The sequence below is a fragment of the Rhea americana genome, unplaced genomic scaffold (assembly GCF_003343005.1).
Source record: "Rhea americana isolate MKP2758 unplaced genomic scaffold, rheAme1 scaffold_51, whole genome shotgun sequence".
Classification (NCBI taxonomy): Eukaryota; Metazoa; Chordata; class Aves; order Rheiformes; family Rheidae; genus Rhea; species Rhea americana.
In genome coordinates this window covers 2,319,653-2,450,372 of record NW_028186657.1, presented here as the reverse complement: position 1 = coordinate 2,450,372, position 130,720 = coordinate 2,319,653, and the positions used below count along the sequence as shown (strand labels likewise).

The following is a 130,720-nucleotide window of genomic DNA, read 5'->3' as shown; positions in this document are numbered from 1 at the left end:
GGGGCTGTGCATCAGTGAGAGATCAGCTTTCTAACTCCTCCAGGACCAAAGGGACCTGCTTGCACTTGGCATGGCAGGACCCTTACTTACAGCATTTCACAGAAAGCAGGGCTGCTTTTGACATGGCCCCATGTGCAGTTCAAGGAAAAAAAAAAGACTCAAGCAGGACAGCATAATGCTATATCACTTTTCCTGACTGAGGTCTGCAAAAAGCTCAGATGATCTCTGCTGTTTGCAGCTCGGGTCTCATCCATGTACTTTTCTTGCTGCTGATCTAATTGTTTCCCTTTATGGAAGCAATGCACAACCCAGACAGTTAAATTGTGATAGCTCCAAGCTACCACATAACTGTACTACTAAATGGGCACTTACTCTGTCCTGCGAAGACCTGGCACACTCACAAATGCAATCACAGCTGCTCTACCAACTTCCTGCAGGGAGAATGGGTTAATACAGCACAGTGGTGTGTAGACATTATCAGTAACTCTGAACGGAAAGATGCAGTGGATAGATTTCTTTTTCCTGTGTTTTAATGGACGTGTGCATGTGCAAATGCGAAAGGGAATTTCACTTCATTTCCATCTAAATCTCTCTTGGATATGCAAACTATAAGCCATGTATGAACTTCAGAGAACTGCACAGGTGGCAGGAGGCAGGCTGGCTTCTGCCCAGTCTTCATTTCCTTCCCCGCTCTCTTGAGACCTGGCGCAATGAAGTGGCTGCACAGCTGCAGAGCTGATGGGGCATGCTGACGTCCCCAGGAACACAGCTGGACAAGCAGGGACCTGTTCAGCGGGGAGCTCTGTGGGGGCTCACACAAACAGCTTTGTCTTCAAACTGAATTTTAGGCTGATTGGCTAAACACAGCTCAACAGGGTCTTGTTTGCATAGCTATGTTGGGGCCAGCCAGTGGGTGCAATGTATTTCTGTAATGGCTAATTTTTTTCACCCGTCTGCACCTTGAAAACTGTGGCCCACAGTGGGCAACAGCCTTTTCTGGGCCTGTTCTGTGTTTTCATTCAGTCTGAGGTGCTAGGATATGCTTCAGGCTCTGCAGAACTTTGCAGCAGGAATGAGCAAATTATGCATGACTCTGCTGCTGGCTGTGCCCTGTGAGGCCGTGGTGGGGTGCTGAAATGGCTGTGGTGCAGGTGGAGAGCTGAGACATGAGGAGAGTGTTTGGCCCACAGTTACCCACTCCTGCTCCTTCGCTGCCAGGAAACAGGAGATCACAGTGCAGGACAGCGAGGCCCCTCGCCCGAGTTAGCGGTGGAGGCAGCTGGTGGTTATCCTGGGTCTGGTAGCGGCGTTGGGGAGGAGCTGTCAAACTGGCCAGGCGGAGACTCCTCCCTGCGCTAACGTGGCATCCCATCGGGCTTATGTAACCCAGGCCAGGGCCAGTGCCACATGGACCATCCTCTGGCCATCCAAGGAACCTCCTCCTGTGTCGACTGGGCTTCCTCTTCCTCCCTACAGCACACAGAGGCACCCAGGCTGGAGGGGGAGACACAGAGAATGAATAGACCCAAGTGGCACAAACGCTCTTCTTTGCATCACTGCAGGGTGTTTTGCCTGGCAGGAGAAGCTCGTAACAGTGCTGCAGGATGGAGGGAAGGTGGTAAAGAGTTTGCCAGCATGGCCTGCTTCGAATTGGTGAAGGGGCTAGAGTTGAAGCTCAATGTCTCTGTGCTCCGCGACTCTCTTCTTAGGCCCACATCTGTAAAATGCAGCAAGAGGCAGGTCAGGGCCGGCACTGGTGGCTGTGCTAGAAGGGTGAACTGCCGAGAGTGATTTATGGGAGCCATGAGACTGTTTACACAGCAGCTGGGAGCCAAAGTTGCCACTTAGGATGCAAGTGGGGTCAAGTGTTGGCTGTGCAGTGGGGCCAGCTCCCTCCCCATGCATGCCCCAAGATCATTCCACAGAGGACCGTGCAGGGCACTTCGCCCACTGGCAACCCGGGCATTTTCAGGAGGGAGGTGGTCCCTGGAGTGAGCAGAGGCTTCCACAGCTCCAACAGTGAGACCACAGCACTGCAGGGCTTGGCTCAGGAGATGCATTGCTGTCAGTGCTCCCTCTGCTCTGGCCGGCAGGTCCCAGCACCCTCAGCTTCAGCAACACATGAGATATCTCCAAAAACAGTGGGGGTGGCCAGAGGAAACATGGCATTGTTTGGAGCTAGACCGGGATGTCCAGGTGTATGGAGAAAGCCTCTGAGAAGTGCAGAGAGAAGCAGCAGTAGCAAAGAAAGGCTGAAGCTGAGACTGTCATTGGAGATGCCACTGGGTGCTGGGAAGATGGCATATTGCCATGCCAGACCTGATAGCACCAGTGCTCTGCAGTGCAGACAGGCTGAGACAAGCTGCAGCAGATTGTAAACCTTCACCATCAATGGGGCAAGCTAAACGTCCTGTCCCCCCTCTTTTTTTTTTGGTGCGTGTGGGGGCCTTAGGAAGGTGACTCTCCCATAGGTCTTGCAGTCTGGAGGACAGCTGAAGGCCAACGTCTATAAGCCAGCTGTGCAGCACTGACCTGGACTCCTGTGAGCACCACGAGTTGAGCTCTGCTCAGTGGAGACGTCAGAACCCTCTTCTCTATCATTAGCAGTTGGTTGGACAGGTCTGTGGAGGGATAATGGCAAGTGACCACGGAGACTTCTCTCTTTTGGCTTGGAGTTTGGCATGTGCATACCTAGACTTCCCTGAGCTCTCCCCGGGAACTTGACTAGTGCAGGAGGAATGCTGCTCCATAGCCCTGTAAACAGCTTTGAGTTTGTCATAATTGTGGCTACCAGGCAGCAGCCTGGCCCTCTAAACACCGTACCTGTGTTAGCCATTGGGCATCATTGGCAGTGCTGAAGGGCTCTCTGTCTGCTGTATTCAGGAGCCCTCTCTGAGCCCAAGATGTGCTGGTTTCTGGTGTGTCTTATTAAAGCATTGGCTTCTGTTGATTCCTYTCGGGTATGGAAGGGTTTATAAGCCCCTGCTTGCTAAAATATCTTCTTCATTCTTGTTTTCCTCCATCCAAAATGGCCTTCTGCTGTATAGGACTGGTCTTCCTTTCATGCTGCCCTCTGCATATGAAGAGCACTGCTAGGCATGGCAGAGGGGGCAGGGTCCCGCACAGAGATCTCCACCTAAGACCCTCTGGCAGGAGGGTGGAAGCTGAGCTCATGCCATGTCCCAACTTCCAGCTCTAAAGAGCATCCTCTTGGGCAGCAGGACCACAGGGAGGGATTCTGTCCCCAGCGCCTCACACTGTGGGTCAGGCTTGTTTCTTCTGCCCAAGCAGTATGGAGTGCCTGAGCCATCAGAACCTTTGGCTATCAGGCATTCAGGAAAGACCAAGCCCTTGCAAAGCAGCCAGGGTCTTACAGACATTGCAATGTCCTCTGTGCACAGTCTCTGCCTCTAGGAAGATGTTGTTTTCCAAATAAACTTGTTTTCCCGTCTCTAGCGTGAGACGGTTCTGCACAGCTTGTTTGCTGAGGCTCTTTCACTCTCCTTCTTCCTCCAAACATAACACTGGCAGCTCAGAGTGTCTACTTGCTCTTAGCAAGCATGTAATTCCCTGACCCCAGCTCATTGCATGCCCAGGCTTTGAAACTCGGGGTTTTTTGGGCTTGGAGGCATGATCTGAGAGGTCCTTGGGGTTGGGTTCTTAATGCCATCTTCCACATGTACACGCACCGTCCTCTCCTTTGGGCTGGACTCTGTCATGTTTCTGCACACTGAATATCACTGAACCTCAAAGCATCTTCCAAGGCAAACAAGCCCCTTGGGAGAAGCCCAGGAAAAGCCATGGATGGCAGCGAGGGAGGAAATGGATAGATTCACCAGTACTTTTCCACCCTCTTTCCCCCGCCCCCCAGAAAACAACCGTCCAGAAGGAAAGAGCCAGTGACCTCAGTTTCAGGTCCTGGCAAATGCAGGGAGCGTTCTCAGTAGCCTCCAGAGCAAATAAAGGAGAGGAGAAGGGACAGTGTGTACCGAGAGGGAGCGGACAGCTGCGGCCGGCCACAGGAAATGGGCTTTGCCGCCCCCACCTACAGGCTCCTCTGCACATAGGGCCTCTATCCCAGCAAAGCAGCCATCACCTGGAGGTGTCTCCATGGGTCCCAGCTCTCCAATGGCCTCAGGAAGCTGTCCTCTGCACCCACGTGCCTATTTCATACGGGCCCTGCCAGGCAGAGAGGAGGGCACCCCACTGCTTACAGGGTGAACCAGGCTCCAAGTGAAGCACTGAGATTTGCAAGAGGRTTTCAGCCTCCATGTGGCCTGACTACGCTAAATTAGCATGGAGCTAGGCCAGCCTGATTCGTGCCCTGGCAGCACAGCCTTGTCGCAGTTTTATGCCCAGGAAGAGCAGCCTTTAACGGGGAGGAAGAGAAAAGAGTCACTGGCAAATGAGATATTCACTCGTGTTTGCTGGAAGAACAAGGCATGTTCTCTAACTCTGGTCAGAGAAGACATAAGAAATTCTTTCTATCCTAGTGAAGCTATCCATCCATCCATCTGTCTCTTTCCATCCATACCATCCATTCCTCCTTGCAGCCCAGCTAGGAGGGACCCAGAAAGCTCTGACGCCCCTTCCATCTCCTCACTCCTGCTCAAGGAGCCAAGGCAGGTGGAGGAGAGGAGGGCGAGCAGGAAGGCTGGGRGAGCAGAAACCTTGGCAGGCAAAGAGATGCCTTTGGAGGTGTGAGATAGTCTAGGGGGAGGGGAGGCGGTTTGCTGCCGGAAGAGAGCAGAAGGAGCCCTCCTCTCACTGTCATGCATGGGATGTTGCTGGCATATTAAGTGGACAGCTGAGCTCTTCTTTCCCCTTGCACAGAGGGGCTCAATCCTGCCAAACAGGAACTGAGGGGAACAAGGGCAGGGTTATTTCACCAGCTGGGACTCTGCTTCTGGCTTGAATCGTAGCCCGTGTTAGCTGGGCTTCCCGCGCTGCCTCTTTTACTCATTCTAGGGAGCATTTCAGCTCATGAAACAGCTGCAGGTCTGGAAGGTGCAAAGTCCCTCCTGGAGCCCATCTTCTGTACAGTGCCTCCTGGCAGGACAACCCAGAGGCATCTTGACTCCCTTGATGCCAGCTTGGGGGTCCTCAGGTCCAGGCAGGAAAGGCAAAAATTATAGTAAAGATTTCAATATTTTGGAGTGCYAACACTGGGCTCCTGGGCCCCGCCACCTCTAGTGATGGCTCTGCATGTGTCTGGGTGGGATGGGTTTTTCTGTGCACTTATTAAAGGAAATAATTCTGAAGTGCTCCCAGTCTCTGTATTCTCTCTCTTTCCTTCCTGCACTTTGATTTTTCTTCTAATTGACAAATAAAATGGTAGAGAGCTTTATTTCCTGYACCTGGCACTAGTATCAGGGGTTTTAAAAGTGCAAAGTACCTTTTCGTCCAAAATGACTTACATGCAGGAAAGGCACGTTGCCTTTTTGACACAATTTTTTCAGTGCATCAAGGAATCTAAACCCCCCACATTCCAATTTTGGGATTTGCATGGAAAGCAATATTCAGCTTAAAGTTTTGGCTAGAAAAGCCAGCATRTGGGGCTGTAATATCAAACAGACAAGGCAGGAAATGAAGAAAATGCCCTTTTCTACGTGTCTCATTGCTAGCTGTGAACTCTGCCTAGAGCTGAGCAGTATATGGTGGTCCAAAGACCTCATCCTCATCTCTCTTTTTCCTCTCCTCTATTCAGGGTTTGCTGAAAGATGAGGGTCTGGATCTTCTTCCTGCTCTGCCTAGCAGGCAGAACCCTGGCGGCGCCGGTAAGTGTGGGAGTCAAAAGGACAGATCTCTGCTATCAGGCTGCYCATTGGCCACTTCTGATGAGAACTTTCTTTTGCAATAAGTAAACCCGGGAGCCCTTGTGGGAGCATTTCACCTTCTTGCATGCTTCCCAAGGACAAAATGGCTGCCCCATCCACAAGTGCTGTTAGGAACAGGGGGTGGAGGGGGAGAGGAAACTTGAGGGTGGCCCTGCTGCCTCTTCTACATTGGCGCATTGCCCACCTTGGGACCATGCTTCTCATGAACCATGGCTCATAGCCCTTTTCCTCTGCAGCAGGAGGCTCTTCCTGATGAGACGGAGGTCATCGAAGATCCAACCACAGAGGTAGGCAGCTCTGTTCCTCGCTGCCCGTCCCTGGCGGGAAAAACGGGGCCACAGTGGGTCTCCCCACATCCCCACCTGAGCAGTCCCTCCATCTCCACCAGGCTGCAAAGCTACCCTGCATGCAAACTGATTAAATAAACCTCAAGGGCTTGGAAGCCTTTCATTTCAGTGCTCACTGCTGTGCTACAGACAGTCCTCACAGAGGCAAATTATTATTTTATTTCTTGGGTATCTTGCTCCAAGCATTGGTGTCTGCTGGGAACCTCTCCACTTCCCGCCAGCTCTCCCAAAGCAGCTCTGAAGTGTGGAGGAGGAGAGAAAGCACTGGGCTGCACTGCCGCAGGGAAGGGGGCCACTGGGGCTGAGCCTGCCCCATGCCCCATTGAACACTCTGGCTTCTCCAACAGGAGCCCGTGGGAGTGAACCCTGTCCAGGTGGAGGTGGGCGAGTTCGAGGAACCCACTGAGGATGTAGAAGAGATCGTTGCAGAGAGTGAGTCATTTCCCTCCCCTGAACCTTCAGCTTAGTGAGTCGTTTTCCTCCCCCTTGGACCTCCAGTTTTCACCCCTCTGGGAGGCCGAGACACCATCCYCCCTGCCCCCAGGGCCTTTAGCCATCCCAAACAGTGAGGGACTCCCTCAAGAAGGGCTGCAGCACAAGGATGATGTCAAACTAGAAGCATGTTTGAAAGATGGGAAGGTGCATGACCTCTTTCCTGCACTAGATTCTCCATAACCCTTTTTTGAAACAGGAAGGCCATTACATTGTGTGGCAACAGAAAGGAGACCAGAAATAGCCCAGGGGCTACTGGGGGCTTCAGAAACTTTCACATCTTCCCAGTGCAGGGAGAGGAGCTTGGGGCAGTCCCCATTGAATATTTTCTGTCCCTGCGGGATAAGGCCAGCTGGTGGGAGGTGAGGACAGGGCAGGCTCTAACTGTGCTTCCCGCCCTCCTCAGATCCCTGCCAGAACCATCACTGCAAGCATGGCAAGGTGTGTGAGCTGGATGACAACAACTCACCCATGTGCGTGTGCCAGGACCCCTCCAGCTGCCCAGCCACCGCTGGCATGTTCGAGAAGGTGAGGGGAGAGACCACATGGTGGATGAGAGCAGGCAGGAACCCCCATGCAAGGCACTACTGGATCCTGCAAGGCACTGCAAGATGGGGAATATGGTTAGGGTCGGGGTGGCAGGTCCCCATCTGGTCTCTGCCAGTGATACCTAAAGATCTGTTGTCCACCTGGTGACCCTCAGAGACTGAGGTAGCTGTCCCATTTGGAAGCTTTCCCCACTGACCCCAAAGTGGGGCTGGGCTTTGCTCACTCTCACGCTGCATCCCCCCATCCTGTGCAGGTCTGCGGTACTGATAATAAGACCTACGACTCCTCCTGCCATTTCTTTGCCACCAAGTGCACCTTGGAGGGAACCAAGAAAGGACACAAACTGCACCTGGACTACATTGGACCTTGCAAATGTAAGTGCAGGTGCTCCCTTAGACAAGGGTGCTCCTAACCTGAGCCCATCCCCTTTCAGAGCCATGGCCTGGACTTGCCTATGGGCTGAAGGATACCCTAAGTCTCAGCCAAGTTTTCMAGGCTGGCCTCCATGAACAAATTGCAACTAAGTGTACCCTCAGAGAAGGCTCAGGAACACAACTGAGACTCAGACCCAAACTCACAGAAAAGCCATGGGGATCACTGTACCAGAGAACAGGCTTTGAAGAAGGATGAAGCATGGTCCTAGAGCTCTAGTTCCCACTCTCCATGCCTGCCCCATAAGCAGCCCCTAGAGGCATCATCCCAGGCCATGGGGCCAGCCCCAAGGACTCAAATATCCGACTCTGTGCCAGGGAAGGAGGGCAGCAGGTTTCAGATGAGCCACAGAGACTTCTTATTTTGTTTTTGAGCACCTAGTTTGCAGTCAATGTCCCTGAGGATGCTTCAAGTCAGCCGAGATAGAAATTCATTTCCAAGTACTTGGTTTTGGGGAACAGAGAGGATTTAACTTGGGAGTGAGAAATAAGTAGCTCAAAATAAAGAGACAGTGAAGGTTCAGGCAGATTCAAGGCTGAGATGGGAGGGTGCTGGGCTTGTGTATCTGGGTGCTGTGCTGATCACCGTATGCTGGCTTCAGTCATCCCTGCCTGCCTGGACACAGAGCTGACTGAGTTCCCCCTGCGCATGCGGGACTGGCTCAAGAACGTGCTGATCACCCTGTATGAGCGTGATGAGGACAACAACCTTCTGACTGAGAAGCAGAAGCTCAAGGTGAGCAGCTAGGGTGGGAGGGAACCTGAGAATTCATTCCAACAGACCCCAGCACATAGAATCACAGAATGGTTGAGGTTGGAAGGGACCTCTGGAGATCACCTAGCCCAAACCCCTCCCCCCGCCCCGAGGAGCCCATGTACACGTGTGCTTGTGCAGCTCCTGCAGAGAGAGYCATTGTCACCCACAAACACCAAACCAGCCCCATTCCTACAGGCCATCTCCATCCTCCCRGAGAGCTCTCCCTCATACCCATCCAGAATAACCCCTGGGTACCCATGTAAAGCCCCTCCTGAGCTCCTGCATGCCTCACCTAACCCTGGCTGACAAGGTCTTCTTGGTACCTCCTATGACAGGTGAAGAAGATCCATGAGAATGAGAAACGCCTGGAAGCTGGTGACCATGCTGTGGAGCTGCTGGCCCGTGACTTTGAGAAGAACTACAACATGTACATCTTCCCCGTGCACTGGCAGTTTGGCCAGCTGGACCAGCACCCCATCGATGGGTGAGTGTGTCTGCACAGCAGGATGGGGGCAYCTAGTGGGACCCCCTCCTGCCTGAGGACAAGGATGATTCATTTGTGGCAGAAGTCAAGGCAGGCCAGAGATAAGACAGAGGCTGATGGCAGAGGTGCAGGTAAAGCTCAGCTGAGGAACAGCACCTGCACACAGCAGGCGTGGCCAAGGTGGATCTGCCTGGGATGGAGGCAGTTTTGACTTCTGTGAAAATCTCTTCTACAGAAAGAGGGGACACCCCTGGCCCCAGCTGCTCCCATCACCCTTGGGTGCAGTTCTTGTCTTCTCAGATTTACTATCACATGATAGTTTCCTAAAATATCTTACTCCAAAAGCACTGGAGTAATTTTGACAGCTGAAATAGCAGGTGTTGGCTTAGCCATGTGGTGAATACAGGTGCCTGAGTGACCACAAGTTGGCTGGCGGAGTGGGGCAGCGGTGAGGACCCTCAGCTGCTGGCTCTGTTGCCACTTGCCCAGACAGATGCAAAAGGAGACACTAGTCCCTAGTCTTCATTGCACCCAGTGACAGACACTGGGAAGGCACTGGAAGAGCAGCTCACACTGGAGGGAGGGATTGAGGAGGCTCTCTCAGAGTGGGGCTTGGGCACGTGCAGCCAGCAGAGCTCCTTTCRCGGGGAGGTGGTTATGGAGCATGCACCAACGGTGCTGGTTGCTGTGGCAGGTACCTGTCCCACACCGAGCTGGCCCCTCTCCGCGCCCCCCTCATCCCCATGGAGCACTGCACCACCCGCTTCTTTGAGGCCTGTGACCTGGACAACGACAAGTACATCGCCCTGGAGGAGTGGGCCAGCTGCTTCGGCATTAAGGAGCGTAAGTACCTGCCAGCCCCAGGGAGAGAATGGGGGTGGAGGAGACACCCCAAAACACTCTGAAGCTCCCAACTGGGCTGAAGCAGTGTGTTACAGCCAYTCCTGGGGAGGGAAGAGCAGGGAGGACTGGAGGGGGATTGCAGGAGCTGTGGGGCACCAGCAGAGGCAGATCCTCTGCTTGTGTCTGGCTCCCAGGCTGAATTTGGCTCCTAACCTCATTTCTCTCTTCCTTCCACAGAGGATATAGACAAGGATCTTGTGATCTAAAGCTCCAGCTTTCCTCTCTGCTGCCAGTTTTGTCTTGTTTTAACCTTCCCACTTCCTACAGTTTTTAAACCTCTTTTATTTCATTTTGTTTTTCCCTGGGAACAAGGTGCTAATATAGATCTAAACATATATAGTAACGGTGCTAAGAGAAATAACAGTCCTCCTTAATAGCCTAATCTATTACCACTAAATTACTCACTCGGCTATTTCCACATGCTCTAATCAGTCCTTTCTCCCCGATGTCTTTACAATTGACTGACCCTGTTCCTTTCCTAAATATCTGCTCCGTCTCCATATCCACTCTTGGATAGACTTCTGCTAACTTCTTACTAACAGCACATTCTTCGGACACTTCAGTGTAGGCACAAAGGCATCGCAGCTGATTTACCGCCCTGAGTTACAGACCGCAACCAAGGGAAGGCAGGCCCCGAGGATGTTGGAAGTTTGGGCTTTTCGAGCAGAGCGGCTGCCAGTGACTTTGTGGACTGCTGGATTTCGGCGTGTGGAGGGGGGGGGGATGGAGAGGGGGTGAGACAGGTAGAGGAGAGCCAGAGTGGCAGGATTTTGGGGTTACTTTTCTTAATTATTATTATTTCCAGGGCTTGAATTTAACAATCATTGGGCGTGAAAAAGAACTTGGTTGACCAAACAAATGAATGGGACAATGCACAAAAATTCRAACAAATAAAATGAAACACATGCCATCCTGTAAAATTCCCTCTAAAAATAAAGGTTTGAAAATGCTCTGTGCTTTACCATTACTCAATGATTGTGCTGCTGTTGTGTTTTCTGTGCTGCAAAGGGAGACTCAGTGTTGACACACGTTCCTCCGGGGTGTTCGTGGCTGGCCTTGCTATTGCAATTCTGCTGTAGCTAAGATAAAGCTCTTGGCTTCCTGAAATCAAGTTGCCCTTGAGCACTTCCACTTCTCCCTTAGTTGTTCTTAAATTCCAGCCCTGTTCTCCCAGGGAAGCTGTGCTAGGTTTGGAAGGGACATTTCTGCTTAGAAAGAGGCGTGCTTGCAACACACCTGCCCTATAATATTTTTTCCTGTTGTGGATTTGGGGGTTTAAGGGACAAGAGGGAGGGAAGGGAGAGGGTATTTGGCTTTTCCTTTGTAGAGAAGGCCCTGGTGGGAATGGAGGGATAGATACATCTCACAGGTTGAGAACTCTGTTTGTTTGTTTGTTGTTACCTTTCAATGTTCCCTGTGCCTTATATTATTAAATTCCTGCCACAGTGTGAGCAACCTGATAAGTCTCTGTAATAAAGAATACTGATTTGAAACACTGACACTAAATAAGCTTCCAATGTTCCTCTGTTTCTTCCCATCCCKATGAGGGAGTTCACAAATGAGCCCCGCAGAGACAACACTCCTGCACATTGGACTCAAATCTCAGGTCTGACCTCCATGACCCCAAGGTCACCAAACATTGAGGATCTTCATCAGGATTATCTGCACCTGTGGGGATGCTCAGTTCATTCAATCCAATCACTGCCACAAGCACATTAATATGAAAAGTATGGGTCAAGAGGCAAGATGAGTTCAGTGAGGTGGCTTGTGCCTAAGGCCTAGCAAGGGTGTGTGGAGAGGCGAGAAGCCAGGGATCCCAGGCAACCTGGCACCTTGGGCTGGTGCTGCTGTGCAGGAGCCCAGGAGCTCCTGGGCCATACCTGCATGGCCATACCAAGCTCTCTTACCTGTCTGCCCCATCAGAGAAGCAGCTTTGCTSACTATAGCAGCAGTAGAAGACATTAAGAGATGATAAATGAGGACACTGCTGAACAGCTTAGGTTGGAATATGTTTTACAGACCTAGCAATATATATAACAATGGGGAAACTAAGGCAGATCCTGCTGGAAATAAGTAGGTTATCCCCCTATCTCTCCTTGCAGAGTATATACACTTGCTACCTTGCTCATGGCRACACGGACGTAGGTACAGGTAGGCATCTCTGTGCCCGCACTGCCAACCACTGTGTGTGCGTGTGCATGTGCGTGTGTGTGTGTGTGTGTGTGTGTGTGTTCAAGGTGGGCACAGACCTGCTGGCCCCAGGAGAGGATCCAGTCCAAGGCAAGCTGAAGCATTTCCGATGGCCATCGCACCACAGATAAGCTTGCTAGAAGACATTGGCCAGAGAACACCCCGGGCACACAGGACCTTTGCGGCAGCCAGCACACATGCTCTGTGCAGCTCTAAAGCCCTTGTTTTCATGCGTAACAAAATTCCTGGGAAGGGGGAAAAGGCACAGGAGTRAAAAAATAAACATAGCCATTTGCATGGGCCAAAAATATCTGCATTGCGAGAGTTGTGATGTTCCCCCTGTGCAGTGGCCTCTTGCTGGATGCACAATGCTCCAGACAGATACTGCAGGGCCAAGCCATTCAGGCAGGGTTGTTCCCAGCTGCAGAGCCCGTGGCTCCAAATGATTGGTGCCTAATGCTTCACCAGGCCTGCATGACCCATGTCCTGGCCAGGGCAGCGTATCCCATCTTAGGACCTGCAGTAGACTTGGCCCATCTCTGTGCACCATGGGCTATTTCGAACACAAGTCAGGAGTCCATGACCAGCTCTGGCCACCCAACAACCCCTCAGGGGGTCCATCATCATCTGATGTGTCAGGACCCACCTGTCCCACAGGCAGTCGCTCTGCAGGTGCTTTACAGAACTGGTTGTACCCCCAGTGGGAAAGCTAAGGCCCAGAGGGGCCAGGTGGAGGTTACTTGCCATGCAGAGWCAGCAGTGGCCCTGCCTGAAATCCCAGCCCGGGGCTCTCCAGAGGAGGGTTTTTTCTATGGAGACATGGCAAATGCTTCCTCCACCTCGGTGGCTGCCTTTACTATTGTCAGGCCTGGCAAGCAAGTGGCTACTGCTGGCCCAGTACTCCTACTAAGGAAGGGCTCTGCCCATACCTGTGAGAYCCATCTGGCTGCAATGTGGGGTCAACCACCATACCAGCCTTCTGCCTCCCTGCAGAACCCTTAYTCACCGCTGCCAGGAGAGCTCTGCACACGAGAGGGGGTTTTGATAGGAGGGAGGACAGGAATTAGGCAGAGACCAGAGCAGATCGGCCGCTCTGTGCAAACCTGCTTTCCAGTCGCTCCCTCTCAGCCAGAAACGCTGGSGCAGGCTCCTCCGCCAGGAGGTGGTTGCATTCCTTCCAGCTAAGCGCTGCATGYTCCAGCAAGCGCTGCATGCTCCAGCCCTCCCAGCCAGAAAGCAGCGCTCGCAGGAGAAACCCAGCTGGCTTCGCTCACTGCCCTTYCATAGAATCATAGAATTGGTAAGGTTGGAAGGGACCTCTGGAGATCATCTAGTCCAACCCTCAAGCGAGTGGCCCATACAGGGATCGAACCCATGAGCTTGGCATTAGTAGCACCACGCTCTAACCAACTGAGCTAAACCTAACCACCAGTCAAGCCTTCCTCCCTTCTCCCTTCCCTTCTTGTGCAGGAATCAGCTTGAAATTACAGCCAGCTCAGCAAAAGCAGCAGGCTACACTGGGAGAGGTGGTTACTGCTGCTCAGGCAGGCAAAGGGATTCGCTCTGGAGCATGCCTCATTGGAGGAGACAATATTTAAGTCCTGGCAGTATCGCAGAGCCCAAAGGAGCCAGCTCAGTGTTATTGCAAGTGCAGCTGCCCTGGCTTTAACAGAGCATCAAAATAATCTCAGTAAATTGCAGCTGGGCTTCTTAACCCTTAAAGTTTCACAGCCTTAGGGATCAAGTTGCTGGAATTTCACTACCTCCAGGCAAATGCCATACATGGGGTTACATCAGGACTTGAGGAATAAGCTGTCCTTTCTAAGCGTTCAGACCTGTACTGTCAGCAAGGGTGGAACAGAACAGCTGTTTCCCTGTTACAGCCAAAATTGAGTCTTACAGTGCATGCACAGAATGAAAAGAAACTTGACTGTACGTTCCAAGTGGAAATTCTCCCTGTGGTTACTGCTGACTGAGGACACAGTTTGTTGCAAACTTGAAAAAAAGAAGACAGAAAAATAACAGAGAGATCTGGGTCCAAAACCAGCCTGACACAAGCAGTTTGACCTGAGTGCTGCAGTGCACTTGCAGGGCTTGTGATTAGCAGAGTTGGCTAATTTTACTGCTAATTAATCCAGGCAATTCCACCTAGAGTAGTTCACTGAATATTTTCCTACCTGTACTCAGCAGAGAATAGATGAGGCTGACAGAGATGTGTAGAGATTATTTTTTTCCTATCTGTTTTCCTRACCCATGTTTTTATAAAAGAAGCCAACTGTGTCATGCATGCTGCATTAGCATGAATGCTGCATTAATGTTTGTRGTTTAAGTGTTCAAAATGCAAACGATACAAAAACATAACAAGCCAAGATCCACGTAGCTTCCCCATTCTGGCACTCCTGTGGCTGCACTAATTCCAAAGGTTCACGGTTTGCAAGGTTTAACTGCACCTGGAGATGCATCTGCTTTAGCTAACAGTGCCCTGGAAATCCACCCTGCAGGATGTATGGAGGCTGGTGTTTAAACTAGACTCACCCTTCATTAGCTAAAATCAGTTCTGCATAGGAAGGTCGTGACAGTATAACCACGGGCTTTGACTTACATTTAGCTGGCCCATCTTTGCGAGGTTGATGGAGTTACTGCTCCCAGCAGTTTGGTATCTCTCACAGTAGTTCAAGTGCAGACCCAGACTTGTTGCTGATGAGGGATCTCTTGTGGTCTGCTGGGTTCAGCATGAGGATGTCCCATGGTGCTGACTGTGGAACCTGCTCAGATGATCTCCATCACTTTGCTGTGCTCAGGCATCCCCTGAGCTGCATGTATCTGCTGGTATCACTGCTGTTGAATGTGCCAGGTTCTGTGTTGGGATGGTTCCCAAAAGCCCAGGTGTCCCTGCAGTGGGGACAGGAAATGTTGAGCGAAGAAGCAAAGAGTGGGAGGGACCAYGGGGACTATGCCATGATCAGTTGTTTTGGCTTTGGAGTCCAGGCTCTTAGGAGTGCTTTTAAATTGATTTTGTTATATGCATACGGAAGGAACTTGTGGAGTTGTCTTCTGGTTTACATCAGGCTTTATTTCAAAGAGAGATAAACTCAATGAAAATAAGAGAACCCTGGGGAAACATTTTGGGTGATGAATTATCTCCTAGGACCACTKGACTGGAGGGAGGGCAGAAAGGGGACAGACACTTAAAACCATCCTCTGCCCTCAGAGGGGTCCCCAGGTTGCAAGATCAACCTCCTCTCCCCCTTTTGTGCCAGCTTCCCTCTCCTGAGATTGTCCCGACCCTGTGGGTTGCATTGCGGCAATGGTAGAGACTGTCCAGCGGGGGGAGCGACAGGCCAAGAAAAGGAGGGAAGCGGCACCAAGGCACGGGAAGATGTTCTGGGTCACACACTGTGTGGAGTGGCTGTCCAGCCACAGTACGGTGCAGAGGAGAATGAGGCATGGGCAGCCTGGGAGCATCACTCACCCGCTGACAGGTGATAACACACGCAGGATCTCTAAGCGCTCTCCAAAGCCAGGGCAAACGGATGCTCCTGCTTTCTTGGGCAACACTCTAATATAGGGGCTTTGCCCTTCATATCTGAGTCTCTTGGAGAGGTTTACTTTTCCATGTTATCTTTCTGGGACAGATAACTGTTGGCAGCCCTGTAGCACTACCTGGGAGAGCTGGCAACACATGGCCCCCAGATAATGCCTTTTTTCATTTCAGGTCCCCACACAGCACACACATCCCTTCTGTGCCAGGACTTTCCAAGTCCACCCGAGGAAGCCCTAGCCCTCCCAGCCTTTCTGGAGGAAGGACCACATTTTAGCCTTATAATCTAAAGGAAACATGGATCATGTACTTCCTGCTTTTCTTATCAGTCTGTCTCAGTCCCATCTCCTTTAATTTTGGAACCTAATGGCTAGTTTCAGCTTGACTCATGGGACATAACATCTCAAAGACACTGCATTCTCTGAGTGGCACTCATATGGACAGAAGAGAGGGGGACCCCCCCACACACACAGAGGAAAGTGTCCCCACTGTTCAGTGATGCTGTGGTCTAATAGCACCTGAGCTAGGCCTGCCTCCCAGATGCTCTGGTTCTAAGGTAATTGGATGGTAGATAACTGTGTAGGAGACTATCCAGTTCCTGCAATGGTCACTGAGATGTTACATTACTTCTTAATTTCATGGAACACCACAAAACCCACAGCACTCCTCCATTTAACCCCATTTCCTCTGAACCTCAGTGCTGTGTATCAGTTTCTCTGATTCTTGGGAAATGACTCACCTTGGGTTGCATTTTTATATGCATTCCCTACATTTTTCTTAAATTCGTATTCCTTTTGATTGTTGCTTCAGTTAGATCCAAGTGACTATACAGGTCTCTTGTTGTTTCTTGTCCAAACTCCTTACTGATTGCTTTTATTGCCTGGATCCTGGAGGCTTCACTGCCATCAGGTACAGGACTGAAATTGCTCATATACAAAGCCAAAACCTGACCACACGCAGCACAATGGTGATCATCTGTGTGGCCACTTGGAAAAGCTTGAGCTGGACACTGTTTGAAAGCTAGGATAATGCTTGGGGCAAGTATCACTGTATGTTGGGYGTGCTACTTAGTCCTGAATCATCGGCTGTTGAGTGCTACTACAGGCAGAATACAGGTCAAGACAGACCCAGTCCTGCTGCTCTTCTGTACTAATTGAATCTGCAGTCATGCAACGTATGCTTGACTTGCAGGATGCATCCTGCAGGATTCCTGTTGCTTTTCATGGTCACAGTGTCCCTAATGAAATCCTCACGTTATCTATCAGATAATCACTCATCAYCTGGGACCCAGCTCCAGGTATTAACCCCAGTGCAGATTTTCTCTTAAAGATCTTCAAAGAGCTGTTCCCCTGCTCTGGGCACTGCTCACATGCAGTCTGTTTGGTGAGCTTTCACCACAGTCTGTGGGAACAATTTCCTTTTCTTTTACAGCTTGTTCAGAGCACACGATGTATGCGTGCATTTAACTTAGTATGTCTTGTTTGCATTCTCCCTCCTTAGCCCAGCAGCTGGCACCTGATGAGCTACCTGTGGCAGCAAGAAACTTGCTGTAATATTTAGAGTGCTCTGGTTCAGCTACTCCTCAGAGGCAAAGATGCCCACATCCCTAGCACATTAACCATAACGCAAGGTCTGTACATCACAGATGTTCTCAAACCAATGCTAGTAAACTTCAACCTCCTGCTGTGGAAGCTAACTTCCCTCAGAGATCCTGGCACACAGAGGACAGGCTAGAAGGGGCATGAAGTTAATATTCCTCCTCCATGTGTAAAGAACAAATGAGAAGGGGAGGAGAAGCCCATATTCCTCTTGTTGGCTGCCTCTTTGCCTAAAACCTGGCATGGATGAAAGTGCTCTGCACACTGCTCACACCTGCAAACCGCTGCCCTCCCTGCTGCCCACACAAGCACTTCCCTAGAAGGCTTGCTTGCTGACAAGTGCCAAGCTGCCTCTGCAGCCCCCGGAGCTGCTGGGCTCATCCCTGCACTCCCACAGCCTCTGTGCTCATCCTCCACCCCATGTCTCTGGATGCCCATCAGCACCAGCCTGAGCAGCTGCTGTGCCACAGCAATGAATATCTGGCAGATCAAGCCATAATCCTCTGGATGTTTCACCTCAAGGGTACTTGGCTCTGGCCTGAAAAGCCAAGTTTTGGACGAAGACAAAATTTTTCAGAAAGTAGCCAGGTTGAACTCAGAGCAGGAGCTCCTGTTGCTGCTCCAGCTATGCTGGCAGCCAGGCCCTCTTCCATGGGCATCACCACATGCAGGCTCTGAACTCTGGGCTCTGCTAATGGCTCCTTTTCCTCCCCATTAGAGCTGCAGCTGGTTTCCCYTGCTTTTTGCCTCTAGCTGTCACTTTAACATGTGTGGGCAAACCCAGGATCTTGAATGCAATTTGGTTCAAGGCAAAGGTGTCGGGGCATGTTCCGTTTGGGAGAGGAGGAATGGCTGAATTGCTGGGGAAAGGCCAGCCTTAGGCTGCCAAAGCTGGGAGAGGCCTGGCCCCCCACTCTGGCCCCATCTAGGGAGGAGTCAGCTAGGGAAGGGATCCACTCTGACAAGCAGGCACAGGGGCAGGGGGAACAAGGTGGCACTGAAGCAAAGCTCCCTGCTGCAAAAGGCTCCTTCTATGAGGATGCCAAAGCACCTGCAAAAGAGTGAATGAAACACCTGATGTCACTTGAACTGCTGCTTTTTAAAACATCTACTCCTTCCYCACAGCTGGGAGAGCAAAGATCTTTCCTTTTCGGTCAGAGAGAACAGAGCCTGCCTTGCAAAGCAGTGCTAAACGTGTGCACACATACACATACATGCATACAGTTTYCCAGGTTATCTGACAAGTTTCTTTTCTTCTCTTTCCTTGTTCTGCTCCCTCTCTTGCTTCTCTCCGTGCTCAGCTCATCCCTGGCACAGCCGCTATCATCCCCTATTCTGTTATGCCAGAGTAAAGCTGGACTGAGGTGGCAGCAAATCTTCCTGGCTTCCATGCCATACTCCTGGCAGCCTATGGTCCCCCTCATCCCTGCTAGACCCACAGAAAACATGAGTCTGGCTTGTTAAACCAAGCCATAATCATGTGATGCCTCTGGTGCCTCTGCCTGGAAGTCATCTGTTCTTAAATCCTGCTGCCAGCCAAAAACGATGCCCMTTTCTACACACCTTCCCTCCACCTCCCTGCTTGTCTGTCTGCCTTCAACCTCCTGTCCCAGTTAAGCCTAATTTTGGCCATCTACGCAGCAAGGAGCTTGAGGAAGGTCCTGCACCAGAGAGGGGTGCCCAGGTTTGCTCTCTGCACAGGGCTGGAGACCTTCTCAGAGTGCCCAGGGCTTTGAGGAGCTGGACATGTATCTTTTCTGCCCATTTCCTAGTTTGTCTTCTCTAGTGCACATGAGGCTTCCCAGGAAATGCTGCAGGGGATTTTCTGCCCTTCTTTGTTGGGTTTCTGGGAGTCAGAAAAATCTCCCCTCTATCTCCAGATCTAAAGCACCAGAGACATGCCATGGTCAGTAGCCACCCTAGAACAACATCTCTACCCCCATCTGTCCAGAGCAAAGTTAACTTTCCCCCAGAGGTAAACARAAGGCTCTGCTTCCCGCCTCTTTGGCAAGCCCTTTGCTCATCCACAGGATAGTATCAGACTCTGTTTTTCTGCATCTGTCAGTCTCTCCTTCCCCTTTAAGCCTTAYGTGCTGTGCAGGAGCAGGCTTGGATCTCTTGGGGGGCTTTCTGCTACCTGGAGCCACTCTCTGCTCCCCTCTAAAGACCTAGAGAGAAGCAAGGGTACAAAGCACTGAACACAAATTGAAGGCTATCACACAAGTTGAGTCTATCAGCTACCTGCCTGAGTCAATTTACATGCAGGCACCCCAAGGATGGGATTAGCCACAGACTCTGAACTTTCATCCATGCACTTTAAGTTTGATCTTGAGTTGCCTCACAAGAAAAGATGGGTGGATTTCTTGAAGAATATTCTAGGAACAATATCAGAAATACTCTAGGAGCCAAATTTTTCTTTTTCCTTGCAGAACCCAGAATCAAGCCATACWTTGATCAGGAAATGGCAAAATAATGACCAAACAGGTGATCATTTGCAAAGAAAAAAAAAAATCAAAACCTCCCACTGACTTTTGCTTATTTCCAGTTTTGAGTATGTTGCTCATTTCCAGTGTCTCCCATTGCTCCTGACTCTGGTGAAGAGGAGAACCATTCCAGCACAGGGAGGGGCCAATTGACCTGTTATTTACAGGTCTGTTATTTACTTTCTCATCCGCCCACAAGTGGTCAGGCTTCAATTCTCTGAAGAATAAGCCCCTCGGCGTTCTTGGAGGCTCATCTACAGAGATAATCAGCACAGATGCCCTCAGCAGGGTTGAACTGTTTGCAGGAGGGAGCACTGATTTCTTGGTGGGAATYCAGCAAATGAGCTCATCCTATAAAGGATGCCAGAAATCACCATCTCTACWGGGCACATTGTGGAGTTCACAGTGTTGCTAACTACAAGGATGGCCCCTTGCCCTCTGCAGATGGCTTGTGGTCTCTCTCCAAACCTCAGTCCCACTAGCACCTCCACCTCCACATTTTCCATCCTTGATTTCTTGGCAGGAGCAGTCTGGACCATCGTTATCAGTGATTTGCTAAGCTGTTATCAGAGCTGCCGCACCACCAGGCATGGACTGGACATCAGGCAACCTGGTCTGAGAAGTAAAAGAAAACCAGCTCAGTGTTGAAATAACGAAACAAACTCAAAACAAATCTACTTTTTTAAAAGTGGTGGCAAAAGCGATCAAACTGASAAGACCTGGATTGGCTTGTGTGATGTGGTAGCTCCTGCTGGGCTAGAGGTAGGATATTTCTCTCCAGGGGTCCCATCTCTTCCCTGTCCCTTCCCTACACTTCTGCCCTCATGGTGGGAGGTGGCCTGGTCATCACCCATGAAGCAGAGTGCTGATCTGCATTCCAAGCTTTGTGACAGTCACCTCTTCTTTCCTTAGCAGCAGGACTATGAATAGGCTTTCGTATTGCCTGCTCAGCCTATAKTGTATCAGTGATACCTCTTTTCTGAAGCTGACTGTCCTCAAGATGCCCCTTCTCAGCCCTTTGGTAGGAGGCCAGCAACGCAATGAGTGATCTTCCCTGCTCACCACACACTTCTAATTTCTCACCAGAGTCCCATCCTGCCCTCAAGCCCATGYCTGCCTCACAGCTGTGTTTTCCAAATAGTAGCTTTAATTCTGTTCTTTGAAACTTAGGAGCAACCAAGGTCTTATGATGGTCACTCAGCCTCCATCACACTGCAACCTCTGCTCTGCCTTAGGCTGATCCTTCAATATTTTGCATGCCTCCTGACCTTGTTAAAGGACTGTGCTGGAAGCAGTGAGCCAGAGCATCCTGTCTGGGTCACGGAGAGGGTAGRGAAGAGATGTGGTTTGACACGTCTGAAGATACCTGTTGCAACGTTTTCACTGCGAGCAGGTCAGAGGGTAATACTGGTTGGGAAGAGATCGCTTCTCAGGGTCCCTCCCCGATCAGCTGCCCAGGTGCTTCCTGTGAGGATGCTCTGCAGTGGAGTGGAACATTCCTGGCTCTGGCCCACCTGGCTGACTCACAGTGCCTCTGTTTTGGCTTGTTCTCTTCATCTCTCCATGCAACTTTTTTTGCTCCTCTCTCACATACTTATTTATCCTCTGACTGGTTTCTGTTTGATTCTTCTGCCTCCTTAAAACATTCTCTCTCTCTCTTTTTTTTTTTTTTTTTTTTTTTTTATCTGTGACTCCATTTAGTGCTCCAGACCTCTGGCCCTTCTTTCTAGACTCTGTCTCACATTCACTATTTCTGTTCCCTGTTCCACTGCCTTTTGCCACAGCCATACATTTCTTATGTCCAATCTAATCCTTTTTTGCTCCAGTTCTCTCTCACTCACAGGCATATTCCTCTGGTTCCACTTACATTTACATTTCCACCCAAAGAAATACCTCCAATTCCCTTCTGCCTGCTCTCAGCCCACCTCCACCCACAGCTTCTGAGTGCACTGCCTACCTCAAAGATGGCTTTCAAGGCCCGTGTTCATCCCTCCTGTCTTCAGACACTCCAGAGAGGCGTAGAACCACCAAAAAAGTCTGCCCCTTCAGAGAGAGAGATCAGCCTGCCCAAGATCTCTTTTCTGTGACTGCAAAAGCCAGCTGGATGGGTGAGGTACTTGACACGAGTGTCTCCCTTAGGTGGGAGGAATTGGGGTCCAAAGGCAATGGCTTTTTGGCTCCTGGGCTGGAAAGTGCTTTGGGACCTCCCACTCTCCCTGCCTATCAGCCACTCTCTCCAGAGAGCCCAAAGCACCCTCTATCGAATGCAATGCAGCCTGTTCTCTCTGTTCCTGTTCCAACTCTTTGCAATACCTTTGCTYGCTGCAGATTTCAAACTGTTGAAAGATTTATAAGACCGCAGCAAATCACAAGAAGTAACACCCAAACTGCACTTTAATTATCATTGCAAAGGCATTAAATATCCATCCCAAAAGAGGGGTGACTGCTGGGCTCTCCAAGGGTATAATTCCCTGTTGGTGTGTTTAGATACCTCTCTTCTCCCATCTAGGTTTGTATACCAGTGCATGAATTCATCTTTGAAGGCTTTATACGAATGTATAATCTCACCCCCCCCTTTTTTTTTTTAAAAAAAAAAATGTGTTTCCCTATATTAATTCATCCTGATTAGCAGGAATACTTACCCTTAGCCATGTTCATATTGTGCTATGAAAGGCATCTGAACACATATACRGAAAATAGTGTAAACACATTTTACTAACTCGGTATTGTTCCACRGACATATGTACTGCGTGCACTTTTGCTTGAGCACCTTAAGAAGATGTTTTGACATATATAGTACATGTGCACTTACTGTATATGTACAGCTCCAGGGTTGCTTTTTAATCATTGGTGTCATACACTAAAATCAGTACTGTTMCTCTGCCAATAGATAGTATAAGTCAGAGGCTCTCTGCGCTGGCTACCTAGCAGAAGAACAAACAGTGACGTGAAATCCTGTATGTTCTCAAGGCTACTTCTTTTATTTACACCRTCTACCCAGGTTAATACAAGATGCCCAACTAGCTTTGAAGGCAATCCTGTGATCCCAAAACCACCCAAACAAATTCTGCCTTCAGAATAGCCTCATCAAAGCTCTCAGAAGAAGGCAGACTTCTCACTTTCAAAGTTTACTCTATCCTGACCCTCACGCAGGTTCATGCTAGCTGTATATCATGCTAGCATATCTCCCTAAGATTACAAGCTTGTTCACACACTCAAAAAATGTAGCCACTTCTGTGTAAGACCACCACATGCTACTTTGCCCTTACACTCTGTTTACKTGGTTAATATACGCATGAACTCATGGGAGAAACAGACTTGGGGGATACATCCATATTAAGAGCTTACAGGATATTTATCCATCTGATGCTCATGTGTTCCCTGAAAACCCATAATCTAATTGCCTTGCAAATGTTGGTGTGTTCCTGTATACAAGAGCAAGCTGTGTTCATGCTGTTATTGTTTCCATGTTCCCTACAACCATTCTGTCCTCTGATAAATTTGGAGAGAAATACCTTGGAAATTACAAGCCACAAGGTAATATAGAGGCCCTTTCAGTGCTGCTGGCAGTCAGATAAGAGGCTTTCTTTTCCCTGTCCTTAATCATCTCAGGCATTTAGAAGAAGGAGATAAATCAGAGATATCAGAGCTCCTCAGGATCTATTCTCCTGTTCTACCAACAGACAAAAAGAGAAGAATTTCAAATTCTCAGTGTTGTGGCAGAGAAACATTCTGYGCACTGAGGGGTTTGTACGCTTGAGCATTTGCATCCGTGTGCACACACTACATCTGGATGTGCAGGACAAAGAGTTTAGCTCTCGCTATATTCATGCGTACCTCTCTGATGTCATTTCTGCCATGAATCTGCATTCACTTCTAATCCCTTCATAATGTCTCCTTTTAACAYGGCACCCTGCTTTTGCAGAAGAAAATCCTTCTACTGCTGAGCGTGTAACAAAGCTATGCCCCATCATTTTCTATTCTTTGGGAATCCTTCACATTGCTGAAGTTGGTACTTCAATGGGTGTACAGTACTGCCTACAATAAAATTTCCTCTATAATCAGCCTAGGGTGTATTAAGAAGACAATAATAGCAATCTGGGCACTGTGTGAAGGCCTGTTTAAAGATCAGTCAGCACTGATCCACATCTGAATACATCATGTAGCCARATTACCTAGTGGCACAGAGCAACAGAGCAAAAGTGCATTGACATCATGGGATGTCTTCTCAGATGAAGCCAGGCTGGGCTTCCTACACTCTGGGGTTGCACCGTGAGGTTCTCCTAACTTAAAATTAACTGCAAAACTTGGCCTCAAGCTTAACTGAGAGCAGTCTTATGTCTCTTCCTGGTGTCTGAGTGTGACAGTCATGGCTCCTACATCCTTGTCCCCCTCTGAGAGATGCCAAAAACAGAGATAAGGAGTATCTGGTTGGTGGACAGAGGGACAAGAAGCTCCACCAGCAGCATTTCCTCAAGCAATTGCCAGGCATACATTTCTCTTCTGTCATTCCATAGCAGTGCAAAGTAGATAGGGCTCAGGACCTGTCCTCTAGGCCTAGAGGAAGAAATGGTGTTAAGAAGCATCATGTGCCCTGCCATATACTCCCACTGGATTGTACTCAACAAGGTCTCTCTCAGCTGAGCAGAGCCACAGYCAAAGCACTGGGACACCTGAAGAATTACCCTTTCCCAGTTGTGCAACTCCATGCACATTGCTTGTGTCTGATTTGCATAACAGCAAACTATTGCCCAACAATTATATTTAGGATATTCACAATCATGCTATACTCATGCGCCAATTCTCTGTGTTGGTATTGGCCAATACACATTAGAAGATCACAACCATCTTTCTAGCTGCCTATATGCCTTCATGACTTATGTCAAAGCCATCCAAATGCAGGATTTCCCATGACTGGTCAATGAAATGGTTATTTCTTGATTCCTGCTCTATCAGTGCTTGGATTCCTCATTTCAAGGACTTTACCCTTCYGATTCAATATTCAGGCCACTTGAGCTGTCTGCCTGCAGCACGGATGCATATTCAGTGAGGGAGATGCACTCTACTTGCTTACCAAAGGCAAGACAGGTKCAGACACTTGGTAAGGAATAATATCATGCTCTGATGATGGATGTAATTCAGCAGAGTATCTGATGTATCAAGAGAGCAGATCCCAGCTTTTGTCCTACTTTCCTGTTCTCAGAAACTAGTCTAAGCTCAGTGTCTTACCAGAGTTAAGTTCAAAAAAAAGAGAGAGAGAAAGAGAGAGAGAGAGAGAGAGAGAGAGAATGCAGTTGAAAGGAAATACCTGCAGGCACTAGGGAGATCCCTTCAGAAGCAGAATGACTCAGTCACCGGCTTGGTCACTCATTAGCATGACTGAAATTTAGGTACCTACTCTAGAGCCCCACAGGTTTTATTGGGAGCTCTTCAGTTAACTCCCTATGACARGGCTGCCTACTATACAATGATCCCTCCTAAATCTCAGTTGCAATCTCCATGCTCAGATGGACTAGGGTAGAAACAGGGCATGACTTCATTTCTTGTAGTCCCACAGATGTAGACCTTTGCTGTCCAAACATGGATGAAAAAGGCCCACTAGAGGCTGGAGGAGGTGGGGAAGCCACGAAGGCTGGATGCTGAATGAGAAGACAATTTATRCCAACATACAGGCCACACATACTCCTTAAACCCCTGCCTCTACCTCAGGGCACTCCACAGGCCAGGCAGACAGTCCCTTTGCTGGTTCGGTGCCCTCTGCAAAGTCCTTAAGCTGGTATGTGTCCAAGTGCAAGTCAGCCAGATGCAAGCCTTCATCACACACAGAGCAGGGTAATGCAGGCTTTACCATGGAGCTTTCTTCAGACAAGTCTTTAGATGTCTAAGAAATAAGACCTAGTGAGAGCTTCGCTCTGGGTGGCATCCACAGGAGATAATTTCTGCTGGATTAATTGCCTGCGGCTAAGGAGAAGTGCCTACATCAGCACTGCAGAGGCTCCTTCACATCTTCATTTCCCTTCCCCATGTTGCATTGGGGAAAASTCAAACACATCCTGTGATTGATGCAAAAGTGTCCAACAGCCTCAGCACACAGCAAAACAAGAGGGGTTAAATTTCAGTACCAGTAATGGGAGCCTGAAAGAGCATTTCGCCATACAACCGCGCTCCCCTCTCACCTCATGGCTCCTACCTTCTCCTGCTTCCCCAAGACGAGTCCTGGTTCGTCCTGAGGTTTGTTCTGCTTGTCTTCTTTATGCTAAGAGTAATTTTGGATGTGGTAAAAGCAGAACTGTAGCAACACGCCCTCCCTCCCACCCCCATCCTTTACTGGCAGCATACAGGGCTGCAYGCCACCATGGCCCGGTGAGCAGTGACACCTTAGTTGTTTCAGGTACCCGGGAAGGGCCAAGCACATTGTGTGCCAGCTCCTCGCACACACTGCCAACGGGATGTGTTCAGCAGCAGAGGGAAGGAGCTGGCATCCACGATAGCCTCCACCTCCTTGCTCCCATCTAATCTTTAACACTATGTCCTGCCTGAAGAGCATGTCCTGCCCATGCCAAGCAGCTGTGGGCTGTTAACCTCTGGTGCATGGCCACATACATAGCTGCTAGTGCTGCCCTTTCTCCGAGTGCTCCCAGGTGTCCACCACTGCTTCCCATGGCAGGAAACTGCAACGCACTGGAGAGCCCTGGAAAAGCCTCGTGTGTGTGGAGAGCAGGACAAAGTGTCTGTGTCCTGCGCTTCACAGGATCCACTAAACGGAAGGAAAATGCCTGGAAAAGTGACACTGAGCAGGGAAATAACGAGGAGCCACAAAATCTTGACCACGTCAAGGAGGAGCACAGGGAAATAGGGGGATGTGGAATAAAATTACCGTGTGGCTGGTTCAGAGGGAGGTACATTCCCCACATAAACAGTTATGCTGGGGAGTGCCTTGCCATAGGAAACCAAGGATGTCTGAAGTCTGCGGGATTCAAAAAGACTATACTGATCCACATGACATTAGTGGGAATGTCACTATTTGCTTGCCCACTTCATTCACCATTTGTTTACTCTATTTGGTGACTGGGCATAAGGCTACTCAGACCTGACAGGGACGTCTTTAAGTCCTTAGATGTAAACTGCCAAGCACAGAATCTTGTCTCAGCTTCTACATTCCAACTCCCAACTAAACACATACTCACTGGACTTGGCCACCAAATCAACTTCCATGGATAGTCCAAAGCAGCCTTACCCTCAGCTTTCAGTTCCCTTCTGCCAGGGTCCAGCAGTGCAAAAGCACTTTTTCTCCAAGTGAGTAATACTCCCTGTGCTACAGAGTACACCAAAAGAGAGAGGGCAAAGGATGAGACTCACCAAGTGGCTTTATTTTAAAATCAGTATCATGGCCACAACTTATTCTTATGAGTTCTTAAATAAGGTATTCTTAACCACTCTCAGTCAGCTTACAAGAAATTAATACTATGGCAAATTAGAGAATACAGCTGAGAGAGAATACAATGAAAACTTGCTCCTTCCACTCAAAACTGTAATGGAAACCAAGCCACTCACACACCTCTTGGAGATGACAACTGACCAGGCAAAAAGGCCCCATRCCAGTCTCCTCACCTGCAAAACCTCTTGCCTTTAGCTCCGGAGATCAGCCGTGGGAATCAGTACAGAGATCAGCTCAGCATCAGCACAAAGAGCAGAAGACATGTCTTCTCTGAGGTGGCCATGGCCCAACCTACAGAGTATTAGCAGAGCACACACTGCCAGGCCCAAGACAGGCTAGTGGTCCAGGCAGGCAGATGTGGGAAGGTGCTGGCTGCCTTCTACACATCCTTCTACTAYGGAGGCCCTGCAAGCCTCCACAGAAGCAGCCAAATGCTAAAACTCCACTTGACTCTTCTTTGTCTGCATCCTGACTCCTGACCACTGCATTGCAACATAGCCCAGGGCCCAAGTGCTGGAGGAGGTTTTCACGGTTAGTACAACTTCCCAGGCAGCATTCCCTCTCTCCTSTGCTCCTGTTCTGCTTCCTGTTCTTAGCGGGCAGGGCAGGGCAAGCCGCTCCTGAGTGATTCATTCCCCACTAGATAGAAATGCTTTCTTGGATACACACAGCTGGGCACAGAGAAGAGGCACAAGGCCTGTGATCTGAGCTGAATCACTGCGCCCCGAATGAGCTCCTGCAAGTAGGGACTTAGCTCCGACAGAGGTCGCGGCAAGGTGACTGAAGCAACAGTACAATGTTTGACTCACCAGCAGAGAAAAATGCAATTTTGGGTAGGAATTGGGAATGTAAGGAGGAAAKCAACCTGCCAGGACATGGACTGGGGGTGCAAGTCACAGAAACACCTAGATCACCTAGTTGAAGGGGAAAGCAAACTTCTGCACAACAATGAGAAACCTTGGGGGATGGCATTCAGAAAGTGAGTCTGCCCTGGGAATGATGGACATCAGGACAGTGGTCACACAGACAAAGCTGGTATGCCATGAGGGCACGTGTCCCAGCCCTTGCTGAGTTCAACCAGAAGAGATCCTTCTCCCATCAGAGGGCCAGGAGCATGTGGGGAATTTTCTGCTTCTCTTTCAGAATTGGATCTACCATACAAATCCCCATGCAGACAGGATGTTCACCCAAGGCTGTGGCTGGATAATGCCAGCATGCCTTTTGCTAAACCCACCTGGTGCCACGGAGCCAGGCTCTGGCAGAGAGGTGTACTCATGCCAAATGGGGCTGCAGCAGCRTCAGCAATGAGCAGTGCTGGCAAGGCTGCAGGCAAACAGGTCACTTGCACCTTTCTGTCCCTTCTGCTCCACAGCTGTTGTGGCAGAAGCTGCACCCCAGAGCTGCATCYGCACCTGGGAGGGAGCGAGCATCCCCCACACCCAGGGGCTTCTGTGGGCACTGCTTTAGGTAATGCCAGGCTCCTGCACTGCATCTGCCCCACAGGATAACAGGCTTTTTCCTCACACCTATGTTCTTTTTGCTTGTCCCTGAAGGCAAGGCAGCCTCGAACAGCATTTCCATTTTGTGTTGCAACAAGATAATCTCCCTGAAGTCAACTGTYCTGAAGGCTTTGCCAGAAGAGGTTCCCAATAGGTTTGCCAGAAAAATGAGAAGCGGTTCCCTGTAAGGCACCAGGGCTTTCCTGAGCCCTGCTGGGAAGCACATTCCATGTCCCTAGTCCAGGGTACTGTCTGGTCCTAACTTCCAGCTGGCTGCAGCTGAGGGGAAGGTTTCGTCTGGAAGCACTGATGCTGAGATGACAACAGTCATGAGGAAAGCTGGCAGGGCTTCTTCCCATTCCCCTCTGAGCCAGCTGGATTTCTTCCCGGGGACTGCAGAGGAAGGGAAACAGGGTGCCCATTAATCATTCACACCCAAGCTAACAGCAAGGGCTCCCCTGTCTCCCTCTAGTGACTTCAACTCCATGAGTCTCCTTAGTGTTTTCAGATTAATTGGGCTGCTTCATTAGCTCAAGTTGCAACTCCTCTAGTTCTCTAGTAGAGTTGGGACTCTAGGCTCTGTTCTCAGAGGACAGAGCCCGTCACGCATGCAGAGCAGTCAAGCAGGAATCTTCCCCCGACCAGTGGGAGTGCTCATTTGTATGGCGGCAGCAGGTCAGAGCCAGGGTATGGAGCCAGAGCACTATTGTGCAAGAGGCTGTGCAAAAATGGAGAACAAAAAAATAAATAAATAAACCAGGCGTATCTCCACTGGGAATTTCTAAAAAATCACCACCCTTTGGGATGCAAAGCAGCAAGGCCTGGAGAGCAGCTAAGCATAGTTATTAAATAAATTAATTAGCTCAGCAGAGCCTGCCAGGTACCGAACACTTTCCACTTCCAAGCAGGTAAATGAGTCCGTGGGAATAGAGACTGTTCCACGCTTGGCAGACAGTGCAAGCTGCACTTTCACGGTAATAAACTTTCTGCAGCTTTGCCGCTGGAAGCCATGCACCAGGGTGCTGCATGCTCCCCTGGAGGGCCAGTGGTGCCCGGGGACAAGGCAACTTACCCCCAGGCCCCAGCRCAGGCGAACCCAGAGCTGCCCCCACAGACGCACAGGAGCAGCAGCTTCAGAGGTGGCTCTGCGGTTCAGAGGTGGCTGCGAACAGGGGCGGGAGGGCCAGGCGCACCTACTCGGAGCGCTGAGCGCTGAGCCGGAGAGCACAGCCCTGCACCTTATAGCATCAACTGCTTCAGTAGGCAGACAAGATGCCTTTGATCCCCTCCCTAGCTCTCACTGCCTTTAAAAAGCCAACTTTCATCACCCTGGGGTCTGGCAGGAGCAGGCTAAGTAAACTCTCCTCTCCCACCCTAATTACAGCCGGCAGACAACACTGGCAGGCACGAGTTAAGCAGGCAGCGTGCGGGGCAGGTGACAGGAGGGAGCGTGCAGCCGGCCCTCCTCCTCTCCAGCAGCTCTCCAGCAGCCGTAGGCGTGAGGTTGGCTTTGATCCCCAGTTCAGAGGTGGCGGCCCTGGGCTAGGCTGTRGGTCAGAGCTTGCTGAGAGGAGGCAAAGGGAAAGAAAATCAGGAGTGAGGCACCCGGCTGGGGAAGGGAGGGAGCAAGCAGAGGTAAGAGAGGACTCTCCCTCCCTCCACCCTCTCTGCAGGACAGGCTCAGCCACGAGGGCCGTTCCCAGGCCTCCCCTCCAGATCTTGTCCAGCAAAAGGAGTCTGAAACACTTTCTTCGCTGCTAAAAGCAGGGCATTTCAAGGGGTATATAGAAGGCCTACTGAAAAATTACAACTCCTCTCACCTCTGTTCCCAAGGCAAATATTCATCAGGGRAGCAGGAAGATAAATCGCTGTTGTAAGAGGAAGTCCACAATTACAGCACAAGTTATTACTGGAAAATAAAATTCTCTGGCATGTTGCAAGCAAAATCTAAATTCCCCAGGCTGGGGTACAAGACAACCCACAGTGTTCATTCCAGGATCCATTTGAAAGAGAGAAACTGAGATGGTATTTATGATGGTGGAAACAGATAAAGTTGGTAGGGGAAAAACTTCAGGAGGGCATTTCAAACAATGAATATTGCATCCAAAAGAGCACAATCTTTTCTTGAGGGGAAAAAACTCCCCAGCAAACAAGAGTGGCTGACAACTGAAATTAAATCTCTGTACAACCCCCTTGTAATCTGAGCAGCAGTAGTGCAAACAGTCTCAGAGAGCATTATCATATTGTCTCTTCTTTCTTGTGGAAGGAACAGGACTATTCAGACTCAGACTCCTTGAACAGCCTTGTGTTTAATCTGCCAGCGAGGGCTGCTGCTCTGCCAGCACTAGCTATGTCCCAGGCACACAGTTGCTTGGACTCAGCTGCTGCAGCATGGTGGAGGCTGAAGGCTCTGCTTCAGTCCCAGCTCTACAAGACCAAGACTCACTCGCAGACAAGTTTCCTTGTCTGTTCCTTCTTCCTGCCTGGCTATAGGGGACTGTTTAAGTTGATTCTTTACTTGACCTAGGCCCAAGTCCCAGTCCAGGCCAAGTCAAGCCACAACTTCCTCTGAGAAGGTTGCTGTCAGACCAGAGTATGACCTGTCTCTCCCACGCACCCCAGCCTGCCTGTGCAGGTATTCCTGCCTGTGGAAACACACCACATGCCCTTTCCCCTCAGCCTCCTTCAGARCTGCAACAAGCCCTGAAAGCTTCCGGATGGGCTGCAGAAATATCTTTTGCCACTCTACAGCTAAGCAATATGTGCAAGGCCCAGTTCATCCCCRGCCTAGACTGGATTAGGCAGGGCTGCTGCCAGACTCCTTCATCAAGGAAAAAAACATTATTCCTTCCAGGAGCCAAAGCTCTGAAAAGGGACATTGTTTCAAGGATGGTTTGCTGTTTTTTTTYCTCCCTGATCAAGTCTGGAACTCCAATTTACCTTTTGGTGAGGCACCCACTACCACCCTTGGTCAGCGATAAGATTAGAATGGGACGGTCAAAAGAAGAAGGGAACGAGGGCCAGGCAGATCAGATGAATTTAGGCTGCTTTGCAGAAGTACTGAGCTCTGCCTAGGTGCTCAGCACTGCTTGAATTCAGCCAGCTGCTCCAAGTGTTACTCATTGATTTGAAGGCCTAGGATCATACMTCCACCTTAGCAGACATTGGCCTAAGGGCCCAGTCTTGCTCTTAATGTTGATTGGCAGCAGTGGGAAAATAGGGCTTTTCAAGAACATCCCAGAGCAGATGTTTGACTCCCTCTCAGGCCAAACRACAGCTTTGGAATAGCCCCCAGTTCCTTAGGATCCATCTCTACTCACTGCTGGAGGGAGGTGGTTGCAGTCCCTCTCTCCCCATCCCACTTTGGCTTCTGATATGCTGGCATCTGGGAGCAGGCAGTGTTGAAATACTGATCTCAGGCTCTGCAGGAGCTTGATTTGGGAACAGCACAGGAAGCCCATGCCATATTTTAGGAAGCCTGAGGACTATTACACTATCCTGGCCTTCCTGTACACMGCCTTGCTTCTCCTGCCCAAGCCCCAGCACAGCTTTGCCAGGCTGCGAAGGGCAGAACAGGAGCTAGTCTCCATCTGTTTTCAGAGAGTGATCTAATTTCAGGTGTTCTACAGGTCTCCCAAATGCCTCATCTCAAATACAGTTTTAGGGGCTGCTTAGCCACCAGCCCTACTCAGGACAACATAATAGCTTAAAGCTGTTTTTACAAGCTTGCCCCAGCTACGGAGATTCCTTCCTAATTCTGTTTGCCCCGAGAGATCTCCCATGCCTCTCCCTCATGGCATAGCACTTTCCTCCATCCCTCAGGACTACCAAATAGACCTACCACAAGCTCAGCCTTCCCCCTGCTCCAAAATCACCAGCCCTTTCTTCTTTTTGTATACAAATAGTCTTAAAAAGGTGATGAACAGCTCCCTCTAACTAGCTCTCCTCTGACTCCCCCTCAGCTCATACCCGCTTCCCTCCCTTTTATCCTGCAGCAATCCAGCAATCACAGCAATTCGCCTCACCTGCACCGGCAACTAGCACCATTTCCTGTAACCCTTTCTCAGCCAGCACAGGCCGTGCCAAAAGGCAGTGCCCACATTAGCAGAGTATATATAAATCTGACCTCTACATTCCAGATACTCAAATAAAAATGGTCCTGGGAGATAAATCAACTTCCCAAATTCACTTTCAAAGATAAATCCAAACCAAGTTGCTCAGGACAGAGTTAGGACTTTTTGCAAAAAACRTTTGCTGCTGCTGTAGCATTTCTTCTCTGTTACAAAAAAAAAAACCTGATTTACAGGATGGCTCAATAGTTGATACTGTCAGTGTATCGGGAACATATGTCAAACATGTAGCCAAGCACAGAGCAGGGAGATCAGCTTCAGCAAAGCCTCCATCAGAACCAGAAAAGCACTTGGGAGGGTTTTCATCTGCTGAGCAAGGAAGAGGGCCATGATCCTGACATCTATCAGTAGCCAGTAGTCTAAGTTACTCAGGCTCCTAGGGYTCACCCCATGCTGTTGGGAACAGCACATCAGAAAGCCCAGGCAGAGGAGTCACATTCACTTTCTGTGCTACRTCCAAAACACTCATGGATGAAGCAGGATGCCAGAACCACCCATCATACTTCACTATTTTCCTTTCGTCTTTGCTATAATCCTTTAATGAATTAAGTAGAGCAATTAAGCAGATTTTTCTTTTTTTTTATGTGAACTTGCATTAAAATGGAGATGGGTATTTTTGYCATTCGAGCACTTAATATGATAATTAATGCAAAGCCCCTCAGCTTTAGGGATTCTCCACACCTCTCACCCAGCCCTTTTTCTGTTTATCTTTTTGGCAGACTGCCTCTCAGACTTATTCTGATGAAGGTCAACCCTCCCTCTTGCTCACACTATACCCAAACAGTATGAGACAGAGGGAGGAGGGAGTGGGAAGAGACTCAAAGGAGCTTCAGAGCAAAAGCCCCAACCCAACTTCAAAGGTGCAGAGAGCCATGGGRCCAAGTTGATACTGAGAGGTGCCTTGCTCCCCCTTAGATGTCTGTGCTTCTCCCCAGCACTGACAGGAAGGAGCCTAGCACTGCTAAAACCCAGCAGAACAAGCCCAAGAGTGAACCACCCGGACCTTCACTGAACACTTCAGCAAAGTGTTTCAATCAGGAGGAAAGTCATACCTGTAAACTCCCACAGGCACTTAGCAAATACAGYCCTCTTGCAAAATGAGCAATAGGTCAGCCAGTGAATGCCAAATGCCCTGTCCCCACTGGACTGGCTGGTATTCCACAGAACTAGGATTTGCTTCTTAGATTGAGGAAATGCCTCTGCGATCCAGACTTCTCTCATTTTTCTCCCCTTTTTAAAATTTTTTATAACTTCTTCCTGTTGTGATCAAAATGCATTTCTTGTCACAAAAAGGGCTTAGTAAAAGTTTTCTGACTTAAACTGGCCAAACAGATCTTCCATCTTCTAGGGGAACTGGACCATCCTGTTTGTGGGTGCAACAGCCACCCTCAGATGAGGGCTGAGCAAAGCTCTTCCCATTGAGAAAAACTCCCTGTCAGATGTGAGCAAACTCCCCCTACACATACACGTGAATAGTAGTCAGCCATTTCGATTTTCTCTTTCAGCTGTTGCCTTGTCCCCAAGCGGGCCTTGGAGATAATGTCCTTTCCCCATTTCTGTAAAGCAGTTTACCAGCTCTTTGCTGGTAGCACCATRGCTTTGAAAGTTCAGACAGAAGTAAGGACATCTCCAGAAAGCTCTCTTCTCTGTTGGAGAAAAAGATTCTCCCCTACTGTTGGAAGGGATGTTTCTCTTCTCTTTTTTGATATTGTGTGAGAAATCAGTGGGAGTTTGGACAATAAGTTTGTTTAGCAGTACAAGTTCGGAGAGCTGAGCTACTGGTAACGTGTTCATTGGGGGCCACCACTCTTTGAAACATGGCTAAGAGACCCTACTTTTCTCTATAGCGACACAAAAATAATGCTGCATAAGTTGCAAAGCCTGCAGTGATCATGGCCAAACATAACCGCCAATAAAGCTAATGATCTTTGTTTGATTGTCCAGTTCAGCCAAAGCAAACTTTTTCCCCTTGGGCTGCTGTGCAAGATGCTTCAGAAATGAGGGAAATTACTCCCACAATGTCCATGGGAAATCTCAGGGACTTGCCATCCGTCAATACCAACAAAATACTTTACAGTGTGAGACAATAGCAACATCTCCTGCTACACTGCTACAAGCCCAGACAGTGTGCTCTGGCTTCCTGTAAACAAGAGCTGTTTAGCTCTAAATTTTTCTTTTGGCTCAGGCTCCCCTAGTTCAGTGAGGATGGTATCAAGATAATCATCGCATGGATTGTATTCCTGGTACAAAGCTCTGTTGCACAATGCCACCTCTTTACAATGCCCTCAGAGCAAAGAAGTTCCAAGCTTGTTTTCTCTGCCAGGCATGACTGGTCTTCAGTTCTCAGCATCAAGCTGAAGGATAAGTGGTAGACAGTGGGGATCTGAAAGGGGAGCAAGAAAATCTGGGGTTGAGGCGACTGATAGAGAAACATCAACAGACTGGTACAATAAAGGAGAAGAGGGGCTGRATGAAAGATCTGGGCTGGAGTACAACAGAAAATTGTCCCCAAAGTATGAGATGAAGTCATCATTTGCAGGGGAAATRGTTGGTGGTCAACTATTTTAAGATTTTAAGGCCAGACAAGAATAAACACAAATTATTTCCCTACTTGAAAATTAACCCCTACTTTAAAAGTGGTTCTGCTTGAGTCAGGCAAAATGGAGACCTTTAGGTGAAACAAGAAAGTAGGCAGTCCCCTGCTTTGCCTATGCCTGCTCTCTCCATGCCTATGCAATCCCTGATATACAATGCAGTACACTGGACTTAAAGTTAAGCATCCAATCTAAGCTAGCTGTGTGGAACCAGTCAGGGGAGAAAGATGTTTCCTGAGAATGGCTCATTTCCTTTGGAGAAACATCTGAAATTATGGGGGTTGTAGTTCAGCTTCTCATTTCTGCTCTGCCCTCCAGCTAAATTACTTCTCTGTCCTCTTCCCCCATCCTCCAGTAAAGGCTCAATGTTCTCCCTGCACAAAAGCTGAACTGAAACTTAGTTTCTTACCAAGGATGATGGAAGRGATCACCTGTGTTAGTCCATCTGCCAGAGCCCCAACTCCTTTCTCAGAAACAGAGCCATGAGGAAGTGTCTGCTGGGGTCCTGCTTTGGGTGGAAACCACCATGCCTTGCAGTGGGTGGCAGTGAGAAGAAGTGCCAATGTAGGAGCTTCACAAAGGCTTACTTTGGCCTGTGAAGTTCATAGTGGATGACAGCAAGACCAGCTGAAGTCTCGTGAAGGACACCAGCTCTTTAACAATTGTAGTAGGGATCTATGATACAAGATGAACTGGCCATGTAGACAGTCTGGGAATATAAGGCCAGTAATACTTGCTCAGAAACTGAGAAACATCTTGCTAAATCTGGAAGTGAGAGGCCATTTTCCCCAGGCATAYCACCAAGGACTTTGCTTTGTCCCTTGAAATGCTCTGATGAAATCATCCTCTCAGGTCTAGAAGGCAGATTTGCTTGAAGTCACTTCCCTGCACCTCGCAGGGATGTGATAAACTCCTTTCCCCATGCTCCTCTGATGGGCCACCCTGCAGAGACTGCGGTCACACGCTGCTCCGGATTCAGTCACCGCCACCACAGCCAACGATGAGATCAGCCATCCGGCACGTGGTGGAGACTGATTGGCTTGAGATGAGCTCATGCCTGATCTGTGCAGACGGAAGATGGGGGAGGAGGGAAGCACGTTGACTCACTAGCTCATCCCATGACAAGAGCTATGGTCCTACCTGTGCCTTCCTGGGAGGATGACGTGCAGGCTCCCGCCTCCCAGTGGGGCTTCACTCAGTGCAGGTAAGGGAAACGGAGCTGAAGCATACCCCAGTGCTTTCTGCAGTAAGTCTGCTGAGCCCTTCATTGCCTTCCCCATGATACCTTCTCCTGGGGTCCTGCACAGTATCTTGCCCTGTCCTGTCAGGGTCCCATCTGTCTGTAGAGCGATGACATCCCTTCCATGGGCTGGAATCCCAACCTTCTGTTGCGCTGAGCTTCTGGCTCTGTCATGGTGCCAGATGGCTTTGGGGGCAGATGACTTCATCTCTTTTAAAGGCACAATGGATCTGTCAGTGGTGCCCTGCAGGACTCACTGAACCTCTACCTCACTGGTGAAGCCAAGGAGGGAAATATGGCACAGAAGCAGATCCTAACTGCCACAGGCAGCCTGCAGAGGCTTGAATTTGAGTCCAGCACTGCCAACAGCCTTGTGTCCTTATGCAACTCCATACCGACTGGAGGGCCCTGTTTCAGTATGAGCTCTGTGGAGATGCCTTCTTGTGCTCACAAGGGCAGGAAACGCCCAGAGTCCAGCCTTAGAGGCCAAAGATGTCTTACTGGAACCTGCACTAGATGTTGGAGAGACCAAAGGGAGTGGCTGACCRATGCTATTTATGTATCAGTTTGTGTTGCTCTATCTTCTATCCCCAGAATGAAGTAGCAGTCACCACACATCAGCCAGCATGGGTCAGATATACTCATCGATGAACTCCTTGTGGACCCCAAACCAGGGTAAGGTAGAGCTGCTCTAAGGAGATGATGATTCAAATTTGTGTCAGGTGAGAAGGATGAGTCTGAGTGAGAATCAGGTTTGCCTATAGAGATGCAGTACTGAGTCCTTTTCATTGCCTTTGGGTGCCGTTTGGAGGGTCAGCTGCAAAGGGGAAAATGGATCTACCCTGTGTTTCTTGAAAGACTTCATGCACATCTGGAGAGCTGACAGATTTGGGATTTCAGAGACACCCATCCGGGTGAAATCAGACCAAGAGTAAAGAAAAGTGAGTTTTAGTCAGATCTGGTTCTTAGCTAACTTTTATACTTGGGTAAGTGGATATCTCTATCTTTTAAGTCTTCCCAAAGCAAAGGAACAAAAAGCATGAACACTCAAACTGACCTGACCTTAGCTGTTYTGAGGAAGATAGCAACACTGTTTTGGCCATAGGACAAATGTAGGAAGAAATGGTGTCTGGACACRCTGTGGACAGAGGACGGAGAAGACAAGAGGGATGCAATCTGACTGTTCTTTTCCTCRGACAGTACCCTCCTCATTTCCCCTGTGTTTTCTGCCAGGCTGGGAGCAGCATAACTATTCTCTCTCATGAGAGCAGCTTCGTGGAAGGTTACTATCAGCTCTGGTCAATGAGCTTTTGGTACACACTCACAGAGCTGATTCCTATGCAGAGCTGGATCCTCCCCTCCCCCAGTGCACACGCTCCTGCTTGTTGGGGAAAATGCTTCTGTTGTTTCAGTCAGATAATCACCCCTTCCCTTGCAAGTCGCAGCATGCTCCYGTGCAAACATACCAACAGCACATTTCAGCACAGTAGATGCCGAGACTCAAAGGCCAGACCCACAGACCTGCTCTCCTTTTGCAAAAGGGAAACAAAAATTGTTTGACACTACAGGAGGTAACTCTCCACCTGCCTTGGGGTCCATCAGATCTCAGCATGCCAAGTGGACTTTTTCTGCAGGTTTGGGGACAGCCTGAAAAATCAGGTCAGGCACTGTGGGAGGGCAAGAGGATCTAGGACCACTTAGGAATCACCCTGTAATGTGTCCATCACAAGGCTGGCTGCCCACCTTGCCACAACAGTCATTGTGCCRTTTAAGTCCTAGCTGGGTCACCTCACTTAAAAAGTGCCAAACTCTCAGCAGAGATGATAAAGGGGATTGCATCATTGTGCGTATTTGAGCCCTTCTAGCTGGGGGCATGAGGGTTTGGAGAAACACCCCATTGCCAGATCTCACCAGTGCTGCCCTGACTGCCAGACCCACGTGGCACAGCCCCATGCCTGCTCCCACCCGGAGGAGGCTGGCTGGGAGCTCGACTGCAAGCTGAGGAGGCAATGCACAGGACAGAGCTGGCTCCAGCAGGTGCCTGAGCCCAAGCATGGCTGCAAAGGGCACATGTTTAGGAGGATATTTTCTGTCTGAATTGGAAGCTGGGCCTTCAGGCATGTGTTCAGAAGGCACGCAGGTCTGGTCCCCAGGGCAGTAAGTAGGTATAGCAGTTAGGTCCCTATAACAGTTTCTTGTCAGTCCAGGGAGGCCTGTGGTGATTTCCCTAACCCAGCCTGAACACACTGCTTCTCTTCAAAACACTTTGCATGCAGCTAATCCACAGCAGAATGTCTCAGGTTTATCAAATGGCGATCTTMGGAGGAACCAGGAAATGAAATCTCTACCCTTGATTAGAGGGAGAAAGGAGCATCCTTGCCAGAGAAGCGATGGAGCTCTGACACTCTCCAYGCACTGGGAAAGGACCTGTCGTAGCTGTCAGCATGAGCTCCCAGCAGTGGGATGCAGCTGGATGAAACATTGACACCAGCTAAACGGGCTTTTGTTGGATTGTTTGATTTACTGCCTGATTGGTGTGAGAATGGAAGCACGGGTTGGACAGGACTTGGTGCAAAACCAGACATCACGCATGGCTCTATGCTCCTTTATTCCCTGAGCAGCTCCCCTAGCCAGGCTCTTTAGTTGCAACAAAAGGTAACCCTGCAACCTGCCGCTTGCTGCAGGAGCAGGAAACATTCCTTGAGACAGAGTCCATGGCATTTTTCTTCCAATTCTAGCCTGGCTTCAGGTTGAGGAAGAGAATGGAGAAGGCAGAACCAGCCAGTTACCATCCGTTCTCGCTCACCACTGATGGARCACTAACAATTGGACCTCAGAAGAAATTCTCCAGTTTTCATCTCCCTTCCTGGATCACTGGTGTAGTAACAGATCCAAATGTGCTCTAAGAGCCCACAATTGCCTTTCTATGGAAGGCAGCATCAATCTTAGAGTCCTAGTCAACTATAAACTGAAGATTTTGGCATCCTTTCTCCATAGCTAGAGTGCCACTCATGCTGATGCTGTGATTTAATCGAGAAAGGCAATATTTTTTATTAAACTAAATGGTACATTGGGAAAATAGGTAGACTTTTGGGCAATCAACCTCTTCTTCAGGTTAGGACTCATGTCCCCAAAAGCTTGTCTATTTTTTCCATCTATATGTGTTGGTCTAATACGTTATGATGTTTCTCTGCTCCATAGCCAGGGAGCAAAGGCCTCCCTGAGGACTGAAACTCTGTCCCCTGAAGCCCTATTTTTACCAAACAAGACGAGTACAATTGTATATTGCTGTTGTGGAAAGGAAGACCCAGTGCCCCAGTCTGCTGGCAATCAGGTAGAGCTTTTGCACTTGCTGTGAATTTATGTATGTTCTGTAAGGTGGTGGGGTAATAACCGCCCTTAACTTATGCCCAACCATTCTACAGATTCTGTCTGATATGTAACAATACCATGAGCACCTGCTTCCTGAAACAGCATTTCAGCAGCAAAGTATGGTAAAGAAAAGGAACTGAAATAGGGCTTCTGTGACTACGTTGAAGAGCAAAGAGAATGTAAAAAATGAGACCTATCTTGTGGGTGGTGTGAYGGTCTCCTGCCTTGCTGAAAAACAGCATTTCCAGCCTTACTAGCTGAGAGTTGACAGATTGCTACACTAGATGAGATCAAGTCCCCAAAGCTCAGTGTCTCCAGGTTGCCTACTGCTCCAGATGCAGGCAARAGAAACAATGCACCTGGCCAGTTACGAAAGGATCCAAATGCGGGGAAATGCTGGCTCTTGTAGCAATCAGCTGATTCCCTAAAGTCAGAGATTTGATCACTTGTGCCTTGGTGTGTCCAAATATAATAAATGCATTGTTCTGAGCCCTGCCTAAGACCCGTTGAAATCTAGCCACCAATAYCTGATATTCTTGCCTTCCATGGCTGCAAGAAATGCAACTGTGTGAAGGATCTTTTCCTTTCATTATTTTCAAATGCACCTCCCACTGCTGTTACTGACTGATCACCTCATCTTCTTTGATGAGACATCTTGAAAGGATCTGGTTTGCAATTTCAAACTACTACTGCTACCACCTTCATAATGCTGAAGACTTCTTCAAGTTCTCCTGCAAATCGTCTTGCTAAACCAGCTGATACATTCAGAAAAATAGACAAGCGGGGCACAAATAYACAACTGAATTTGTGTGTCTTCTCATTTAGTCCAAGCTATTTCTGAAAAGCCATGATCAGCTYGAAATCAAAGTCACTTTCCAAGCACAGCTAAGACTCACTTCACATTTTACCTCACCCCAAGCCACTTTCACAGTTGGCCGCAACAGCTTCCTCTTCCAATGTTGTCAGGAGAGCACCCAACACAAGAACAAGATGAAGACCAAAAGCTAATGGATCAGTTGCCAACCCCAGCACTCTCTCAAGGCAACTTCTGGCAAGTCATTAATCTCCCTCTGCCACAGCAGCCTGTACAGATAACTCTACCATATTGCTTTACTTCATTGGAGTGTTACTGGGATAAGCCCACGAATGCTTGGGAGATGATCAGAGACATTAGGAGGCAGAATACAGGCTGGAATACAATGTAAAAGACTTCCGTCATCGTGCTTCTCACTGATGGCAGCAGGGTGAATTCTGATGGATTTACCAGATTGTTCTCACTCAGCTTCACTGACAACTTCAAATRGTCCAATACCACAGGTCACCACCTTCAAATCATTTTGGACTTTCACCATGAAATCAAATGGATTTTCCCATAGATTGGTGTCCTGTGATTTAATTCTCCAGTGTCTAATCTGAGGTAAAGTCCAGTCAAAGCTGTGTGTTCGGCTGGACTGTTCATAACCTATCTGTCCAGGGGATTCACTGGAGACTAGTAAAATGTGTGTCTACACCAAACATTTTTCTTTAACGAGGACCCTAATGGGGTCTGTCTCTTTCTGCTACTTGCACCTCTGTTCACTTCTATCATAGTCCTCTGCATGGATCCTGAAAAGGAGCAGTTAGGCACTCTTCAGACTTTGAAAGTGTCCAGTTTTCATAGTTTCTGTCTGGGGGCTTTTCCTAAAACTATGCAGAAAGCTTTCTGGTCATTTCTTTACCAAAAACATCACTGAAAAAACCCTTCTTATAAACTCAAACTGTGATGTCCTATGATCTACCCTCACATGTATCTGTCCAATTCACCACTGCAGTCTGAAGAAGGTAAATTAGGATTTCCTGAGGGTTGGGGAAAAAAGAGGAGGGGCAGGGAGGAGGGAAGGGGCTAGGACAAGAAGAGCTGCAGCTACCCAAGGATGGTCCATGCTCCAGGCGATGTGACAAGGAGCATCCGCAGCAGGATCCCTTCTCCTATGACCAGCAGGGGCACATTCCCGCAGCCAAGGTGCATTAGCCCCAATTCTCCTGCTCCTGTTTTGCAAAGAAACCTCCCCCAAAGCTCTGGTGCAACATTTGGTCTCATTGTGCTGCCATCTCTCCTTGCTGTTTCCCTCTCTTTTCTGCAATTCCTGCCTTTTCAGGACAGAGACCTCTTTTCATCTTCTGCCTGTACAGCACCGAGCACCCCAGGGCTTGTTGGCAGGAACTGGGGCTTCTGGGAGCTCCCCCAGTGCAAATAACAACAACGTTCAAAGTGCTTCTCTGCATGCAGCTGCTCTGAGGGCAGATTCAGGTTTCCCCCACCCCCTTCTCCCTATCCCTCCTTGCAACACCCACCTGGCAGCCGGATAAAAACAATCTTTGAGTTTTTCAGGTGTGTTGGAGGGATTTGCCTATTTGCCTCCCGCCCCCCCAACTCCTTGCAGTTGAGGTCCTGGATAGTTAATCTAACAGTAAAAAGGTCTGCAATTATTTGGCTCTAAGGCTTGGGTCCTTGCCCAGCTCTGACATACATACACACACACACACACACACACACACAAGTTCACTTCTCCAGAGAGCGAGCAAGCGATGCCTCTCCTCTTCCTCTTCCTCCATTCAGTCACGGAAGGGCTGGCTCTTCGGCAAGGGAGTTCCACCTCCTGCAACTTTCTCCCTCGCTGCTCTCAACCTGTGCTGCCGGAGTTTAAGACAGCAATATCCCTCCTTGCAGGAATTTCTCCAAGCCTCTTCCTTCGATTTGCAGACACCATGGATCCCCAGCAGTCAGCAAGGTGCTGCCGTAGGAGATTTTCAGCGGTGAGGGCAGAGAGGCAGTAAATTTCAGGAGAGGTCTCTCTCCTGTTGCAACAGGTAAGGCATGCTGCTTGCTGGTGTGGGAAGTCAAAATGACTCAGGGAGAAGTCTGTACAGCATGAATGGAGGAAGGCATGGAGGATGAAGAGATTTAGCCATGAAAGTGCTTTTGCATGTGAGTAGCTTTTATTGAAAGAAGCTCCAGCCTTAATATCAGGCTTTGGGATGAGAAGGGAAATCCTTTCACGTTCTCTTTCTGGCAGCCCAAATGAGGGGGGTTATGGAGAGAGCCAAGGAAAGCTTCAGCCGTGCTTGCACAGAGTTTGCATCCGATCTTAGCCAGACACTCTGGGAAACTTTAGCAAGCTGCAGCCAGTGCAGGCAGATGGGGTCTGGCTGGCCTGAAACCCATGCTGCTGAGCAAGGCAGGCAAGGAGGGATTGAACAGAAAAATGTGCCAAGTATCTGCAAGGGGAAGGTTTCCTGCAGGAAGCATACCTGTGCTGGAGTAAATGGATGTGTTGYTGAAGGAATAGTGATAGCGTCTGGCTGCAGACTCATTTGTGCGCTGTGTACAACTTCACTTACTGAGGCAAGGCTGTACCACTTCAAGCTCTTTCTCCCCAGTGTCAGCTCCAACAAGGCTATTCCTTTAGTGTAGACAAGGCACTGGCATTTCACAGCATGTGCAGCAAGACTAGTGCTCCTTGCTCACCCTGGACCACAGGCACCTGATTCTTTGTTCACTAACAGGTGTCTGATGGCGAACAAAGATGAAATCCCCCAGTAAATCCAATCTCAGTCCAGGGCATGCAGGAATTATTTCCCTTGCACATGTGTGGTGCTGAGAAAAGACAGCAAAGGTGGCCTGGGCAGGTGAAGTAAAATGGGCCCTTCCAAACAGTAGTTATCAGAGAATCAACCTCCTTGGGGAATTAAGGGCCGGCTAGGTGTAATGCAGTGCTCCAGAGGGGCAAAGATCAGCTGTCAGACAGCACAGCTTGCTTCAGAGAAAACTCTCTTTAAACAGCTGGCTCTAACTCAGGTTTGCTGCTGCAAGGGGCTGAAAGTTTGCTGCATGTGTGGAAACTCCACGGTCTGGTGGATCGAGCGGGGCAGGACGAATACAGGCAGGCTGAGCTGCAGCAGATGGGCTCCCACTTCTCCCAGGCCAGAACGGCTCAAAGTGCCCCGGACGCAGGCAGGAGGGCTAGCGCTCCGGGAGCCCTCTCCATTCCCTGCCGTGCGGCGCCCCTGCACGCCGAGGTGCGGCAAGCGGGCATGGGAGGCAGAGGGAGCTGCCAGGATGCACAGCTCTCCAGGCTGTCAGCCAGAGGGACCTCGGAGTTTATCGGAGCCTCCGGATGGAAAGCAAACAGGTCTCCTGAGGAAGGCTGGGCTGTCTCGGTATTCGGGGAGGCAAAGTCACTGAGCTTGGTATTGTGCTCCCTTATCATCTCCTAATATGCAGCGCACCTCAGCTTATCTGGAACAGTTCAGGGACATCCGCCTGTCTGATAAGTGTTGGGGTTTTCAAGGGGCTGGGTAGGCAAGAGGTTCCTAGCCCAGCCAGCAGATTTTATTCACTCTGATTCTCTGCCATCTGCTCGTTGTGCTCTAATGTGCTCTGTAACATTGCAAAAATGAACCTGACTGCCCCGCCTGTGGAGGGCAGAGCACACAGCAGCATCTAGTCTTCCAAGCCTTTCCCATTAGTTATAGCTCGTTTAAAACCCGAACGCTCACAGAAACCAGTGTGTCTCCTAGCCCTACAAACTAACAAGCATCATTCACATACGAAGGGAGAGTTCAAAGGAACGTAACACCTGGAATCAAACATGTGCTGGAAACTAATACATTTTGCATCCTACGCTTCTGCCAACTGCTTCAAGGCGAGTCCTAGAGGACTGTTCTGTTTTTTGCCATATGTGGAGTATGCAAATATGGTTCTAGCAGTGGGCTTTCTTCAGTATCATGCACAAGCATAAGAGGATTAAATATCCTCATCCTTTTATTTTTTTTTACTGAGTTGGCAGGAACGGTGCTCCATTGTCTATTAGCAAGGTGATTTGCTGAGCAAGCAATTTTTCTCTCAACCACAGTTTTTCCTTGGCAATGGGGCAGGTACTGGTTTATTAGCAAAGAAACTTTCTTTCCTAATTCTTGGAAGAAGGCGCTCCAGGGAGTGGCAGGCTGCAAGGGTGGTTAGGAAGGTCTGTAGCTCAGAAACGAATAAGCAGTAGGTTTGAAATAAACCAAAGGAAATATTTTCTTTTTCACAGAGGGCATGATTAAATTCTGGAACACATTGTCACAGGATATTGCAGAGGCCAAAAGTATACTTGGCTTCAGATAACATTTCAATACATTTGGGATGGATAGCTGCATTGGAGGTTATTTAACACAACGGCCCAGGTACAACTACCACTCCAGTGGTGTACTTATACTGATGCTTGAAGGTGGGAGGGCAGAGTGGGAAAAGGACTGTGTTACACATACTTTGTTTCCTAAGCTCATCACGAAGCAGTCAAAAGGAGAGAGACGATACAGAGCTGACTGAACACAGCTATTTTGATGTTCCGGTATAGTGGGAATATTTTAGACTGATCTTTGGTTGCACTTCCAATAGATGCCATAACTTCATTAACCTGGGATATGTTATTTATGCTATGAGTAGATATACCGTACGGCACAGCTTGGAGAGACACTGCAATACGTGTGCACGCAGCACAGTGTCTGGTACTGGTACAATAGAAATAGTGTGAGCAGCATCTGTGTATATCTGCCTGCTCTGCAGAGATGTTGCAATGACAAGATCTTTCAGAACTATATTTCTGACACACAGACCAGAATGAGCGGTAGTGCTGTGTGCTGGTATTGTAACAAGAGCCAACAAGGACACACTGTGGCAATGAGACCAGCCTAGGCAAACATGCCTGTCTCAGGGGTTAATATTTCCTCTGCTGAGACTGTGAGCTCTCCAGGCCAGGGGCTGTCCTTGTATCAGCTTGTATCACACCTGGTGCAATGGGACTGAATACTGTGGCTATAAAAATGAGCAGAAAAGGCAGTGGGCAGCAGTAGCCAGGTTTCTGGAGGGCAATCAGCCTCCAGCTGAACCAGCTGAAGGCTTTATCTTTCATTCCATGAATGTCTGCTGCAGTGAATTTCTGTGGCATAGCTAACTGCATCCTGGCCAGTCATCCTTTTCTAAGTAAGGATGATGCCTTGATCAACTCATTCTCCATCCTCTGTGCCCTTTCGCTGCCTCCAAACATGCAAGAGGGACTGGCAGAATAGCTCAAGGCAGACAGATGGTAACAGAGTCAAAGATGCRGCAGACAGAGTGGAAGGCTCGTCTCACTGCTCATCTTTAAGGAGCAGAAGGGAAAGACCAGCAGGGTGCTGGGAAGGGGCCTGAGCAGATCTTCGTATCAGTGCAGGAACACATCTGTGAGTGAATGTGAACTGCCTACTGGAGAGAAAAAGGCAAGGAAGGAGGCACAGTGGCCAGGGCTGCGCTACAGGGCAGAGCCAACCCAAACATTTCCTATCCTGCTGTGCACCAGGGCTCCTCTCCTACACCTGGAGGTGCATGTGGTCCCTTGACTGTCTCCGTGGACATAACCTTAGCTCTTTGTCCCAAGATGCTCTCAGACTCCTTCTGAACAATTTTTACCTATCATAGGAAATTGCATGTTCCCCTCAGGGAATGGTGGAAAGAGCATCAGAGGACTACTAGGACTCAAATGATCTAGTCTGTGCTCTCGCTGCAAACATCCAAATTGAGTCAAGGACCAGATGAGGTCTCACTGGTTCAAAATGCTCTGGTTTAGAGCCCTTCAAACACTAGACAGAACTGCTGCTATCTCAGAACTGAGATAGGAGCTGAGTCCAGATCAGAGGATGGGTTCACTGCCATCACAGCTTTTGTGGGTCAGATGGGAGTTGTATACTGGAATCCCAGAAAGGATCCCATAGGCTTTAGAGCATCTAAATAAACAGCTGTTTCATGAGGAGCAGAATTCATGAAGCATGGTTGCCTAGGGCTCACTCTCTTGTGTGGATTCTCTGATGTCTAATAATTGGGTTGGGCTCACATTATAGCCTTTTCTTCCAGTTGTGAGTCCTAATTTGGATTTCTCTCCTCTCTCCTCCAGATTTTCTGAGTTGTGCAAACCTAATTCTCTTCAAGTCTTTACCTATCTAGTTAAATTTGTCTGAAACTCGCTAGTAGCTCCATAAGTCAGCAGGGAATACTGATGGTGTCATATCACATGGCAGGTTCCCTCAACAGACTGATGACAAGGGAATGATTACCAGTGCAAAATGGTTTGCATCCCAGGCATGAAGAAAACGTGAAGGTTTCACTATGGGTTTTAGCAGTAGCTAGCAATCAAGAAAGAGCCCAGTATCCCTTGTGGGCTCTTGCAGCCTGTGCTAAAGATCACAGCATGTCTGCTGGACCTCCGTAAACCAGCTAGATTGAAGTGACAGAGGTATATGGCTCTTGTCTCTTTGAGCTTCTGTGGGAATTGAACTCCCTGAGAGAGAGGTACACAGTCCTTTGAGCAGCATGGTCAGGGCATGCTCATCTGAATACCTGGCACGCTGCAGCTGGTTTGTGCAAACACATTCGGGCTGCTGTACCCTAGTCCATGGCTCCTGGACCCCCTAGTACTAGTAAGGAATTCCCACCAAGCTCCCTTCCCACCAGCACTGTCCTTCTGCAGCCCCCAGACCTTGTTTCTCTTCAACTCAGGCAGTGTGTACCCAGTTCCCTTCAGAGCCATAGGTGGGATGTGCAGTTTCCTCCCTGTCTCCTGGCCATCCTAGTTGCCATCCTTGGCCCAGAAGATAGGTATCACTACCCTGACACCATCCCTAGTTATCTATGGAATATGGCAGCTTCTGGGCCATGGATGGGATTTACCCACTGTTCCTGGTTGCCAAGGAGGGCAAGGAATGATCAATAAGGAGAAGTGAGGAGGAGACAAGAGCAGATCTTCTCAGGGGAGAGCAGAGGAAAGAGATTAGAAGTGATGCATAAGGATGCACCCCACTGCCCTTGGCACAAGCAAACCAACCTCCCAGAAGCCATGCTTTCTCTGGGAAAGGAGCCAGAATCAAGGCAGAGCCAACACTAGTGAGGTTTTTGTGCTATGGGGGGGCTGGCACTGCAAGCAAGAGCTGCTGAATGTCTGAGGTAATGCAGCAAGGTGTCGTGAAGAAGAGTGGACCTCAGTTTCGACCAAAGGGTCTGGGAGAGCCTGAGTCTCTCCCTCTTGCTGGAAAATGCTGGCAGGGTTGCAGGGGACACCAGGTCAGCCTGAAAGGGAGACTGGAAATGCATTGCTTTGTATAATGTGGAATTCTCTCCCAGACTCAGAAGTACATGTGCCAGCAGCCCCAGGGCTGCAGCTAGGCTGTGATCACTGTCACACACGAGGAATCCCACAGGGGAAGGGGGCACCTACAGAGCTCCAACCCAGCAATAGCAATGCCAGGAAAACCAGCAATTATCCTGCTCTCAGACAGGGTAGCTACAAGGTTCCCTCATCTCCCAGGCTTTCTCCAGTGATTCCAAATCCTGATCTGAGTGTTCCACAGGGCCCCAGAGCCGTGCTATTAAGTCTTACTCTGGAGTAATGTTGCAATGCCAACAGAGATAAAGATCGCTGACCCTTATACCTCTACAGGGAGCTCAAGCCTGTTCAATTTCTTCTGTGTCTAACAGATGAGCTCCTGGAGGATTATAAGAACAATGACAGGCAAAACTCAGCTACCTAACATACCTAGACAGGCATTACTTAGCATGGTGTTGACAGTAATACAAAAATTAGGCTTTTTCTGGTTCCTCACAGAGCATTGAACAGAAATACACATCATGGGTGTAAAGGTGCTGGGAGAGAGCCTTTGGCCTCATGAGCAAGCTGTTGCTTACTAAAGGACAGAGGATGGCTTGGAGATAAAGACACACGGTGCCTGCTTGCTCTGATGCAGAAGCAAACTGGGGAGAGCATCAGGACATGTTCAGAGCAGCAAGGATGGGGCAATAGGTGAGATGTCCAAGGAGGAAAGAGGAAAGAGTTGGACATGAGCAGCAGGCTAGGGAAGGCCAMGACGTAATGGAGAAAGATGCCCTTAGAGCGAACCTGAGTGTAAGTGTCCACTAGGGCTGAATAACCAGCACAGCTGTGATGACAAAAGTGACAAAGGCTTTCAGCCGTATGTGAGGGAGGAGGAGTTGGATATTAGGGTAATAAACACTTGTTTTATTAGCTATATAGCGAAAGCCACACTTTCACTACTCAAGGCCAATTTGCACTCCTGTAACTGCTCCACACCCTGCAAGTCCAGCTTCCTCACCGCAGAGGCAATATCCCACAGTGCTCCTGCTGCCAGCCCTGAATGGTGGTCTCAACTGGGGACTGCTTACAGTGCCCACTGGCTCCAGCAGACTTGGCCCAGGGGAAGAAGAGCTGTGCCAGAGCAGAGTGTTTTTTACTCACTTCKGCAGCAGTGTGGTATGACCAGAGGAAAGCAGTTTCCAAGTCCTGCATCAGGACTATCTTCCTCTAGCTCCCACTAACCTACCMCTGGTTGCCAGGGCTCAGCTTGCCCCATGCAAGTTGGTACCTCACAAGCTTCCCCAAAACTTTTTTCCAAGAAGGTAAATGACCAGCAGTTCCTTTTAGTCTCCCCTTAGAGGCTTYCAGAACCTCAAACCAGGTTGAGCACCCAGGGGTCTGCCTGGCCCAGTGGGTAGATGAAGGGATGAGCATATACATGGGACTCTGGGTGATCTCTTGCAGTGCCTGCCACACTATGTGATCTGAGCAAGAGCCATCACTCCATGTGCCAGCATGACACTCATTAATCCCSTGGCTTTCCTCAGCTGTGCTGGCTGAGCAGCCCCAGGCACAGCCCCCCCCCCCAGCACGCAGCCACTTCCCCACCAGGGATGGAGCTGAAGCATGAAATTGTTATGGTCCAGGGTCCAGGGATGGTACTCTGGCCATTCACTGCACAACAGGAACGGTCCTTAACGGGTCACTCCAAGCAAGGGCAGACCATGGTCATAAAAGGCACGCGYGCCTGGTTTTAAATGATCAGCAGTCTTGCTCTAGGCTGCTTAGCAATCTGGAAACAATTTCCAAAKGTCTATCCAAGTCATTTGAAGATTGGAAAGCCGAGATGAGGAAGGAAAAATCAGATTGCACTCTGATGAAACCTGTAAATTTAGCAAAAATCTGTACCCATGCAAACACAGCCCCCAAGCAGGCTGGTGCATAACTCACAGTACTGTCAACCTCAGCCCATCAAAAGCCATCCAAAGGCCATGGAAAACCCTGAGCTATAGTGAAGAAGGAAACACATTAACTTCAGAGATTCTTTCCATTAGTCTTCTGGCCTTGTGCAGTATCTTGTGGACACATTTCTACCACTTTGCCACAAAATCAACCAACAGAGACTCTCTGCACATCTGAATGCAGGAGCAGGAATGCTAAAAAAAGCGTGGGTTCAGGGTCCTGTTGAGAGAAATGATGCTGAGAACATGGGAATGGCTCTGTGCCATTCCTCAGCTTGGGAAGGGGTTGGGGATTTTTTTTTTTTGCTTTGTTTTTCAAAGTCCAAAAGAAACAGATCAAAAAACATGCAGGAAATTCACCAAAACTGAATGAGACACCAAATGGAAAATGATCTAATTCCATCAGCATTGCTGTGGTGGAGGAAAGTGGCAAACATTAACCGAGCAGCCTGGCCTCCGAGCGACGTGTACACAGATTGTTTTAGCACTGAGAATCGAAACATCCCACAAAACACGGCGCAACACCTGTGCAGCAAGCTTAGTTCTTAGTCTGCGACTTTCCATTGTAAAAACCCCAGGGACTGCTTTCTGATCGATCCTATTTGGCGCTCAGGATTTTGCCCACAGTGCAGCTGAACTCCTTCTGTTCAGCTAGCATCCAAGCCAGAGAAAGGACAGRGTCCCAGCTCCTACTCAAATTTCAAAGTCTAGTATCCACCCTCTTAAATAACCTGCATGCTTTGCTCCATGCTTCTACTCCCTAATGACAACCAAATTTCAGACACACCATTAAGCTGCCCCACCATTACTTATTTGAATAACCAAGTTTATCTCCCTTCTCCCCCTCCATCCTCTGGTGCTTGTGACCTCTGAAAAAGAAATTGCTTTGTGTTGATGTGCTCAGCTGGTGTRAATGGATTTGCCTTAGGCTTTGCCTAAGGTTTTACGCAGATGTGCAAGAAACAAGGTGCAGGCATGGATGAAGAGATGGTGCAGAGCTCTCGCACAGGATAAGGGAGGTGGAAGGCTTCATATATTGCCCCCAGCACCTCTAAGAGAGCATCTCCAAAGGAAAGATGAACAGAAGAGTTGCTCATGACTGTGGGGTATCAATCAGGCAGGACCACGAGACAACCACCTAAGATGTCCTTGTCCCTTCGCTGGGATGTGCTTCACTCCTCTGTGCTTACACCAGGAAAAAGGCAGACTGTTTCTTATTCCAAAGAAACAAAGTGAGAGAATAGGGAAAAAAGAGAGAGAGAAGAAGAAGAAGAAGAAAATTTGGATGCATTCTGATGAAAGAAAGCTGTGAGGGGAAAATTGTCCTCCTTTTCCAATCAAAATGTTAATTTTTCTCTAACTTTCTGTGCCAAAAATTTGGGCCAAGTCCTCACCGCAATCAGCAAGGGGAATGCTGCTCTTAGTGTACTCAGCTTGTTTAGTGTTTTGTGTTTTCATTTCTTTTAAAGGYTCCTCTTAAAGGCAATGGGAAGGTGGGGCTGGGGCCACACCTGCTCCCTGGCAGGCTGCAGTGCTTTTCTGTGGTATGGCCGAAAAACACAGAAGCCCACGTGCCACAGGAGGCCCCTGGGAAAGCCCTCGTGGGGGAGCAGCCAGGGCATTGCCCCAGCCATGGCTGGGTTAGCTGGAGTAGCCATGGCCTGTGCTGATGCACACAGGCCATCCTCACTGAATCATCCATCTTTGAGCCCTCCCCCAACTCACACACTTTGAACCTCGGTGCTGTSTTCATTCCTTTGTTTCAGACCAACAGATTTGGGCATGTCTTTGATGCAGGATCACAATCTGGATGTTAAATTTAGATGTGCATTTAAGCTCTCTCTGGTTAGAGAGACATCTGAGTGTTTACGTATTCTGTGGGGAGTTTGCATCTCTAGGGCTGAGTGCGAAGCCCCTCAAGGCTTTCTGATCCTCCGCTGGTGATTAGGAGAGGAGTCTGAGTCACCACATAATGATGCACTGGTATTTCCCTCGTCAGGAGTGAGGAGCATGTCTTGCCTGGTGCACTCCATCCTGGTGATGGGCTTTCTGAGGAGCAAAGAGCAGCTCTGCAGCCCTGCAGGACACACAGGTGCCCCCACCTGCGCCCAGCTYCAGGAGGGCCTCTGCACTTGAGGAAGTCACAAGGAGAGAAACAAAGATCTTCCTTGAGCAAGAAACAGGAGCAGTGTCTGAGCCCGGTGAGGTGAGGGAGCTGGGGCAGATAAGGGTGTTTAATTCATGCAGCTGGTCTGGCAACCCCAAACCCTTGCTACAGGTCCTGTGGGACATATACTAATTGCATGCAGCATGAAAATATGGAACAGCACATCTCAGACAACCAGAGAAGATGTTTCTCTTAGTCTACAAGCAGAGGGTGCCGCAAGTGCAATTCATTTTACCTGGTTTTGGTGCCGAGATCCTTGAACTCTGTTGCAAGGACTCTTGAGCTTGGCAGTGCTGCCTCTCCCYGGCAGCCCTGCTCCGACCCCCTCTGGTATTTTATGTGTTACTAGATTTATTTTGTGTCATTTTCATGATATTGCGACCTTCCTATCCACAAGATAGTCACAGAAACTCGCCTCCTTTCTGGATTCAATACTGATACCTTCCAGGGAATTATTCCAATAAGGCTTTCCCTGGATCTGAAGCAAGGCTCCAGTTAACCAAATTTGCCMCTTGTAGAGAGCATTGTGCCCCATTTTTCTGTTGAGCTTTGCCACGGCCTTTGGAGAGGTCTCACTTCCATTTCTGCATCTTTTTGCACAATGTGCAAAAAGTGTACATAAATGTATTATAAAAGATTCCAGAAAAAAGAGACAGAGCAGGGACAGAGTTACTCCTGGGAGATCTACTATGCTCCAAACTACATACAAACTATGCTGGAGAAACAGATGCAAGACGCTCAATGTGCCATTGTTTCTGTGTGTTCGCTGTGACCTAGAAAAGAGCAAACTTCAGGCCATGTAATCTTTCCTTGTAATCTCTAGGACCAAAAGAATATGAAACTTATAAAGAAGTCTGGTATATGAAGAAGAAAAGGGGCTCTGCAAGTTGATTTCCATCTCTTATGAAGCAGTAGGCAGAATAAAGATGCTGGAGAAACTCTGGTTTAAAGGAATACACATCCACTTGAAGATACGAAGATAATAATGGATAATTTTACAGCTGATTTTGCATTCCAGTTACTAGCCAACATGAGGACAAACTGGAGAGATCTTCAGCACATCAGGAGACCAAAAACATTTGTATACCTGTTAACAAAATTCTGATACTCCATTCATGAACGTGGGTTCTTCAGGCCCTAGTGGGAACCGCACAAACAGTGGTAGGATTTTCCCATCAATATTGGTGTGGAAATTGTCCTAGTAGATACACATGCAGTAATAAAGGTGATGAAATAGCATGCCTCAGAGCACAGAAGGGTGTCAGCAAGGGACAAGAAGGGCTTTCTGGCCTAATATTGATGTTTTGGGCATGGGTCCTGCTGGAAAGAGAAACTATGAGATTTCATGGGCTGATTGTGGTATCTATAAGAAAATTCTCCCTAAATTCCTTCTGTGCCTTTTGCTTTTTCAGATCATTTCCACAGGAAACGAGACTTATGCCTCATACTCCATCTACATAATTACTCTCCATCCCTCACAATAACTGTTGAAGCCCTTGATCGCTTTCAACTCAGCTTATAATTGCCAGAAAAACTCTCAGAAATATGAGGTCATGACAGAGCTTGCAAAATGGTTAGCTGGACAGAGGGTCAAAACCCTGCCAACACCCCCACAGAGGAAAAAGACCAGCAAAAGTGAAGCCCATCTTATATATCAGGAAAACTACCAGCTAGAGTGAGGTTAAAGACATTCCAGAAGAAATTCAGAAGAAAGTTTTCATTGTGTTAAATGCCAGAAAACCTACTCCTGGCTTAAGGTTATCCTCCCATATTGAATTGYTGGTGCTCAAGAAGGCATATGCTCTAGCTGTAGCTTTTCTTGTGGTTGTGGAGTTCATAACAGCTCTGCATTGTGGTTTCTCTGATGTCTCGTAAGAGATGAGTTCACATTGCCATTTCAGTACAATTCAATTAAAAAGTCAATTAGCCCCAGATATAAAGTGATTGACTTCATTAACTCTGCTCTTCATAGAACAACACTGTATTTTGCTGCYGTTTAACACTGCTATTTTATTCTACTCTGAATTGTATGTGACTTTTCCTGCTCTATAGTCCTGGTAGACACATGCACACACAGCACATGTGTATCTTCTTTCTAGGTTCAGCAGTTGAAAATGTTGGAAGGGAGCAGCTCTAGGCAAGTCCCTGCGTGCCACAAAACTCTCAAGCCCTGTTAAGTAATAAGCAGATCTTTTAAGAACACAGTTTCCAGCTCCTCAGAAGTAACTGCATACCTTTCTGGATCAGTTAGCCCTGTCGTCCAAAATTCACTTTCATTTGCTTTGAATTGGGAATTATGTTGTATTTCCTAGAAATGAAATGATGTCATCATACAAATGAGTCTGAATTTTGTCAGGTATAGCAAATCCAAATTGCATTGACTTCTCTGCAAATTCTGATATTTACACTAAGATCCTACTGACATAGGCTGTAACTCAGCTTCAGAATGTCTGTTGCAAAAAGAAATGATCACAGACAGGGAGACTGCTGTTTGTATGTAGTCTATGTTTAGCATTTATTTACTAAAGAAGAAGGAAATTGAAGAAAGTATCAAATTCACAGCTTTTTATGTATCAGTAATTAGCTAACTGTCTGAGAGAATATGATGCATACTGTTGGTTAGGCTCTGGTAATCTGTTCCTAACATTTGACTTGACTTAGAAATGGAATTAATTCTGTCTTTAAAAGAGATGAGTCTTGAAAAAGTGTCTGGAAAAACAAGTCTTCCCTGTTTAAATTAGGAAGGTGCCAAATGACTGGCAGGTACTTGATATATAATTTAAACTTAAAAGAGGAAGAAACAGTTCTAGATGAAGATCTTCTGAGATATCTAGAGGAAATATATGCACCTATATTTAGCTTATCCCCAATTTCAACCCCCAAATGCACATACAGCAGCACACATTTAGCTTTTGAAAAGAACAAGTCTTGATGCTTTAACAAGACCTGCAAAGCTCACTAATAAACATATGTCCTTGTTAGTCGTATATGTGCTCCACAGTTTCGATATCAGATTCATGTCTTTGAACACCATATTCCATCATATTCACAGTCTTTCAAGAGATGTTAGGGAAGCAAGCTGATGGCAAATGGTCATGGATGGCAGATTCTCCACAAGAATTCTGACCCTGGGGCTTGGCCAGGAGAAGGGAGGAAYTAGAGAAATTACTCAACAACTGAAGGTGACATGGTCAAAGTGACTTGCTAGAAACCTSATCTTCAAAGCAATGGAAAGCAAGAGGCCAGGGTCAGACCCTGCAGAAGAATTTTGCTGTAACTGAGATATCACTGGACCTGGACTAGACCTGTTGAAAAGGGTCTAGAGCTGGCTTTGTAGAAGGAACTTGCATAATGTAGGAGGGCAGAATAGAAACTTTTACATCTCTGCCAGGGAGGAGAAAAGATTGYTGCAGGAGGGGAAGGGGAAAGGGAAGACAAGCTAAAGGAAGAGACATCAAGTCATAGTTTGTCAATTAGCTTCTGAAAATTATATGTAAGAGCTTTGTGGAGACAAGAGTGAAGATGGGAAGCAGGAAGAATAAATCAGAGATGATGTCTGGATTGGGGCTGTGGAGTTCAAATGTGCAGTTTGGCAATGGAGAAGGCATAACTGAAGGAAGGGAGAGACTGTTTGCAAAATAGGAAGTCAGCCTGATCATGGCATTTCACAAAGAGAATCTCTACAGGGCAAAAGTGAAGGAGAGAAAGTGAACATGGGCCTGAAATATCGTTGGGCTGTGGTAGGACAGGTATCTCAACGGGACAGAAGGGAGAAGGAGCTGAGCTAACAACCATTCCAGCAAAGGACAGAAAGGAGAGAGCAGAGAGGYGAAGATTGATCCTATGTGACTTTTCCTCTAACACAGTAGGCTTAATAAAAATGTCCTCAGTCTATATGTGCTAGAATTACAAATGTTCTTCCTTTATCCCCTGCAGGGCCAAGGAGACACCACACCATGGAAGTCACCACCAAGAGGCACTTCCTGAGTTTTGCTGTTTTCCTGATGCACTGTATAGCCCACAAGGCAAGTTCTGAGAAAGGCAACACTTCCCCTCTGCACTTCACCCACTTCTTCTATAATGCTACTATCTATGAGAATTCAGCTCCCAAGACCTATGTGGAGAGCTATGTCAAAATGGGTATTTACATGACAGATCCTGAGTGGAACATCAGATACAGAATAGCATCTGGGGACAACACTGGTCTCTTTAAAACCGAGGAACATGTGATTGGGGATTTCTGCTTCTTGAGAATAAGAACCAGGAGCAGCAACACGGCACTATTAAACCGAGAGGTCAAAGATAATTATATGTTAATAATCAAGGCCACAGAGAGTACCTTTGCGTATGAAGCTTGGGCCAAAGTTTTGATCCGCATTCTGGACAGAAATGATTTAAAACCTCTCTTTTCACCCCCTTCCTATAAAGTGTCCATCAGAGAAGACACTCCTCTGAAAACAGTGATTGGCACACTCAGTGCCACAGATGCCGATGCTGGCCAGAATGCAGAGTTCTACTATGCACTCAACACCAAGTCTGACTTGTTCACTGTACACCCCACCACAGGAGTGGTTATGACTACAGGTAGGCTGAACAGCACACATCGAGGCAGGCATCACCTGCAAGTTCTAGCTGTGGACAGAATGAGAAAGATCACAGAGGGGAATGGCTTTGGGAACCTGGCTAGCCTTATGATCCAAGTGGAGCCATCTGCCAGGAAACCTCCCTCTATCTCCTCGGTGAAGGTGACACCACCTGACTTGGCTGAGGATCTTCTCTATGCAACACTGTTTGTAGAAAGTGGTGACTCAGAAGCAGAGATAGATTCAGTTGACTTAGTAGATGGAGATGCGGGAAGGCATTTCAAAGCTATCAAATCCTCCTTTAGCAACAATGAGTTCATGATAGTTTCAACCAAAGATGTCARCTGGCTACTTTACCCTTTTGGTTTCAATCTCACTCTTCAAGCCAAGGACAAGAGCAAACCACCACTCTTCTCACCTGTTAGAGTTATCCATATACCTCCTTCCAAGTATGTCTCTGCCAGATTTGAGAAGGAAGTATACCGGGTCCAGCTCAGTGAATTTTCCCCACCTGGAAGCCAAGTTGCTATGGTGAAGATTACACCAGTCTTCCCAAATCTTAAATACATTTTGAGACCYACTTCTGACAGCACAAGCTTTAAAATCAATCCTCACACTGGGTTAATAACTACAGTCAGAGCAATGAACTTCCATGAGCAATCTCATTTTGAACTTGAAGTTACAACTACTAACAGCCACATATCCACGATTGTTGTTATTGATGTCACTGACTGCAACAACCATGCTCCAAGTTTTAGTCAGTCTTCATACCGCGGGGCCTTTGATGAAAACATTCCTCCGGGTACCAGTGTCTTAACAGTAAGGGCTACAGATGAAGATGAAGGAGACAACGGCTTTGTGACCTATACCATAGCCAACCAGAAATCAGTACCCTTTATCATTGACCCATATTCTGGCATCATTTCCACCTCCAAGTCAATGGACTATGAGCTGATGCAGAGATGGTATCACCTGCGAGTGTGGGCATCAGACTGGGGTTCACCCTTCCGCCATGAAACAGAGGTGTACGTCTCCCTCATGCTGAGCAACATCAATGACAATGCTCCCRTGTTTGAGAAAGCAAGCTGCAGCGGCACCATCCCTTGGGACTTTCCTGTTGGGAACCCTGTGGCCACAGTATCTGCAATTGACAGTGATGAGATGCAACATATTAAATATGAAATCAAATCTGGCAATGAGCTACAGCATTTTGAATTGAATCCCATCTCTGGAGTAATTTCCCTTAGAGTATCTCTCAGAGATTTTCCTTCTGAACAGCCACTCTTCTACTCTTTGAAAATAACTGCAACAGATGGAGAAAACTATGCCTTGCCAACATCTGTAAATATCACTGTGGTCAGCCAAGGTGTCCCAGTCAAAATGCAGTGTGAGGAAACAGGAGTACTGAAACAACTGACAGAGACTATCATACACTCTATTGAGTCTCAGTCTCAAGGCCATGGGCAGGACGATGAGACATCTCTGAACTTGCAYCTGATAAACCATAATGCTCCAAAGTTTGATGATAGCTTTCCACGATCTATTGATATTATAGAGACTGTTTCCATCAACTCAACTATTGCTGACCTCTCAGCTGTTGATCCTGATACTGGATTTAATGGGAAATTGGTCTATGTGATCTCAGATGGAAAYGATGACAGTTGCTTTACCATTGACCTGGAAACTGGTCTCCTTCAAGTCCTTTCTCCTTTAGATCATGAACAAACCAGCTTCTACATTCTTAACATTACTGTTTATGACCTTGGCACTCCACAAAAATCATCTTGGAAGCTTCTGGCTGTGAATGTGTTGGATATCAATGATAACACCCCAAAGTTTCCACAAGGTGCCTACTGGGTGATGATACCAGAACATGTAGCAACAGGAACAACAATAGCTCAGCTGAAAGCAGAAGATGCTGATACAGATGATAATGGGAGAGTAAAATATTCTCTCCTAACYCCCACTGATAAGTTTGCCATTAACAGTGTCACTGGAGAAGTGACTGTTACAGGTGTCCTTGATAGAGAACTGTGGCCTTGCTACATGCTGAAAATAGAAGCTAGAGACCAGCCCAGAAYAGGCTACCAGTTGTTCTCAGTTACTGATCTCTTTGTAACTCTGGAGGATRTAAATGACAACACTCCACACTGCATCCCAGCCCTGAACAGTGTGAAGGTTCCAGAGGACCTCCCTGTGGGAACCATTCTGCTGTTTCTGGAGGCTTTTGACCCAGACATTGGCTCTGGGGGAGAAGTGAGATACAGCCTCATTAATGATGAAGAAATGATGTTCCATGTGGATAAGCTAACAGGGGCACTCCGGTTGGAGAAGGAGTTGGACTATGAGAGAAAGGACTCTTACAATCTAACCGTGCAGGTCAGTGACGGTGGGAAGCCCTTCTCTCGCTCTTCCCTTTGCCACATGGAAGTGAACATCCTTGATGTCAATGAGAACTTGCACCCACCACGCTTTGCCTCCTTTGTCTTCAAAGGCTGGGTGCAGGAGAACAGCCCCAAGGGTACATCGGTGATGATGGTCACAGCAAAGGATATCGATAAGGGGAAAGATGGAGAAGTTCAGTATTTCCTCAGAGAGGGCACTGGCCTGTCTCTCTTCAGCATTGAAAAGGATACAGGTAATGACAGTTTAGTTTAAGGGTGTACCTCAAAGGCTTCAATTACATCCAGTGCTTTTGTCCCAGTAGGACATTCCTGTATTTTGTCTGTTTGTGCATGGGTTCAAATCTCCCTTGTTTATGCAGGGACATATAATGTGTACTCTTGTATCTGGTGGGGAGCAGGCAGGGTTTGTCTCTTTAGAATAATGTTAAATCAATGTCTGTCCTTCCCCCAAATGCTTAGGTCTCCCCTTGCATGCCAAATTACCCTCAGCGCAAGTGAGCCCTCATCTTCCACACAATCACATGGCCATGCAAGGTGGGCACCAAGGTTTATATCTTCAGCAAAGACCAGAAAGCAGACCAGAGACACAGAGCAGTCTGCTGTTAAGGACAAAGTGGTCTGAGTCCCTGAATCCCTCACAAACACTTCTGTCACACTTCCAGGCATCATCCGGACTATAGGACCACTCGATCGAGAAGGAACATCTCACTATTGGCTGACAGTGCTAGCTCTTGATCTGGGAACAATTCCTCTGTCTGCTGCGACAGAAATTTATATTGAAGTCACTGATATCAATGACAAYCCACCTGAGATGTCCAGACCTGTCTTTTATGCATCTGTGATGGAGAACTCGCCACCAAACACATCTGTYCTTCAGCTTGATGCCCTGGACCCAGACTTCAGCTCAGAGGGAAAACTGACTTTTCACATCCTATCTGGAAATCCTCAGGGACTCTTCACTATTAACTCCATTACAGGTAAGACTGACCAGACTCAACATCTGCCTTTGGAGCTTCCAAGTGCCCAGAGGATTTTACATATTCAGTACAAACAGCCCACACAGCTGCCTTTGTCACACCTTCCTTCTGCAGCAAAAGTCTCCAGATACACTGGGAGGAGACTTAATGACTGAAATAGGCATCTCCCTGGACTTGAAGGCTGCTACTTGCAGTCAGATGGCTCTTAGAATGGCACGAGTTCTCTATTTTTAAAACACTGGAGACTCAAAGAATTGCTTTCAATCCTCCCCCTTACAAACAGCTGACCTCCTTATGGAGGGGACTATCTCTCTATCTCTTCATGAGACAGAATGAGGAAGGATTAATGAAAATGAATCCTACTGCATGCAAAGGCTCCACCCATTCTCCAGCACTATTAATGTAGTAAGTGTACTGCCATCCTCCTAGAAGATATCTTTCATCTCAGGGTTAATTAACAGATCTTTGAGAGCCATCAAAAGCTCACTGATGTTTAGCGTAAACAGTTTCTTTAAACTATCATAGTATTGCTGACATTGGGCCAGTCTGGCAAAGAAAGGTGCACCATGCCCTTCACTCTATCAGCTCCTGGGACAAGAGGGAAGGGAGGGCACAGAGCCTGAGTATGGGGGAGAATTAACTGCATGACTTTGTTCTCCTGTGGGTGATAAAGCAGTTCAGCTACTGCAGTGGGGTAGAAGCCTGCTCTCAGATGAGAAAGGGGCTTGGATGTACTGAAAAAGTCTAYTGTAGCTCTTAATTGCATGTGTTGCCTGTGGTGTGTCAACAACCTTCTGCCTTGTTCCTGGAGCAGATGCGATGATGCTGTTGGAGCTAGACAGCTAGAGCTAGCTGGGAGTTATTTAGAAAGAAAATTTTAAGATGAAACACTGAAACCCTTCTGGTTTCAAGAGATTCTTAGGGCGCCTCTAACTGGCACCATGCAGATGCACTTGGACATAATGGCTAACTCTGACCAAGCTACCTCCGCTGTCAGAACATTTTTAGCCAAGTCAGAGCATTACTCTGTGTTCAACTTTGTCATGTAGTCCAGGTGGCCATGCACAATGCAGCATCACGAACAACCTGTACAACTGCTGGGCTCCAAGGAGAGGTGCTTCCAGAGGCCCCATTTATATGCTGCATTTTAGATGGTATATAGACTGGAAATGGCTATAAGGACACCATGCTAGCTCCCATCATGGGATGCGCCCTGGACACTTGGCACTCATGCACCCTGCAGGAAATTCAGCCTTCTCTATACTGTAGGCAGCAGGGAAAACTTTCACTCTAATGTGAGTGCAGCCCTGCAAAGCCAWACTCCAAGGCTGCTGTGTTTTATGGTAAAACAAGTGACACCAGCAAACTCCAAACATTTGCTAGTGAGACAATTCACCTCTAAACCAACCCTTAGACTTTAACCCTTTAGACAAAAAAAGCTCTCAGCTTTGAGTCATCTTCCATCTCCCTCTGTAACAAGGCAATTTGCATGTGAAGAGCAATATTTTTTTCAGTCTTGTAAGAAAATCATGAGCTGATTTTCTCTCTTGGACTGTTGCTGGAGGTTTTGTCTTTAAATCCTGACCTTGGAGGTTACTTAAGTMCTTGCAAGCCTGATGAGGACTGAAGTTCTCTGTTCTTTTACCTCCATGTCATCCAAAAGAACAAATGATTACCTGCAAACATTGGCATAAACTRAGCAGTTTCTACGCTAGTGTTTACAGTATCTAAAGATATTGTTGTTGCCAGAAAAAAATAAAATCATAGCTTGTCTAAATTTCTGGGCTGAAAGCAGCTTCTTGGAAACACTGTGATATTTTCATTGTTTGTACAAGGACTTGCTAGTGCCTCCAATAAGTAGAATAAAAAAATAATCTTCTTTGATCTCATCTAGGGGTACTCAATGGTAACACGGTGCTGGAAGATGAACTGCTGCTGTTTCGGTTTCTGGTGATTCATATTAGTGCAGGGTTGTCTTCAAAAAGAGTTGCCCTAATGCAGTGAAAAACAAATGACTTCCACTACATTTAAACAAAGAAGAAAGCAGTGCAAATATTTGAGTATTATGAAAACTACAGTGCTATTAGACCACTTAAGTTTATTCTGGATTTTTAGTTAGGATATGTCTTTGTTTTTCAAATGTAATAAATGCATCTACTTACTCACTGGCTAGAGTAAATGATCATAAAAAGATCCAGTAGCGTTTCAGTTCTTGAATTGCTAAAGATCTATATAATCCAGATTGCCAGCACTTCCAAGGTCAGCCCCAAATTCTATGACGGCAGAAAAGTTTGAGTAGGCAGGGTTGCCGGTATAGATTTATCCGTGATGTAGTTCACCTGAATCTCTGTCACATTATTCAATGATAAGCAACAGTTTTGAGAGGAAACCAGAGGCAGCTGCCCTTAGTCACGTGATTTTAGCAAAGTGAAAAATAATCCGCATTTTGCAGAAATTTCTCTAGCATTTAGGTCAGAAGAGAAGCTCCTGCATGTGGAGAATACTATGATCTAGACCTCTCCTCCTATCCCACACTGTAGTCCCAGGGACAAACTGGTTGCATCAGCACTGAAGCAAATCAGAGCCGAGGAGCCCCAGCCGTCAGTCTGGTGAGCTCCCTTGCCTGTTACTAGCAGGTCTCTCTGAGTAGGAACCTCTTGGCAGAGAGAGAGAAGGAGGAAACTTGTTCTCATACTGCACACTAAGAGGAATTAAGGGCCTGAACACTGTCTACGTTAGGAATAACCCTGCAGAATGGCCCTGGATAACTATTCAGGGCACAGTGCCACACTAATGCGTGAACCTCTTTTCTGGTTCTGGAGCCAGCTTGTTCTGCATTTGATCTAATATCTCTGCATGGTGATGGGTTAGCCAATGGAGACATACCCAGAAAGGCCCTATGATTTCTTCTCCTGAGGGCTTGGAAGGAGACAGGAATGGCTACGATAACTGTCCCTCAGCAGGGMTTGGCTCCTCCAGCAGCCCTAAACTACCACAGAAGGGCCCTAAGCTCTTCCAGATCTCAGTTCTCTAGAGAGGGTGGAGAAAAAGAGGGAAAATAAATGAAAGGCTAACGAGCAGAAGGAATAAAACTGCACAATGAGATGAAAGCTTTCTGCCATCGGCAATGGAATCTCTCCAGCCCAGCCTGGCAGCTAGTGCACAGCAGCTTTTGTGAGAGACAGGTAGACAGAGAGGCAGATAGACGGAGAGATGGTAAGATAGTAGGGTCTGGGGTAGTCTTCTGCTGGAAAAGTTTTCAGGTTGTTTTGTGCTGGCTTTGGAGTCCATGATGTAAAATGCATTCCAGTCCAGACAGGACTGGAAGGAATTAGGAGACGGTGGCAGGAAGAGTTGAGACAAAGCCATTMATCCTGCCAACAAGCTGTTTTGGAGAATCTTTTTACCTTGGATTATTCATCTGCAACTTTTGTCCTATCTAGTGCTTATTCTTTTGGTAYTTTTCCTGCTGTGTCTTTGTCCACAGGCTTAACAAAGATGCCTGGTGCTGTCTGCACTTCTCTGCACAGAAGGGTGGCAGACACAACTTTTCTTTAAATCTGAGAATAGTCATACTGCTGCTACATGATCCAACATWTCACACGCTACAGCAGAGCACAGAACAGTGCAGAGAAGAGTCAGAACAAGAGGGGAGATGGTAAGGAAGAAAAGAGAGGGTGAGAGGGAAACAGCAGTGGGACAACAGAAAAAGAGTTTCTTCCCTTCTCAGGCTCTTGTGAAAGCCTCAGTGCCTGCAAACCTAATTCTCGCTATTTTAGCTATTTAAGATTTGGTTCCCTGCAGCCAGGGCAAGGGGCCAGCAACCTCCACCCCAGTCCTGCTCTTGCCAGTAAAAGTTATTATTTTTTGTTCCCTGACAACAATGCACTGTTAATTTTGCTGCTCCTGTTCCAACATGACCAGCTTTCCTCTCTTGCCTTTCCAGGTAGCAAGCAGGAGAAYGCAAATGATCCTTTCCCATTGCCTGCATGTACACAGGCCGCAAGAGAAGGGCTTGTGCCTGTCTACATGCAAGTAGCAGAAAGGATCATTTTCTGGACCTTCAGGTGAATATGGAGCTCAGTCGGTTGACAAAGGCCAGTTAGATATTTGCGTTTTTTTCAGTCTTTAGGGGACTCAGCAGAAACACCCAGCACTGTCAGGGCCACCTACAAGAACACAAATATAAGATACCCACTGGACGGGCTAGTTGGTGTTTTCCAGAGGGGCAGGGAATGTGCGGATAACACACATGCGCACACACACAAATGCACAAAATACTCTCATTTGCAAATACGTAAACATTTTCCAGGCCTAGTAAGGGGCAGCAGAAAGAACGGAGAGTAACTGTTTCCCCAGGTCACAAAAGCTGATGGCAGTTCCCCCTTAATAACAGTTTCCACTTCCATTTTAGCCCTCTGGCTTAACTAGGTRTAAGTAGCAACAAATAAAAATATGTATTAATTCCAGCTGGCTTCTCTTGAGCACCACATCCGATCCCATCTCCCTGTCTCTCCGTGCTCCGCTGCTGTGTGAACACTGCTGGCAGTTTGTGCATCTTGGCAGCAGCACAGCTCCAYGGCTCTGTGCGGGAACAGAGTGATTAACCGTTAACCGCAAGAGCTTTCTGATCTCATGGCTGAGTGTTTACTGACTCTGGGGAGAAGTTGGGAGCTGCGATTAAGCGTAGGGTAAGGGACAGAGGGAGTTTGCGATGGGTCAGGAAGAGAGGCCAATCCTTTGACTTGTGGCTCAACAGATATGAAGCTAATCCCACAAATGCTGACTGTTAAAACTCCCAGTCAGACATATGGTGCATGTCTGTGATGGAAAGTAGAGTCAGCTGTCATTCCCCAGGAGATCTGAGCATCTTCAAGTGTTGCAGACATCAAAGATAACTATTAAGTTCCAGTTCACGTGCCTTTACTAAAGTCCTGCTTCCCTAGTTCCTAAAATGCMTGGCTATGATCCTATTTTCTTTCATTTGCATCATCAGGGCATGGAAGAATTTCAGAATGTAACTAGATAAATCCAAATAATCACTTTATAATGAAGGTTTAAGAAGTTACCTTCCATCACCCGATATGCAGTAACTGAGTGCATGCATGATGTCAATCTGTTGCAATTGAATTTTGGAATGCAATAGACTAAAAGTATTCACAATATCCACACAGGTATCCACAATATCCACACTGTCAGTACCAGCTGTGTGCCCTGCAGTTGTTAAAACAAAATTATTAACCATCACCAGCAGTAGCAGGAGTTTCTGTCTTTGCTCCCCTGTCTCATCCAGCCTATTGGCAATGCACACAGAAGCATCAGAGATCTCAACCAGCTACTGCTACAGTTCACTGTTTATGTCCCCATTAAGAGAGTGCTTTCATACATATCACATGCTTTGATATTATTAGTGTCCTACAGTCACCCATTAGCTTGGGAGAGATAAAAAATTCCTTAGTCAGTGTACACTTAGGCCACTATTGAATCTTCTTTAACTGCTGAGATATCAAAAGGGAGATTAGGGAGGAAAAAAAAAATCCATGACATACATGCAAACACAGCCTTTCAAACCATCTTGTCATAACACATTAAGGAGTGTTGATTTACGATTGTAAAGGCATCAAATAAACGTTTAGTGTAGTGCTTGGTGCCAAATATGAATACTGTCAGAGAGCAAGTGGTAACACTTAACTGTAGTTTTGTTCCAAACAGCTGCTCCCTCCTTTAATTGCCTGGTATTTCCTGCAGCCATTTGAAATTTTCTCCTGCCTATYACACTCAGGCAGTAATACACCAGAAAATTATGATAACACTGAAACAACACTAATAGCAAAAAGCTTTCTGTCTTTGGACTGCACATGAGAAATGAAATGGGTTCACGCAATTCTSATTTGCAAGTCTTGTAGTCAGATGCACACATACACATGCTCACACCCRTGCAAGTGCACATTGACTCCCTTGCAAAGCATTTCCCAAAGTAGCATTAGCCTGTATCACTACTTGCTTTTGCCAGGCAATTCTCACTGCTTTCAGATGGAGTTTGCAGTAGGAGGCAGGACCTCTCCTGGCTTGGAATAAACACCATGATAACTGTGACTGCCAGCAGGCAGGGCCAGAGGCGTGGGGCTTGGGCAAAAGCACTCACAGGTGTCAGACTCGATGACTGTCAGAAAATCATGCATTGTACATACAATCTCCATCATCTGTAAAACAGTTCTGAAAGTAATTTAGAGCTAGTTTTCACCAGAGGTGAAGACTCAAGGCATTGATAAGGACTATTAACGAGCCAGATGTGGAATCACAAGTTTTAACTCTGTCCTTACTACACTTGCGTCTATGGAACTTCACTAACTGACAGGCCAAAAATAGGCAATTATGATTATTTTATTTAACCTTTACTTTATAAAAGCCATCAATTTTCCCTCCGTCCAGCTTATCCTCTGTGGTTTAACTGGAGTATATTTCTTAGAAACCCCTAAACCTTGAGGAAAGATTTTGAATTGTTAGAGGATTCATCCTGTCTCTCAACAAGGCTTAAATAATCATTGTCCTTATCAACTGTGCACCTTATTTTTAGACTGAGTGCATTTATTCTAGCAGTAGAATACTGTGAAGAGGGTATTTCCCCAAAAGAGAAGACAGACTTTTGTCAAAACCCTGGAAATTATAGAGAGCAAGGTTCAAGACAGGAAAAGCAGGAGTCAAAACTTACTAAGAGGCTAAACCTTTGCCAACACGGACAGAATATTTCTCTCTTAGAGGCATAAGTAAAGTTTTGTTTTCACAGTCCTGCAGCTTTTCTCACCAAATGGCTCATCACAACTCCTTCACAACCATCAAACAACAAGGGCAACCGGTGGATGTTCCCCCCTCCTCTGTGGTCTCTGTAATCAGAGAGAGAGCAGCACCTCCAGGAAGTGATTCACAACAGAAGCAGACAAATCACTCTCTGGAGGTATCTGTGTCTTTCCTCTGGTTGTGAAGGAAACCTTAAACACCATCAGGTGGGCTGATGTTAGGCACACAAGTATTTAGTTAGCCTTTGCTTTCCTCATACATTGAGGTTTGCAGCTCAAAGTTTTTTTTTTTTCTTGGCAGGTCTGATTTCTACAACTTCACAGCAGCTGGATCGAGAATACAAGGCCGAACACATCCTAGAGGTGGGTAATGATGATTGTAATTAGCTTTATTTACTTACAAGTGTATTAAGTCCTCAAAGAACTTTCCTTACAAGTTGGAGCACAGAGAAAGAATCTCATCCCATCACTGCTGGGAAACTTAATTAAATGGTGTGTGTTGCCCTAAGAGACAGCTGCCGAAGTACTGCAGGGTTTATTCTTTCCTTACTAAAAACTTGAGTAAAAGGCCTATTCTGGAAGCTCTGGGAATGTAGGAAGAGGCCTGGAATTGTCCTCTAGCAGGATGGCTAATAAATCACTTAAAAAAAGATCAAGCCAGAGAGAAAATCTATCTTTGTTTATCTCTTTGTACCAAACACTGCTCTGTAGCTTTGTATTACCTGCTCCAAGCTATATATGTTTACATTAGAGGGATCTTAAGGTGTTTCACTCCATGAGAGTGAGGATAATACACTTCCCTCTGCAACTGGAACGTTCTGGGAACATGCACAGACACAGCTAAGTGAGGATGAGTGATAACTTGCAAAGCTTCTATAATACAAATGTTTTTGATTGTGTGACCCCTCATTACCAAAAGTCTCGCTTGCTAGTGAGATCTGACCCACTGTTCCAAACCGCTCCAGGCAATAACCCTGCAGACTCCTCTCTCTGTATCTGCACAAGCCTTGTGAGATACAGCCACTAGATTTTACCCTGAAGAAAGCAGCAATGCCTTTGAAAGTGCTGGGATACAGATGCAGATCCACATAAGAAAAAAACTATTTTAGTCACTACCCATCAAGATGAAGGCTGGCTTTGGTCATGGCAAGCAGCTCTATCACCTGCTCCCTTTGCTTGCTGGTAGGTGGCYGTTTCAGACAACGGAGACCCAGCCCTGAAGTCCACTAGCAGAGTCGTCATACAAATCCTGGATGCTAACGACAGTCCTCCTAGTTTTCCCCACAAGCTCTTCATGGTGCAGCTCCCTGAGAGAGATGCCTCAGAGACACCACTGCCAGTCTACAGGCTGATTGCATCTGACCGTGACCAGGGCCAGAACAGCCAGATCACCTACACCATTGATGAAGAGGAGGAAGGGATATTCACCATCAACCCCACAACAGGCATGATATTCTCCAGGAAGGCTTTTCCTGCCTCTGAATACAACATACTCACGGTGAGAGAAGCAGAGAGTACTAATGGGAAGAGATAAGTGTAGAGTGAAAGAGAGGGAAGGTTTCTGAAACGAAAAAGATACAAGAAAGAAAGAGGTGGAGGAAAGACAAGAGTGTGAATAGAGGTTAAATGAGACCGGCTTGGGCTACAGTGAGATAAACTGAGAGGGAGGGACAGAGGGAATGAGGGAAGAGAAATGTAGAAGGTAAGAAGCTATTTAAAATGGAGGGAAAATGTAATGTAAATGTAATGTAAAATGGACTATCCAACCCACTCTCAGATCCATGATCCCACCTAGGTGCAGACCTGAATCTGAACAGTCTGGAAGTTTCAGGGGTGCCTCCCTTTGGCATTCTGGTCAGGCCATGGGACTTAGATCTAGATTTAAAGCTCTCTGATACTCTGTAGGTCATTGTATCAAGGCTTGTGGTCCAGTCTCTGCTTTGAACTGAGCTTGGCAGATTTTCTCGGTGGTCAGGAGGAATTCGGGTTGCACAGYTTCACCTAGGAAGCCAGAACATGGCCAGCTAGGACAAGATTTGTTCTGTGGCATTTGGGGCACACTCAGACCTGAAGCCCCTAGTAGGTGGGAGAAACAACTTACTGCAGAGCATTGCGAAGTCAAGCCAGTCACAATCAGCATGGGTGAATGCAAAACCAGCCCTTCTCCCTGACCACGCATGCATTTCTTGGCAGGTCAAGGCAACAGACGGAGGCAGCCCACCACTTTCCTCCCACGTGCGGCTTCACATCAGCTGGGTTGCCCGGCCTGGCCCTTCCTCAGAGCCTCTAGCTTTCGATGAGCCCCATTTTAACTTTGCTGTTATGGAAACAGATCCTGTGAACCATATGGTGGGAGTGATCAGCATTGAAATGGGCCCCAGCCAAGTGTGGTTTAATATCACAGGTGAGACACAGAAATTAAACCAGGACAACAATGCCTGGGAGAGCTTGCCCCRGCTCCCTCGGTGTTGAGCACTCACATGTCTGAGCTAATAAAGTTGTTTGCTTTAGATGTAGGTGAGTTACAACAAAAGCTTTCTCATACACATTGGAAGGCTTAAACAGCAAGAGGCAAGGCTGTCTGTCTAAGGGCTTTGGTGCCAAGTGCAATTATCTAATACGCKTTTTAAATGACATTCTGGTGCCTGTCAGTCCTAAGGTGTTCTCTGATATGCCYGAAAAGGTAGCACACAACCAATCCCAGCTCTTCCTGGGAAGTGAATGACAGTGTTGGCAGTGGTGAAATACCTTGATCAGTTCCCATCTTGCAGTTCCCATCTTGCAGACTGCCCCCGTCTCTCCCTCCCTCCCGAGCTCACAGTCCTAAGAGGGAGCTAAGAGAGAAGGACTCATCAAAGACCCCAGTCTGCCTTGTGCAGGTTCTTCTCTGACACTGTCTGCAGGGCTTGTCCTTGTCACACAAGGCCTTAATTGGGCAAGTAAATCATTCTTCCTTTTAGTATGCTGGGGCACAGATAGTGGTGTATAAATACAGTTAAACAACAAAAGATACAATGCAGCACAGAGCAAGCAATATCAGCACAAGGCTTATCTGGCATTAGTAGTGCCTGCTTGGGTTTGCAGCCTTAGAAGCATCTCCCCCTGAATGTTACCCCGTCAGTTACTTGCTGGGTGCCTGACTGATCTCATCTTTGGTGGTTTTTACTGCCCTAAGTCTTAGTCAGAACTCTGTTCGTTTGGAGAATGGTGGAAGAGGACACGCTTTCRTTTTACCTGCTAAAAAAACTAAGCTTCACAGTAGCTGGAAGCCAAGCAGGTAATGCACAGATCCAGAAGCCCCTGAACACCTGATTTGAAAACTAGCCTCTCCCCATCAGCAAGGGCTCTGTTGTTAGGACTGATGGTGTCTGTAAAAACACTGACTTAAAGGCTTAAAGTCTTATTTAATGTCTTTCCTTCCTTAGGCCTCCTTTTGCCACTTGGCACCATGCAAAGGGAGCCCTTCTCTCTTGTCTCAGAGTAAGCCATCCACAGGTCTCTTCCTCTGTCTCTGTTTCTTTCTCTTTCCCAGCAAGAAAATAGTGGTCCAGACAGCTAGCAACCACTGCATTTCTCCCTAAGAGGAGATGTGTAATTTAACAGCCAGACAGGATTTTCTCACCTGGTAGGAGAATAAGGCAGAATCCAGAGTATCTGGTAGCCAGAAATGGAGAGGCTGAGACTTAGGATAAATAACAGAAAACTSCCTCTACCTGTCTGTATCTAAGAACAGCGTGGTGGTATTTCAAATGCAATAGAGAAATAACAGGCAACTAGCAAGTGAGGCAAAAGAAAGGAGCTACCATGCCAGGGCTGAGCAGCAGCAGCAGGAGGAACAGCCTTTTGCTGCTGAGCTGCTCAGGCCTGCAGTTTCCTGCACTATGCAGCCATCTGGGATGGAGGCAACAGGCTTTGCTCACCCAGGAAGCACCGTCTGCCTCCCCAAATGCTCAGGTACTGGGCTGCTTTGGGCAGCTTGCAGAATCCCAGCCGTGGCAACAGAGACCCTTGCAGTCATGCCTGTGGTGTGACCTTGAGTTGAAAGCCGTAGGAGCTTTGTTCAGTGCTGCAGGACTCTGATACACGTTAAGCTTCTGATGCTGTGTAGCTGGAGACTTTGTGCAAACAAACCAGTGCCTGAATGTGCCCGTTGCAAATTTAGCAAAGATATCATATGCATAAGCATATCTTTTCCTTTCTCCTCCTTCTCCTTTTCTCTAATTCCCCTCTTCTCTCTATTCTCTCATATTCCTTTGTCTCCGTCTCCGATTCCCTCTGTGTCTGGCTTCTCTGTGTCCTCCCTCTCTCCTGTTTCCATGCATCACAAAATGCATAACAAAGTCCATCCATCACAGGACACTCTTGACCTTTTAGAACTGGAGAAGACCGCACCTACAGCACTATCCCCAAACTGCCCGTGCCAAAGAGTGAATACCAACACATCACTCAAGGTGTATTGCCTGGCATGCCACGCATCTCTGTATGGAGAGGTGAACCCAGTGTAAGGTTTATGTACCCTCTCCAGAGGAGAAATCCTCATCCTTTAGATCTTTAGCCATTTCCTGGAATTCCTTCCCCTGTAAAGGCTACAGAAACCTGCAGCTTGCTCCAGATAGAAATCTTACCTATAACTTACTCTCTGCCATTTCCTTTTCTAATCTCTCCCTTATCCCAGGTGGTGATGATGACATGGATTTTGATATTGAAAAGAGTACAGGCAGTATAGTTATTGCAAGAACCCTTGATGCCAAAAAGAAGTCAAGCTATAACCTGACAGTAGAAGTCACTGATGGATCCACTACCATCAAAACCCAGGTAATGCTTTTCACTTTAGAAGACCCAGTCTGGAATGAGTAAGCTACGGGGAATCTTTCTTCCGACTCCACTGAGTTCTGGATCAGGTGCCAGGCACAAGAATTTCATTACACTATGATCTCCTTTACAGAAGAACGTGAGTCTTTTCTGACTCTTAAGCTAAGGATTTTTTATCCTATTGGAAACACACATGGTCCTGGAAAGTCCAGCTCTTTCCTGATGATCACAGTCAATGTGTAAGGATGTGYTTACAGTACAGGTCAATGGCAGTTTATACACTCAGTCCTCAGCTAGCTAGCTGCTCAGACTAAACTGCAGCTTCGTTGAGACAACAGACTTAATATGCAGCTAGATCATGCTCAAATCCCTGGTAGCACATCTAACAGCGTTTGCAGGGCCTGGCAGATTGTGTAAAGCCAGCACAGATGTATCTACATGAGAAGAGGTCAGGCCCTGCCTGATTAATGCTGCAAGTTCATTAATAGCATTAATAGTGTATCAGCACAGAGATCCAAGGAGTTGACTGGGCAGCTACAGAAATACTGAGTCCTCTGAGTTGCCATGGAGAAGTAAGCACTGATGAAAGGAGGTATGCTGCATTCAGGCAGTCCCTRAGCCTAAGTTCCTATGGCTGCTGAGGTTTGCCCATATTTAGCTATCCTCAGGTAGGATGTTCAGGGTTTGATCTTTCACCARCTGTTTTCTCCACACGCAAGAAACCGAAAAACCAACCTTCACTGTGTGGAGGAAGGCCTAGATCATGAGTCACCTATGAGTTACAATTATCGTGGGAAACTCATTGCAGAGGTTTGCGAGGGCTGATGAATGAAGAACACTACCATTCCTGTGAAACACAGTGCAAACGGATGGCTATCTCAACTCTCTTAAAGTAATATTCCARATAAACAAACAAAGCCTTGCCTCGCCTGGTGTGCATTCCTTGCCACTTTGCATCTCATCTCCAAGTGTATTTTGGCATTCAAAGCCACAGGTGCATGCCAGCAAACTTGCTTGTGCAAAACATGTATGGCATGTTCAGGTTTGCTAAAGGAAGCAAATTATTACATTCAGCTGGGACTTCCTAAGAGGTGGTCAACACATCAGTAGGGAGGTAGAGGACAGTCAAGGTATGAAAACAAAAAAGAGGAAACCAGGTAAMCTTGTAATTAGAATTAGGACTGGCCATCCACAAGTGTTTGCTGTTAAATGCAGAAAGGAAGATTTGTATGTAGTAATTTTAGACTACAAGCTTTGCTTTTACATACCTTCTCCATGCATATGCTGCTTTTGAGAAATGCCAGCCAAACATTTCTCCTTTGTCAGTGTGGAGACATCAGCCAGCAAAGCCTAGTAAAGCCAAACAGGTGCTCCTTTACAGGACACACTATGAAGGTTTCCCTGTGTGCCAAATGCAGGTATGTTCGGTCTGAATGGCTTTGCAGACTGGATAGAACAACATGAGAGGAAGCAAATCAAAAATCACCAAGGGAAAGCACAGTGGGTGTTCCTCTGAGAAAGGTATGAAAGGGCTGCCAGTCACTATGGATGGCAAAGCCCCAAGAACTGAAAAGAACTGTGATGGTTACACAGCTCAGAGCACTACTCCACCCAAAAGAGATTAGACTTAGGTTGTTCCCAAGTCTCTGCTACCCTCATTGTATTGTCTGCCCCACAGGCCTTTATCCATGTGATTGATATCAATCAGCACCGTCCCCAGTTCCTGGAGAACCATTATGAGGTGACAATTCCTGAAGATACACCTTCTGGAAGAGAAATCCTTCAAGTCAGTGCAACAGACAAGGACAAAGGAAAAGGGCTTATATATACCATCCATGGCAGCATGGACCCCAAAAGCACAAGACTTTTCCAGTTGGATCCAAGCAGTGGTGTCCTCACAACAGCAGAAGGGTTCAGTTCCCAGCCCATGCCACAGCACACCTTAACAGTGATGGTGAGTCCTAGYCAAAGCCTGCTAAGTCCATCAGCTTAGCCAGGACATAACTGCAATGTAGGTTGCTTGAAATTTTCACACTGATTGTAGTCCTTTCCAGAGATTTTTGTCTAGAACGACAGAGAAGAGGAAAGTAGGATTAACTTTTACTAACTGTATAACCATTCTGGGTAGATCTGGTTGCAGCTGTTTTCAYACAGATTAAAAACCTGCTGTTGTCCCCTGACAGCAGATGAAACATAGGAACATAAGAATATAAAAACAGCTACATCAGATAACAGCTGAAGGACTTCCTGAACCAGAGTTGATGCTGTCATATTTAATAAGCCTTGATGGATTTTTTGTTTCATGAAATGCTCCAACAGTTTTTTTTTAAGCCTTTTGAAAGTTTGCTGCACACAAAGTCCTGTGGCAAGGAGTTCCATAGAGTTTAAAACCATCTGTTAAGCCCCATCATCTGCTAGTTTCTTTGAAGGACTACTGGGTTCTTGTACTGGGAAGCATGGTGAGTAATTGTTAACTTTTGCTTTCAGCTCCAAGGTTGTGCTTTGGCTCTGAAACTTGCAGGCTCGCTGCCATCTGAGAGGTTGGTACAGCTGAAACACATTGACCTCTGTAAGAGTCCTGATGAGCTATTGGAAGTCTGGTGCAGGAAAGGCTGCCTTCTCCCTGAGTGTGATGGTACCTGCATTTCCTCTTGTCATTCAGGTACGGGACCAGGAGGTCCCCATCAAGAGGAACTTTGCTCGGATTGTCATCCACGTGGAGAACAGCAACCTTCACCCTCCGCAGTTCAGCAACATCCATTATGAAGCAGAAGTGCTGGACTCAGTAATAGTGGGCACAGAGGTTATACAAGTCAGAGCCCTTGATCCAGACCAAGGAGCCAATGCTGAAATCCACTACTCCCTACAGGCAGGTGAGAGCCATGCAACAAGGCAGTCTTTGCTTTGAACACATCTGCATTTCTATGCTTTCTCTAGTTCTCAGTCAGCATAACTGGGGAACTGAGTATTCCTGGATACCTTAAAAAGTTTTACAACCTGACAGAGAAAAAGAATCATAATATGCTGTATCAGCTTAGTCAGCTTGTTCTGCTTGCTTCTATTGTAGAGAAGAACAGTAAATGGCTGCATGTTTCTTAACCGTGATTTCCTTTTTACCCAGAGAAAGGATAGAGCTAGCAGGTAATTTCCATGTTATAGAATATTGCCATCCTTCCTTAGGGGGATAGTTCAATGCTGGGTCATTGATAAAAGCAAAATGTGGMTGGAACAGTTGGAAAAACCTTCCCAGCCACGGGAGCTGACTGATGGATCACTATCTAGTTGTTAGGCAAAAGTACTCACATTCTCACACATCATTATCACTTCCACCAGTTCTACCAAGAAATACATCCTTGAGAAAAGTGGAGTACCCTTTCTCAGAAATGACTGATGGTTTTTTAGGTCATACAAGCTCAGTGGGCAACTATTTTATCGTAGTAAAGGTTAATATACAAGTACTTATGACTGTGTCACACTGACTATTTAGCACGTAAACTCTTTGCAGGATATGAACCAGCCTTTATTCAGTCTTTCTCACTGGAATTAAGATCAAGTACTGAGAAATTTAATTGTGCCTGGAATATTAGTAATTCTAAGCATGACAGAGCTTGAAGAAAATATTACATTCTTTGCTACCRTGTTCTGCACATTAGGTGAAAGTTTCAAGCATACATGCCGCTACTAAGAATTACTTAGAAATTAATCAAGATTGCTACCTACTAATGCAAGAAACAGATGATGATTAGTGTAAATTGCTTGGTTTGAAATGAAGAGCATCAATGAAAAAGCGGCTCATTTTATCTTCATGTTGTTATTTCTCTTACTGCAGGTAATGGGGAAGGTTTCTTCAGCATTGACCCACATTCTGGAATTATTACGGTTGCCCGGAAACTGGACCCATCCAAGCAAGACCGATTTACTCTTATTGTAAAGGCAGAAGATCAAGGGTTCCCTCAGCTGAAAGATTCAGCTACCATACACATCCACATTAGATCCTCTGATAGAACTCCTCCAAAATTTCCAGAGGCTGAATACATCACAGAAGTCAGCGAGGCCACTGCTGTTGGCTCTCCTCTGATTCAGGTTTCAGCCACAAGCTTGTCACCAGTCAGCTATGAAATAAAAGATGGAAATGGAGATGGAGTGTTTTCCATGAACTATCAGTCAGGCCTGATTTCTACTCAGAAGAGCTTAGATTTTGAGCAGGTGTCTTTTTACCAGTTGAAAGTCCGTGGCACCAACATGGCTGGGGCCTTTATGGACACAATAGTACTTATTTATGTCATAGATGAGAATGACAATGTGCCCATCTTCATTAAGCCTTTCTTCATTGGCTGGATCATGGAGAATGCTCCATCACAAAGCATGGTTCTAGATGAAAGCAATGTCCCACTGGTGACCCATGCAACAGACGCTGATCAAGACTGCAATGCTTTGCTGGTCTATGAAATTTTGGAACCAGAGGCACTGAAATATTTTGCAGTAGATTCCAGCACAGGAACACTTACTAGTCGTGCTGAAATAGACTATGAGCTCACCCCAGTCTTCCACTTCAGTGTACATGTCCACGACAGTGGAAATCCCAGTTTATTTGCATCCAAGCCAGTCAAGATCACAATACATGTTAAAGATGTGAATGATTCACCTCCCATCTTTTTCAAAGACACTTATCAGCTTTCTGTCTTTTTACCTGCTCACCCAGGGATGGAGCTTTTGTCAGTGCAAGCAAAAGATGCAGATTCAGATGTGACCTATAGCATTGTGGAAGGGAACCTTGATAACACTTTCTATATTCACCCACTCACAGGTCTCATCTCCATTCTTAATGCTACTGGCCTGGGAAGCTATCACGAACTTACGGTTAGAGCTGGGGATGGCTTATATAAGAGCACTGCRCAGGTTAAGCTAAATTTAACTCAGGCACAAAGTACTGACTTAAAATTCAATCAAGATATATATACAGCAACTGTGATGGAGAACTCTACAGATCAGAAGACTCTCACTATTCTTGGGGTAAAGGGATATCAGCTAAATGAACCACTCTTCTACTCACTTTTGAATGGAAAGGAAAGATTTAAAATGATCCAGGCATCTGGAGTACTCCAAACCAAGGGTGTGAAATTTGACCGTGAAACGCAAGATATGCATGAGGTAGCTGTGGAAGTGAAGGACAGTAGGAAACCACCAAGAGTATCCCAAACCACAGTCAAGGTTTATGTAGAGGATATCAATGACAACGCACCCCACTTTGAGAATGTGCCATATTATACCTCAGTGCAGGATGGCACCGAGCCAGGTGATGTACTTTTTCAGGTGTCAGCAACAGACAAAGACATAGGGGATAATGGTGCCATTACCTACTCCTTTGCAGAGGACTACAGGTATTTCTGGATTGACCCCTACCTAGGAGACATCTCACTTAAGAAACCTCTTGATTATCAAGCTTTAAATAAATACAGCCTTCGAGTCATTGCTAAGGACAGAGGTGAGCCTCCTCTCCAGGCTGAAGAGGAGGTTGTGATTAGTGTAAGGAACAAATCCAATCCTCTTTTCCAAAGCTTTTACTACCGAGTGAAAGTGCCAGAAAATATCCCACTGTACACATCTATTCTTCACATACAAGCCCGTAGTCCTGAAGGCTTGCGCCTCATCTATAACATTGTGGAAGAAGACTCCCTGAAACAGTTCAGCACCGACTTCAAAACTGGTGTCCTTACTGTCACAGGCCAGCTGGACTATGAACTAGAGACAAAACACACATTCACTGTTAGAGCCACGGACACAGCACTAGGATCCTTTTCTGAAGCGATAGTAGAAGTGGAGGTAGAAGACGTTAATGACAACGCCCCCATATTTTCTCAGACGATTTACATGGCCTCTGTCTCGGAGAGTTTGCCCACACAGACCCCTGTTGTCCAGCTCTCTGCTTCTGATAAAGATTCAGGAAGAAACAAAGTGATATCCTATCAGATCTTGGATGATGGTTCAGATRCTGCCAAATTCTTTAATATTGATTCCAGCACAGGACAAATAACAACAGCCCAAGCACTTGATTATGAGAAAAATCAACAGTTTCGCATGAAAGTAAGAGCTGTAGATCATGGGATGCCTCCACTTAGCAGTGATGCCCTGGTAATTGTAGATGTGACAGACATCAATGACAATCCCCCAGAGTTCAGCCAGCTTCRGTACGAAGCTAAGGTAAGCGAAATGGCTACATGCGGGCACATCGTGGTAAAAGTCCAGGCTCTGGACCCTGATAGTGGAGACACCACACGACTAGAATATGTGATACTCTCAGGTAATGACAACAGGCATTTCACCATCAACAGCACTTCTGGAATAATATCTATGTTCAACCGCTGCAGAAAAGACTTGGAGTCATCTTACAACCTCAAAGTTTCTGCCTCAGATGGAGTTTTCAAGAGTACTGTGCCTGTGTACATCAATACCACAAATGCCAACAAATATAGCCCATCTTTTCAGCAGAACATGTATGAGGCAGAACTGGCGGAAAATGCTGAGATAGGCACCAAAGTGATTGAGCTGCTGGCTATTGACCCAGACGGTGGCCCATACGGCACCATAGACTATACTATCATAAATAAACTTGCCCATGAGAAGTTCTCCATAGACAATAAAGGTCATATCACCACTCTGCAAAAACTAGACAGAGAAAACTCTACAGAGAGAGTCATTGCCATTAAAGTGATGGCCAAGGATGGGGGTGGGAAGGTGGCATTCTGTACTGTCAAAATAATCCTTACAGATGAGAATGACAACCCACCTCAGTTTAAAGCCTCTGAATACACACTGTCCATCCAGTCCAATGTTAGCAAAGGCTCCCCTGTCATTCAGGTACTAGCTTACGATGCCGATGAAGGTGCAAATGCAGATGTGATTTACTCTGTTGACTCTGTGGAAGATACAACAGAAGACCTTGTTGAGATCAATGCTGCCACTGGGGTTGTTAAAGTCAAGGAGAGCCTTATTGGTTTAGAAAACAGAGCCTTTAACTTCAAGGTGAAAGCTGAGGATGGCAGACCTCCTCAYTGGAACTCCTTTGTCCCAGTGAATCTTCAGATTGTTCCCCGGGATGTGACATTGCCAAGGTTTTCCGAGCCCCTTTATACATTCTCAGCATCTGAGGACCTTTCAGAAGGATCAGAAATAGGGTCAGTCAAAGCTTTTGCAGAGGATCCCATTATATACAGCCTGGTGAAGGGAACCACTACAGAAAGTAATAAGGATGAGGTGTTCACACTGGATGAGCAAACAGGGACTCTGAAAATCAAAAAGGCTGTGGATCATGAGATCACAAAGTGGTACCAGATTGATGTTATGGCTCACTGTTCACATCAGGAGACTGAGCTTGTCTCACTGGTCTCTGTGAATATCCAAGTGCAGGATGTCAATGACAACAGACCTGTTTTTGAGGCAGATCCATACAAAGCTTTTGTCATGGAGAACATGCCATCAGGAACTACGGTCATTCAAGTGACAGCTAATGACCAGGACACAGGAAATGATGGACAAGTAACCTACAGTTTGGAAGCAGAGTCTGGCAGCCTCCAAGGACTCTTCACTATTGATGGTGAGAGTGGGTGGATCACCACGTTAAAAGAGCTGGATTGCGAAGCTCAGGAGATCTACCAGTTTTATGTAGTGGCCACTGATCATGGCAGGAAAGTCCAGCTCTCTTCCCAAACCCTGGTGGAGGTCAYTGTCTCTGATGAAAATGATAATGCTCCACAGTTCACCTCAGACTTCTATAAAGGGTCGATAATTGAGAATGCAGAGCCAGGACAGGCTGTTGTCACACTGAGTACCATCGATGCAGATATTTCTGAGCAGAACAGGCGGGTCACATGCTACATAACTGGTGAGTTATGCCTAACTTACTTTTTAATAGGCAAGAATGATTAATGTCGTGTTGAAGTCAGATTTTGATGCACTATCTTTCAGAATGTTAATATACAAATAGCATTATACTAATTCTCCATCAGAACTGGGAGATGTATCTCATTTATTTCAAAATAAACAAACACAAAAATATATAAGTAATTATACAACATTGCAGGTATATTTATACGCACTTATTATTAGCTAATAATTATGACTGTGCAATTGAAATACCTCTTGCATGGACACAAGCAGTGATACAGCTGGAAGGAAAGTCTCTTTCACATAAATACTGAGAGCTGTATCTAAGTTCTTCGGCCTTGCTGCTTTTCTTGTAAACACTGCCCTGAGTTTACACATCAAACAAATGTATGTCCTGCATATATTTTTAATAACTGTATATGTGCACATAGGATGTGTATAACTTTCTGGTATTAAATGCATTTCCTACAAAGTCAGTTTTACTCTGACTTATCAAAAAAGAAGTCCTCAAATATATGGAGCTGCACTTTTTTCCCCCAAAGATTGCAGTTAACCACCTTGCAGGCTGTTGGATGTTTTGGACTGTTATTTCAATCTTAGTTAAGTATTTGACCGGCAAGAAATACTAAAGGTGCCTCTTGCATCCCTGCAACATCAGTTGTGCCAGCTGAAATTAACCACTGTTCTAAAACAACAACAAAGGCTACAGTACAAAACTCATTGTGCATCTGTACAAGTAGAAGCTTGAATTTATGGTACTTTTTGACCCCAAAGAGACTTTCTCAGGCCTAKAACAAATACTTCAAATGAAAATGTTTTTTTCCAACTCAAACAAGACACTTCAGAGTCAAAGCACTTAGCCTGATCATGCTGTAGCCTGTTATCTATCATTACAACCATTCAAAACAGAAGAGGAATGCTGGCATTTTCAATTACTTTATGGTATSCCTAGGTATTTGTAAGCCTTCGAGAGGAAAGATTCAGTTAATATCTGTAGTAGCATTTCTGTTGTTTTAAAGGTTCTAGTAACCTCCAGTTACCTCAAATCTGAAAAGGTGTACATTTATATCAGTGATGATTAACATACCTTCTCTCTGCTTTGTACTTACAAGCATAGATCAAACTTTACGTAATAAATACGTAAGTATGACGGCAGTATAGTGCTGTAGCAAAAGCACTATAAGAGGTGAACAAGGAACCTAGCTTCCCAGTGCTCAAATCTCTTCAGACCCCAACAGAGAAGACCCTTCCAGCACTAGCCTAGAAGAGCGTCCACCAGTTTCCGGTCCATCCTGTTATTTGTACTGAAGTGCCTTAATTTCCCAAATAGTATAAGGAAGATGAGTGATACAGAGAGGAGACTTGTCCCAGATCATAAACCRTTTCCCCGAAGTAAGACCAAGAATTAGCAGAAGAGGTCTTCCTCTCTGTTCCTCTCATGGGCATTGTAGTGAGAGGCAGGGCTAGGACTTGGTGTCTCACCACAAGTTGTACTACTCTGAAAAATAAGGGCTCTTAGTCCWCTTCCAGGAGAGTTTGTACAGGAGGACCTAAGGTCCACCTTGTCCCAAAAGCTTTTACTGGCCTTGATGGGATCATAGATGGACTTTGATTTCAAATGCAGGAAACTAAATCTGAACATGGTAAGAATCTCTCAATATTAGAAGAAGTGCTAATAGACATCTCCTCATGCCTCCATATTCACAACCATGAAACAACACTAATTCAAATGAAAGCAGAAAGAAAGCGAATATAATTTACCAGGCTGTGCAAAGCCTTTCAGAGTCTAGCACAAATAAGCCCTACAGCCACCTCTCTCCATTGCTTCCCATTACCTGATGTGCTCCCTTCTTCTGCCCAAAGGCTTGGGTTCCGCAGAGGACATAAGCTCTTTGCCAGAGGAGAGGGATTCTYCAAGGGTGACATCCACTCCTTTTATAAATCACTTTGGCTAACATCAGCAGGAGAGTCATGAAACTGKTGGATTGGAGAGTCTACCTAGCCTGGATTTATCAGGGTATTTCAAAATTTATCCCTTATAAAATCAAAAGGTAGCCTCAAATAATAGAGCTATATATTTAATGCAGCTATGAGTTAAAAAGCAAATGAAACTAAATATGGTATTGTAGCAATAAGACCCAACCAATGTCCGTAGGATATTTATAACTCTCAGGTACCTTTAGGAACATATACTAAGACAGACTGACATGCTTTAGAAAAGTGATAGTTTTGCGATGATTAATATGCATGTCTGCAGAACAATACACAAATGTTTCTGCATTTGGGAGTTGCTCCCTCCTTCCAGCTCCTTCCTCTCCACATTGTAGGATTCAAATAGTAACTAACAGAAACATGAAGCGTATTTCTCAGGGTCTGGTGTGCARTGAAGTAGAGCCAACTGCTCCCCACACAGCCAGTACAACGCCAATGCCCTTTCTGCGTCACCACTGCAAGTCCTTCAGCTCTCATAAGGGACTGGGAGTGAACACACCTCTATCCTTGTCTCTTATCACTTCAGATTTTCAGCACCGTGTAAATGTCTTTTTTCTCCATCTTACCTCCTGTGCTTTTCTAGAAGGAGATGTATTAGGACAGTTCACAGTTAGTGAAATTGAGGGAGAATGGACAATTTCTTCCAAGAAGCCTCTGGATAGAGAAGATACAGAGAAATACCTCCTCAAGGTTATGGCTTCTGATGGAAAATTTCAGGCTACCACTGAAGTGGAAATTTTTGTTCTGGATATCAATGACAACAGCCCTGAATGTGGTCAGGTAAGACATCTCTCCTGGTATATTAGGGAATATGAGAGGAGCAGCTAGGAAGGAGAGAAAGCAGCTGAGAGGAAGAAAGGACAGAAAAGGCGCATGTTAAGAGGGTTTGGCTTGTCATAATTTTTCTCACACGATCCTGTTGCTTTGATTGTGTTTAGCACTTTTAATTAAGCTGCACGTCAAGCAAGAACATTAAATCTAGCCTCCGAGCATGTTTGCCAGCAGTAAATGAGTGCCTAAGCATTATAAAGGATAATTTTTGGAGATAAACAATGCCAGGAAGCCTCCTGGGTAGGGGCATGTAAATTACCAAACTTTATATTCTGTTAAGCAAGAAGATTCCCATCAGGAGGTTTGTTACTGTACAGAGCGCTGATCATTGCTGTGGGTTTCACTCGTGAGAAACAACAGAAGTGATCACTTCCTAAACTTTCAGGACCCGTGTGGAATGAGTGCTTTGGTGCCAATGAGCTTCCCACAGCCGGTTACTCTCATGGTGATGGCACTGATGCAAATTACTGGCCTTTACGTGCTCATAGCAGAGACAGGGGATGGATATTGATATTGAAATATCACCATAGTACTCTATAGCTCCCACCCTACTGTAAGAGTAAGGATAACAGAGATTATCATTTRACACTTGCTAACCAAGAAACCTCAAGTTTAAAAGGACCTCAAGATGTCAGCTACTCCATCCTCTGGTCCGAAAGAAGATCTGATCAATCAAAACTGTTTATCTAACCCATTCTCAGAGATTAGAGACAGAGGTGGAGGTTTGCAGTCTTCCTTGCTAATATGCTACTCAGTTTCAGTGCATTATCTATCAGATAGCCTCCCAAATGTTGAATATTCCTGGAAAACAGGTTGTTTCTTTACTCAATGCAGCAGCCTCTTACAGAGTATCAAAGTTAAGATGATTCCTCTCTCTCTTTTTTTTTTTAGAAAAAGCTAAATAGCACTGATTAGGTCAACCATAGATCACACTGTAGATTTCCAAACTTCCCTCCAGTTGGTCTACATCCCTCCTGAACTGTAGTTTTCACAGTTGGCTACTGCTCCAGGCAGGGCTTTAAAAGTGTCAGACATAACAGGCTTGTCTTCCAGCCTGTACTCATATACCCTGGCATTGTGGTTTCTTTTCACAACAGCAAGACGTTAAGCATATTGTGCTCCACGGTAAACCACATGATTTCTCCTTTTCCATGAAAGTTCTGCCAGTCTGTTTTCCCCTTATTGAGCGAGAGCGAGTGAAGGCAATTTGAAGATGGATCAAAAGCCAATGACACCTTCTGTATTTGTCAGATATCCTATACTGGGAGAGTCTCTGAAGACGCCCTCCCGGGTCTTTTCATTTTGAAAATATCAGCGACCGACCCTGATGTTGGCAGCAATGCCCAGATAACATACAGCCTCCATGGCCCCGGAGCAGAGGAGTTCCAACTGGGCCTACATACAGGTGAGATCTGGCCCTCCCCCATGGCAGTATAAGAGCAAGTGGATGCTTTTATTCTCTTTCTCATCCCRCCAGAGAGATACCAGCTTCCAGCCACAGTGCATCACTTATCTCCTCTTGAACAAACAAAATGACTGTTCATTCTAACTCTCTCAAGCTGGCAGGGGGTGACAAACAGCAGTTTTATTGCATTATAGACTAAAGGAGCACTTGCTCTGTCTTCCTGCTATCTTTCTTTACAAATGTTTGGCACTAACATTGTGAAAATGAAGGGCAGACACTATTGCTAACAGTCATGTCCCAAGGAGGAGATATAGGCAAAGCATTAAAGCACTGACTTGATCTAGAGACGTAAGTTCTTGTCTAAACTCTACAGAAAAGTCTTAGCTCGATAAAAAAAAAGTGTATTTGSTGATCTTGTTTTCCTCCTTTCCAAGTAGGTACACTGATACTTCTAGAGTTCACCTGAGGTTCATTACATTGCAGAAAGCTTAATTCAGCAGAGTTTACAAAGATGATTAGAAGTACAATTTATTTATGAGCGCCCATATCCCATGACAACATCCATTGCATAAAGTTCAGCCTGACTTGTAAGACTCTCTGTCTTACAAGTGTGCCTGTGCCAAGTCCTGCCAGGACAAAGTCTGGCAATGATCTGAAAATAGCTCTGAGCAATGTTGTATGGACACATCATCGCTATTAACTGGATTAGAACTGGTGTTCAAACYCAGTCTGCTGTCTCCCACAGTTCGTTCAGGAAGACAGCATGCTTGAACCTCTCTAAGCTCTCCTAGACTGCAGTTGCAAAAGACAAGACCATCTCCTGTTATTTCCAATAGGGGAGCTGACCACTTCTGCACCTCTTGACCGGGAACAGAAACCTGTGTACCATCTTGTCGCCAAGGCGACAGATGGCGGAGGCCACTCCTGCCAAGCAGATGTTACACTTATCATAGAGGACACAAATGACAATGCACCGAGATTCTTCCCCAGTCACTGCGCTGTGGCTGTTTTTGACAACACCACAACAAAGACACCCATAGCTGTGGTTGCTGCCAGGGACCTTGATGAAGGTGAGTCAGAATAGTGGTTTTTTTTTTTTTTTTAAAAAAAAAAAAAAAAAAAAAAAGAGTTAATCTTTCATCCTGAATAGAAACCCTTAAAAGCTATGGAAGTGTTGCAGCGATGGGCATAGATGATTGAATCTTGGCAAAGACAACTGCCTGGATCTCATCACTGACACATTCCTGACTTGTGGGCTTGCATCAGCATTCTCGTGACCCTACAGGAAGTACTGTACCTCTAGAAACATGCAGACAGACGTTGAGGACAAGTTCAGAAATTGTAGTGTGACACAACTGACTGTAAAACAGATTTTATCTTGGATCCAAACTGGACAGAAATCATCCTAAAGATAGAGACTGAGAACCCACATAATTAGGAAGAAAGGGAACTTTGGATCTGCAGAGGGTAGATGATATGGATGGAGTGGTCCTTCTGAAAATACAGAAAATTTTCCTGTAATTTCAGATTCTCACAAAAAATAGCTAAGGCTCCTAAGAAGAGAGTTTTCATTAAACCTCAAAAGCAGAAATTGAATTTACAGTGATAGAGAAGCAGGATAAGTATTATCTGCTCTTGRATGAGATTTGAAGTTTTGAAACAAAGGAATTAAAAATGGGAGTCACCAGTACATATAAGGCAGATGATGCTGATTGACAGATGATAGTGAGAGTGGCTAGATAACTGAATCTGCAGGTGAACAGGAGCACACTTCAAGATTTTCATACAGCCTTCATTTCCCCTAGAATTTAAGTTCACATAGGTACGTGTAGTCCTAATGAGTTAAAATAAAATAAAATAAGAAACAGCATCATTCCTGCCCATCTATTAATGCAGTCTGTCACGGTGTCCTTCCAGGTCTCAATGCCGAGGTGGTCTATTCTCTCTCCGACTCTGCCAATGGACACTTTTCAATTGAGGAAACAACAGGGGTGATTCGCCTGGAAAAGCCTCTAAAGGACACTCAGCACTCGGCATTTGAGCTGACAGTCTGCGCTACAGACCGGGGCACCCCAGAGCCACTCTCTGCCCTTGGCACTGTCACTGTCTCTGTGGTGGATCTAAATGAGTATTTACCTGTTTTCCTGGCCCCTGAATATGTGGCCATAGTAAAAGAAGATGTGGCCGTGGGCACGGAAGTTCTCAATTTGTCAATATTGACAAGGGACAACACAGAAAACACAGATATCAAGTATGAAATTGTGAATGGCAATGACCACGGGAAATTTCAACTCAACTCAAACACAGGTAAGAAGGTCTTGTGCCCAGGCAGGCCCAACATCARCAGCTGTCCTTATCTGCTCCTTCTCTATTTGGCTTGCACTTCTGCTCTTTTCTCCTCTGACTTTAGCCATTTGAAAGTATTGCACTTGCTCTTTTCCTACCTCTGCTCTTTGATCCTGATCCACTTGTGATTCTTAGACTGCCTTCATCTTTTCTTCCTCCTATTTTCTCCTTTCTCTGAAGATCTTTCCCAATCTTTCATTCCTATCCCTCTCTCTCCCTGTGTGTGTCCTCAGCTCTTTCTCTTACCTCTCCACCACATATTCTCAGCCTTTAACACCCTTTCCTATTCTTTTACTGAAAGATGTCCCCATGCATGTCAGAGCAGGGGGCTGGGGAAGAAGAATGTCAGCACACTTCATTTTTAAAAAATAGCTTCCCTTGATGTTCCCAATTAGATGACCTTGGCCACAAATCTTTTCTGCCCCTATACCGAGTACAGTATGGGGGATAGGAAATACAGTCTTCCCTAAATTTTACCAGCCAAGTCATTTAAGGCCTGATTCAGTCTTACTGAAATCAGTAGAAAAATTACTGTTGTATCTCTGGGACATAAGACAGCTCTGTGGGAGTGAGGAATATATAGAGAATAGGATAGGGACATTTTTCCACTTCAAAATGCTAGAGGTGATTTTATTTTAAAAATGTTGTCCATGCTGATCCCACRGGGAATATACAGCCCAGGGTAACATACAGTTATATTAGGTAGCACTCAGTGAATATTGATATGTTTTCTATCCATCTACCAATGCAGGTGCCTTATACATAAATGGAAGCTTGGACTTCGAAGCCAGTCACGAGTATTATCTATCCATTGAGGGAACAAGGAAGGGCTCAGCTTCTCTAAGTGATGTCACCATGGTGGTGATCAACATCACTGACATTAACGACCATGCACCGGAATTCATCCAAGACCCTTACTTTGCTGATATCCGGGAAGATGCTGCAGTTGGAGAAACTATCCTCACAGTATGATAAAGAACTAGGCCAGCTGTGTTTTTCTCTTCTCTTACTTATGTTATGCAGTATTTACTCTGCCTTCGAATAGAGATACCTCAACATAGCCATTGAATGAAAAGGGGATCCCCATCTTCAATAGCATACATGGGGATCAACACAGAGAGCAGGGCTATGATATTCAGCATTAAAATCCAGGCGTTACTTTACATAGGATGATGACCAACATTCATGATAGACCACAGACATGGAAGGCATTTAGCCTTAGAAGACAACCTTTAAGTGAAAGCTTAAGATACCCAAAAGAAATACAGATACTTAGGGATATCCCAAACAAGATTAAATGGCTGTATAAGGCCCAAAGCCTATGAGGCCTAGGAAAGGCAGGGAGTTCTTTGGGCAGAACAGCAGAGCCCAAGACATTCCAGTGAGATGTCCCCTGCCAAACCAGTATTACCATCACACAGAGTTGGTGATGCCAGGAAACGAATGAGCAGAAAACCTGCGCTTTGCAGAGTTTTCTCCTGGAAAAACTAATGAATGAAACTTATTTGAATTACTTTCCTCCCTCTTTCTTATCTGAAAGAAGTTCAATCCAATACGCTGAAATGATAAGGAGGTCTTACACCTGTCCTTTCTTGGCAAGGCCATCTTAGGCCAGGAACTGTAGGTTTTTCTTTCTCCTAACAGGTGTCAGCTGATGACTTGGACGGAGCAATGAACAATCAGATCACATATTCAATTGTGGGAGGGAACCCACTGGGACACTTTGCCATTCAACCAAAGAGTGGGCAGATCAGCATTGCCAAGCACCTGGACAGAGAGGAGGTGAGTTCAGGATAACAGAAACAAGAGAGTTAGAAAAGATGAGGTGCAAAAGACTAAGAGAGCGCACTATACTCAGTTACATCCTGTCTTCTGAATGATCTAATACTGTAATGAGAAGGCAAGTCTTTCATTAATTTATTTTCTAGACCCATAGATATCGCTGTAGAAAAGCTGGACTTCTGGGAAGATGATGTAGTCTTCACTAGTGATAGCATGGGCTGTTGTATGCTCTGCCAGTGCTCCAGAGATGGCTGAATATGAGACAGCTCCAAGTTGGAAACCAGCATGGTTGATTTCTGCTTCTCTCAATCAGAGTAATATAGAATGTAGTTATGGAGAGGAGCTTGAAAGGTCATCTGGACCATCCCTGATTTGTAAAGCAGAAGCAACTATATCCAAACCATCCTTGACAGATGTTTGCCCAGCTTGCTTTCACCCATTTTTGGCAAATTGTTTCTCTTCTCCACAACTACGAGGTTATTTTTTTTAGCAAGGTGCTTTGAGATTTGTAAATGGAGGGTCCTWGCCAAGGGACAAAGCTATTATTATGATATAATGCAAAGCCTCAAAAATTTTAACAAGATGCAACAGAGTTAAACATCTATATGAGAAAGCCAGCATTCCTTCACTTCTCCAAGTGACCATGCTTTATAAATTATCCAGATCCCCAGCTATACCCTAACAGTTCGAGCCACAGACAACGGCCACCCTGCTCAGTTCAGCGATGTTGCTCTGCATGTCCAAGTGTCTGATGTCAATGACAACCCTCCTCGGTTCTTCCAGCTCAACTACAGCGTAGTGGTGCAGGTAAGCCAAGGCAGGGGGGATGTTCTCCCAGTTCATCTCGGGGTACTAAGGTACCCACGTGTGAGTGGCTGTTGAGGCAGAGAAGGGAGTTAGTGATGAAGCATGCTGTTGCTTGTGCTCATTGCTACAAAGAACTAGCAGGATCCACTGGGGCAGATAGCCAACAGATGCCATTTTCTCCTACAAGCAACTTTAGGCRTCTTCTGTCCTTTTAGCACAGAGCCTGCAGAGCTCTTTTCACACTTTTCAAGCCTGACCTGCAGCCCTTTCCTCCCTTGCAGTTGTCCATATTTACACCAAAAATAAAGCGTGGACCCAAGCACACAGTCAAGCACTGCTACTGCTGATGGACATAACTAGTGAGCCCATAGCTTGGGCTCAAAGCACCCATACATACTCAGAAAGACAGGAGCCCAGAACATGCTTTCATCTCCCCTTGTACTTACATGACTCTAGGAGTAAGCCAGGGCAGCAGCAGSTCAGTTGTCTACATTAATCTAGGTGACTCTATATGTATTTAATGCTATGTAAGGAAGACCCTTATCACCACTGCATTACTGCCAATGATGGCAGGAGTCCAAATGAGCAAGAGATTTCTGTCTCTGTTTTTGATGCAGCAGTCTTAGGAGTAATGCCAATTCCTAGGCCTGTTCTCTACTACTATCCTTCCTTATTTCAGGAGAATGCCCCAGTGGGTACAAGCGTCCTGGAGCTGATTATGAGCGACAGAGACTCCCCAGAAAATGGACCGCCATATTCATTCCAGATCACCCAAGGAAATGATGGGAAGGCCTTTGATGTCACCCAAAATGGTCTGCTGGTGACATCATCCATCCTGAACAGAAGAGTGAAAGAACAGTACCTATTACAAGTCCAGGTACAGCCTACCTTACTCCCCTGGTATATTAATTTACCTAGCCAAATTTAGTAATAACAAAATGAGATTAGGACAGCATAGCTGGATGGAAACTGCACTGGCTTTGGCGAAATCCTGTCTGGGCACAAATTCTGCAGCTTGGAACCAAATAGAGCTCATCTCTCTGAACAGTTTGTCCACAAGAACCTGGAAATTAGCCTCTGTATTGATAAAATCAGATAATATGGTCATGAGAAGTGCTCTGTCATCAATTTCCTTGGAGAAACACTTTTCCCAGTATAATTCTAGTGACTTTCAGTTTAAAGTGAAACCTAGAACTGGTCCTGAAAACTTTCTCCAAGCATCCTAGGAGGGATTTTAGCTTTTCTTCAAGAATTTGTATTGGTACAGAATAAGTGAATTATTCACTGTTAGCAGTAGGATATCCCATTAGAAACAACATAATAATAATATGTAAAGTACATACATCTCCAGTAATAGTAGCTGTTCTAAAAGCTACTGTTATTATTATTAACCTCAACCACTAACTGCCCAAGATTAGGGAGAAACTTGTCCTACAATCTGATTATTCAMATTTTTCTGTTTTGAGGTTCCTTGACTCATGCTAGGCAGCCATTGTCAGAGATAGGATATGGGCTTAAATAGACCAGGAGACTATTGCATACAAGTGCGTAACTGCTTTATATCTTTGAACGCTGTTATGTATGAAGCCCCCCAAACTGGCAACATCTCTAAAGATGATTAACTCTCAGGAATTAGAGCCGCCTGGTTGTGTCTCAGCTGCTGACGAGCGCACACAGAAATGAGCGCAACCCCCCTGTTAACAGAAGGTCTCAATCAGTCTCCATGCTGGAAGGTATTCTGCCAGGTCAACCTGCCTTCTCCTTGGAGCCTGCCTCGTAAAGTCATCTCTCGATGAGATCCAACATTTCTGCCATTTTTTCCCAGTTAGCACCCTTCCTTCTTCATTCCCAAACAGCTGCCTGACAGCTTCCACCCGTTTACTTGCAAGGTGCTCTCCTCTATAAAACYTTCTCAGCCTGTCAGGTCAGGTGAGCTGACAGTAAATCAGCACACAGCTATAATGGATCCTCTTGTTTTCCTTGACAGGTCTCTGACAGTGGTATCCCTCCCCTGTCATCATCTGCATTTATAAATATCCAAGTGACTGAGCAGAGCCAGTATGCTCCCTCAGCCCTTCCCCTGGAGATATTCATCACTACCAACGAGAGAGCCTTCCGAGGTGGTGTTCTAGGCAAGATCCACGCCACAGACAGAGATCCCCACGACACACTCGTATATACTTTGGTAGCTGAAGCACCTCAGGAGGGGCTCTTTTCTGTTGGAGCTGCAGATGGAAAGATCATTGCTGGGGACAAACTTCCCCACGGTCACTATCTTCTGAATGTGACAGTCAGCGATGGTACATTCACAGCCACCACCAGTGTCAATGTCCACGTGTGGTGCTTTACACAGGAGGCTCTGGACAAGGCTGTAGTGCTACATTTCCGACACCTCTCTCCTGAGGAATTTGTGGGAGACCACTGGCGTAACCTGCAAAGGTTTCTGGGAAACATCCTTGTCACTCAGCGCCAAAATATCCACATGGCCAGCTTGCAGCCTGCAACTACCTCTGATGGAGTGGACCTGCTCTTGGCTGTTGGAGAGCCTCACGGTTCATTGTACGAGCCCAGAGTTCTTGCAAATAAGATCACTGTGTCAGCTGGAGAGATGGACCAGCTTGTTGGGCTCCGAATGAAGAAGGCAATTCACGTGCCATGTCACGGGTCAGATTGTGCCCACCGTGTCTGCAAGGAAACTATTCAGCTGGACCCAGGCATGATGTCTACTTAYAGCACTGCCCGACTCAGCGTCCTCACCCCACGGCACAGCTTGGAGCAAATCTGTTCTTGCAATGGTGAGCAATCCTTCCTGACAGTGTCCCATACTAGAGATCTGAAGTTGTTTTGTGGCACATTGTGTTTTACTTCAGTCCGGCTTAAAATACCAGGACTTTCCACTGAATTAGGTTGTCCCAATGACTAACCATTCTGGCTGCACTTTCAAGGCAGAGTCTAGACTCCTAGAGCTTTAAAATTTCACTTAGTTCACTTAGTCATGAACCTTCTGTAGCATACCATTAATAGCAGCATCTATCTCATTGAGAAAAGTGACTTATACGTAGCAGGTAAGGAAGATGAGCTCAGCAATTAGAATTTCATTCTTTGAGCTGCTGTGTTCGTCCTAGGCTCGGCAAAACAAACTAATTGAAAGATTCCAGGAAAGATAAAGAATATGTATGTTTTCATTTCTAGAGTACTTCAAGAAATGAGATGAGGGAACAGGGATGGAGGTTAGCCTTGCTTGGGCARGAATGGCAGGAGAATAGTGCAGGCTAAGATAAAGCCATTCTAAGGATAAGGAAAGTCAAGGGTGTCATAGACCACGCTGAGGGAACCTTGAAAGAACTGTGAGACAGACAGCAAAGCTGCCATTGCAGGATTGCCTTGCAGTTCAGTATATAGAAGTAGTCCTGGGAGCTCCAGATGGGGAGCCGTGGGAGTTACAGTGTGTGGGGGCTTGCTGTGGACGGGACTATTCTTGGTCAGTTATGGTGTTACACTTGGGAAAAAAAAGGCAAGGCTGAACACAGTCTATGGGCTCCTGAAGGACAGTAAAGATGGGTACTTTCACTCATTCTGTTTCCAGGAACAGCTGTGAGGTTTGGAGGCCACAGTTACATTTGGTACCACCACTCACAGATCGGGCCCTGGCACATGCACTTCCGCCTGAAAACCCATCAGCTGCATGCTGTTGTGTTCTACACTAATGGGACTGACAGCACCACTCTGGAGGTACATTTTGCAATACTTGAGGATTTCTTTCTGGTTTAATAAACCACTTACTGCTTTGGGGAAGGGAATCACAGGAAGGAGAGGCAATAGTACTTTTCTTTAGTAACTCAGCTTCCTAAAATACATGACTTTGGAAGACCAAGTGAGCACAGTTTGGCAATTACTGCAACCACAACCAGCTACCAGTTTTTTCGTCTGTAAATGCGTGCACTGCTCTCCTGTGTGAAGTCAGCATACATCCATATTATAGATCCACACCTTCCTTTTTCCTTAGAGCTTGCTTTTTCATTCTGCAGTTATATCATACCTCTCAGAAGGTAGAATTTATCAGATAGATTTTTTCCCCAAACCAGTCTGCTTCCAAAGTTCTGCTTATTCTAGTGTCATCAGTGGCTGAAATACCTGACATCCCCAGGTTCCCAACCATGGCACCCACCACTGTGGAGCACCAGCATAGACAAGGTAGCTACGCAGGGTCAGAGGGTCTGGGTACCAGGGTACAGCAACTGAGAGGGCATGGATGAGCTCTGAGGGCAGGGATGATAACCACTAGACTTTACCTGCACCAGAGCATATTCCAATTAGATCATACATCTAACTGAATGGACTTCAGCAGTTTAAAGCTCCTTTATATTAATGGACAGAAAGGATAAAACATGATTCTTAAGTGATACTTTTCAATGCCCACTTTTCGTATATCATGCAAGATGCCACATCAAACTTGCAGACTGTTTAGATTATATTTCCTTCAGGTAGTTTCATTATTTGGGACAACTGCAGAGCCAGTAACATTTCAGGCTGATCCTTCTCCTTCCTCTGACTTCACACATTCAATCTCCCTCTTCTACTTTAGCAACAGAAGGAAAGCAAGAGTTGACTAAAGAAAAGGTTTTTTTATATATATATAYATACACACACATATACACACGCACACACATATATATAGGAAAGGGCTGGGATAGTCTCTCTTTTACAAGAGTATAAAATGCTTAGCTGCTCTGTTTGTACCCTTTTGCACAGCATCAGCCACAGTCTAGGCCTTTCTACCTACCATACCTACTGCAACAAATATCATCAACAGTTTCCTGCCATGGAGTACGTATCTCTCACTTCTTCATGAAGAACAACAGACTTTGCTGTCTGGCACGTAGACTGGCTGTGCCTCCAAATCACCAGATAGTTCAGTGGAAGCAGCCCAGCACTCAGGATGATGCTTAGAAAGGATGAAAGGGCAGAAAGCTCTAGAGCTGGCCAGACCAAACACACAGGGTCTAGGGAGAAAAGATTCATCAATAACTGAGTGCCTCTCTGCTGACTTTTCAATGGGAAGTGTTCAGAGTTTCCTTCATAAAGTTGCCTGTCATTTCTTCATTGACTAATTTTATGAACAGTATCTCAGGGACCAAACCTTTTCTAGGCCACCTAGAATGATAAATTCAGGGAAGTCCTAAAGATTTTAAGCTTTGTGAACTGCAGCACTCTAAGTATAAGCCAAAGCTTTAGAAGAATCATATCTAGAAGGTGATGGTTTGGTGAAGAGGATGAGGTCTCCCAAGGGCACACATATCATTGCCCTTCCAACTGCTAAGCTCTCCTGATATTCAAAAATAGCACTCTGTAGCAAGAACATGGCCAACTAGACAAGCTGGGAAAGACTTGGCAATCTGTCAGTTCTTGCTTCAGGGAGCTGAGTTCTCAGCTGTCTCTCAGGCTGAGAAATTGATAAGCCCAATCTACAGACCCATCTTCAGTGAAATCAAGTTCCTCTGGATAAAACAAAGCAACAAAGAGCTCTGGCGTAGTTGCCAGTTGTGCAAAGGGATTTACACACACGTTGCCCTGGGGCTCTTCCAGAACACATGCTGCTTGTATCTAGCTCTTCTGACACTGGCTTCCTTTTGTTATTCCTGGGTTCTTTCAGCAGTTACTCCCTCCTTCCGCTGGGCTCTATCTGTACTGAGGACTTGAGTGAAATGTTGTCTTTGTCTGTTTTGAAGGGGAGAGAGGGGGATTTGCCTTTGAATTCACCCTGAAACAGTATAGATAAGTGGAAAGAGAGAAAGGAAAGGCTGAGTTTTAAAGAGGAACCTTGGGCCACAGATTGGAATTTCTGACTGCCCAGTACACTGCAGAAGACATTGGTGCAGGTAGTTTTTAGAAACTCAGTAACTCAATTATCTCCCTTCCATCCTCTGCTGCTGGGGAGCAAGGATTGAGCTGCAACACCTATGAGCAGCTTTAGCCTGGGTTTCCAGCATGCTGATTGGGAGCTGGCTACAACAGTAATTCCTTTCACTCCCTCGCACCTCCTCCTTGCCTCCTCCAAAGAAGGGCTGCCAGGTGCTCCTTTTCAACAAGATCCTTTCAGCACTCCTCACCCATGCCAAAGGGGGAACTGCTCCAGCATAGGCAGCTTCCCCATCAGTAACAAGACAGTGAGAAAAGAGTAAAGTCCATGGTGCCCATAGCAAGAGTCCATCTGTGTCCAGTCAGTTATGGACAGCCTGAATATCAAAGCTCTGATTAGGCTGCATGCCAGTTACCAGTTCCAAGAAAGGGCCACAGGGTGAAGCTGAACTGGTGGGATGAAGGCATTTTTCAAAATAAAGGATGTTACATTCACTTAAACAGGCTTCAGTTGGCCAGTGCAAAGTTTAACTAAGGTGGAAAGGGCTGGATTTGCCTAGATGATAGTTCCTGGGGTCTGAAAATTGTGATTCATCTTGACTCATGATGCTTAAGCAGGGAAGAGGGGAATAAACAGTAAGAGAAATGTTGAGAGCCTCCATGCACAACAGCTACCTGCACCACTGTTAACTGTGACCTCTGGAATGTGTTTTGCAGATAGTTAATGGTATGCCTCATCTTGGGTACAGCTGTCAGGGAAACTATACTGGAAACCTCTCTTCCTCACGTTTTGTGAGTGATGGTGAGTGGCACTCAATTTTCCTGGAGGTAAAGAGCATGTCTGTCCGCCTGCTCGTTGATGGCCTGGGAAACACCTCTCTCCAGCTTCCCGGAACTTGCAGCATCTCCCAGGGCAGGCAAGATCTGCTTTTTGGGGGAATCCAGCAGCCACTCCAGTCCCAGAGAGTCACGCGGGGGTTCAGAGGCTGCCTGGACGTCGTTGCAATCAATGGCAAAGAAGTGGTTCTCCTGCCCGGAAAAGGGCAATCAAAAGAAGTCATGGAGGAGGTGGAAATAAAGCAGTGTTGCTCCCCTGCTGGTGCCTGCAGCAGCAATCCATGCCTCAACAACGGGATGTGCTCCGAAACTCATGGAGGTGGTAAGTAAATATCCCATGCATACCAGTATGAAAGCAATAAGGGGAGAGAAAGAAACAACCTCTTCAACCATCCCTATGCAAGAGGCTATTCCATAGGAAAAAATCTGAGGTCTCCCATCCCAAGGGACCTCAAGCGACAGCTGACTCAGTGCAGCAGTGGCTGGGTGTATGAGATCATCGTCCTGGCTCTCTTTGGCAAACCATGGCCTGGAGGGCAAGAAGGTGTTTCTAAGGAGCGTGTATGACATAGGAGAGCGCAGTTTTGCCAAAAACTCAAATGCAAATAGAAATTCCACCCACCCTTCTGCATCCTCTTTCCTTAAGGAGCCATTAGCAAAGTTGGAATCAGGCAAGATCAGATCAGGCAGTGATAGTATCTGGGTAAAAACAAGCCAAGATCTTAGTCTGTTCCCACTGCAGTCAGTGACTCCTCAGGGCTATGGGAAGGGATATGGGAAAACCTTAAGCTCAGATTTCAGAATCCCAGGTTAATGCAGGACCCAGATGCTCAGCTGAGGTTTGGTACTCAGCACCAGGCTCTGCCCACAGGCAGTCTGCACCACTGCTCATCCCTCTGCAGAGGGACTTTCCCCTGCATGCCATATCCCTGGGCCAAGGCTAGTCTCCAGCGCACAGAAAGAGGGAACCACTCACAGCAGCATCTGCGCCATGTCCACATCCTAGCTTGAAGYGCTGAAAGGCCACACATCATAACACCCCATCTCACAAGTCACAAATGGCCTATTCTTTGGCCCTGCTACCTTCTCTTTCTTGGGCCAGCAGGTTCTCTGGAAGCTGCTGTGTAGGGCAGAAGCTCCTTCTGCATCTATTTGCTTCTTACAGCCAGCTGTCAATGCCCACACCCTGCCTGGAAAGCACACAAGGACTAGAGGAGGGAACATACCACGTCCTGCCCTACCTGCAGCCTCTGGGAACAAGATTCCCACCCCTGTCGACTCAGCAGCTGCCTGATTCAAGTGAACTTGTTTGACACATACTGTGTCTGTACTGAATAGTTAGCCTGGCTGGTATTTGCATCTTATCTTTACTCTTGAGACGCTCTGCACAGGAACCCCTCTGTCTGGATTGGAAGGTGCTCTAAACCTAATACACAAGGACTCATAACTGTTCTAGGCCAAGGCATCACCTGCTTGCTTTTCAGAGATGATACAAGGGGAGAAATTGTTTCCTCGCTAATGATCATCCAGTGCCCTTCCCACAGTTTTTCTTCAACAACTTCCCCTACAAATGGCCCAGCCTTCTCAGAAAGAGCCTGTGGGACATGCCTTGGAATGTGGCCCCAGGCAGAAACAGGCAGGACAGTATGGCTGGAAAGGGGTTGCTGGAGGAATGCTTTGTTTGTGAGGTTATCCTGAGTGTTTGGCTGCCTTGAGCAATGTGGGCTCTGTCCTGGAGACTATGGGCACGCTGTGCAAGTTTATGCAAGGTTCTGCCCAGGGATTTTAGGCATGGGATTACAAGCACAGGCAAAGACAGGTCTGTGCAAGTAAGCTTAGGTGGGCCATGTGGCCACAAAAGAATGCACCTGTGCAGAAAGGGTCAAAGCCAGACCAGCCACCACATCAACCAGAGTGCTCAGGACCACAGACATAAACATGTACGAACACTCATGTTCAAGAACACATTTGTTCACATGCAGCCTTATAAGCTATGTACAGCACCTTTTGTGCAAGTGTCAGCACGTCCTTGTTGTACAACCACTAAAGCACATGTGGAAACAGGTCTGCATTTGTTCACACTATGCTCTAAGACAAGGATGTTTAATTTGTGAATGAGCAGCAAAGACTTTTCTAGCATGCTGAAAGTGGAAGCAMCAAATTTCCTGCACAGCACCACCAGATGAGGGACTAAAAAGAGCTCAGCAGAGCCAGGGACATTCCCCTGCTTAGGGCTACATTAAACAGCAGCCAAAAACTAAACAGCAGCAGCCCCTCTGAATCGCTGGGTRTGCTGGTTTTCTCTCTGGCTGTGATTAGACACCTCCTGTAGGCAAGAGAGAGCAGACATGTTGAGACGGGAGCTTCATACCGCAAGAATTTGCGGGACCAAAGACTGCAGAGAACAAATTACATGAGACTGCATTTAGCGGAGTCAGGAACTCTGCAGCCCGTCTGCTAGGCTCCCTCTCCCTTAAGTTGAATTTGTTCCCCAGGTTCCTTGTGCAACACAGCTGTACCCTGACTACATCTCTGGCAGAAGAGGGTCCATGTCAGGAGATGACAGGCTTAACTTGTTGCCTAACAATAGATCTGAAGTGCCATTTGAATGCCCTCAAAGTAGCCTCCAGCAGCTGCTCTAGGTCCTTGCCAGCTCTCTGTGGACATCCCAGGTGCCTAAGAGCACCTCTGGTAGCACTAAGTACCTAGGGGTCAATCCAGCTGTCTACTCATAAGTGCTATCTCAGTGGATGCCCTCAGTGCCAAGTACTGCTCGTCACTATTCTCGCTAGTTCTTCCATGCAGTCAGATACAGATATGATCACCTTGTGGCTCTCTCTCATCCTCTCCAGGTTATACCTGTATATGCCCTGGGATATTTTCTGGTGAGCGCTGTGAGCTAGGGGACAGCCCCTGTGACTCCAAACCCTGCCTGCACGGTGGAACCTGCACCTTCTCTGCTACAGGCTATTCCTGCCACTGCCTTGACTGGTACCTGGGTGAAAGGTAAGGTCCAGGAAGGTTTTGATCTCCCATGGCAGGCTAAAAATATGCCCTCTGCCAACAGAGGGCATCTCACATCTGGTCAGTGTCTTGTGCAGATGGCAAACAAACCAGGACTGCATGTTTTTGGAGCTCACCTGGTCCAGACACTCCAGATTTAATCATAAGTTGCATGCATCATGGAAATTGCAGCAGGGAGGTATTAGAAGGCAGAGTGAGACAGCAAAAGGGTTAATTAGCTCTGTAGTCATATGGTCACTGTCCCTTTTGCACCATAGTTATATGAGCAGGAAAAAAAAGAAAAGAAAAAAGAAAGAAAAAAGAAAAGATCCTCCCTCCTCACAGAAGCTTTGAATGCCTGCTGGGAGGATGCACTGTCCCACACACCTGGAGACTTAGGGCTACACACCAAGGTGCAGGGGGAAAGACTGGCAAAGAGAGTCATGAGCTGCCCCCTCGCTCAGTAGCTGGGACACCCACCCACCCACAGGAACTGCTTCTGTCACAGACCAGATCTGCAGGGCTCAGTCTTGAAGAATTTCTGTCCCAGGTCAGAGGTAAAATTGATGCAGGTTCAAAGATTAGTCTCTGAGGAGTACGCTACCCTGTAAAGCAGGTGCAGGATGATATTCTCCCCGCTCTATCAGATATCCTACTGATCTCCATTATCACTAGTATGAGAGCATTTAGCTTTAATCCTGAAGCCTATGATTAATATCATTTTGGAGTTTTCACCATCAGTGTTATAACTCAGATGCATTTTCCATACATGAAATACCAGAATGTGTTTGCCAGGTCCCAAAACTGATCTAGTTCTCAGGTTACCTGCTGTAGCCATGTACTCCCACCAAACTTTTTGTTCCTGCCTCTAGCCCAGCACAACAAGCAATACCCARCATAGGCTGAAATGGAAACATGTCCAATTCATCCTTCTGCCTTAGTCATTTGGCCATGATGAAAACTGATATTTTGAATCACTACAAAGGCAGGAACTATTATACARTTTTTAGAATTAAAGTAGATAGCTGAGCATTAGGTGGCAGTATAATATCTGAAATCACCAGTCTCCAGCATGAGTGTGAGCCTGTGGGTACTTGTCAGACACACAAACTCACACATCCTAGAAAAAGCAAGCACTGGCTAAAAAATAAAAGGAGCCAAGCCTCACAGAGAGCTTCTGCTTGTGCAGCAGCAGGTATTAAGAAAGCAAAACAAAAAAGCAAAACAAAAAAGCAAAACAAAAAAGCAAAACAAAAAAGCAAAACAAAAAAGCAAAACAAAAAAGCAAAACAAAAAAGCAAAACAAAAAAGCAAAACAAAAAAGCAAAACAAAAAAGCAAAACAAAAAAGCAAAACAAAAAAGCAAAACAAAAAATAACAGTGTTTTATAACCTAGCCTAAGGGATGTCCTTTGTCCTGTTAGGGAATGGTAGAGGGGAACATTTTGGTTGTATGGGGTGCAGCAGGACAGAGAATCAGAAATCCAGCCTCAATTCTGCAGATGCTCTATAAAATGTCAGAAAGTCCCATACAATGAGTGTTTCTCCTCATCATGTTCAGGAGTTTGCACATTTCTCAGAGCAAGGCTAGACATTAGCTGTATGTTTGCAGCCTACAGACATCTGTGGATCACCTTGAGACTCTGCAGAGGCTGAAGGGCATGTGAAAGACCATAAGAGGTTAACAAATCCCAGAGTGACCCTAGACTCCCTTACTTAACAGGGCAGGAGCACCTCTCTGTGTAGTGTTTGGCCTGGAAAAGGCATGACCATCCTGGGGAAAGTGGCATGGCACAGAGCTGAACACAGCTCACAGCCTGTCCTAAACAGGGTTGTCAACAAATACATCCTCCTCACTTCACACACACGAGCCATCTCCCTTTCCCTGTCCCTCTGCAGCTAAACCTGGGTGAGGACAACAAGGGCCCAGAAAAAGACCACATGGGCTATTTTCCTGCAACCTCTAAAAATGGTTCAAGAGTGTTGTTTGCATGTAACATCTTTTGACATGAACTGCAYGTGGCCAGCCTGTTGGATTACCGTTCAAGACAAATAACCTGAGAAAAGAGAATTCTGACAATGGCGGAAAAGGTCAAAATATTCTTCCCTAAGATCAAGCATTTCTGAATTTCATTTGTTAGACAAGACTGCAAAATGAGACCATCCTGTAAAACATGGTCCCCTTCTGAAAAGCTTCATTTTAAACATAGTCCTCTGCCAGGGGAGCCATATAGCACAAAGCCTATCAGAAAGGGAGGGAGCACAGGCCAGGACTGAGCATCCCTGGTCAGRTGTAAATCGGAGCCCTGAATAGGATGATGTGGGTTTTGCACCCTGCTCAGCTGGGCAGCACCTCCTTCCCTTATCCCCAGGCTGACAGTGGTTGTCTTCATCTTGATCTCCCCTCACAGATGCGAGAAGCTGGTGGAGGAGTGCCAGGACAACCCATGCCAAAACGCAGGGCGCTGCGTGAGTGCCCAGGGTGCCATCCATTGCATCTGTCCGGCTGATTACCAGGGGGACTACTGCACACAGCCCATCATCACCCCCGCCATCGTGTCCACGCAGTGGGCTGTCGGCCCCGAGGAGATCGCAGAGATCGTGGCTGGTGTGTTGGGGGTGGCCATCCTAGCTGTGGCCTTCGTAGTCATCCGCAAACGCTATTGCCAGCGGGCCAAGGCGCACAAGCCTGTGGCCCGGGAGGACCCAGACCTGCTCTCCAAGAGTGAGTTTTCCAAGAGCGTGGGTGTGGGCACCCAGGCCATGCCACCCATTGAGCTCAACATCCTCAGCGACGTGGCACACAACAATCTGGACCGGGCCACACCAGAGCAGCGCAAACCCACCAGCACTCCTGAGTTTGTCACCTTCAACTCGGCCAACGCCCCAAAGCACCGGGGCACTATCGTGTGCAGTGTGGCACCCAACTTGCCTCCCGCCGCTCCTCCCTCCAACTCCGACAACGAGTCCTTCATCAAGTGCACTTGGGCTAGGGAGGAGATGGGTTCGTAGCCACCTCTTTTTTCTGTACTTACATGTTCCCTTTCCCCCCTGAAGCGGGTCTAGAATTTACAAATATAAGAGACGAACAGCATAGGTTAAAGCCAAGTGAAACATGGGCAAAGYTGCCTAAGGCCTGCTAGGGTCCCTTCATTTGCTCTTCCCTCCCTGCTCACCAGTACATCCTAATTTTGACCCTTAACTGGCTCGCTCCCCTACACAATCTACAGGGGAAAGAGAGAAAACCACTAATGCAAAGCCTGTATTCCCACACAGCCAGGGTCAAAATACCCTATAAAAGATAATACTGGAGCTAAAGGGGAAGAATTCAGATCCTAAAGGTCAGTGTGATTTTTAGTGGGAACATTTGCATCAAATGCCTATAGCCACGGCTGGTGCTCTCTCCCCATCCAGGAGCTTGCTGGAAGCTCAGCAGTAAAGACAGTGGTTAGAAGAGAATTCAGAAGAGTAGCTATACGGAAAGAGAGAGGCTCAGTGGATCATCTGCTCTGCTCCCATACCTCCATCATCCAGGCTTTTGCATATCTCCTGCCACAGACAGGAGTGCTACCATCCCCATCCTAGACTTGCACAGGCCAGAGTAGGGCTGCATCCCCTCATTTGCTGAGGCAGCAGAGATCAACACCCGCAGGAGCCAACACTCTCCTCATCCTCCCCTTTCCCCATCTGGAGGAATTAGAGGGAGGACAAGAGAGGGGGAAATGACAGTTCATGGCAGGAACGCTGTTAATGCGACTCTGTTTTATTCCAGTCTACCCAGCAGAAACAACCTACTGGCCTCCCCGGTACCTATCATCGGATGTCCAGGAATATTCCCACTACGAGATCATTCAAGGCCCCTCTGCATCCTCCTCTCATCCTCCTCTCCCCCCACCYCCCCCTCCGCCAACGGACACGGAGCCGGTTGCGCTCTACGGGGGCTTTCCCTTCCCACTGGACCAGAGCAATAAGCGGGCCCCCATCCCGCCCCGCTACAGCAACCAGAACCTGGAGGACTTCTTGCCACTCGGCCCTGTGGAAATGGGAGCCTCCCAGTGCCAGAATGAATACACCGCCATCAGCTACTACCCAGCCCAGCTGGTGCAGGGTGAAGGTGTCCCCTACCAGCCTGACCCTGGGTACAAGCGGGTGAGCATGCGCCTGAGCGTGGCCCAGCCCTCCTACGCAGACTGCGAGGTGGGCCACCAGCCCAGCATCCGAGCCCAGCCGCTCCCGCCCCCCAACTACGAGGGCTCCGATATGGTGGAGAGCGACTACGGGAGCTGCGAGGAGGTGATGTTTTAACGGGGACCCGTTCTGGAGGTGAGAAGGGAAGCACATCTCCATGAAGAACACCACGCAGGGGGCTAGCGCATGCCGCCGAGGGGAGGCTCGCCCTCCCCTGGCTCACAGCACCCCCAAACACACACAATTGGGTTGTAATTTGACCTGGATCTTTGCCCCCCACCGCCCTCCAAGGCATTCCCACTGCTAACGGAGAGCAAACACTCTGGCCACTGCCAGGACACAGAGAACACGTCTCAGACTAACCAGCCCTCCTTGCCAAGGGGACTTCCTCTGATGCCRAGCAGGACCTGGACATACCATCTCCTCCCACCGCAGAGTTGTCCACTCCGGAGGAGAGAGAACGTTGCAGGTGTGGCAATGGCAGAGAAGGTGCAAATGAACTAGCGCTGCACAGACTGGGAGTCCCCAGGCGGGGATAGTGGGGTCTCTCCCGTCTCTGGCACCGAGGCCTGTTGTTGGGCTAATGATTTGCCAGGTGGAACAGTTCAGTTAATGCAAACCCACTTCCATGTTTGCTCCCCTTGAGCCTAAGGCAAGGGGGAGAGAGGGCAGAAGCGTGGCTGGCCCCATCAGCACGTCCCTCGCTTGGCCAAAAGCAGCCCAGGGAGAGAAATAAATAAAGTCATTTCCACAGAGCAACCAAGCAACAAACCCTGAGGCTGTGGCACAGGGACATCCCAGGGGCTCTCTGTGGCTTTCCTGGTACCAAGTTGAAAGCCACTGGTACATGGTGCTGCCACCCAGCTGGGACTCCCTGGTCCCCAGGACATGGCCAGAAAGTGCCAAAAGGACTGCTGGTCCAGTAACGGGCAACGAACCGCAGGCACACGAACGCGAGCCCTGGGCACAGACGCACGTGGCAGAGCAAGGGCCGCAGCACGCAGCGTCTCCTCCACGGGACGCGGCAGCAAGGCTAACAAACATGGGGTTTGCCCATTTCTTTGTGCTTGGGAATGCATTGTTTCTTTGTGAAAGATTTTCTTTTAGGTTGGTTGTTTGATTTCTTGTTTTTTCCTTTTTTTTTTTTTTTTGGTTGGTTGATTTTTGGAAAGTAATAAAGAGTTCTTTTTTTATTGTTATTATTATGCAAGTGGCTCTGGGATTCCCTTGAAAACAGCACCCCACTGCCTAGCTCCAGCTGAGGACAGGCAAAGGAATAACATCTCAGTGCRGACACCAGCGACCTGCACACCAGTATTTTGAGGCCTCCAGAGAAAGCTGCCACCCACTTACTTTGCCCCATCACAAAGCCATTCCGGGGCAGCCCGGGTAGGGCTGCAAACACCCGTGCACCTCCAAGGAGGCCCCTCTCACAGCAGGATCCAGCCATGGGGTCCAGCAGCYCCAGGCCACCATGGGAGGCTTTCAGGGACAGCCGCTCCTGGAGAAACGCTGCCGAGAAGCACACAGCACCTCGATGGGGATGGGGCTTCCCCTGGGTGGGAGGAGGTGGCAGCCGAGCCCCAAGGGCTGCCAACTCTGTGGGGTGGGCTGGGAGGGATGACAGGTTGTCTGTCCTCCTCCTCCAAGATACAGTCTGGAGAGCAGCAGCGGCTGCTGGCCCTGCATGGTCTCTGGGCTGGATGCTGTGGACCCAGTCTGGAGGTGAATGTGGCACAGGGAAACGGCTCTGCTGGCTGGCAGGGGCACACACCACCTGCTCCCAGCTGGGCACTCACCCTGCTCACCATTGCCCAGGATATCACCAGCATCAGTACCAGCTTATCCACCTTAGGGATGCTGCAGATGGGCCAGGATGGGCTGCTGGACACACGGAGCTGGTGCAAACTTGAGTTCATCTCTCTGAGCACCCTGCTGCAAGGTCAGCTATGACCCCTCAGCTCCCACTCCTACCTCCTCCTCATGCTTGGTCCTTTCCTATGGCAAAGTGCAGATCTGCGTTTACCTCACCTGGGAAGTTATTGGAGCTGGGGAGGTGCTTAGAGTTATTGGGTGGGGAGAGAGGAGGAGAAAGGGTTAAGGAGGCACAGAGCATCGCCTGCCTTTGCTATCCCCACTCTGCATCTCCCCCTAGGCTGCATTGGTGATCCTGGGACTCAGSTGCTTCCCTGAAGTTTTCCCAAGCAAGGGTTGCCAAGCCCTCTGCTGAAGGCCAGGTCTGCCCTGTGGCCCCTCTGTCTGTGAGAGGATAACCCCCCGCTGCGAGCGGCTGCAGCTTGTCCGAGTCAACTGTCTTGCAGCCCTAATCCAAAGATGGCAAGTCCCAGCTCTTGTTTACATGTCTTTAACCAGTTCCTTACACATTGCACCCTGTATTCTCCTACCGCTCATCTGCGCACTTTCAACAGGCGCCCATCACACACACTGCATGCATTCACACTCCTGTTGCAAGCAGCACCGAGTGCTCCAGTCGTGCCAGGTACTCCTAGATATTATACACGTGGTGAAATTTTGCTGTGCCATACATGGTGGTAGGCAGAAACTTTACTTATCCTTTGACTTCTGTCCTTTCACTGAAAGCAATGCCACCCATACCAGAGGAGCTGCTTTTTGACCTTTGCTTTTTACAAATAAAATAAAAAATAAAAGAATAAGAGAGAGATATTGAAAGTTCATACTGGCTTCCATCAGGACATGATTATTTTCCCTGCGTTTTATTAAAAAGCAGGTCCACTTTTCAAAGATACCAACTGTGAAAGTCTCAGGCTGAATGATATTACCTCAGATTTAGCAGACAGAAAGTAGCATCCAACTTCTCATCCCTCTCTCACTGGTTGCCAAACTCCCCTAAGTTTCTAATATGATCTCCATAAATCCTACAACACTTCCCTGCAAGCTGGCAGCAACTTAACCCTTTAGACACTGTGTCTTGTGCAACAGAAAGGCTGAAATTGCTCTGGTTTAATGACTTTTTGTTTTACTGGTGTAACGTTTGCAAAGCCTCATGTCCCTGCCAAAGACTGTTGTGATGCTAGCTGGACCAGTGTCAAAGTTTGCTCTCACTGTATTTATTTCACTTCTTAAAGGACCAGAGACACAGGAGCTTTACTGACCCTGCCCATCTGCACTCAAGTTGCTACTGAGCTCTTAACATCTGGACACCCTCATTTACAAAACCATCACAGCCTGTGGGATGCCCACATAGGATTAGCCAAGTGTTTTCCCCTCAAATAGCTGTGATCTGAATATTGTGCTCCTTTGCCATGTGCAGCCTTTTCCGATTAAAAACTTCTATCATACACATCACCCATTCCCATCCCAGTGTATTATAAAACCACATTTGAGAACAGTAGAAATATTTCATATTGACTCCATTTGTCTGATGCAGGGAAGTTGAGAGCTCAGCTAGGAGTGGTCGTTCATCTCTTGGCTAGGTCACAACTCTCTCAGACATCAGGAAAATCACAGCATCTTTCAYTTACTGCTATCAAAATCCCCAAAACATCTCTCCTGTGCTAAAAATAAACCCACTCTCAACTTCACTGGCCTTCAGTGGTTGGTGCAACTAGAGAAATACAGGGGGACTGGGATAACAAGAAAGCTTTTTTTATTCTAAGCATTGCTTTCAGGCCAGAGGATCCCAAAACACCTGGCAACTTGCACAGACAGCCCTGTCTGCTGGGAAATGCAGTCACTCATGGGCAAATGTAGCACAAGGGGAGAGGGAACTCTGCAGGCAGCGATGCCATGCAGAGCCCAAACTAACCAGTGAGAGCCAGACAGCAGCTTGGATACATACACATCCTTAACAGCACCGATAAACTCTTTCCCTGAAAGAGAAAGCCAGCTTTGAAGTGACCCAAACTGAGAAGTGCCAGCTGGAAAGGACAAACCAGGCTGACCCAGCGACCACCCTCATGTTGCTGTCCCATCAGCATCCCTCCCTGACCAGGGTCCCTCACACCAGAGCCTTTCCCGCCCCAGCCAAGAGGGAACAAAGCCATTGCTGCTTCAGACACCCAGCAAACAGCCCTCAGGCTCATCTAGAAAATTTGGCAGGGATGCTTCGCTCAGTCAACCAGCAGCTAACAGAAATTGCCACAAACATCCCCTCCTAGAGCCAAAACCAAGGAGAAGGAATTGCATTTGGGATGTTTGGGGACTATCCCATTGAATGGTCTTGCTGGTGGCCACAGCCTGGATACAAATGGGAACCAGCACAGTTGGCACCTCAGCTGGCTGGCCAAGGCATTAACACAAGGCTTGCAAGGCAATAGACCATCTTTCTTTAAGAGCCAGCTTTGCTCAGCAGAAAATAAGTGCCTGCCTGGATTAAGACAGATATGTTAGCTACTTGGTTTTAATTCATAAATCCCTCTCAACTCCTTCCTCCTAAAAGGCCACAATCCTCTTATTAACTTGGCACTGCATTTTTAGGTTCAGACATCTCTGGGATGTTTGGAGAAACATAGGAAAGATCCCAGGGGAGGTGGAATAACAAAAAGAGCTTTTCTTATTCAAGAAGCCAGGGGCTTGCTCTACTGCCAAAAGGGCCCAGAGACACCACACAACATCCTTGTCACACTCCTACCTGCTCAGCTTGAGGGACGCTCACCACATAGAGGTGCTGGGAAGAGAAAGGCACACTGCCCTACAAACTGCCCAAACTATCTCCCGGCCAGGAAACAAGCACCACCTGGCAGAGCCAGGCCTCTCCTCCAACCCAGCAGGCTCCTTACCCCACCACAGCTGGGGCTAATCCCAAATTGAAGCAGGGTGGGGACACTTTTCTGCAGAGCAGCCAGCCTCAGGGCCACCCTCAGCACCTGCAAACAGACAGCTGACATTCCTCGTGCTGCTGGTCAGCTTGTGAGCTCTGTGGTTCAGTGTCTATTTTTAATAAACGAAAACAGGATTTATTAAAGCTAAAACTCTAAAAGCAGCCTTGTCCCTGAAGCAGGCTCAATGCCTTACGCGCAGTGCTTTGCATGGCAAGCAGACAGGGAAGAAGCACCTGGGGGCTGTAGCCTCCACCCCTGCATCTCCTGCCCTGTTTCTGCCCTAGCTTTCCAGCGTTTTCAGCAGTGACCTGGCCGGGCTCATGGCAAAGGGAGGGTGCAGAGCAGAGGAGCGCGCCTCCGTGCCCATTTCCCGGCTCCTTGGTAACTTAGGCTCGGGAGCGGGCAGCCTCAGGTGGCTGCAGCCCTTTGGCAGTCAAGCCACGCAAGCCGGCGCTGCTGTGCTCTCCGGGGGTCTGCTTGCAGATGAGCAGCCCTGTTGCAGGCTGCCCCCCGGGGAGCCCCACGCAGGGAGACAGGGTGCCCGGGGAATGCCCTCGCGCAGGGCAGCGCAAGCCCCCCGCCCCTCTCTGCGTGCTGGAGGTCGCTGGAGGCCTGCTGCCCCCTTCAGCACCGTGGCTTCATTTGCAGGAATATTCATATTCGTTTGCAATGGCTATTTAAAATACCCAAAACAAGGTGTTTAAAACCCACTGAAACATCCAGTGAGAGATGAACAGTGTCGTTTAAGTACCTTCCTCAGCACCCTKCTGTCCTGCCCTGATCAGGGCTCCTGGCTCCAGCAGCAGTAATTCACTGCAGTCAGAAATACCTCCACAATAATCATGAGTTGCCTGTCCTCAGCTGGCTTCTCCTCCCGYCCTAGGGTTAAGGTGGGAAAACCCCAGAGTCTTTGTACTTCTGGGGGACTTTTCCACTTAGGAGCCACAGCTTCCAGAGGTTTAACTTCTTTAGCATTCATTTCCCAAATGGCCCTGCTAAAGACACACTGCTAGAGCATGAATTATTCATCACTGTGGGGAGAATCCCAAGTGCAGCGATGCTGGCGCAGCACCTGGACATCCTGTCGGAGCATGGGCTAGCTCTCGCCTCCTTTGATCCATCGTGTGGGTCAGCAACAACTACTCGGCCCCCGCATTGCAACTGTACGCACGTGCCACAAACGGGCTTCCTGGGTCCCTTGCACTGTCCCCAGAGCCCCGTCCCAGCCATACCATCGTGACAAGGCAGGGACGAAACCCAAGCCTGCTCTCCTGGGCTGCAAGCCGATAAAGGTATCACGCAGTCACTGCCCTGGCCACAACCTACTTGCACAAACACGTTCAAAAACTTTGAAGAGCAGCAAGGCTGAAGCGCTTTTAATCGAAACCGCAGTGGAGGGAGCCCCGCAGCGTGGTACGGAGGTGGGAAAAGCGCAGCGAGCTCCCTCGCGTGGGGCCGGCTGCGCAGGCAGCCTCGTTCTCTTCAAGGCTCCCTTCCCATTCCTCCGCTACAGGCATGTCAACAGTCCACGTGCTGTCCAGGCGTCCATGGGAGCCAAGCAGCTTGGAGGCCAGTGAAACCCCGACACGTTCAGACGGTCTGCATAAAGGACTGATGGCGCTACACTCCTCCAGGACAACGTTAAAATTTTCTTTGAAGGAAATGGTGTTTTTACACGTGTCACTTGTAACAGACCTCCCACCTCACATCACAGAGCCTTTTCACTTAAAAAATAGATATTATTTATTGACTGGAGATACACAATTTAGGTACAGCACCAGAGACAAGTTCTTCCACGGGGCAGCTACACATGCTGTACACTGACAACATCCATAGGCACAAAACATGTACATTAATCATTTCTGTATTTACAGTTTCCTTGGTTATAGAGCAGCCAACAATACATAAGTGTCAAGTTTTAATGTTCACTCAGTCCTGCATCAGGTTCTTGTGGCTCACCAGAGCTCCTCAGTCCCAGCAATGTCGCTACCTCCCACTTCCAAGCATCCTCTGCTCATCACTTCTTTACTTCAGCATGGTAAAACAAAGTACCTCACAAACCATTTAATGCTCCCATGATATCCCACAGCCACCACAGAAGTGAGGTCTTCGCCGGCAATTGCACAGTAAGTTGGGACACTACATATCTGGCCAGTAATCCTGGAAACGAAGCAGTGCAGCTCCCGGTGCTCAGCACGTAAACGCAAGTGACTCGGTGCACTCCCTTCAGCACCGACTTAAGCCAACCCTTTCACCAAAGTGATAATGTGCGTGTGGAAGGACAGCGAGGGACGTGTCACCAGTGCATCAAGCAGCCCTAGAGCAGGTGCCCATCAATTGCAGCCAGCTTTCTGCTACAAACCATTGAGTCTGCGAGGTCTCTGAGGCTCCAACACAAAGTGACTCTGGAGTGCAAATCTGTATCTCACCTCATCAGCTGCATGGTGAAGTGACCAAGCCTTGCTCCAATACCTTGTCAGGAACAGACAGAGCCTTCCAAAGATGATGTGCAGCAATGGTCTTTAATATTGCACTTGTTCAGGAAGTAGTGTGTGCTCAAGCTCCCTCCCTCCACTCCTGCCAGACCCAGTTCCTTGCTGTCACCCCTAGAGTGACTCCCATATCGAGGGTTTGTCTTAAGAAGTTTCCTGTTGCTGTGACCCAGCAACACCAGAGCAGGCTGATATCTTCACTAGAAAAGATTCAGAGGAGATGGGATGAGCTTTGTGGCTACAGGAGTCCCAAGAGAGTAGAAAGGAGGTGAAGGATCATAAAATAAAATAGAGTGCTTTTGGAGTGGCTGAACTACCCACCCACATGGCTGCTGGCAAAGTCTGCAGAAGTCAGCAGCCTCATGCAGAGCAGCGACTGGCCAAAGCAGAGTGAGCAAATGGGAAGGAGGTCACAGGCAGCAGAGCAAGATGCTAAGTTATCATCCAGCAAGGAGACGAGCTACAGGAGACTCTTCTTGTGATCACAGCTCTTCCATAGCATCCTTCTCCTCCTGAAGCCAAAATATTTTTGCATTCCTAGGAAAAGATATCCTGTGAAGGATGCATTTGCTCTCATCTGCTTGTCTCAAAAAAAAAAAAATATTCAGTAAAAGAACAAAGAAACTCCATGGAGGTTGGATTTTTCTGGAGGAGTCCACACCAGCAGGAAGCAAGAAGAGAATGGAAACACAGGAACTGCACCCAGAGCAAGGATGCTCAGGGAGCTGCTGAAAGACAGCTGGGGCAGCATTTGGCACTGGCAGCAGCCCAGTCCCCAGCATGGGCATTTTTACTCAAGAAATTAAACGTAGTTGCAGGGAACTGCAGTGTTCAGAACTGGCCAGGACTAAGCTGTCTAGCTAAGACAGAAGTGAGTCCACATCACCGGATGCTGGTGCAGAAAGCCCAGKAACTTGCAGGATGCTGAGGCAGCTCTCCCCTTAATTACAGCAGCTCTGCTTGTCCATGCCTTCAGCCTCCTCTTCCCAAAGGGTAGAAAGCAGCCTAGTGGGGCCACAGCACCAGCGCAGCCCTCAGGAAGGACCTACSCCTCTACAACACATAGCAGTGGTGGTGTGAGAAGAGGGACAYGAGACATGCAGGAGAGAGCTGCCTCCTAACAGGAGATGCAAAGCTGCATTGGAGGTAGAAGGTGCCACCAGGGAGAGAGTAGGACCAGGAGGAGGGGAAGGATCTGGTCTCCTTTTTATGATTTAGCATTCAGCAATGAAACTGCAGTTACAACCAGAGAGGTGCTGGGCTAGCTCGGGCAAAGACCCAGCACAGCGGTGACCACCAAGGAACACCACTGTCCTGTATAGTGGAGCACGACAGCACAGAGAGGGTTCCTAGCTGAAGATAACCAACTCACTCCCTCTTTCAGAGCCTCATGCCTGGTTTGCTGTGTGTCATCCAAACACTTCAGAAAAATGTTCATCAGATATATGCTCTAAAGGGGAGAGAAGCATTACTACCACAGCTGTGGGCCAGGGTTTAGCAAGCCCTGCAACTCAGTCCCAGAGCTGCCATGCCCAGCACCAAGACTCCAGTGGTCTTCCCGTGTATGGCCTGCACAACACTAGAGACGACCAGAGGTGGAGGTGCAGTGCAGTCGGTATCAAAATGCTGACAAGTGCCCAAAGGCGCTTAGCTGCCAAATGCAATGCCCATTTCCTGGGATCTCTGGCTGCCGGAGATCTGGGGGTGCCTCTCACACCCAGCAGACATGGAATCAGCATCCACCCAGGGATGCCCTGCTCTGCTTGTCCCCAAGACACTCTGCACCTCAGGCAGCAACTCCATGCTCTTCAACCTGAGCTGAAGTTTCTGTTGCCATCAAATAAAGTGCTATTGAGGGAGAAAAGAAAAAAAAAATGGCACAGAGAAAAGCAATCCCTGTTCCCTAGCCCTGCTAAAAGAAAGTTGGAATATGGGAAGGTTGGAATCTAAAAAAAAAATAAAAACAAAATATAGATTCTCAAGATTCCTTGCCCTTCAAAGTGACTCTATTTACATGAGTGCCAAGGAGGCTTGTTTTGCTATCTCCCCTGCCAGAAAAGTCCTTGAGGAAGGCGCTACCCCAGCCACAGGCCAAACTTCACCTCCCCAGCTCCAATAGCCAGCAGAGACCCTGCTGCACATCAAGAGGTGTGACAGTGATGAGAGGGCAGTGTCAGAGGCTTATTCTCTCGTCCCCAGCTCAGCCTTATTCACGCAGACCAAAATAACATTTTACAAAAAAAAAAGGGGGGGGGGAACATTCCTAGGAAAGTGGCAATGCCTACCCCCATGTGTTACCAGGCTCCAGCACAGCTTCCAGAGAGGGATGTGAAGCAGGAGAGCCATCACTGCACCGAGGCACTGGTAGTGTTCACAACCACAGATGGAGAAGCCAGCTCCACCAGTGCCTCATAGGTCCCAACCACAAAGCCCACAAAGCCAAAAAGGCTGATCGCAACATCCTTGATGACGACAAGGGGGTGGATGCCTTCAGCGTAGTAGGTGGCGATCTCCAGCAGCGGGGGGAAGATAAGAGCCAGCGCGCTGCTGCTCACAGAGCCCACCAGYGAGATGACGATGTCCAGGCGTGGGATGAGGATGGCCAGCACACCTGGGGAAGGAACAGACAGTCCAGTTAGTAAGGCATGAAGACGTTGCCAGACAGCGGCAGAGACCCAACCACCCAAGTCAAAGCAAGCAAAGCAGATGGTATCCCTGACACCCTGAGTTGCACCTCTGCCCTCCTGCCTGATACAACAAGCTTTGTAGAGATGGTTGCATTTTTCCAACCATCTCCCCAAGCAATTAAGCCAGTGCATTTAATTAACAGAGCATGCCACATAAGTGAATCCCTGTCGACCTCCTGAAACAGAGGACTAAAAGTCTCCCTCCCTYCTTCCACCCTGGGAGTAGCACCAGCTCATCCCAACAGACCCCAGAGTCTTTCCCATTTCCCCRTGTGCAGCAACTAGAAGCCTCCCAGGTTCCAACACGCCACCACAGCATCGCCTGGYCACCTACATGCTCTCCCTCACCATCTTGAAGAGCCTTGCACTTGGGGAGTAAAACCTGCCCTGTGTTATGAACATACTCACCCCAGTACAGCTCCTTGATCACAAGAGGGCTTGCTACCCCACAGCTCCACAACATACCCCTCTAACCACCCTCTTCCCCAAGCCACTTGGGTGACAACATCTGGCAGGCTTCCCTCTTCGCGCTGAGCATTGCCCATAGTCCGAGCATTCACAGAAATCACATTTAATGTTTCCTGGCAAGGCACAAGCACCTGCTCTCAAGGKGCCAATTAAACCAGAGCTTTTCTGCAGCTAGGAGAGCAGAGAGCCCTTGACTAAAGGCTAAGATAACTGACCCCAGAAAACTGATGCTTTTTGCAGGAGGGGAGGTTCTGGCATCCCTGGTCCCATCACAGSAGCCAGCAGTCACAGACCCCATCACCTCCAAGGTCACCTGGGGAGTTGTGAAGCCTTAGAAACCTTGAAAAAGCAGGAGGCAACAAGAAAAAGCCCTATCCTCCCACCTCTGAACAAATCCTTTTATTTCACATAATGTGTAGAGCTGTTCCAGAGCAAGAGCATCTACAACAGAGCCTGTGGGAGAACAATTGTTAAATAAGAACTCGAGCCAAAAAAATCCCCTTGGGAAGCGTTTTACAACTTTCACTTAATGGCTGCAAACCCCTGAATGTTTCCCCCCTCTTCCTGTTACAAAATGGAAGCGGAGGTGGGGAAGGACCTTCTCCTTTGAACAAGGGTATAGCCCCAAACACCAGCACTACAGCCCAGCTGCTGGAGCAGTCTCATGGCTCCTCTCCATATCTGGCCAGGACTTCCAACATAACCTAATGTTACTAATGGCATAAGGCAGCATTAGGTGAACACGTTCAAGTTACTGGGTGCTTCAAACATTTTGCAATAGGACTCAATCCTGACCTAGGATCTTTCCTCCAGTGCAGGTGACAGAAGTAAAACATGCATCATTTGCTACAGGTGTCCTGCCCTGATGAGGTCCTCAAAAGCCAAGCTGATGGAGTCATGAAATGACTGCATCTGGCCTTCTCCAAGCTGCCTACGAAGATCAAGCCAAGGGTGTGAGCTGGACAGATAGAGCTCCAAGGAGAAAGCACATAGCGAGGGACTCAGTCCTGCAGGTGGCCAAAGATTTGCCCTGCCACAACTSTGCCACAAGGAGGTTCAGGCTTATGCAGGCTGAAGGGAAGAGCAGAGCAGCCAGCTGCTAACAGCATCCTCAGCCCACCCCACACCACTCTTTGGAGTCAAAGTAAACAAGACTAAAGCCCACGCAATAATAAGCAGAACTAAAGTACCAGCTGCAGTCCTCAGCCTTCAGGGCCAGTGCTCACATTTTCCTCAGATATTAACTCAAAGAGTTTTTAACTGTGCTGGTTTTGAAGTCTAAGCTCAAAAGACACCCATATAGCAAACTGCATCCCCTCTTTGGAAGCCAAAGCCATGATGCAGGCTTGTTCTGTGGCCACAAGATCATCTGATGAATATTTATGCAAGCCCCTTAATTGCTTTCATCCTCGCCAAAAGCCATAGTGATCTCTTATACTGAAATATAAGGATAGGAGATACAGAGAAACTTGTATCCTTCTGCCAGCACTGCTTCATCCCCAGCTCCAAACTGGAGGGTACAGCCACTGTCATCACCTAAAGTCACCTCTTCACCCTAAGCTTTTGCTCACCTGTTCAGTCCCACCCAGACACCACGGGTTCCCCCCACCCTGAAGCAGGCTCTGAGCTTGACCATTAGGACAGCAGTGACCATAGCACATGCCCCAGTACTGCATGATTTAATTCTTTGCTCTGTCCCTCTGGCCTTCCTGACCTCCTCTATCTCACTGAGGCAGGTAGATGCCAGCTTTCCAGAACCATCTAAAGTTCAAAGGAGAGCCAGAGATCAAACGCCCTCCTCGCATGCTATGACTCTGCTTTATGCTACCTCCAGCTCTTCCCATGTAAGGACAGGAGAAGGCAGAATAAATAGCCCATACTCTCGTATAAAGGACTGGGAAGGAGGAGGTAAATAATGCTGTTTGACAGCCTGGGTTGTCTCCTGTGTGGCCAGGCAAAGCCTTGTTACCAAGCCAGTGGTACGGATTTAATCTTCACTGGGCCCAAGATTCAGCAAAAGGTGCCACAGGAATCACTCCTGCTTGTGCAGCATATTTCTTTCAGGTAGGACATTTCCCAGCCATTGAGGAAGGCAGGGGCAAGGCTCAGCTTGGCAAAGTTGCACCCGACCACAGGATCTTCACTCCAGGACACTGAATGCCCCTGGTTGCAAGTGCTCTGCAGTGACCAGGGATGCCCAGAACCCAGGGCAGGACACCACAAACAYGAGCATTGACACATGGATAGTTTGGACTGGAGCCTCAGGAACTCAGCATGGAGAAGACAGGGCTTCATCCATACCAGCTAAGGCAGCATTTCTGGACCATGATCCAGAATCTGGATCAAGATCAAGAGCCCAGAAATCAACAGGCTCTCAGCCAGCTCCATTTTCCRCACATTAGCGCTGTACTTTTCTCACAAGCCCAAACCAAAGCCAGCTAGGATGCAGAGTCTAGATCTCTGATGCTGAACTCTGGTGCAAAAGCAGCAGCAAACTATGGAGCAAAGGCCTTTCTTGGTGGAAGACGCCTGGGAGCTCATTCAACTGTCTCAGCTGTGCTGACAACAGCAAGGATGTAATCTTCAAGAATCAAAGCCAGCCAAAATTGTATATTCCTGTACTTCAGTGACCCGTTGCTCCTTCTCAACAGTTCTGCCTTTCCCAGATCATATTTCCCTCTTAAAAAAAATAGTCAGATAGGTCAAATTCTATTCCTCAACCTGCTAATGTCACAATTCACTTCAGTTTCCAAATTATGCAGGCAATTGCATGCAGTGACTTTTATAGCAGACAGGGAGTGGCTGGCATCAGGCTGCATTTCAGTGCTGGATAGGCCTGATGCCAGAGTAGGCAACAGCCCTTCAAGAGGTTGGCCTTTATTATTCAAMACATCTCTGAATACTTGTGGTTATTAAAAATCATCTCTAGGGTCTCCAGACCAGTCAGGTTTAACCATGACCCTCCCCTAGCTTTGGCAGAGGAACAAGTGACTTCAGACTGTGCATTAGCTGCTCAGCCTTGGCATTGCCTTCCAAAGTTATGCATCCTTCYGTGGGGAGGACCAAACACCCTCCARAATAACAAGAGAAGTCAATGCCAAGAGGCAGCCCAGGAGGGATAACATCTCCAAGTCTGGCCAGAGCACCTGAAAACACTTCCCAAGACCTCAACTCAAAAAGGAATGTGGGGCACTTTCAGCATTGCTGTTTCGTCCAGCACATGGGTCTTGGGTAAGTCTGCTCTCAGGCTTTGGGAACCTTGCACCCTGGGCCAGCACCTCCTTGCGGCTGGCAAGATGAGCCCTGTTTGGGGGATAAGAGCTGGCTCCACCACACCTTTTCTGCAGGTCAGCCAGGACTCGAGCCTGCCAGTCTGCTCCACTAGCCACAAAACCCTTGGGAGAAAAACAAACTATTTTGGGCTGAGGTAGCCAGACCTGCCCCCAGCATGCCGCTGGCAAGCCAGGGCTTTGGTTATAGTCCATCCATCCRTGGATCATTTTCAGTTATCTGCTGTTGTGCTACATAATGCAACAAGACATGTGCATGGAAAAGCACCTGTGTACAGCAGGCTTTTTCCTGCTGTTGTCAGACCACATCCAGCTTTCAAAACAGAGTCCAGCCAACACAGCAGAGAAACTGGGGAAGGAAAGCAGCTAGGCATGCATGGAAGTGACCAAGAGGTTACCATGCCACAACTGGTCAAGTCACACTGCCCAAGATAGGGACTTCCTGGCTTGATCTGGCCATTCACTATTTTCCTGAGGTTTCTTCTCAATAGCCAACTAGTTTTTTTATTTTTGTAAAATTATACTTTACATTTTTTTCCCTGTTGCAGTGAGAACACAAGTAAGGCATCAGTGCAAATACACATTTGTCTCAGGTCCCACATGCTAAAAGGGATGTTATAATATACTAGCATAGCTCCCTGGGAAAGGACACCTATTCCCTCACTACCAACAAAACCTTTGCCACTGTCCCTTGCTAGGTGCTGCTTGGGCACAGAGAACTTGGCTGCTCCATGCACACAGAAAATAGACAGCCTCCAGCCCAGGCTCTCCTGGCATCAGATCAGGTATTAGGATTATTTTATACACAGCTTTTTTTGAGTAAGTGTCATCAGTGGGATCCAACGCCCGAGGCTCCAAGGTAGACTTATCACTGTGCAAAGCAGCATCAGGTTGCAGCCTAGACTAGGCATAGAACTTCAACACACAATTAAATCTGGCAAGGTGTCAAACTGCAGCAACTCCTCCCTGCTGAGACKTGTGTCCTGAAAGCAAACATACACTCAGCACACGGGAGAAAGTGTGACCAGATGTTCCAGCTAGCACCTAGTGGCCTTCTCTGCCTCAAGGAAGAGGTGTCTCACCAGATCCTCAGTTTCCCTTCCCAAAATTTCCATTTAAGCTGATCTGCCACCTCCAATTTAAGAAGGAGGTTTGCAGAGATGAGGAGATGTAAGAGGCTGCAGGGTAACTAAGCATATCCTCCCCCATGCCAAAAGCCCTGGGCACCTTCCAGCCACAGGAAGCATAAGGAAGCTTGACCCATTCTCTTGGTCTCCCCACAGGGGTAAGGTCCTCAGCAGAGGAGGCTGATCCCACAGAGGGGGGGCAGAGAACCACTGCTGCTGCCTGTTGCCAAACCTTTCTTGGCACCTGGCTCACATTAGAAAGGTTCAAGAGACTCCCCACCACGACAGCATTAACAGGAGAAGAGGTGGTGAGGCCAGGGTGTGCGAGGGGCTAAAGCTCACCACATTACCAGCCCACAGTGGGAGGGAGGGAAGCTCCAAACAGGCTGCTACTCACAGGTGATGCCAACCAAGGCTGTCCGGAGGAGGAGGTTGACCAGCCACCCCCAGCGCTCCGACACTCGTGCGATGACAGGAGGGATGATGATCTCAGCAGGCACGTAGAATTGCACAGCGTACGTGAAGAAAATCCCAAAGGAGAAGAGCAGCTTGACAGCTTGGTATAACCTACGAATGAGGAGGAGGGGATCTGATGAGATGGGCTCCTGTTCCAACCCCCATGGCACCAGCTGAATGTAAAAAGCAGAAGAGAAACACTCTGCCAGAAAAATGTTTGTCTCAACCATCTCCCTCCTACACGTCCCCCTTCCAAATTACAGGGTGATGCCTTCAATTTGCTGAGCTGTTTCTTGCGTAAGAGATGGCAAGGAGATAACGCAACCCACAAGCCGTGTCAACACATGTCCCCAGCACCTAATTAGAGGCTTCAAGTCTGGCTTTGCGTAAGGAATTGGCAGGCCAGGAGTTGAGCCACCAGTCTTTCAAGTGCTGCTTCCCCCTTGGGAAACCTCTAGGGGCCAGATATTCAAGGCTACTTAAAAAAAAAAAAAAAAGTTCCACTCCTAACTCATTCAAGGAGTCTGATACGTCTTTGGCCAAGAGACCAGGAGCCCAACTTGTTCCTTTACACATTAAGGCACCTACCTATAYTTCTAGATGCTCAAAATACCACTGGCAGCTCACGCGTGCAGTGCTGCCCTTGGCTGCAGTTACAAGTCCTCCGGGCACCTCATTCCTTATGGAGGGATATGGGTTCCTTATGTCCTCTCCACTTCCACGTGACAGGCTGGACTCCATAAGGCTTTTGGTAACTCAGGGTGGCCTTCCTCCCAACTGCCACACAGTGCGTGTGCCATACGCAATGCCTGAATACCCAACCATTAGGAAATCGTCCTCACCAGAGAGATGGCTAATAGCACCGACACCGGAAGGAACCTGCAACCCCAACTTTCAGCTGGTGCTGGTGACCTAGAATGAAGTTGAATGCATAACCCCTCACCAAACATTTCTCATCTTTGCCTTCACTAAAAAAAATAAAATCTAGCTTCCAAGCTGAAGGATAAAGAAAAGCTCCTTTTCTCCTGGTCGCAACCAGCAAGATTTTTTTTCTCTAACTTAAAATAGGAGATCAAGAACATCTTCAAAGAGGTTTATCAGCTGCAGCCATGTATATTTCACAGATTTTAATTATTGCTTGACTCCCAAATAGGAGGAAGGGGAGTGCACCATGGGGATAAGTCTGGGCTTACAAAATTAACATAACGCAAACATCACCATCACCACCTGTAACTCAGCCACCTCCATGAAACAAACAAAAAAAAAACAGCAGCTATTTCTGGAACACTGCATAATGCACATTTGGGGAAAAGACAGTTAAAATAGGAGTTTAGGCTGCCTAGAMGGAACTCAGTATGCAGTTCCTGGGCTCACTCCAAGTCAGACCACACTACGTCCTGGATCCTACAGCAAAGTAACAGGAGGCAAGTGCAGCTCCAGAAAAACCTGCAACAGCTGGCCAGAAAGCCATTCCCAAATCCTGTCTCTGCCCTGAGCTCCCTAGCAACAGAACATGCCTCTGTACAGAGGAGCAATACCCCATGGTCCTACTTGTTCCCCTACATACATAYGCTGGCAAGCTGGACAGCAAATCGAACACAGGTCAGCAGAATGACTTTGCAGCAATTTGGTTTATCATGCATCAGCCTATTTTAGCAGAAGTGTAGCCAGCAGGTTAAGGAAAGACATTACTCCCCTCCATCTGGCTTTCAGGAAGTTATAGCTGGAGTACTGTGTCCAGTTTTGGACTTCCAGGACAAGACAAACATTGATCTACCAGAGTAAGCCAGGCAGATCTGGACAGTCAGGTGCTGCAGTACACGATGTGTAGGGAGACCTCGAGAGAACTGGGCTTGTTCAGCCTGAAGAAGAGAAGGTTAAGGGGGATGTTACTGCTGTCTTCAGCTACCCAGTGGGGAAGGCATGGAGAAAAGAGTTGCAGCAAGGAAAATTCTAAATAGACAAGAGAAAAGTTCTTTACCACAAAGGTAGTTAAGCACTGGAACAGGGGCCCAGAGAGGTGGGGGGAATCTCCATCCTTACTGATATTCAGAATTTCAGCTGGGATTGCTCTGAGTGAGGGTTTGGACCTRAAGACCTCATGAGGTCATCCCCAACCTAAATTATCCTGTTATTCTATAGGTAAACACAGGACAGAACTCATGTCAGAGTCCAGAGTGCACCCACTCAGCCACAGCACACTATGTACCTGACTTGAGCACCAGTAGCCTTTAGCCATCTATCTCATGGTTTGCATATCCTACRGTCATATTTCCAAGCAAGTGAATATCAAATGTTGTAAAACAATAAAGTGCTCCAAGGCTGTCCATGTTTAAGAGATGCTATTTTAAAAAGTACAGAATAAGGTTGGGTCAAGATCTTGCACAGGTCAGGAAAAAACAGTACAATAAGCACAAAGGGCATTTTCAGCTTAAGAAGAKGAAAAGCTCAAGCCCTAGCCATGACCCACAGAGAAAGCAGGTTCGCTCAGGACACTGGAGTGGCACCTCCCTGTAGACTGCAGCAAATGCCTGCTTATTCAGAAGGGTCACCCCAGGCCACCCCTACAAGCTGTACTTCAAGGTGCTTCAGCAAGAGATAGCATCACATTCTTTGACCATGGGCTCTTTCATTTCATAACTCCAACTAGTCACACAGAAGCAATCATGTTCGCTCTCACTACAGCATTTCTTCACTTTTCAGATGGTAGGGTTAAGCAAMCCTTCTGAAGATATGAGGAGGGGTTTCTGCATAGCAGCACAGTTTTTCCTCGGAGACCATGGTTAGATCTAGGCGCTTGAAACTCATATGCTCCTCTTTGGGAAGCTCTGGTTACAGATCAGTGAGCCTGGGAAAATCCTTAGTCAACTTATATCTCAACGATTCCTCACACATTCATCAAATCTGACCCCAAAGACCTCCAGGCAAGGGCTGCAGCTAAAGAGGGATGTAGCATCTCCTCCACAATTCTCCCCTTCTTCCTGTGCTGCAGGCAAATCCCCTGACTTCCCACCCACAGCCCTCATGACCAGCTTCTGCAGTGCAATGCCCTACTGCTGGGGYGGGAGGGGGAAGGAACAAAGTAGAATTCATTTCCAGAGCAAGTCTTCACTCATTTAAGGTTTAAGGCAAGAATGGGAATAGTGTTCAAAGGCTCAACCTTAGTTTCCCAGCTCTTACTTTAACAAGGCAGATAACACATTTCCAAGTCCAATATTTATAGCCTCTGTTGAATGTTCTGCCAGGAAAGAACATGTACAAACACTGAAGTGCTTGGTTTGCAGAACCATGAGAGACCACGGTGCTCCTTCTCCAGAGGCAGCTTGCAGAGCATGGGAGCCCTGTCTCATTCCCTGAGCTTCTTTGTGCGCCACTTATAAAGGGCTCTTCTGTTTTCTGTATAAGAAAAAAAATACATCTTTTCCACAGAAGTACTTTGATGGAAAGTGTGGATATTCCCAGATGTGCATTCAACACAGAATCCTTCTACAGACTGAATTTAAACTATTGTTTCAGTTCTCTGTCTCAGTTTTCCACTCATAAGAACAGCAGCAGCATTTCCTCTTCTCCCCATCTCATCTGTAGCTATTTTACTTGTATTTTACCTGTAGTTTGTTGAGCTGATGGGATTCACACTTACTGCACTCTGCGGGTTGGGATTCAAATCTCATGATAATGCTGACACATTTTTCAAAAGACATATTCCTTCTCACCGACAGAACAGTAACCTGCAAGTACTTCACGTCTCAGCAGAGTTACCAAGTCAGGGCTCTCAGCAGCAGCAAGACTTTCTGCCACATGGAAACAGAAGTCCTATAGCTGCACAGGATAAGATTATATATATAATTACCCAACTACCTAATTTTATTAATAATAATTCTGTTAGTAGTAGTATTAGGTCAGCTTCTGGAAGCTCAGAGACTGACCTCCAGGGATGTAGCCAGTCAGGATACGAGTCCTGTCACAATCTGCATTATTTGTGGGAAGYGGCAGCATGTCACCTTGTACAGAGCTCAGCAGCTTGCTAACAGATGACAGGACAGACTGGAGGGTGGGAAGGGAGGACACACTTCTAGATCAAATTCTTACTTTGGTCTCTTGCAGGGTTTCAAGCCAGTAGTGACTTCAAAGAGAAGCTTTTAAACTTCAGAGCATTCCTCAGCTGCCCAGTAGCACCCTGAAAACTTGTTTTATTACAGGCCAGCTTTCCAAGGAGCTCTGTGGCATCAAATCAAATCTTAACCCTTATTCTGCATCAGCGCACAAAGCTGCTTTTGTGCAAACACCTCAGCAGAGGAGCAGAGCTTCTCTCCAACTTCCCTCCTTGCCTATCAATGCCATATCTTGCGAAAGAGACRCCTGGAAACAGCGTGTTGGAGGAACTGAGATGGGTTTGTCCACAACTTCCCCAAATACCCCCAGAAGAGGAAGCTGGAAGAGGCCTTAATTCTCAACATTTGCATGCTGAAGAGCCTCCACACTTCTTGTCTCAGAGGCATAAGATTTGCTACTAGAGAAATGCTTGCATTCCTCCTTTGGGATGAACATGGGAGTCACTGTGATGAGCAACCATTTACCCTCCCAGGGACAGATCAACAGGCACTGTGCTGGCAGCTAAGAAAGGTAAAAGTCAACATGAAGAGCAGGAAAAATTCAGGCAGGAGTTTGTCCTGTCACTCAAGTACAGTTTCCAAAGGTCCCGTATCTTTACTTCACACAAGCAGTCAATGTAGCCCAAGCTGCAATAAAATGGAACAAGAGACCAACAGGCTTTTCACTAGCTCCTGCCCTCCACCGCCTTCCCACCAAGTCCTTTGAAACTAGCTCCTGAGGAGATAAGACATCTCCATAGGCAGTGAAGGTCAAGATGAGCACTGGCTCTRCGGAGTAATTCAAGCCCCTCCACAACACACTTGCATTTCCAAGCCATGTGCAGCAGCACCCAGAACAATGTGGAGCACCACAGCTTAACCATGCATTTTCAAATGCTTTTCCAGTTTGACAGCTGGGAGCCAACACAAGCAGCACGGGCAGRGAATAGGACTACCAAAGAGGCTGCTACATCCAGGCAGTGACTTGCATCCCCTCCTATGCACAGCAGCTGTGCACTGCCGTACCAGCACTGGCTAAGATCACACAGGGAAACCCAGCAGAAAGACCTGCTTTCTCCCAGGTTCATAGCACGTACATAGCCTTTAGCAYAAGCGTGCGTACATCTGAAGTGACAGTGCCGAGCTCACAAAGGAAGCCCTGAACAGCAAGCTTCCCACTAGAGATCTTACTTCCCCACAGCCTGCAATCTCAGAAGTTACCTGGCATGCAACTTGGCCAGCTACTGCAAAGCCCCTGACAAGAAGAGAAAAAAACACCTCTGGATAAGCATTTACAGTGTTAGGCCATGTGTCTTTCCGTAGGGCTATGATCCCACAGGCCAGTGACTGGAGCCCTACAAGAGGCCTTGCAGGGTCCTAAAAGAGGACAGACAGGTTTGGGGAGTGGCAGAACTTGGCCCCTAAGGGAAGGGGTGTCCTCACAGCAACAGCTCCCGCAGGCAAAGCTTCACTCAGACACAACGCAGAGCCCAAGAGTGGGAGTCCGAGCTCCAGAGCTACAAACAGGAATGCAGCTCCCATGTGAGATGCCACATCACTCTCCCACTTGGGAGCTCCCAGCTTTGGGTTTAGTTTTCAGTATGTCTCATTTGGGCAAGAGAAACAGTTTTGTGCTGTTCACTGATCTGATAAGGGCACATCAGGGTTTGGTTCAAGTCCTCTTGGCCTTGCACCACAAGTACTGCCAGTCAGATMTCTGCTTAGCCCCCCAAACAAGACTGCAAGGCTCCAAAAAAGGACAGGGACAGCAATCTCTAAGGCAGGGACCATTAGAGACCCAAGGAAACAGCTCAACCACAAAGAATCAGCTCCCAAGCTGGAGAGTCAGGACCAAGCTCAGTAGCAGGTGCTCAGACACCTCAGCAACGAGCACCTCTCCATCCTGTACATCAGACAGCACTTGACRAGCTGCTTTGGACAGTGGCTATGACACCACTGCTCCCTCCCCACCTCCATTACACCACTCCCAAATCCATCCAGGCTAGCTCTTCTAAGAGGAAACCTCCCTGGCTACCCCCCTCTTTTCCACATCCTTGGTGAGGACTGTCCTCCCTCATGCCCCTGGCCTCTCTGCTCCTGTTCAGGGACTCACCAGCAGTTGGGCAGGTTGAGTGTTATGCTGGCCTGGATTTCTGCTCCGAAGCGCAGGTACCCCAGGACGCTCAGGCTAACGTACAAGACTGTGACGATTGCCATCCCCACGTAGAGGATCACCGGGAACTGCCGGGGATTCTTCATTTTGTTTTCCAGCGGCAACACCTCAGGGAGGAAGATGAGAACAGAACAGCACGTTTCCCCCTGTTCCCGCAGGCGGCACAGTCCGCAGCGCGGGCACAGAGCCCAGGACGCAGCGGTGAGTGAAGCCAGCTGCTGCAGTCACGCAGGGCTGCCCGCAGAGCAGCAGCTGGAACGGAAACCTCGGATCCAGGCACAGCTTCCCCACTGCAGCCCCGTGCGCAGAGACACGGCGAACAGGACAGTCACATGAGTTGTCCAGAGACCCCATGGCCACCCAGAGCAGAGAAAATCGCTATATTGGGGATCTGACTCCTAACGTTCGAGTTTGACTTCTCCGGGCTTCACGTGGCAAGTCCACAGTAAGGTGCCTTTGCCTTAAAGAAGGGACCATCTCTCTCCCACAGCACAGGGCTGCGCTTATCAGGGAGTCCAAYATCGCGAGGTGACGCAGCCCACCCTGCACCTCAGCTGCTTTACACTCCGCACCCCAAAGCAGCASAGCAATGCCTTCTGCAAAAAGCCGGGCATGATGCGCTACCTATTTTCCCACAGCWGATGCTGCAGATTAAGACATTTTCTCCTCTCCCATCAAGTTTGCTTGGGGAGATTTCAGTCAATGAGAAAGGCAAGGACAGAGAAAAGTTCCTCATCTCTGTACTACTAGCACTTGCTGTCAGAAACAGGATTTTGGCAAACATTTTTAAAGGTGTTCTTGGGTGACAGGGATTTCAAGGAGCGACATGGTGGTGAGAAGGTAAAAGCAGGAAAAAGCTTTTATTTGCTTCCTCACCTCCAAGCTGGGCTAGGAAGAGAGCATTTGTGCCTCACTGCTTGCAAGAGCCCTCACTGCTGGGCAAAGCATTCTGTAAATACTCCTCTGTATAACAGATTTGGCATTCTCCAACCCCATGTTTACATAGTCAGTTTATATTAAGAGACAAAAACATTTTTTTCTCCTTTGAAGGGAGCTCCCGGAAATATCGACACTACTTTAGTGAGGCATTAAGCACCCCACCCWCCCACCTTTTTCATAGACACAGCCAGTCTATTTACAGCATCCTGTATGAGAGGCACATGCAAATTCAGCACATGGCAGACTGCAGCCAAGYGGTTGCTAAAGGGAGATCACTTTGCCTTGCTAGCAGGGTGAGGAGGAATAGATCATGTTTTTTGTCATGCTTTTCAGCCTCCCACTAGGCAGCTTCACGATTCARCCTAGTAACAAGAATCAGGAATACTCCTTCACAGGTCAGTAAGCAGAGCCAAAGGCAGCTTTCAATAAYATTCCTAGGAGAGCCCAATTTAGTGCCAGATACAGATATCTTCAAAGAAGCAAACAAACATCTGAGGTTTAGAGCTTGTGCTCCTCCAGCCTCAGATGGAAGCAAAAAAAATTTGACCCAGAAGACAGTCCAGAGCCTACATGAACAGCACCATCCAGTATTTGGGCTACCATCAGAGTTCTGCAAATACAGCTGCAACACCGAACGGGTACTGCAGCAAGTACAAGCATGGCCTCAGCCTCCTGCATAGTCAGCCCTGCTGCCACAGGCCAACACTTACCACTCCAATGCCTTCAAAAGCAAAGATTGCAGTGCCAAAAAACAGCGGGTAGGTCTTCCAGGCTGCTGCTAGAGGCAGGTCACTGGGATCAGGAATGCCCTGGAAAAAAAGCCCACAGAGTTTAGACAGAGGGAGGAAGCGGAGGACCTGGCCCATTCCCATGGGTCCCTGTCACAGCCCCTTGCCAGTCTGGAAAGTTGCACAGAAGCAGAGGGCAAACCATCATGCCCATGGGAGCACCCAGGGCTGCGCTCMCACTGCGCACACGATGCCACACCATGCAACCCCGTGGTCTCCAGACACCTCAGCCTGGAATTTATTGCCAAGTTCTCTCCTCCTGTAGAGGGTAACTTGACTGCTGAAGTACAAGGCATCACAGAAATGACAGAGGGAAGTTAGTCTGGCTTGGCCCACACACATACCCTGATGATGTACTGGTAGATCACGACGAGGCTGCCAAGCATGGCCACGTTGGCCAGCATGGAGAAGATGGACAGGACCTTGAGATTCTGGATAAATGTGAGCAGCACCACAAAAGGCAGCAGGGAAACCATGTAGAGCCGGGAGTCCATCGTGGGGGTGAGGGCCACAGTTTTGTTTGAGCTGCAGTCATTGGTAGTACTGTTGGCTGCAGATATGACCTGAGGAAGCACAGGAATACTTGACGAACCCCATAGCATGGGTCTGACAACTATGGATCTTGTCAGCCCATCCCCGACAGATGAGACTACTACCCCATCAGCTCATTTACATAGTGAGTTGTTTGAAATGAAAGCAATACAAGTTTTAAAGCCACTRAGGCATATGGTTTCTACGCAAATGCATGTGACCTCGCAAAGAGTACATGTGGGAGCAGCTACTGCTTCTCAGATGAGAAAACTGCCAAAGCCCAGGCTCCCTGAGCACGCAAACCCAGCAACGAGAGCAGCGCTCTGCACCCTCACTGGCTACCATCACACACCTGCTCTAAGGCAGAGGATGGCGTGCACAGCCCACGTAGCAAGCTGACAGGAGAGGAGAGAGASGTGAAGTGCTATTTTCTTAAAGTTCCCTTTCCTCTTGCTGTATCTTGTTGCACTCAAAACCATGCACTGTCAGCTGCCCAATGCCTTCTTCCCAGGCAGAGGAGCCAAACCATTATACCASAGGCCTGCAGAACAGATGCCACATGAGGAGATCTGGTATCTACTGCTGACCCCCAATCCTGCACTTCCCAGAGGAAATCATACTTCCCTTGTGCTCTTCCATCCCAAAGGCCTCCCATGCCATGTCTTCATCTCCAGAAGCAAATTTACCCCAACAGCTGGATGGGTGTCCCATCCCTTCCAAAGGCACAGACATGTTTCAGAGCACCCATACGACCAGCCACGTAAGAGTTAGTTCAGATATCAGGTGTCGTCTGATCACTGCAGCAAAGAGCTGCACACAAATGAATTTAATTTGCTCCAAGCAAGTCCTGTGCCAGAGCAGMGCTTGCRCACAAATCATTATCTGCGAGAGACSACAGCACGGAGACATGATAGCTCACAGAACAGTGTTTTCCCCAAACCCTTGTTCTGCTTTGCCTGCCTCACCGTGGCTTGCTCAAAGCCAATTTCCAAAGCAAAGCTCTGCCCAGTGTTGCAGCACCTTGCCCAGGGATCTGGCTGCACCACTGCTCCCCAGCTAAYGCACTCTTTAGCACCGCAAGACTGACCAAGTTACACTCCCCTTCCTCACCCAAAAATCTAGGCCAAGGAGGTTCCCATCTGTGGTCTGAAATGGGTCGGATTGCCAGTAGTTTTGCAAATTTAATTTGCAGTCTGAGCTAACATTCAAWTTTCAAGCCTGCCCAGCAACAAGARTGGTCTCTGCAGAGAGAAGCCCATTTTGAAAGAGCAAGGACAGGCTGCGAGCGGGGTCAGTGCACCAGCAGCAGCCCAGCCTCGTGTGTGTGCACCCAACTGGCCATTGCCTCAGGCCCACTCCTTCTCAYAGAGCAGTATGGAGAAGGATGCTGCAAAAATAAAACAGTCCCTGCAAACACACGTTTTCTGCCCTGAGGAAACAGAAGAYTCCTCCAAGTGACAAGAGACCACACAAGAGCTGCAAGCCCCCAGGAATTCAACTTGCCTTACACAGAAGATGCTCTGGTTCCTCTTCCCCGCCCTTGAAGCTCTCTCTGATGGCCTTAACGCTTTTGTCTGATTTTACAAATAYCCCAAATTGGTGCTTCGCCCCCACCCCAGCAGATGGAAAGATCCTAAGGGACACGATCAAGACCCATATAAGGATATTTTCAGCCTTCTCACTTCCACCAGCATTTGGAACATCAAAATGTTAGCCAGCACCCACCTCCCTGGATGTCTCAAGGCCACGGAGAGCCCCATGGGAAGATCTCAGCAGATCTCAGTGCCTATAAACCGCCTGCCTCCTGGCCACTACGAGAGATGCAGCCCAGCACCAAAGCAACACCCACAAATGATGCTTGTGCCCTGCTCGGAGAACAGGCAGGGTTTCCTCTGAAGCCAGCCAACTGATGGCAGGCATGTGGGTCACTTCACAGCTCCTTTCCCCCAGGACACCACCTTGCTTAGAGAGTTCGGCATCAAACCCTCAGTGTTCACACGTTTACTCCTACAAGCAATCCCACAAGGTAAGATGAAGCAAACCTCCTCAGTGATGCTTGTGGAGTGAAGGTAGAGCTTCCCTTTCATCCTCTGCCCACGGACTTCCAGAGCGGCTCCTCTTTGGCATCGCAGCCATGCGAAGAGAAGCTGCTTAGAGAAACCTCCACACTCCCACAGGGGTCTCCAAGAAACCACTTCTGAAGCTTTGCAGTTACCTACCTCTAAGTGAGCCTCCATATTACACAGCCTRTGTGGGAGCCCACTTGCTAGCTCACTGCCCTGAATGGCTTCACCCAAGATCAGAAGAGCCCTCTGCAAGCCAAAAAAGCAGCATTCCCTCATTATAGAGGGATCCATCAGTCCCCTCTGCTCTCGTCATGCACAGCACTAGCCTGAAGTTTAACAGTCTGAATGTTCCTTTCTAGGAGGTTTTCCCTAACGTTTAGACAGTAAACAAATCCTGCTCCCTCCTCACAAAAGCTCAGTCCTGGAGCCAGGGAAACACAGCAGCCAAGTAATCACAACATGCAGAGAAAGAGTTCAAGAGAGGGCTCCTCCAACCACAGCAATTCAGTGAAAGCTCTTCAGCTCTAGCAGTGAATGAACAGGGAAGATCAGGCTGATGAAAGCTTTTGCCATGGGCAGGGAGGGTGAGACTGGACTACTGCTGCATTACACCTGTAAGAGAAGCAGAAATTCACAGGGCGAGAAGGAAGGAGGGGAACAACACTGAACTGATCTATGAGGCCTTGAGYTGTGCAGAGGCCAAGTTAAGCCTGTTTCTGTTTGTTTCCTACTGATGCTTGGCAGAAGGAAGCTCTTTCCATGCAACATGTAATTAAGCTATAGAACCACTGCCACGGGATGAGGCAAGAATCAGGAACATAAATGAGTCCAAAAAGGGGAGGGGAGAAGTTCATGCCAGATGCCAGGAGCCATTACTGTCTACATATAATATCAATAAACCAACTGACTGAGCTGGACAGGTTATCAAAGTAGCTATCACTGTGTTGGCCTCATTCCTTCCTGCCTTCTACAGCACTTGGCTTCTGCTCTGCCTGGGGGATGCGGATGGGCCTAATGCTTCTTTACGCAGAAGAAACTCACAGGGATTCTCTTGAACAAACCTGTCCTTTCTGGCCAACTTAACAGGAAAACTGATTTTCTAAAATAATTGGGCAGAGGAGTTACRTCTTTCAGAGAAGGATAATCAGGCAGAGGAGTTGTACCTTCCAGAGAAACATCAGTTACGGAAAATGGACTTTCTYCAAAGAACAAGGCTGTAACAGCATTAAGCTTCTTCCCACTCCCTTCCCAAATCACAAGGGCTTCTTCCCCCCCCGTCATTCTCTTGTTTACAGAAAGAAGGGGTAAGTCTAACCTGTTTCAGATTGTCAGCTAGAAAGACGAAGTATACGCAGCAGAAACCCAACTGAGTGAGGATCAGGAAGAGTCCCACTACACGCCTAGGGAAGAAAAAAAGATTGTTTATTAGAAAGGTCACTAGATAAGACTGGACTTTGCCTGCCCTGCACACTTTGAGCCTGGAKATTAGGCTCAAACACTGCAGCAATGTCCCTTTCCTACAGGCCTGAGATATGCAAGCCAGAGCAGACGCAGGTCACTTTCCTTCAATGCTCAGAAAGAGCATCTCACCTCTATCTAACCTCACAGACCTCAGGCTCCCCATTCCCCTCCTCCTAAACCCTCGGCAGGACTAGGATCAGCCTCAGCAGGAAAGTCTCCAGGTTGAAAGGCCCTCCTGACTGTCCCCCTTGGGTTTATAATCTCCAGTCTAGGGTTGAAMCATCACCACAGCTGGAAAAGACACCCCCCAGACACAGGAAAAGGTAGATGTTTCCAGCATCTGATGTGCCTATATTCGTAAGGCTGGAAACAGCCCTGAAGCAGCTGTTAGACCTCAATGCCCATTGATTAACAAGAATATGAACCAGTATGAACCAGTATTGTAGCGCACATTATTTACCCCTTCTTTCTTATGCGGCAGAGAAGGCTTATTTCTCTCACTCCTTTAGCATAACTCTAAAGACAGGACACATCCCCTAAGTCACATCTGGATGGGAATGTTCTGTAGGAATCTGATCTTCTCAGGACAGGACTGTGTCAAAGGTCTCAGTGTTACACTCCCTGGGAGACCAGCCAGCTCTTCCATCTCAGCTGCAGTTAGCTCTGAGATTTTTTTTTTTTTTTT

General features: G+C 47.5%; 3 protein-coding genes across 5 annotated transcripts in view; 2 read left to right on the top strand and 1 right to left on the bottom strand.

Annotated features, from left to right (window-relative positions):
* SPARC (secreted protein acidic and cysteine rich) overlaps positions 1-10,772 on the top strand; it is a 12,329-nt gene extending 1,557 nt beyond the window's left edge. Inside the window, exons 2-10 of the mRNA XM_085317918.1 lie at positions 5,708-5,777; positions 6,074-6,124; positions 6,532-6,616; positions 7,083-7,204; positions 7,479-7,599; positions 8,259-8,392; positions 8,749-8,897; positions 9,592-9,740; positions 9,978-10,772. Coding sequence (XP_085174044.1) covers positions 5,721-5,777; positions 6,074-6,124; positions 6,532-6,616; positions 7,083-7,204; positions 7,479-7,599; positions 8,259-8,392; positions 8,749-8,897; positions 9,592-9,740; positions 9,978-10,006 — 897 coding nt within the window. The 5' untranslated portion in view covers positions 5,708-5,720 and the 3' untranslated portion in view covers positions 10,007-10,772. The remainder of the gene's footprint in view (positions 1-5,707; positions 5,778-6,073; positions 6,125-6,531; positions 6,617-7,082; positions 7,205-7,478; positions 7,600-8,258; positions 8,393-8,748; positions 8,898-9,591; positions 9,741-9,977) is intronic.
* A 31,675-nt stretch (positions 10,773-42,447) lies between these two features.
* FAT2 (FAT atypical cadherin 2) lies at positions 42,448-103,869 on the top strand. Its single transcript, XM_085317917.1, has 24 exons — positions 42,448-42,735; positions 56,094-59,378; positions 59,808-60,122; positions 67,221-67,282; positions 68,106-68,417; positions 69,113-69,323; positions 71,595-71,734; positions 73,410-73,685; positions 74,394-74,604; positions 75,561-79,613; positions 82,191-82,387; positions 83,690-83,843; positions 84,680-84,913; positions 85,761-86,150; positions 86,941-87,155; positions 87,834-87,971; positions 88,635-88,778; positions 89,458-89,655; positions 90,766-91,573; positions 92,365-92,510; positions 95,355-95,796; positions 98,327-98,480; positions 100,888-101,480; positions 102,249-103,869. Exons 2-24 carry the CDS (start codon positions 56,114-56,116, stop codon positions 102,779-102,781), a joined length of 13,191 nt encoding a protein of 4,396 aa, XP_085174043.1. The 5' UTR covers positions 42,448-42,735; positions 56,094-56,113; the 3' UTR covers positions 102,782-103,869.
* Positions 103,870-109,184: 5,315 nt separating this feature from the next.
* Positions 109,185-130,720, bottom strand: part of LOC146588482 (proton-coupled amino acid transporter 1-like) — a 26,602-nt gene continuing 5,066 nt past the window's right edge. For all 3 annotated transcript variants that reach the window (XM_085317916.1, XM_085317914.1, XM_085317915.1), the window contains exons 6-11: positions 129,890-129,974; positions 126,322-126,540; positions 125,900-125,998; positions 124,191-124,357; positions 117,928-118,097; positions 109,185-112,569 (exon numbers count right to left, since the gene is read on the bottom strand). In XM_085317916.1, the coding sequence (XP_085174042.1) occupies positions 112,304-112,569; positions 117,928-118,097; positions 124,191-124,357; positions 125,900-125,998; positions 126,322-126,540; positions 129,890-129,974 (1,006 nt within the window). In that variant the 3' untranslated portion in view covers positions 109,185-112,303. The remainder of the gene's footprint in view (positions 112,570-117,927; positions 118,098-124,190; positions 124,358-125,899; positions 125,999-126,321; positions 126,541-129,889; positions 129,975-130,720) is intronic.